Below are 144,179 nucleotides of genomic sequence, written 5' to 3'. Positions count from 1 at the left end.
TGTTCCAGATTCCTCCATTTTGTTGCAAATGACTGGATTTCGTTGTTTCTTACTGCGGTATAGTACTCTAAAGAATACATATCCCATAATTTCTTTATCCAGTCTACCATTGATGGGCATTTAGGTTGGTTCCAGGTCTTGGCTATTGTGAATTGTGCTGTAATAAACATTAGGGTGCAGACCGCTTTTTTGTTTATCAATTTAAACTCCTTTGGGTAAATTCCAAGGAGTGGGATGGCTGGGTCGAACGGTAGGGTTATATTCAGGTTTCTGAGGAATCTCCAGACTGATTTCCATAGTGGCTTGACCAGTTTGCATTCCCACCAACAGTGGGTTAGTGTCCCTTTTTCCCCACATCCTCGCCAGCATCTGTTGTTGGTAGATTTCTGTATGTGAGCCATTCTAACCGGGGTGAGGTGAAACCTCATTGTGGTTTTGATTTGCATTTCCCTGATTGCTAGTGACCTTGAACATTTTTTCATGTGCCTGTTGGCCATTTGGATTTCCTCTTTTGAAAAATTTCTATTGAAGTCCTTGGCCCATCTCTTAAGTGGGTTGTTGGTTTTGTTTTTGTGGAGTTTCTTGATCTCTTTGTAGATTCTGGTTATTAACCCTTTATCTGTTGCATAGTTTGCAAATATTTTTTCCCATTCTGTCGGTTGTCTCTTCACTCTCCTGACTGTTTCTTTTGCAGTACAGAAACTTCTCAATTTGATGCAATCCCAATAGTTGATTTTGGCTTTGACTGTCTGTGCCTCCCGGGTCTTTTCCAGAAATTCTTTGCCTGTGCCAATATCTTGAAGGGTTTCTCCAATGTTCTCTAATAACTTAATGGTGTCAGGACATAGATTTAGGTCTTTAATCCACGTTGAGTGGATTTTTGTGTAAGGTGTAAGGTAGGGGTCTTGCTTCATGCTTCTGCACGTGGAAATTCAGTTTTCCCAGCACCATTTATTGAATAGACTGTCCTTGCTCCAGGAATTAGTTTTAGATCCTTGATCAAATATAAGTTGGCTGTAGATGTTTGAATTGATTTCTGGTGTTTCAATTCTGTTCCATTGGTCTATCCATCTGTTTCTGTACCAGTACCATGCTGTTTTGATTACAACTGCCCTGTAGTATGTCCTGAGGTCTGGTATTGTGATGCCTCCAGCTTTGTTTTTGTTGTACAAGATTGCTTTAGCTATTCGAGGTCTCTTGTGCCTCCATATGAATTTCAGCATCATTTTTTCTAGATCTGCGAAGAATGTCTTTGGTATCTTGATTGGGATTGCATTGAATCTATAAATTGCTTTTGGGAGAATGGACATTTTGATGATGTTGATTCTTCCAATCCATGAGCATGGAAGATTTTTCCATTTTTTGGTATCCTCTTCTATTTCTTTCTTTAAGGTTTTGTAATTTTCATCGTAGAGATCTTTAACGTCCTTGGTTAAGTTTATTCCAAGGTATTTGATTGTTTTTGTAGCTATTGTGAATGGGATTGATCTTAGCAGTTCTTTCTCAGTCATGGCATTGCTTGTGTATACAAAGGCTGTTGAGTTTTGTGCATTGATTTTATATCCTGCCACTTTGCCAAACTCCTCTATGAGTTCCAATAGTCTCTTAGTAGAGTTCTTTGGATCCTCTAAGTACAGAATCATATCGTCTGCAAAGAGGGATAGTTTGACTTCTTCCTTCTTGATTTGTATTCCTTTGATTTTTTTTTCTTGTCTGATAGCTCTGGCTAAAACTTCCAGAACTATGTTAAATAGCAGTGGTGAGAGTGGGCATCCCTGCCTGGTGCCAGATTTCAGTGGAAATGCTTCCAACTTTTCCCCATTCAATAGGATGCTGGCTGTGGGTTTTTTATAAATTGCTTTGATTATATTGAGGAATGTTCCTTCTATACCCAATTTGCTTAGAGTTTTCATCATGAAAGGGTGTTGAATTTTATCAAATGCTTTCTCTGCATCAATTGAGATAATCATATGGTTTTTCTTCTGCAGTCTGTTAATGTGGTGAATCACATTGATTGATTTGCGAATGTTTTACCATCCCTGCATACCAGGGATGAATCCCACTTGGTCTGGGTGGATGATTTTCCTGATGTGTTGTTGTATTCTATTGGCCAGAATTTTATTGAGGATTTTTGCATCTATGTTCATCAGGGATATTGGTCTGTAATTTTCTTTCAGTGCTGCATCTTTCTCTGGCTTAGGGATTAAGGTGATGCTGGCTTCATATAAAGAATTTGGGAGGATTCCCTCTTTTTCGATTGTTCTGAATAGTTTGAGAAGAAATGGGATTAGTTCTTCTTTAAATGTCTGGGCTTTTCTTTGTTGGGAGGGCCTTTATTACTGTTTCAATTTCTGTTTTAGTTATGGGTCTATTTAGGTTTTTGATGTCTTCATGGTTCAATTTTGGTAGATTGCATGTGTCCAGGAATCTATCCATTTCTGATAGGTTTTCCTGTTTGCTGGCATACAGGTCCTTGTAGTAATTTCTGATGATTCTTTTTATTTCTGTGGTGTCTGTTGTTACGTTTCCTTTTTCATCTCTGATTTTATTGATTTGGGTCTTTTCTCTTCTTTTTTTAGTTAGTTGGGCCAATGGGGTGTCAATTTTGTTTATTTTTTCAAAAAACCAGGTCCTCGTTTGGCTGATTTTTTGTAATGTTTTTCTTGATTCAATCCTGTTGATTTCTTCTCTGATTTTAATTATTTCTCTTCTCCTACTAGATTTGGGTTTGGTTTGCTGCAGTTTTTCTAGGTCCTTGAGGTGCGCTGAAAGCTCATTTATTTGGTACCTTTCCAATTTCTTGGTATAGGCACCTATTGCTATAAATTTGCCTCTCAATACTGCTTTTGCTGTATCCCAGGAGCATTGTTATAGTGGAGAAACATTCTCTGGGGAAACTTTCCTTGGCAATTTTCTGCTAAAGCTTTTGTTAATTTTATCAAAATACTCTTATAATATATATATATGGTATCATTCTTTGACCCTGCAGAAAGTTAATGAGCAAAATGCCTTGAGCATCATGAAAAACTAATAATGTCAGTTGCTCTTGACTGGTTCACTTTTGGTTTGATAGGACCCCTTCCACCACTTGGTAATGATTGCTTTCATTGTGCTTTGTCTTCAGGATCATACTGTGGAAGCCATGTTTCATTTCCTGTTACAGTTTTTCAATGAAATGCTTTAGGATCTTGATCCCACTTATTTCTAATTTCAGTTGAAAGTTCTGCTCTTGTCTGCCTCTGATCTGGGTCCAACAGTTTTGGAACCCTTTGAATACAATGCTTGATTTTCATTTTTAAGTCCCAATTGTCTAAATTAAGCCAAGTGAGATACCTATGGCATTGGCTGTTGTTTTTGTTGTTAATTTTTGGTCCTCTTCAATGAAGGCATGAGGAAGATTAATTTTTTCCTTGTAATTGATATGGATGGTCTGCCACTGCTAGTTTCATCTTCGATATGAACTCATTTTTAATTAATTAATTAATTAAAATTATTTATTCGATAATCAGAGTTACAGACAGAGAGGGTGAGATGAAAAGAGAAGTCTTCCATTCGCTGGTTCACTCCCCAGGTGGCCACACAGCTGTAGTTGGACCCATCTGAAGCCTGGAGCCAGGAGCTTCTTCTGGGTCTCTCAAAAGGGTGTAGGGGCCCAAGCACTTAAGCTGTCTTCTGCTTTCCTAGACCCTCAGCAGGGAGCTGTATCGGAAATGGAGGAGCTGGGACTCAAACCTGTATCCATATGGGATGCCAGTGCAGCCAGCAGAGGCTTAACCTACTATACCACAGCGCTGGCCCTGAACTCATTTTTTTTTTTTTTTTAAACGAGTTAAGCATTTGTAAACTGCTAATGTCTTTTGGGTATCATCCCCTTAAACTTTTTGTAAAGTACATATGATTTTATTCTTCCACCAAGTATCATCATTTGTTCTTGTTTAAATTTTAGCAGAATACATGCTACTCTGATAAGGATGTTTTAAAATTTGATATCTTTAGTGCCTCAAACTAGGCCTTTTTCAGATATTATAACAAATTACTATGTGCTTGTTTTGGTGCAAAATGTTTTTTAAATCCATGCATAGTTTTTAAGCAATATGTACTTTCCAAAAGTTTTTGAATATTCCTTGTTGTACTATTGTTCCTCCTAGCTAGAGGTAATGCTATTGTGCAGCCTGAAGATATAATTTTTAATGTATTAACCAGTTGTTGCTGATGGTAAGAGTTGGTTTTGCACAAATATTCTAGGTGTGTATAATGTGATCAAATACTGGAGAGGTTAAAACTTCTCTGGGGCACATATTTAGTTAAATTTAATTTGGTACCAGTGGAAAGGTTAAAGTTCACTTTGATGTTTCTTATAATCTTTTCTATTTTTAATGATTTAAAATTATTTTTTTAACTTTTATTTAATGAATATAAATTTCCAAAGTACAGCTTATGGATTATAATGGCTTCCCCCCCATAACGTCCCTCCCACCTGCAACCCTCCCCTATCCCACTCCCTCTCCCCTTCCTTTCACATCAAGATTCATTTTCGATTCTCTTTATATACAGAAGATCAGTTTAGCATACATTAAGTGAAGATTTCAACAGTTTGCTCCCACACAGAAACATAAAGTGAAAAGTACTGTTTGAGTACTAGTTATAGCATTAAATCTCAATGTACTGCACACTAAGGACAAAGATCCTACATGAAGAGCAAGTGCACAGTGACTCCTGTTGTTGACTTAACAAATTGACACTCTTGTTTATGGCATCAGTAATCACCCTAGGCTCTTGTCATGAGGTGCCAAGGCTATGGAAGCCTTTTGAGTTCACCAACTCTGATCATATTTAGACAAGGTCGTAGTCAGAGTGGAAGTTCTCTCCTCCCTTCAGAGAAAGGTACCTCCTTCTTTGATGACCTGTTCTTTCCACTGGGATCTCACTAGTGGAGAACTTTTATTTAGTTTTTGTTTTTTTTTTTTTTTCCCCAGAGTGTCTTGGCTTTCCATGCCTGAAATACTCTCATGGACTTTTCAGCTGGATCCAAATGCCTTAAGGGCTGATTCTGAGGCCAGAGTGCTGTTTAGGACATCTGCCATTCTATGGGTCTGCTGTGTATCTCACTTCCCATGTTGGATCGTTCTCTCCCTTTTTGATTCTATCAGCTAGCATTTGCAGACACTATTCTTGTTTATGTGATCCCTTTGGTTCTTAGTCCTATCATTATGATCAATTGTGAACAGAAATTGATCACTGGGACTAGTGAGATGGCATTGGTACATGCCACCTTGATGGGATTGAATTGGAATCCCCTTGTATGTTTCTCTACCGTTTGAGGTAAGTCAGCTTGAGCATGTCCCGAATTGCACATCTCTTCCCTCTCTTATTCCCACTCTTATATTTAACAGCGATCACTTTTCAGTTAAGTTTCAGCACTTAAGAAGAATTGTGTATTGATTACAGTATTCAACCAAAAGTAATAAGTAGAACAAACAAAAAAAATACTAAGAGGGATAACATATTAAGTTGCTTATCAATGGTCAGGGCGAGGGCTAATCAATAAACGAACACATGATGACATAAACCACTGGATGGACAGAAGAATTCTAATGGCCAGATTCACATGAAGCTGAAGTTAGAGGTTTCTTGGAGAGTTCTCTCTTGAAGGAGGCAATAGATGCAGATTGGTATCTATATTGTATTTTGCACCCAATAACTCATTAACCTCATCAAAGGCTTTTCATATTTATCACCTCACTTTATCTGGCTAAAAATTCTTATGATAGTTATCATACTAAGTGTAACAATAAAGACACTTTGCTACGAAGTATTTAAGTTTTAGCTAAGGATAATTTTAGTTAGAGACTTGAAACCAAATCCACTATAGTCTAATCTCTTATTTCCATAGGCTATATAATCTCTTTATGGTTTTATTCCTGATTATATAAGTAACAAATAACAGAGTATAGAAACATGGAAATAGTAACATTTTTGCTGACTATTATGCTAAAAGTACAAAAATACAAGGACAATAAAACATGGGAAATAGTTAAGTTGTTAAATGGAGAGTATTTATTAAATAAAAAACTGCTTATGACATTTCTGAAGTATTCCCCAAAAGTTATAGGAACAAGAAGATTCTTCAAAGTTCAGATCAACTTGGGCAGAAAATACACTTGAAACAATTGATATTTCTTAATAATTAAAATACTGTCATTTCAGAGTTCTGCTCATGAGAATTCATTGAGAAACGCTTTTTTTTTTTTTCACTTGATTCCTGTTCTAAGTGATATGCCAAGGTGTTTACCCCCTTCTTTTTGCTACTTTGTGTTTAGAAATGGAAATGAAGATGATATTCCTGTTAGGCTCTCTCTTCTGAGGTCAGGAAGTGTTAGAGAAATTTTGGGTTGTCAACAGTTAACTTTGGATTTTCTTCTCAAAAACAAGAAGGGAGCTTTACCCACTAGTAATCCTTCCACACTTGGTTATTACTTTTCACCAACTACTACTTCTCTGTTCATTAAAACTGATGTGTAAGTCTAGCAGAATACTGTCATATTTCACACTTTATGCCATTGTGGATTGTTTTGGTTGCAGATTTTCAAATTCTGAAATTTCTTCTTTGATCACAGTTTCTTCTTCCTCCTCCTATCCTTTAGCAATTTTGCTTCTCCTGAGCTTGCATTTCATCCTTGGCTTTTATTCTTATTTTCATTACAATTTGCAAAGCTCCTATTTTTGGAAAATAAAGGTAAAAGTTAGAGCTTTGGCCCTCAAGGAACTGACAATATAGCATGACTGGAAAAATCAGAAAATGAGAATACTATATCCCAAAAGTTTTATTATGGATTTTTGCTGGTACTGTTTATTTTTAGTAGTGTGGTCTTGCTTGACCACCTGAAACACATGCATGAATATGAGACTGAAGAGCAAAAGCCTAGGTGTATTGCTTTTCTGTTGTTAAATAACAAATTACTGCATAATTTAGTGGTTTAAAACAATAACATTTATTACCTGGCTTGGCTTGGCTGGAATCTTTGACTCAGAATCATCCAGTTAGTGGCTGCAGTCATCATTATCTGTAGTGGATCTGCTTTCAACACTCTCAAATGGTTTCTCGGAATCATTGTCTTGTTGTCTATTAGATTGAGGATCTCAGTTCTCTGCTACTATTGCCTGGAGTCCACTTAGGCTTCTCACCAGAGGAACCTCTCCATAGTGCAGCCCACTGCATGACTTCTGGTTTCATTAGAGGGGGCAAGTGGGAGGATAAGAAAGGAAATACAAGCAAGAACAGGAGTCTTATGAGAGTACTTGACAAAAGTTAGTGGAAAATGGAATGCAATGCTAAGTTTATTTTGGTGCAAATTTTCTAATTCTATTCTTTTCATGATCTTTCATGATCTAATCTCAGAAGTGACATCTTTCACTTTTGCCAAATTGTGTTTGTTACAAGTTACTAGGCAAATCTGCATTCAAGACAGATAACCCAAAACCGAATACTAGGAGTTCAGTTTCTATTAGTCTTTTTGTACATTTAATCTGTCCTTAATGTGCTGTACATTGAGACTTAATGCTATAATGAGTACTCAAACAGTATATTTCGCTTTGTGTTTCTATGGGGGTGCAAACTGTTGAAATCTTTACTTAATGTATACTAAACTGATCTTCTGTAAAAAAAAAAAAAAAAAAAAAAAAGAAGAAATTATCAATTCCCAACTTGAATCTCACTGGGATTAAACATGACAATAGGTCTGATCTGATTTCATCAACATTTAAAGAATCATCTATTATTTTTCACTTTATGTTTGTGTGGGAGCAAACTGTTGAAATCTTTACTTAATGTATGCTAAACTGATCTTCTGTATATAAAGAGAATCGAAAATGAATCTTGATGTGAATGGAAGGGGAGAGGGAGTGGGAAAGGGGAGGGATGCGGGTGGGAGAGACGATATGGAGGGGAAGCCATTGTAATCCATAAGCCGTACTTTGGAAATTTATATTCATTAAATAAAAGTTAAAAAAAAAATCCAAGATTGAAAAAAAAAAAGTTCTATCAAAATATCCATGAGCTCTTTGTAGTATGAGTATATTCTTTTTTTTAATTTTTTTATTTTTTTATTTTTTTAATTTTTTTTATCTTTTATTTAATGAATATAAATTTCCAAAGTACGACTCATGGGTTACAATGGCTTCCCCCCCCCATACCGTCCCTCCCACCCACAACCCTCCCCTTTCCCACTCCCTCTCCCCTTCCATTCACATCAAGATTCATTTTCGATTATCTTAATATACAGAAGATCAGCTTAGTATACCTTAAGTAAGGATTTCAACAGTTTGCTCCCACACAGAAACATAAAGTGAAAAATAATAAATGATTTTTTTTAAATGATGATGAAATCAGATCAGACTTATTGTCATGTTTAATCCCAGTGAGAGTCAAGTTGGGAATTGATAATTTCTTTTTTTTTTTTTTTTACAGAAGATCAGTTTAGTGTACATTAAGTAAAGATTTCAATCGTTTGCACCCCCATAGAAACACAAAGTGAAATATACTGTTTGAGTACTCGTTATAGCATTAAATCTCAATGCACAGCACATTAAGGACAGAGATCCTACATGAGGAGTAAGTGCACAGTGACTCCTGTTGTTGACTTTACAAATTGACACTCCTGTTTATGGCATCAGTAATCTCCCTATGCACCAGTCATGAGTTTCCAAGGCTATGGAAGCCCCTTGAGTTCTCCGACTCTTATCTTGTTTAGACACGGTCATAGTCAAAGTGGAGGTTCTCTCCTCCCTTCAGAGAAAGGCACCTCCCTCTTTGAAGACCTGTTCTTTCCACTGGGATCTCACTCACAGAGATCTTTTTGCCAGAGTGTCTTGGCTTTCCATGCCTGAAATACTCATAGTATGAGTATATTCTTTAAGTATAAAAATGATTTACACTTATTGAAATGACTAATTATCTTATGTCTATGTTGATAGTATGCCAGATTAAATGTACAAAAAGACTAATATAAACTGAAGTGTTGGGAGTTGAGCATTAATACAAGTCTATATATAAGAAACTGTGTTACATGAATCTGTATACAGTGTTTCACCTCTTCCAAAATAGACAAGCAGCCTATTTTGGTGGCAGGGCTGCTTTATACAGATGTGTAGATTTTAAGCTGTATAACTAGAGCTGTCACTGATTTATGAACAGCACAGCTTGAAATATGCATGTAGTGGCTATGTGTACTGTTATATCCTTGGGTTTGGAGTGCTCACTTACTTTCTAGTGATGTATGACTTTAACGGGTTGTTTAAGGTATCTAAGCCTTAGTTAGATTCCTCATTTCAAGACTATCAGAACTTCCATGAGAATTAAATCAATTATTGTCATCATAATTTCATTCTTACTGGGACCTTGATACTCCTCTAAGTGTTTTGAATATTTTAACTCTTACTGTTACTCCATAAAGAATGTCTTTATAATCTCATTTTTACTCATGAGGAAAGTAAGGCATGGAGAGATTAAATAGTTTGCCTAAGGAAAATGATGTGACCTCAGTCTGTTTTAAATATTGCTGTAATAGTTCTCATTTTGGAGTCAAGTTTTTGATCCAGTGCCTGCCACCTTAGTACATTCTCAATACTAGCTCATACTCCCATTTCACTAATTCGAAAACAAGTGACTTGTAACTGATTAAAAATTTACTTAGAGAATAACCTGGCTATTATATGTGAATCAAGATTTTAATCCACATATGCCTGGATCTAAGACATGTGGTGTTCCTCCACCCTTTTTTTTTCTCATCCAGAATAATTATGCCAACTATGACCTGACCTGATCTAAAGGAACACAACTCTACCTGAAAAGCTCCTCAGGCTGTTGCTATATTGTAGTGCAACACAAATACTGATGTTTATAAGGATAATTCCAGGCTACTGAGAAAAGGATCACTTTTATAATATATAGAGTCTGTGTGCAGGACTGGAAATGTAAAATATATTTTACAAGATTTTCATCAAATTCATTAAAATAGAATCAGTTTGGAACTCCACTGGGTAAGCTTCAGCTACCTTGAAAAATGATTTATGTTTCATACATCATTTCTGAGCAATGTCAGTTATATGAAATGTGGCTATATAAAATAGGAGGGATAGTGAATGTAATAGCATTGGATATTTAGCTAAAAAGTGGATCTCAACAGTCTTAGTTCAATTTCTACATCTAACTAGAAATATAGAATGTCCTGGAATCCCTGAAATGATTCATGATAAAAGAAAGTGATTTACAAAATGAATTATATTTTAAAAAGGTGTATATTCTCATTCACTAGTTACATCTGTTCCATATGTTAAACACATGATAACTTGTAAAGTCTATTCTTTTCTCCCTGCAATGGCTATCACAGGATAGAGAATGGAGCTAAGAGATGAGTTGTTATTTCATAAAGAAAATATATTTACCTGTGAACCACAGCGAAGGTTGTTGCTATTGTAAATTCATGTTCTCCACTCTATCCTGAACTATAAATACTGGCCGAGAAAAAGCATTTTATAAAGTTGTCTTATTATCCTCCTTTTATCAAATGTCTAACTCCTCTTGATTTTCCATTCATATTTCTGGCGTTTCGGCTTTAAGTGTTCTCAGAATTCTCCTTTTTTGTTACTTTCTGTATCTTTAAATGAGAATATTTACTTTCATATTATTGAAAATGTTCAGAAGGCAATGTGGTGAGTTAGATTAAGCAAGTGGACACTGTAGTCAGAACTGTTTTACTTTTAGACTCATGGTCTGTTATTTAGATGCTGGGAAACTAGAGAAAGTTTCTTAAATTTATAAATTGTCATTTTGCTTCTGTGTGAAATTGCACAAAATCCTACTTTATAGGATTTTCCAAAGCATTAAATTATAGAATCCATATGCCTGGCAAGTAGTGAATAGTCAATAAATAGTAATTTTTGTTGTTAATATTGTGAATATTATATTTTGTACATTTTTATTGTCATTATATTTAAAGGCTGAATGCCTACAAATGTGTACCCTTGGTTCAGATCTCTTTTCTGTGATTCAGCCCTGCCAAAATCCCATACCTGACTTTCAACAACCCCTCTGCTTAATTCTGTTTCTATTGTGATTATCTCTGGTAAGAACTTGAACCAAACTTTGGAGAGAATAGTGCCATTCACTTTGCATAATATAATTGTGAACAAACTGTTTAATATTCTGGATATTTTCCATTATTAGAAACAGTCCTGTTTCAACGTTTAACATTTAGTCTTGCACCTTTTAAGAGTTCTGTCTGGGGTTGGTGCTGTGGTGCAGTGGGTTAAAGCCCTGGCCTAAAGTGTATGCTGCTCCTCTTCCAGTCCAGCTCTCTGCTGTGGCCTGGGAAAGCAGCAGAAGATGGCCCAAGTGCTTGGGCCCCTGCACCCACATGGGAGACCCGGAAGAAGCTCTTGGCCCCTAGCTTCGGATCAGTGCAGCTCTGGCCGTTGCGGCCATCTGGGGAGTGAACCATCGGACAGAAGACCTCTTTCTCTCTCTGCGTAACTCTTTCAAATAAATTAATCTTAAAAAAAAAAATTTCTGTCTGAAACTGCATTCAAGGCTCTCTTGTCTCTTCCAAGCAAAGCTAGAACTATCTATGTCTTCAATAGCTTGGAGCAGTTTTCCCCAGCCCCTTTTCTCTTCTTAAGGCTGGAGAGGAAGAAAAGCAAACCCTCACTTTTGAAAGGGAACAGAAGCAGTTACTTGTTAATTGATGAGAGACCTCTGGGTCACACTGGTTATTTCTTTTTTTTTAAATTTTTTTAATGAAAAAAATTTTTTTTTGACAGGCAGAGTGGACAGTGAGAGAGAGAGACAGAGAGAAAGGTCTTCCTTTGCCGTTGGTTCACCCTCCAATGGCCGCCACGGCCGGCGCGCTGCAGCCGGCGCACCGCGCTGATCCGATGGCAGGAGCCAGGTGCTTCCTCCTGGTCTCCCATGGGGTGCAGGGCCCAAGCACTTGGGCCATCCTCCACTGCACTCCCTGGCCTCAGCAGAGAGCTGGCCTGGAAGAGGAGCAACCGGGACAGAATCTGGCGCCCCGACTGGGACTAGAACCCGGTGTGCCGGTGCCGCAAGGTGGAGGATTAGCCTAGTGAGCCGTAGTGCTGGCCTTAAATATTTTCTTATAAAACTTTTTATTTTTATCCTCTGCCTTGTGGCGCCAGCACAAGCGTTCTAGTCCCGGTCGGGGTGCCGGATTCTGTCCCGGTTGCCCCTCTTCCAGGCCAGCTCTCTGCTGTGGCCAGGGAGTGCAGTGGAGGGTGGCCCAAGTGCTTGGGCCCTGCACCCATGGGAGACCAGGAGAAGCACCTGGCTCCTGCCTTCGGATCGGCGCGGTGTGCCGGCCACAGCGCACCGGCTGCGGCGGCCATTGGAGGGTGAACCAACGGCAAAGGAAGACCTTTCTCTCTGTCTCTCTCTCTCACTGTCCACTCTGCCTGTCAAAAATTAAAAAAAAAATAATAAAAAATTGAAAATATACAATTGGAGGAACATAAAGAATCCAGAGGAAGATGAAAGCTTAAGGAAAATACAGAATAGCATGAAAAGAGCAAATATCTCAGTTACTGGGATTCAAGAGGGACTTGAGAATGCCATAGGGGTAGAAAGTATATGACAGAAAACTCCCTGAACCCAGAGAAAATCATAACAACTCAGGTATAGGAAGGTCAAAAGTCATCACCCCGATTCAACCCAACCAAGTCTAATCGACCTCAAGACATCCCAAAGTTAGAAAAAGAGGATCTTCAAAGCTGCAAGAGAAAAGAAGCAAATAACATACAAAGAGGGTCCAGTTCTGACTGTAGACTTCTCAGCACAAACCTTATAGAAGGGAGTGGGATGAGACTTTTACAGTACTGAAGGAAAAGAATTGCCAGACAAGAATACTGTACCCAGCAAAGCTATCCTTCAGATCCTAAGGAGAAAAAAAGACATTCCCAAACAAAAGTTAAGAGAATTTATCACCACTAGACTTGTGGTTATAAGTAAGAAAATATCTAAAAGTAGAAAAGTTATGGTAAGAATAACTATACAAATTCATGATGTTCTAATATAGTGTATGTGGTGTCTAAATCATTAATATCTTTACAGAGAAGACTAAAAGTATTACAGAGACTGATGTTTTGGTGCAGCATGTTAAACTGTACCTGTGATGTTGGCATACTGTGTCAGAAAACTGGCATCACATTTCAGGGCATCAGTGCATGTGGGAAACCTAGATGGAGTTCTGTACTACTGTCTCAGTCATTTGGATAGAGAACCAACAGATGGAAGACCTCATTCGCTCTCTGTCTCTTTCTCTCTCTCTTGCTCTGCCCTTCAAATACATAAAAAGAAAAAACTTTTAAAAATAGAAGATGAATGTTTTTTTCCAAATTCATTCTGTCAGTATTATCTTGATACCATAACCATACAAGGACACATTAAAAAAAAAAAAGAAAGTTACTGGCCAATATCCTTGAGGAATATAGATGTAATAATTTTCAACACAAATACTAGCAAATAAAATCCAACTGCATATTACATAGATTATTCTCAATGATTAATTGATATTCATCCCAAGGGTACATGGATAGTTCAGATTATGAAAATAAACAAATGTGATATGCTGCATCAACAGAATGAAAGAAAAAAATCATAATAATCTCACAGAAAGGACATTTAATAAAATGCAACATCCCTTCATGATAAAAACTGCCAAATTAGGTATTAAATGAACATACCTCAACTTAAGGCCATTTATAACAAGCTAACAGTTAACATCCTATTGAATGGGGTAAAGCTGAAGGCTTTCTCTCTACAATCTATAACAAGACAAGGATACCCACTTTTACCTCTTTTATTCAACTGGCTAGAGCAAACATCCAAGAGGAAGAAATTGTGGGCATCCAAATTGGAAAAAAGGAAATCAAACTGTCAGTGTTTACAGATGACATGAGTCAAATATAGAAAATTTCAAATATTCAACCAAAAATATGACAGAACTAATAAATAAATTTAGCAAAGTTGTAGGATACAAAGTCAATGTACAAAAATCAGTAGCACAGTTACACAGCAATAGTGAATCATCTGAAAAGCAAATTGCAAAAGCAATACCATTTCAATTTCTCTAAAAAATAAAATAAATACCTGGGAATAAATTAAATCATTGATGAAAGAAACTGAAGAGGACACAAAGAAATGGAAGATATATTATGTTAAATGAATTGGAAGACTCATATACATACCACCCTAAGTGGCTTAAAGATTTAATTTAATCTGTATTCACAATTCCAGTGACATTTTTCACAGGATTAGAAAAAACACTACTAAAATTTGTACAGAACCACAAAATACCCCATATAAACAAAGTTATCTTAAGAAAAATGAAAGCATGACTTTTAAATGACTTTAAAACACATCACAGAGCTACAGTTATTAAAATGGCATGGTACTGGCATAAAAACAGATCAATAGACTATGGAAGAATAGAGATCCTATAAATAAACCCATGTATCTACAAACAACTGACCTTTTTCAAAGGTACTAGATTAGGAAATAGTCTTTTTAATAAACGGTTCTTGAAAAACCAGATATCCATAAATATCCAGAATATTAAGAAACTCAACAGCAAATAAAAATAATATTAATCCAATCTTTTACATGGGCAGCATATCTAAAGAGACACTTTTTAAAAACATACAAATGGCCAACAGATACATGAAAAAAGGATAGCATCATTAATCATCATAGAAATGCAAACTAAAATCATCTATCACCCCAATCCAGGATGATTGGCTTTTATCAAAAATATAATAGGTAGTAAGTGTTAGGATATGGAGAGAAAGGGACCCTTGTACACTATTGGTAGGAATGTATTAATTTGTACAGCCATTCTTGGAGACAAAATGGTGGTTCCTCAAAAAACTAAAAATAGAATTACCACATGGCCCAGTAATCCAACTCTTGAGCATATATCCCAGGGAAAAGAAACCCAACTGCTGAAGAGACATCTTCACTCCCATGTTTATTTTTTTTTATTTTTATTTTTTTTAACTTTTATTTAATGAATATAAGTTTCCAAAGTACGAATAATGGATTACTATGGCTTCCCCCCCATACCGTCCCTCCCACCCACAACCCTCCCCTTTCCCACTCCCTCTCCCCTTCCATTCACATCAAGATTCATTTTCGATTATCTTAATATACAGAAGATCAGCTTAGTATACCTTAAGTAAGGATTTCAACAGTTTGCTCCCACACAGAAACATAAAGTGAAAAATAATAGATGATTTTTTTTAAATGATGATGAAATCAGATCAGACCTATTGTCATGTTTAATCCCAGTGAGAGTCAAGTTGGGAGTTGATAGTTTCTTTTCTTTTCTTTTTTTTTTTTTTTTTTTTTTTTTTTTTTTTTTTTTACAGAGGATCAGTTTAGTATGCATTAAGTAAAGATTTCAACAGTTTGCACCCCCATAGAAACACAAAGTGAAATATATTGTTTGAGTACTCGTTATAGCATTAAATCTCAATGCACAGCACATTAAGGACAGAGATCCTACATGAGGAGTAAGTGCACAGTGACTCCTGTTGTTGACTTTACCAATTGACACTCCTGTCTATGGCATCAGCAATCCCCCTATGCTCCAGTCATGAGTTTCCAAGGCTATGGAAGCCCCTTGAGTTCTCCGATTCTTATCTTGTTTAGACAAGGTCATAGTCAAAGTGGAGGTTCTCTCCTCCCTTCAGAGAAAGGTACCTCCTTCTTTGAAGACCTGTTTTTTCCACTGAGATCTCACTCACAGAGATCTTTTTGCCAGAGTGTCTTGGCTTTCCATGCCTGAAATACTCTCATGGGCTTTTCAGCCAGCTCCGAATGCCTTTAGGGCTGATTCTGAGGCCAGAGTGCTATTTAGGACATCTGCCATTCTATGAGTCTGCTGAGTATCTCACTTCCCATGTTGGATCACTCTCCCCTTTATTTATTCTATTGGTTAGTGTTAGCAGGTACTAGACTTGCTTATGTGCTCCCTTTGACTCTTAGTCCTTTCATTATGATCAATTGTGAACTGAAATTGATCACTTGGACTAGTGAGATGGCATTGGTACATGCCACCTTGATGGGATTAAATTGGAGTCCCCTGGTATGTTTCTAACTCTACCATTTGGGGCAAGTCAGCTTGAGCATGTCCCAAATTATATATCTCTTCCCTCTCTTATTCCTACTCTTATGTTTAACAGGGATCACATTTCAGTTAAATTTCAACACTTAAGAATAACTGTGTATTAATTACAGAATTAAACCAATTAAAACACTATTCACAAGAGCCAAGAAATGGATAACCCAAAGATCATCCACTGATGACTGGATAAAGAAAATGTGGTACACATACACAATGGAATATTACTCATCTATAAAAAACATGAAATTTTGCTATATGCAACAGCATGGGTAGAACTGGAGGTCATATGTTAAATGAAATAAGCCAAACACAGAAAGAAAAATATTACATGATCTCATTTACATGTTGAGTCCAAATATTAGGTGATATCAAAGAATTCAAAAATATAATGGCATTTACCAGAAGTTGAGGAGAGAGATGGGGAGGGAAGGATGGTGAAAAGTTTATTGACAGATACTAGGTTTTAGCTAGATAGGAGTAAGAAATTCTGGGGTTCTACTGCACAATAGGGTAACTATAGGTAATACTAATATTCTGTATATTTCTCAATAAAAACCTAGAATATAGGATTTTTAAATTTCACTATAAAGAAATGTTAAATGCTTAAAAGGATAAATTTATCTACTTTGATTGGATACTACACAATTCATACAAATAATGAAACATCACAGAGTACCCAATAAATATGCACAATTTTATATGTCTCAAAATTTTTTAAAGAAATTGTTTTTAAATTGAAATAGAATGTAAATATTAAGCAGCAATTTCATCACTGGGTTTATATCCAAAAGACATGAAATCATTTTATCAAATAGATACCTGCTCCACTATGTTTATTGCAGCACTGTTCACAATAGCCCAAAAAATAGAATCAACCAAGGTGTCTAACAACAGATGAATGGATAAATAAAGTATGGTATATATACACGATGGAATACTATTTAGCCTTAAAAATAGTGAAATGGTGTCATATGCAACAAAATGGATAGAACTGGAGAAAATTCAGGTTACGTGAAATAAGCCAGATATTGAAAGACAAATACCACATGTTCTCTCTCATATGTGGAAGCTTAAAACAACCTCAATTTGAAAGCAGAACAGTGATTACTAGAGGCTGGTAGGAGTAGAGGGTGATAAAGTGAGTTTGGATAACAAGTACCAAATCAGAGTTAGACCAAAGGAATAAGTTCCTAGCGTTATTCAGCATAGTTGGGAGACTGCAATTCACAATAACATAGTTTATATTGTAGAATAAATAGAAGAAGCTCTAAGCATCCAGTCATAATATCAAAGAGGAAACCATGGGTTATCATGCTTTGATCAGTAAAACTCTACATATGTATTGGAAAATCATGTAACAACCCATAAATATGTGCAATTATTATATCACCAAGAATAGAGGTTTATTTAAAGTTCACAGTTCTGAAGGTTTAAGGGAGTAGTGCAGCAACAGCTCAGCTCTGGTAAAGGCCCAAGGCCAATGGCATCACAAGGACAGGAACATCTACAAGAAGATATCATATCACAAAACAGGAAACCACAGAATGACTGAATAATCTCTTCTCAGAGCCTTCCCCAAGGACCTAAGGAGTTTTCATTGGATCTCATCTCTTAAGAATGCCACCACTACCTCTTAATATCCCTACATTGAGGACCAAGCTTCCAATACATGAACCTTTGGGTAACAAATCACAACCAAACCATAAAAGAAGGATTTCTTCAAGAAAGGGGCAGGAAGGCATTTTATTCCCTAGTCTACACTTGTACAGAGAACAAACACAATAATCTTTCCTGGGTCATCAAGAGCTGGGATAAGAGAAAGACGACAGGAATTTTTTAATGGGCAGCAGTGAAACTACACTTGTATAGCTAAGGCTAAGGCTAGTGAGACTTTAAAGTGATAGTTGGGTTTGAGCTATTATGCGGAGGTTTTTTCAAGAGGCACTCCAGCAGCAAGATGCTTCAGGACATAGCAGCAGCAAAGGACGCAAAAGATGAAAAACACCATGCTACATTTCAACCTCCCATACCAGGGAATCTGACCAGGATCCTCCTGCATCTCCTAACAGAAATAACCAGTGTGGTTAGCCTAGTGAGCTGTGGCACCGGCCAATTGTATATTTTCAAGTAGCTATCTGTGAGCTCATTGATAATTGTTTCCGTTTGATCTATTTTGCTGTTTTTCTTTTCTGTCACATTATTATGGGTTGAGTAGGACTTGTCTTTCCAGAACTCATGCAGATGGTTTAGACTCTTGATGTCTTAATGGTTGGTGGATTAAGGGTGGAGACTTGACCTAATTATAGTGTCTGAGAGGTTGTTCTGGTGGGATGTGTTTAGGTCATTGGGGATATGCCTTTGGAGGGTGGTTCTGGGGAAAGTGTTGACTATTTGAGTTTAAGTATGACCTAATTATTTTCTCACTTTCTGGCTAACCATGTGATTATTTCTCTGTTCTTACCCTGGACATGGACTATGGGGTGCCTGATCCTGAACTGTAACCTCCAAAATAGACCTTTTCTTCTCCAAGAAGCTCTTCTCTGTTATTTTAGCTAAAGGGATGAAAAACAGACTAATACATGTGTTTTTAATTTCACTTGGTGTGCCTTCATTTGTGTTTAATTATTTCCATCTCTCCATCAAATCACTGTTGGAATATTGGATAATTTATATGTGTTCTCTTGAGTTTCACTGAACTTCATTAAGATGGCTATTTTGAAATCTTCAACCAAGAATTTGGAAATTTTAATTCCTAGATATTGGATTCTGAGCCGTTATTTTACCCTTTAGGTGAGGTCATGTTTCCTTGGAAGTTCTTGATGTTTGCTAGCATACAGCATTGTCTGCACATTGAAATATTAGTTATCATAATCTGGCTTCCTTTGTGATGTCTTCTTTTAGTTCTAAGCAGTCTTTTTTCTCTAGGCCTATGAATACTTCTGTGATTCATACTAGATAGTACTCTACATTGCAGTTTTCCCTAGGTCTGTCATTGATAAGTTTTTATTGATTCAGCCCTACAGTACCCCCCAAGCTAAAATTTGTCCCAAATCTGCAACTGATATGTTATTCAGTATGAACTAGGGAAACACCTGAAAAAAGGTAGTCTGCATACAAACCACTTCCAGGCCTGTAGGCTCTAACTCCTTATCTTGTAACCACAAATGCCATGATGCTAGTATACATCTAGAGCCCTCAGTGCACCAAAACCAGTGCAGCCAGGAGATAAGACCAAAGTTCAACTGGCTGTGGTCTTTGCTGAGGTGAGCTGAGTGCGTGATGCTGCACCTATCAACCGCTGATGATGCTGGGATGCAAGACTGCTCAACCATGACCAAATAACAACTCTGGGCCCTGAAGCAGGTCCACAGGCCCTGTTTGTAGACATGATCCTGAGGGACCATTAGGATCTACTCAGTGCTGGGTTTTATTACAACAGTCATGTAATTCCTTGCTATTCACCCAAGGTTGTAGAAACAGTGATAGATGCAGCTCTCTACTCAGGCAGGTCCTAGGTGTCAGTCCACAAATGCCAGTCATAGGCTTCATGGCCGCATCACTACTTAATGCCCCTCATACTTTAAGAATAAAAGTCTGAAACGAGGAATAAGGATTGCCACATTTTTCTTAACTGACCTGTTCCTCCATTGGATTATATTTTGCCTTACTATTCCTACGGGGATGGGGGGCGTGATTCCTCTCAACTGACCCATTTCTCCCTTGGGATATAGAGCAATAAACTTGTTTTACTATCCTTACTTTTGTCTATCTGAACTATAATTCATTACTTTCTTAGTTAAAAATACCAAGGCAAGCTGGTTATCACTGGAGACATTTTGAATTCAGGTAATATTTCCAGATTTATTAATTATTATTTACTTGTATATTTACTTATTTTTTTATTCTGCTTAGGATCATGTTGGCTGTTCTAAGTCTTTTGTGGTTACATATGAATTTCAGGATATTTTTTCTAATATTGTAGAGAATATCATTGATATTTTGATAGGGATTGCATCAAATATGTACATTGCTTTAGATAATATAGACATTTTAGCAGTATTAATTCTTTTTTTAAAGATTTATTTTATTTATTTGAAAGAGTTACAGAAAGAGGTAGAGACAGAGAGAGGTCTTCCATCCACTGGTTTGCTCTCCAGATGGCCTCAATGGCTGGAGCTGTGGCAATCTGAAGCCAAGAGCCAGGAGCTTCTTTCATTTCTCCCACATCGGCGCAGGGACCCAAGGACCTGGGCCATTCTCCACTACTCTCCCAGGCCATAGCAGAGAGCTGGATCAGAAGAGGAGCAGCTGGGACTAGAACTGGCATGCATATGGGATGCTGGTGCTTCAGGCCAGGGCTTTAACCCGCTGTGCTACAGTGCCGGCCCCAGTGCCGGCCCCAGTATTAATTCTTCCATTAATAAGGAATTTCTTTCCATTGTGTGTGTGTGTTTATGTGTATGTTTTCTTGATGATTTTTTATCAATGCTGATAAATTTCATTATATAAATTTTATATTTATTTGATTAAAATTATTTCTAGACATTTAATTTTTTGTAGCTATTGTGAATGAAATTTTTTTCCTGATTTATCTTTTAGAAAAGTCTTATTGGTGTACAGAATGCTAGTGGTTTTGTATGTCAATTTTGCATATTGTGATTTTACTATATTGGTTTACCAGTATAACAGCTTTTTGGTGGAGAATTTAAGTGCTTCCATGTGCAGAATCATGTGCTTTCTTCCTTTCTCTATGCTGGTCATTCGGTTCTGTTGGTTGGGGTTCCAGGTACTTCTTTTTTTTTATTTTTTTATTTTTTTGTTTTTTGGCAGGCAGAGTGGACAGTGAGAGAGAGAGAGACAGAGAGAAAGGTCTTCCTTTTGCTGTTGGTTCACCCTCCATTGGCCGCCGCGGCTGGCGCGCTGTGGCTGGCGCACCGCGCTGATCCGATGGCAGGAGCCAGGTACTTATCCTGGTCTCCCATGGGGTGCAGGGCCCAAGTACTTGGGCCATCCTCCACTGCACTCCCTCGCCACAGCAGAGAGCTGGTCCAGGCACTTCTTTATTGAAGTTTTCACTCAGTCAGTCTCCTAGACGCATGGTCTTCCCTTTGTTGTCTGGTTCTTCTCTGAGATGGATGTGAATGCAGGACCTTTTATTCATCTTGGCTATCTAAACCTCTTTTCTTTATAAAGTAGCTTGTCTCAGTTATTTTGGTAGAATAATAGAAAATGGACTGAAATACCTACTGTTGTAAGAGTGATTTTCATTAAGCTCCCCATTATCACTGAAGTTTGATAGGAGAAATATGACTGTTCACTCTGTTATTTCACAGTCTTCTAAGTATTTTAACTGTCAGAGAGGCTGACATCAGCCGTGCTAGAGAAGATTCTTGTATTAGTGCCTTCCATTTTTTCCTGAAAATAAGTGCCTTCAACTGAATTTCTGAACTTAGAATACAATTATTTTGCATGTTTTTATATAATTTGGAGCCTCTGCAAAAGTTCCTGACATTGTATAACATTTCACTAAATTGTCAATTCCTGAGGCGTGGGACCATTTTTATTCAGGTCTCATTTTATATCTTTATTATCTAACAGCATGTTCACAATTGTAGGCATATAATAAACATTTGTTGAATGAAAGTATGAATGGCCAAATGTAATACATAGAAAAGCTGACCCATATAGCATTAAGGTAAACAGAGCAAATACCATCCCAGAAATATGAACCCAGAGAAATTTCACTCATCTTAATACTTCATAACACCTAAATTAGTCCCTTTGATACCACTGTTGTTTACTATGTGGCTTTCTATGCTTTAGTTTCATATTCTGCTTAATAGTTATTAATCACCTTATGGGAATTGTAGGAATAGATTTAAAACATAAACGTGGTTCTACAGAAAGTGTTCTGTTGTAAAGTAATGAGTGTGAAATGATCTCCATTCTATTCAGAATTATTAAAAGTCAGGCCAATAAACATTTTATTTTTGCTCATTATTTTACAAATCACATTGATATGCTTACTTTTGCATTACAATAATTTTATCAAAGCTTTATTCTTAAAAAAACCACATTATTTTTCCTTAATTTAAAGTATCTGAAAGCTTGGTTTTTAAGCAGATTATTTGAGGGAAAAATTAAATCTAAATTCAGTCTATCAAATAAATATTAATAAAACTTAAGGAAAAGGACTGAATTCTGTATTTCATAATTCCTTAGAAAATTTGGGGACAAAACTCAGTTCCTAAGGAATTGTGAGAGATGAGCTGTGAATCATCTTTAGTTACATTTGTAGGATTATTTTATAATGCCTACATGTTTTTGTTAAAGTACAAGTAAAAATAATGAAATGGTTCTATTTCAATGCATTTCAACAATATTTAGGAGAGTAAAAAAAAAAAGACACATCTTTTTAACAGGCCATGTTAAAGAAATTGCTGGGAGTTTCAGAGATTGTTAATGAGATAGCTTGCATACCCAGCCAGTTGCTTGGCTATTTCAGGTATTTACAGGGAGTGGACTTAGTAAGGCCAGTTGCCAAGGAAACCTGTTCCGCACTGAGAGAAGATAATTGTGTCCTAGGAGTACATGCATAGCAGGGCTGTAATTGTGATATGCCTAATTTCATCTAATTTTGCCACAGAGGAGAAAGCATTATAGAACCAGAAGCTGAGTGTAGAATGGCAAAATCAGTTTTTATAACCTTTAATTGTTTATTAAACTAACAATAATGCTAATCATAGTGCTGATGGCTATTAATAAAAATAATTATAAATAGGGCAGGCATTAGGCCTTGTGGTTAAAATGCTGCTTCAGACACCAGAATCCTATATCAGAGTACCTGGATTCAAGTCCAAGCTGTGCACCCAATTCCAGCTTTCTGCTAAAGTACTCCATAGGAGGCAACAGTGATGGGTCCAGCATTTGCTTCCCTACCACCCATGTGGGAAGCCTGGATTGGGTTCCTAGCTCCCAGCTTTGACCTGAAACAGCTGTGGCTCTTGTGGGTACTTGGGGAGTATATCAATGAATGGGAATGGGAACATTCTATTTGTATATCTCTGCATCAAATGAATAAAAAAATTAAAAATAATTATAACCATTTATAAAGCACTCTGTCTTAGTCCATTTGAGCTGCTATAACAAAAATACCATAGACTGAGACTGAGGTGATTAAACAGTAAACATTTATGTCTCTTGGTTTTTGGAGCTCGCAGTCCAAGATCAAGATCAAGTTCAAGGTGCTAGAAGATTCGTTGTCTGAGGAAGGCCTCCTTCATGTCTGATAGAGATCTTCTTGTTCTGTTTTGGTGTCATGACCTAATTGTCCATGAAAGCCTCAGCTTATAACACTATCACATTGGGAATTATACTTCAACAAAATGAATTTAGGAAGACACAAATATTTAGTCCATAGCATATTTATCAATGTAAAAACTGTATTTGCTTAAATTGTTTCTGGTGGGAGATATTATTTTCATTATCCTTATAGAGATGAGGAAACCAAATTTGAGTGCACTGTGGACAACCTTCCTTCCTTTGGATATGTATGAATATGGGATTGTGTGCAGCCCCCTTGAATCTATAATGTTTTCCCTTTATACATCACCCATTTTTTTATATAGACCTACCTCCTTGCCTGGTGAGAGGATACAGAAGTAGGTTTAGCATCAATTAACTGAAGCATAGTTTTAGGATCCCTCACTTGCATGAGCCTATTCCAGAGTCTTGAGAGAGGCACTAACAATGATCATATATTTATGCAAAAATTTTTAAGTGCATTCTTTACTTCTGTATTATTTCCCCTTGCATCAGATTGGCATTCCAATAGTTGTTGACAGATTTGATTTCTGGCTTAGAAGAAAGTGGTTTGCCAATACACTTGATTTAATGAGGTTTATGTGACTCCCCTGTATTGCTATCAATGCTGATGCAGTGATATTTTACCAGAATATTACTATACCCAACTGTGTTGACTCAATCCATGTTGAGATATGAAAGTGCACCATAGGGAGTCATTGTGTAATATAAATTCATCCTATGGCCTCAGCTCCTAAAGTATGTGAGTAGAAGAGAGAACTAAGTTAGAAATATTCAGAGCCGGAAACTAATTTGTGAAAAATTCTTCCAAATAGTAGATGAAGCAGAGAGATGATTCTCATTAGCACATAGTCAGAAATGTTCTCTTCTTGATAGAGGTCTCATAAGTACATATAACTATCTTAAAATTTTACATGTTGTTACTAATAGCAGGTTATTAACTATAGTAATTTAATAAAGTGAATGACAATAAATAGGCAGTTTTCCAGATATTACATATTTTGGCATTACAACTGATAATTTGTTTTATTTCTTATTTCTTCATTTCAAATAAATACTTATGTACAAAATTTATATTTATAATTTATATTATTTTTTAAAAAGTTCTTGCCCCAATTGTATAAGGGCTTAATAAAGCCTAGATTCTTCTCTGATAATATATATACCCCCAGAATATTTACTGAATGAATAAATGAATAAGCTGATCAGAATCATTTTTCCCCAGATGGTCCTTGGCACCCTGAAATTCTGAAGCTAAAAGCCTTCTTAAGGACTTGTAGATGGATTTTCTTTTTAAGACTGACTCTATGGTTTGGGAATCCTTGAGAGGCCTAGGTATGAAAGGCTTGGCACCCAGAGTCTTAAGTTAAAGGATTAACACTGGAATTTAATCTAATTATGGTGTCTGAAGGTGGATCCTTAGGAAGTGATTAGATCATATTAAGTTGTTCTCTTGGAGCTCCTGTTGTTGAATCATAATGGCTTCCTTAGGAGAGGACAAGTAGACCTGAAGGAGTGTGCGCTGTGTCTGCTTCTTGGCTTGCTACATGATCTTTCTTGTACACTCATTCTGCCACCCCCATCCTCATCAAATGCCTGAAGTAATGTGGCTGCCCAATTTAAACTGTGAACCTCTAAAATTATAAGCAGTAATAAACTGTCTCCATAAGTAGCTCTTCTCAGATATTATTATGGTGACAAAGAGCTAATACAAGTGGGGTCAGACTCTGTACTTTATGAAGCTTGTGCATTTTACAAATGTATTATGGTTCTACTCTGGTACCTGCTCAATGCTAAGCACCTGTCTTTTATATTCAGAGGTTGGCCCTCTTGCTCTAGCTACCTAGCCTCTTGCCTTTAGAAGATATCTACCAGAACCCTTGATTTTTTTAAAAATCTAGGTCCATCAAAGTGCTATAAATTTATTGTTTTATACATGGAAGGGTTCCAAATGAAGTGGTCAACTCTGAAAGAGAAAATGTTAGAGTCCTTGAGTTTGGGTATCATAGTTGTTAATAGGCTGTTGAAAGTAATAGGTCTAAAATCTTGTTCCCTTCACCCCCATAGTTCTTGGAAGTGATGGCTTTTTTATTAGGCTAAGTGGATTGTATCTGGAAGTCATAGGTTGAGACACTTAGTAATAGTTTCTGGAATTTATCACTTAGATGATTAGACGATTAACATCACAAAGGAATCATTCAGAAATAGCCAGAGAACCATTTTTCCAATTTGTTGAGTTATGTAATCACTCCACCCCCCAACAACAACCCTAGATAATCTCCTTAGGATAGTGACTCACAAAAGTGTGTGCCCCACCTCACAGATCAGAATCACTTGTAAACATTTTTGAAATGCAACTAAACTGCCATCCCTTAGGACTATGAATCAGAAACTTTAGAGAGCACTGCCATGGAGTAAATTTGGTTCCACATCTGGATCCATATATATCAAACAAGAAAGGAATAGGTCAGCTGAACCTCATGAGGCATGAGAAACAGAAGTAGAGAAATCATTGGAAAACAAGTAGGAAAGCCACTGGATAGCTCCAGCTACAACATGACATGATCCGTCCTGGCTTTGCTCTGTGAATCTTTTAATCCTTTTTTTATTTGAGAGTTTTTTTTTTAATTAATTTATTTATTTATTTGAAAGTCAGAGTTACAGACAGGGAGGAACACAGAGATCTTTTCCATCTGTTAGTTCACTCCCCAGAAGGTTGCAACAGCCAGCACTGGGCCGGTCTAAAACCAGGAGCCAGGAGCTTCCTCCAAGTCTCCTTTGTGGGTAGCAGGGGACCAAGCACTTGGGCCACCTTTCACTGCTTTTCCCAGGCCATTAACAGGGAGCTGGATTGGAGTAGCAGGGACACCAACCAGCACCTATATGGGATGCTGGCATTGCAGGTGGTGTACATGGTACATGGTACACCATCTCGCGGCCTAAAAAGTTTCTTTTTTTTCCTGCTTCTTCAAGATTGTGGTTTAAAGTGGCCTCCCTCAGTCCCACAAGAACTCATGCAGTTAACAGAGAGTGATTAATGAGCCTGAAACTCAGTTCTGGAAGGAATATTTGATTGGCTCAAATTGGATATGCCCAGGCTGATAGGATCATATGGGACAATCAAGGCCTTAGCTGGCTCATGCTTCTATGTGGTAAGTAATTTTCCAGAATATGTGTTATGGGCAGTATAGTCACACCTCATATATCACACCATAAACACTGGCATCTGTAAGACTTCAGCACACTACTATAGGGGCTGATGTGGTGCAGCAGATCAAGCTTTTACTTGGAAGGCTGGCATCCTACATTGAAGTACTAGTTGTAGTGCTGGCTACTCTGCTTCTGATCCAGCATCCTGCTAATTTGCCTGGAAAGTAGTGAAAGATGGCTACAAGTAGTTGGGCCCCTGGTATCCACATGGGAGACCTGGATGGAGTTCCTAGCTCCTCGTTTTTGTCTGGCCCAGACTTGGCTACTGTGGCCATGTAGAGAATTAATCAGCAAATGGAAGATCTTTCTTTCTCTCTGTTGCTGCCTCTCTCTCTGTCACTCTGGCTTTCAAATAATTAGTCTTAAAAAATAGCACTACTATTGTGGGTTCCATTACTAATTTTTGTTAATTTCTTGCCCAGTTTGATTCTTTTATACTTTGACTAATATGATCCTATGCTTATTTCCATATGTATGGTTATATTAAAATAAATTGGATTTGGCAAGAAAATTAAATTGCTGCTGGAGTCAGAGTTAGTTGGAGTTTGACTTGTTTGAATTTTATTGCCTGCTTAAGATATAATTGTATTTCCTCTAAAGCACTGAAATGACAGTTCAATGAATAACTAATAATATCACAGTTTGGGCGTTTTAATTAAGCATCTTTAACTTCTACCATAATCAAATAATCTGAGATGCAGTGAGCCATTTTGGTTGCAAAGCTGCAAGCCTTCTATAGTTTAAGTAAAGTGACATTTCAAAAGAAATTAATTTTAACTTGGATTCTAAGTAAATATGAATTATTTTTGCTAATATCTAAAAATAAGCACAGATTTGTTACACCTTTATTCTTCCTTGGGATTCTTTATTGTTAATAAACACAGTTATTTCCAAATCTTTGTTTTTATTTCTTTGCTTATAGCTAATTATACTAAATTCTCTCTGTTATACAAGAGGAGGCCTCCAATCACAATGACCTCATGGTGGAGTCCAGAAGTTGGCATGCTTTTTATTTTGAGGACCTGATAGTAAATATTTTAGGCATTGTGAGCCATGTACAGTCTATGTCACATATTTTTACCCTTCATTTTTTTTTTTTTTTGACAGGCAGAGTGGACAGTGATAGAGAGAGACAGAGAGAAAGGTCTTCCTTTGCCGTTGGTTCACCCTCCAATGGCCGCCACAGCCGGTGCGCTGTGGCTGGCGCACCGCACTGATCCAATGGCAGGAGCCAGGTACTTCTCCTGGTCTCCCATGGGGTGCAGGGCCCAAGCACTTGGGCCATCCTCCACTGCACTCCCTGGCCACAGCAGAGAGCTGGCCTGGAAGAGGGGCAACCGGGACAGAATCCGGCGCCCTGACCGGGACTAGAACCTGGTGTGCCGGCGCCACAAGGCGGAGGATTAGCCTAGTGAGCCGTGGCGCCAGCCACCCTTCATTTATTTTTTCTCCTTCCCATTTTCATCTTCATCTTCCTTTTCTATTTTCTTTTTTTCTTTCTTCTTTGTGACCTACTCTTAGCTCATACCAAAATGGGCTATAAGCTAAATTTGGCCCTTTGGATATTGATATTTGACCCATGATTATAATCAATAAAGGGATTTGATAGTTATTGAAATTTTCTATCCTCAAACTATTTGTTGAAATCATATGATCAGATTGTGGTATAGACAAAGGGTAAGATATGCTGAGCTATAGAAGAAAGAGAAAAAATGAGATATAATTTCAAGGTTAATAATAAGATAAACATGGAAAATCAATAACCTGTGTATGTACAGACAATGTTATGGCTGAGAAAGAACTTTTAAGATCAGTTCCATTCACAATAGCTCCAAAAAGAATCAAATACCTTGGAATAAATGTAACCAAGAGTGTTGAAGATCACTATCATGAAAATTATAAAGCGGTAAAGAAGGGAATAGAAGACATTAAATAATGGAAAAATCTTCCATGCTCATGGATTGGAAGAATCAAGGCAGCCTCACCTTAATTCCTAAGCCAGAGAAAGATAAAACAGAGAAAGAGAACTGTAGGCCAATGTCCCTGATGAACATAGATGCAAAAATCTTCAACAAAATATAAGCTAATAGAATCCCCAAAACATATCAGAAAGATCATTCACCCAGACCAAGTAGGGTTTATCTCAGTACATTTACAAATCAATTGTATATCATATTGACTAAAGAACAAAAATCACGATTATAGATGCAGAGAAAGCATTTGATTAAAGACAACATACTTTCATGATGAAAATCTTAAGCAAATAGGGTATAGAAGGAACATTCCTCAGAAAAGCCAATTTATGAGAAATGTACAGCCAGTATCTTAGTGAATGTGGAAAAGTTGGAATCATTCCTACTAAGATCTGAAATTAGACTAGGATGGCCAATCTCACAATTGCTACCATATAGTCTTTTTTTTTTTTTTAAAGATTTATTTTATTTATTGGAAAGACAGAGTTACAGAGAGAGGTAGAGACAGAGACAGAGGTCTTCCATCCGCTGGTTTACTCCCCAGTTGGCTGCAAAGGCTGGAGCTGCGCCGATCCGAAGCTGGGAGCCAGGAGCTTCTTCTGGGTCTCCCATGTGGGTGTAGGGGCCCAAGGACTTGGGCCATCTTCTACTGCTTTCCCAGGCCATAGCAGAGAGCTGGACTGGAAGAGGAGCAGCCGGGACTAGAATAGGCGTGCATATGGGATGCCGGCGCTTCAGACCAGGGCTTTAAGCTGCTGTGCCACAGCGCCGGCCCCTCCATATAGTCTTGGAGGTTTATCTGGAGCCATTATGCAAGAAAAAGAAATCAAAGGGTTACACATTGGAAAGGAGGAAGTCTAACTATCCCTCTATGCAGATGACTGATTCTATAGATAGAGGAACCAAAAGACTCCACTAAGAGACTATTGGAACTCATAAAAGTTTGGTAAAATCAACACACAAAAACCAATAGACAATACTATGGGTGAGAAAGAGCTTCTAAAATCAATGTTATTCATAACAGCTACAAAATTTAGATATGTTGGAATAAATTTAAGGAGGTCAAATATCTCTTTGATGAAAACTATACAACATGAAAGAAAGCAATATAAGAAGACACAAAAATGGAAAAATCTTCTATGTTTGTTGACTGGAAGAATTAATATCATGAAAATGTCCATATTACAAAAGCACTTTGCAGTCAATGTGATTCCAATCAAAATACCAAAGACATTCTTTTAAGATCTAGAAAAAATGATACTGAAATTTCTATGGAAACACAAGAGACCCCTGAGAGCTAAAACAAACTTATACACAAAAACAAAGCTGGAGGCATCATATTACCTGATTTCAATGATACTACAGGGCAGTTATAATCAAAACAGCCTCGTACTGGCACAAAAACAGACGTGCAGAGCAATGGAACAGAATAGAAACTCCAGAAATCAGTCCACACATCTATAACCACCTAATCTTTGACAAAGGAGCTAAAATCAATCTCTGGATCAAGGACAGTCTCTTCAACAAATGCTTCTGGGAAAACTCGATCTCTTCATGCATAAGTATGAAACAAGACCACTACCTTACACCTTACACAAAAATTCTCTCAAAATGGACCAAAAACATAAACCTATCACTGGAAACCATCAAATCATTTGAGTCATTGGGGAAACTCTGCAAGAACATTTGCATAGGCAAAGACTTTTTGGAAAAAACTATGGAAGCATAGGCAATCAAAGCCCAAATTGATAAATGGGATTACATTAAATTGAGAAGCTTCTGCACTGCCAAAGCTCAGTAAAGTGAAGAGGCAACCGACTGAGAGTTGGTTGGGGGAAAATATTTGCAAACTATGCACTGATAAAGGGTTAACATTCAGAATCTATAATGAGCTCAAGAAAGTCAACAACAACAAAATAAAAAATCCAGGTAAGAAATGGGTAAAGGATTTGAACAGGTATTTTTCAAGAGAGGAAATTCAAATGGCCAACAACACTTGAGAAAAATCATCAGGATCACTAACCATCAGGGAAATGCAAATCAAAACAATGATGAGGTTTCATCTCACTCCAGTTAGAATGACTCTCATACAGAAATCAGCAAATGACAAATGCTGGTAAGAATCTGGGGAAAAAAAGTACACTGGTCCACTGTTGATGGGAATGTAAACTGGTTCAGCAACTGTGGAAGACTGTATAGATATACCTCAGAAATCTGAATATAGACCTACCATATGATCCAGCCATCCCACTCCTGGAAATTTACCCAAACCAAAAGAAATAAGCATATGAAGGAGTTATCTGTACACCCATGTAATTGCAGCTCAATTCACAATAGCTAAGATATGGAATCAACCAAGATGTCCATCAACTGGTGACTGGATAAAGAAATTATGGTATATATATACTATGGAGTACTATTCAGCTGCAAAAAAATGAAATCCTGTCTTTTGCAACAAGATGGTTGCAACTGGAAGCAACTTGATCCAAAGTAACTAATAGAGTATCTGAAATATAGTGTTTTGGAGTGAAATAGACATTTTGAGAATTGATAATTTTTATAGCCCTTGTCTCTTCTATTATGGGCCTGTTTTTTTTTTTGTTGTTGTTCTATTCATACTATTTGATGAAGTCTTTTATTTAGAGTAGGGTTAACTGTATGATCATTAAGTATGCTGAAAACATATCATTGTAAAAATTAAGCATGGGGATCAAAGAGGGAGAGGGAAGAAGGGTTGCAGAATGGGCTTTGAGAGAGGGTAGGGGGAGAAGTGCCACTATGTTCCTAAATCTGTATATATGAAATATATGAAACTTGTATAATTTAAATAAAATTAAAACAATTTAAGGGAAAGTTGAAAAAAATAAGATATTTTTATACATATATATAACACAGATATTAAATATGTATATCATTTAATCCTTCACACCACATTGTTGAGATTTGCAGTACTCACTTTATGGATGAGCAAGCAGACATAAAAAGTAACATTACTAAGCAACAAAAAACATTTGTTGTAGGGTTTGACATTGTGATTTAGCAGATTAAGCCACCATTTGCAGCACCAGCATTTCATATCTGAGTGACATTCTGTCCCAGTTGCTCCACTTCTATCCATCAACTTGCTAATATGCCTGGGAAAGCAAGGGGAGATGGCCTAAATACATGGGACCCTGCCTGGAGATCCTAATGGAGCTCCAGGCTATTGGCTTAGACCTGATTCAGCCCAGGTGCTAGCAACCATTTGCAAAGTGCACTTGCAGAGGGAAGATTATGTCTCTGTCTCTCTCTGTCTCTGTCTCTGTCTCTGTCTCTGTCTCTCCCTTTCCAATGAATAAAATGAATAGTGAAAAAATGTTGTGAGGGTTGAGATTCAATTTCAAGTTGTACAGAATAGAAAGCCTATTTTCTTTGTGATATAACACATGCTGACTTTTTATAGTGTAGGGTGAGGAACACTAAAGACCTCACTGAAGATTTGTTTCTCCTGATGTGGGATACGAGGGTCCTAAGCAGCTACTTAGCCACTACACCAAATACCAGGCTTGGAAACAGCATATTTCATGATATACTTTATTTGAAATGTTTCAGGGTTCTTATCCTACAAATTGAAATAATGCCTTGCAACACACCTTGTTCTCTTTTCCATTGTCAGTACATTCATACAATATTTTTCATGAAATCTACAAGATAGATGTGTGGGATGTTCTCTCTCTCTCTCTCTTTTTTTTTTTCTGATGTGGCAGGACATATAGGAAGGAGCTGAAACAAACTTGCTTGGTCAGTAACGAAAATAAGACTGCCATTGGACTCATTCATACCCATAAGCTAATGGATATTTTACTAGATTATCTTTTGTGTGTTGCTTTATGTTTTAGAGAGAGCATTTTCCTTAGTTATAATGAATATACAGCTGGACCTACTTTTCTCAAATTAGCTTATCATCAAAGCTATTATTCCATAAATGTGCATCAGATGCTACTTAAATCTAGCTTGATTACAGATGCTCCCCACAGTTTTATTCAGTTGCTTAACTCTAAACATTATGCAACTAAAGCATTTAATTTAGCCATCTCCAAAAGTTTTATTTAAATTGTTTAATATTATAGGCACTAACTAACTCATAACTCAAACCATAAAAGAGAAGTCACAATACAATAATAATGTTACCATCTGAATATTCCTTCTTTTCCTGTCTTCAGCATAATTATAAAATATTATATCAACTCTCAATATGAAATCTTTGTGAGACATAGAAATTCATAATAACACTTATTTGTATTAAGTATAAAAGTAATGCTTTGTCTTTAATAGTTTTACTGTCTTCAAAGGACAAGAATACATTATCTTTTTATTTAAACTTTTATGACAATGTGCCTGAAGAATTTTCTTAACTATATAAAACTCAACAAGAAGTTTACACCCTTTTGGGGAAATATATAAATATGCTAACAGTTGTGTGGTCTGATATTGTAGTCACTGGCCATAGGACAATTTAAATTACTAAAAGTAAAATATTATTAAAAATTTAGTTCCTCAGCCACATTAGCAACATTTCAGGTACTCACTAAGCCCATGTGGCTGTTAGCTTTCATATAGGGTGGTGCAGACATTGAGCCTTTCTATGCTATTTAGAAAGTTCTACTTGATAGTGCTCTTACAGAAATATGCTAAAATTTTTCCCAAGGACTTTTGTATGTGTCTTCCTTATTAATTTTTAATAAAATATTTTTAATATTATTTTTGATTGACAAATGGCAATTGTACACATGTATTTGGTACAATGTCATGTTTTGATGTATAAATACATTAGTGGAAAGATTCAGTCAAATGAGTTAATCCATCTCCTCACTTACTTATCATTCTTTATGGTGAAACACTTAAAATTTACTCTCCTAGTTATTTTGAAATATAAATTGTTATTTACTGTAGTCACCTTGCTGAACAATAGATCTCAAGACCAGAATCCCATCTTTTATGAAACTTTATACCATCTGATCAATAATTTCTGCTTAAATCCCTCCCAAGCTCCTATAACCTCTGATAATTACCATTCTACTTCTATGAATTCAAGTTTATTAAATTCCACATATAGTAAGATTATACAGTACTTATCTTTCTGTGCATAATTTGTTTTAGACAACATAAATGCCCTTTAGACTCATACATGTCACAAAGGACAGAATTTGCTCTTTTTAAAATAGTATTAAACAGCAATCCATTGGGTATATATACCACGTTTTCTTGATCTGTTACTCTGTTGATGAATACTTAGGCTGATTTTATATCTTGGCTCTTGTGGATAATAATGAGTGTAGATACTGATTTCAGTTCCTTTGGATGTATACCCAGAAGTAGGATTACTGGATCATATGGTAGTTGTATTCTTAGTTTGTTGAAGAACTTCCTTACTGTTTTTCATAATAGATGTACTAATTTATATTCCCACCAACATTTCACAAGAGCTCCCATTTCTCTACATCCTCTCCAATACTTAACCTTCATATTTTTAATAATAACCATTTTAACAGATATGAGGTAATATCTTTTTGTGGTTTTTAACTTGCATTTCTCTGATGCTTAGTGATCATGATCATTATTCCATATGAATACTGATGATTTGTTGCCTTTTTAGAAATATCTAGTTAAGTATTTTCTCTCTTTTTTAATCAAATCATTTGTTGCTTTTGGATTGTTTGAATTCCTTTTATATTTTAGATATCCTTAACAAATGTATGGTTTCCAAATATTTTCTCCTATTTTGTAAGTTGTTTATTGATTACTTTTACTTTGTCTATGTGAAAAATTAATTTTATTCAGTTTATTTTTATTTATTTATTTATTTTAAGGGAAAGGGTTTATTGGGGAAAACCCAGCAGGCTGGAGGGAAGGGGTGAGTAAAGAAAAAGCGAGTAAGAAAGAGAGGGGGGAGAGAAGAGGAAAGGAGAGAGAACAGAGCGAGTGAGCTGAGAGGAGAGAGGAGCGAAGAAAGCCACGTGTTCAGGAACAGTTCCTTATAAAACTTTGCTGGAGGGTGGGCAGGGAAGCAGAAGCAGCCAATTCCATTAGGAGGAGGGTGGAGCTTGACACCGGTGGTTGGGCCATGTGGCCACCTGGCTTCCAGCAGTGGTGAAGGGAGCTAGAGCCTAGGATAGTGCCAGAGTGTAGATCACGCCATAGATAAAACTGCGCCATTTTTTTTTAACATGCTCCCCTTTGTTTTTTATAAAGCAGGAGTTTTATGGGATTACATTAGTCCCGAAAGTCCAGGAGGGGTAGAGGGACAATGATCTGTCTTTAGAGCTACTTCCTGTTGACATGGGGCAATGAAGTACTCTTTGCTGGCATGGAGCGTTGTCTCAAGCCACTGTCTCCTGGGTGGGGAGCCAAGTATATCCCTGTAGCAGCATTTGGTTGACCACCTGGTTGCTGAAGGCCTTGGTTCGTTCCATTATCACCTGCTGTAAACACTTAAACAGACACTATAGTATACAAGTCAGAGTGAGAATAGCAAACAATGATCCTAAGAGTGGCATTAACCAAGTAATGAGAAGATTTCATAGAGGAGAGGAAATGAGAGGGGTCTCTGAACCCTTGTGAGGACTGTTTGATGGACGTGGTTTAAAGCTGATCTCAACCAGGACCGGGAGAGAGGCCATTTAACTTTTGCAGGTAGAGGGGTTTATCTGTAGAGAAATTCTGAACAATCATACAACATTAAGTGGAGGAGAGGACCATCAATACACACAGGTTAGGAGCAGAGCCATTGATATTAGAGTAGAGGCTATGATTACAAAGGGTCCTGATAATAATCTGGTGGGCTTTAATACCTTATGTTATGAGACCCAGACCTATCTATCTCTTCACATAGGGTACATCCTAAGGGAGGTGTGAACTTCCTTGGGGAAGGCACCCTGTTGACTTCCATTACCTAGCTGGCCTGGGAGGAGAGTTGGCCAGGTAGAGGCAGGTGACAACTCTAACAGGAAATTTACAGTTCTGCCTGCAATGTTACTGACCTTACTTGGCTGTCCCCTCAGCAGCAGTGGTCACCTTGGAAGCTGGGCTGAATGAAGAGCTTTTCATCTTGGAGCCAGTAAGATCTGTGGCTCTGACCTGAAGTCCTTCGACTCCAGGGCAGTTCCTTTTCCAGTGATCCAACTCTTGGCTGGCAGAGCTGCCAGGGCTCTTCAAAAGGTGACTTCTGCTGAGGCCCAGACTTACCACATTGAAAGCCACTGCAGTGAACTGGCCTGTTGGGTCTCTTTGATGGCTGATCACTCTACGGAGCAGCCTATGATAGGCCTGCCACCCATCTTAACATTGCTTCTGATGTCTAGCTTTCTTTTCCTCCTGGTTTTTGTTAAAGCAGACCAGAGGATGCAAGTCAAGGCAATGCTCAAGTCCCATCTCTAATCTTTGTGACCTAAACTAGAAGTCTATAGTCACAGGCATGTTCTGATAGTGGTTTATTTTGAGGTAGACAGTGCCAATGTGGAAGGCTATGTCCTCACTTTAAAACTTTCTCTGTTTGAAATGTGATCCCTGTTGAACATGGGAGTGGGAATGGGAGAGGGAAGAGATGTATAATTTGGGACATGCTCAGGCTGATTTGCCCCAAGTGGTGGAGTTGGAAGCATACCAGGGGATTCCAATTCAATCCCATCGAGGTGGCATGTACCAATGCCATCTCACTGTTCCAGGTGATCAGTTTCAGTTCACAGTTGGTCATGGTGGAGGGACTGGGAGTCAAAGGGAGCACATAGACAAGTCTAGTACCTGCTAACGCTAACCGATGGAGTAAATAAAGGGGAGAGTGATCCAACATGGGAAGTGAGATACTCAGCAGACTCATAGAATGGCAGATGTCCTAAATAGCACTCTGGCCTCAGAATCAGCCCTAAAGGCATTCGGAGCTGGCTGAAAAGCTCATGAGAGTATTTCAGGCATGGAAAGCCAAGACACTCTGCAAAAGATCTCTGTGAGTGAGATCCCAGTGGAAAGAACAGGTCATCAAAGAAGGAGGTACCTTTCTCTGAAGGGAGGAGAGAACCTCCACTTTGACTATGACCTTGTCTAAACAAGATAAGAGTCGGAGAACTCAGAGGGCTTCCATAGCCTTGGAAACTCATGACTGGTGCATAGGAGATTACTGATGCCATAAACAGGAGTGTCAATTGGTAAAGTCAACAACAGAAGTCACTGTGCACTTACTCCTCATGTAGGATCTCTGTCCTTAATGTGCTGTACATTGAGATTTAATGCTATAACGAGTACTCAAACAATATATTTCACTTTGTGTTTCTATGGGGGTGCAAACTGTTGAAATCCCTACTTAATGCATACTAAACTGATCCTCTGTAAAAAAAAAAAAAAAGAAATTATCAATTCCCAACTTGACTCTCACTGGGATTAAACATGACAATAGGTCTGCTCTGATTTCATCATCATTTTAAAAAAATCATCTATTATTTTTCACTTTATGTTTCTGTGTGAGAGCAAACTGTTGAAATCCATACTTGATGTATACTAAGCTGATCTTCTGTATATTAAGATAATCGAAAATGAATCTTGATGTGAATGGAAGGGGAGAGGGAGTGGGAAAGGGGAGGGTTGTGGGTGGGAAGGACGGTATGGGGGGAAGCCATTGTAATCCATAAGTCGTACTTTGGAAATTTATATTCATTAAATAAAAGTTTTTTAAAAAAAAAAACTTTCTCTGTTTGGTCTGAAGGGGAGGTTTTGCCTGTATACTGTGCCCATGGTCAAGTAAATCTAGCTGTGAAATTATAATTTAAGCTCCCATTTCAGCTATGCTATTACAGAAAATGTTAGTCATCCCTTTTATAAGATGTAAAGATCAAATTGTGTGTCCTAGAGAGTCCTTCAGTATAGTCAGTTTCCTACCTCGAAGAGAATAGATAAATGAAGAGAAAAGTCAGGGTTAGAATAGAGAAATGAGGGAGCAAGTCCCAGATTGCTTGCTGACAATAGCGATATGAAATGAAAACTTAGCAAGCAGGTTCAACCATTAGATAACAACTTAGGAAAACATTTACCAGAAGGTCTAATGCCTTCTATAAATTTTAATAATAAATGTATTTGGAAACATCTCTTAAATATCTAACATGGTGTAGCTTGTTTATCCAGCAAATTCAAGCACAAGCAAATAAAATGTTTTTAGTTTCTTTCTACCAACAGATTTAAAACATCTGACACAGAGATTCAGGTCACTTGAATCAAAATATAACTGATTAATTTTAGCTGTTTAAATTTATGGGCAATCTTTTATCTATAAGCCAATTAAAAGAAAACTCAATAAATTTTCCTATGTAGACATACAATATGTATAATATAGTAAAGCAGTATCACTAACAGCTTTAACTCCTTTTTGTAAATTACCAATTGATTCAAATTACTTTCTGCTCTTAGTAACCTCAGTTAAACATACTTTCTCTTAGTTGGTACCTATAATACATTAGTGGCTTCATCTGTTTACAGAGCAATCCCAAAGTATTGAATATAATAGAGGTAGCTAGAAAAAGTCCCTTGGAACCTATACAAAACTGTGGACAATAAAAGACTTTAGACAGCCATGTTTAAAATTATATACTCATTAACCAACAAGAGGCACTTGCTTACTCAAGCAATATTTTCAAAAGCACCTGTAGAATTTTACAACCAATTTAACTCTTTTGGGCCTTTCAGGTTTTCTCATTAAGATCACCATCATGTGTAGTAACCCAAGATCATTAGACTTTTTAACTTTCAGACATTTTATCAGTAGTTTTTTTTTTTTATTTATTTGACAGATAGAGTTAGACAGTGAGAGAGAGAGAGAGAGACAGAGAAAGGTCCTAATTCCATTGGTTCACCCCACAAATGGCTGCCATGGCCAGAGCTACACTGATCTGAAGCCAGGAGCCTGGTGCCTCCTCCTGGTCTCCCACGTGGGCCATCATCAATTGCCCTCCCATGCCACAGCGGAGAGCTGGACTGGAGAGGAGCAACCAGGACTAGAACCCGGTGCCCATATGGGATGCTGGTGCCTTATGCGGAGGACAAACCAAGTGAGCCATGGCACTGGCCCTAGCATTTTATATTATAAAAACTTAAAATTTAGCACCACTTCACATCTTGACAGTACTTCTAATATAATCTAAATAGCCTGATTAGTTGGTGTCTCTGTAAGATGAAAGACATGTGCCTTTGAAAATTTCCAGCAGCCCTTCTGGAAATTGTCAAAGTCTAAATTTTGGAATTTTGATTTTTTGAATGATGGTGAAGGATGGCAAGAAGGCTCAAAATCCAAAATATCTAGTAGAAATAAGATTCCTTAGCATCATGACATAATATGACCAAATTTGATCATTGTTACAAGGTGATTATTCAAATGCTTGAAAATAAGCACATATTTAAATAACCCATTGCTCTTAATAAAAACTCAGCTGTTTTCAAACAATTAGAATTTAACAGAGACATCAAGAGAACATAATAGATTACTTTAACTTATTGTTTTAACAGAGGATCAGATTCTAATTATATGTCAAAGAGAAATAGATTAATAGCTTTTTGTATCCAAAATTTCTTTCATAACATTCTCTGATTTCTACACACCCTTTTCAACTTACTTGATACATTCCATCATTTCCATTCCAGTCTAGAGTCAAGTAGCCATCAGGACGAAGTCATTCCTACAAATCATGTCCTTTCTTTATTCAAAAGAACTCTTTCCTTTTTAACCTTCCTTACCAAGCACTCATTTCTTTTTTTTTAAAGATTTATTTATTCATTTGAAAGTCAGTTTGAGAGGAGAGTCAGAGAGAGAGAGAGGTCATCCATACGATGGTTCACTCCCCAATTGGCTGCAAAGGCTGGAGCTGTGCCAATCTGAAGCCAGGAGCCAGGAGCTTCTTCTGGGTCTCCCACGCAGGTGCAAGGGCCCAAGGACTTGGGCCATTTTCTACTGCTTTCCCAGGCCATAGCAGAGAACTGGATCAGAAGAGAAGCAGCCGGGACTCGAACCAGTGCCCATTTGGGATGCCAGTGCTTCAGGCTAGGGCTTTAATGCACTGCGCCACAGCTCTGGCCCCACTCATTTCTATACTTGTGATGTTTTCCATCTGCCAATGTCTTTGATTTACATTTTGGAATAACCTATTAAAAATCTCCAAATTCCAGAGTTCAACCAATAGTAGTAAGTGGAACAAAAAATACTATAAGGGATAAAGTATTAAGCTGTTCATGAACAGGGCAAAGTGCCTATGTTTGCATAGAAACACCACTTCGACCTCAGTTTCCACATAATGCAGACTGGAGCAAAGCTGGCTCATTGAATTTTGTTTTAAAAGATGAGAGACCTGGATTGAGTTCCTGATTCCCAGTGTCAGCTCTGGCCAGGGTCTATTGTGGGTATTGGAGAATGAACCTAGGGTGATTACTGATGCCATAAACAAGAGTGTCAATTTGTTAAGTCAACAACAGGAGTCACTGTGCACTTACTCCTCATGTAGGATCTCTGTCCTTAATGTGCTGTACATTGTGATTTAATGCTATAACTAGTACTCAAACAGCATTTTTCACTTTGTGTTTCTGTGTGGGTGCAAACTTGAAATCTTTACTTAATATATACTAAACTGATCTGTATATAAAGAGAATTGAAAATGAATCTTGAGGTGAATGGAAGGGGAGAAGGAGTGGGAAAGGGGAGGGTTGCGGGTGGGAGGGAAGTTATGAGGGAGAAGAAGGCATTGTAATCCATAATCTGTACTTTAGAAATTTATATTTATTAAATAAAAGTTTAAAAAATACAAAAAAGTCTCCAAATTAAGACATCTTTAAATAAGGTAACAAATCAAATTTCAGCCTTTTAAAAAAAAACAATTTTATTTATTTATTTGATAGGTAGAGTTATAGACAGTGAGAGAGAGAGACAGAGAGAAAGGTTTTCCTTCCGTTGGTTCACTCCTCAAATGGCCGCAACAGCCAGAGCTGTGCTGATCCGAAGCCAGGGGCCAGGTGCCTCTTCCTGGTCTCCCACACAGGTGCAGGGCCCAAGCACTTGGACCATCCTCCACTGCTTTCCCAGGCCACAGCAGAGAGCTGGACTGGAAGAGGAGCATCCGGGACTAGAACCTGGCACCCGTATGGGATTTTGAGCCTTCTTGGTCTGTAGAAGGGATACAGGAGGTTGAGTCGTCACACAAACCCACTGTTGGCTGGATACAGCGTCTATAGAGACTAAAAGCCTTTAGGTGGGAGTTGTGGTTAGTGCCTAGTACTATGACTTTTATGAGATTATAAAAGCCTCAGACAAGTAGATGAGAGTAGACCACAATTCAAAAGTAGAAGTCTCCGTGAGAATTTCTGATCTGCGTCTTTTTTTTCTTTTTATTATTTAATAAATGTGAATTTATGAATTGCAACTTTTGTATTGTTGTGGCTCCCCCCCTCCAACCTCCCTCTCTCCCGCAGCCCTCCCCTCTCCCACTCCCTCTCCCATCCCGCCCTTCATAGAGTTTCATTTTCAATTACCTTCATATACAGAAGATCAACTTAGTATATACTAAGCAAGGATTTCAACAGGCTGCACTCACACAACCGCACAAGGTATAGGGTATTGTTCGACTAGTAGTGTTGTTTTTAAGTTTCATAGCAAAACACATTAAGGACAGAGATCCTACGTGGGGAGCATGTACCCAGTGACTCCCGTTGTTGATTTAACAATTGGCACTCTTATTTATGATATCAGCAATCACCCGAGGCTCTTGCCATGAGCTGTCTAGGCTATGGAAGCCCCTTGAGTTCACCAACTCTGAACTTGTTCAGTCAAGGCCATATCACAGTGGAGGTTCCTTCCTCCCTTCCACTGGGATCTCACTCACAGAGATTGTCACCTTCAGTGGTGGGAGACTGCTGGACCTCAGTTAGGCCATTGTAGAATGGTAGAGGCTCATCCTCCTCAGAGCATCTTGCTTTTTTAGACCCTTCCCACTCTTTGAACTTTTGTACATCACTTTGACTGCACTAAGGAAATTCTTCAGGTCTTTATATAGCTTGTGGCCTTATGCCTGTTGCTGGTAGCAGTTGTTGGCACATTGTTTAAGCCTTTGGTTCCAAACAGTTTGCCCCAAATTCTTCAGTACCTTCTGCTGGGGCCTGCTGAACTTGCTTGGTGAAGAGGCCTTGGCCTTGGTCATCCTGCTGGCTCCCCCTGCTTGTGACATATTTTAAGAAAACAATCAATAGATAAGACAAAGTGAAAAAGACAAAATAGTCAGCATTTCTGATGCAACGGCTTTGGTCAGTGTTCTGGATCTGAGTTAGTGGTTATTTACTGGATGTACACATTATTGTTATGTTTCCTAATGTATAATATATTACATTTATCAATTAGGTATCTATTGCTACATAAGAAATTACTCTAAAATGTAGTGGATTAATAGGAAAATAAATGTATTATACCCACAGAATCTGTGGGTCAGGAATTCATGAGCAGGTTACAGTCAAGATGTCATCCTGGGTTGTTGTTACCTGAAGGCTTCCATGGAACTACTGGATCTATTTATTATTATTTAAAAAAATTTGTTTTCTTGGATTATTCTCTGCTTTTTAATTCCAACATGGGAAGCAGGATACACAGCAGACTCATAGAATGGCAGATGTCCTAAACAGTACTCTTAAGGGCCTCAGAATCAGCCCTTAAGGCATTCAGATCTGGCTGAAAAGCCCATGAGAGTATTTCAGGCATGGAAAGACAAGACACTGTGGCAAAAAACAAAACAAAACAAAACAAAACAAAAACAAAAACAAAAACAAAAAAACCTAAATGAAAGATCTCTGCGAGTGAGATCCCAGTGGAAAGAACGGTCCATCAAAGAAGGAGGTACCTTTCTCTGAAGGGAGGAAAGAACTTCCACTTTGACCATGGCCTTGTCTAAGATCAGAGTCGGCGAACTCAAGAGGCTTCTGTAGCCTTGGCAGCTCATGACAAGAGCTGAGGGTGATTACTGATGTCATAAATAAGAGTGTCAATTGTTAAATCAACAGGAGTCACTGTGCACTTACTCCCCATGTAGGATCTCTGTCCTTAATGTGTTGTACAATGTGAATTAATGCTATAACTAGTACTCAAATGGTACTTTATACTTATTGTTTCTGTTGTGGTGCAAACTTGAAATCTTTACTTAGTATATACTAAATTTGATCTTCTGTATATAAAGATAATTGAAAATGAATCTTGATGAAGAATGGGATAGAAGAGGGAGTGGGAGATGGGATGGTTGCAGGTGGGAGGGCGGTTATGGGGGGAAAAAGCCACTATAATCCAAAAGTTGTACTTTGGAAATTTATATTTATTAAATAAAAGTTACAAAAATAAAAAAATGGTTTTCTTAAGTTTATTGTATTTAATGGCAGAGAAAGAGACAAATAAAAAAGATCTTTCATTTACTGGTTTGCCTCCCAAATGTCTGCAACAACTAGGGCTGGGCCAGAACAATGCCAGGAACCCAGGACTGAATCCAGTTCTTCCATATGGGTGGCTCGGACCTAAGTACTTGAACTAGTATCTGCTGCCTCACAGGGTATGCAGTAGCAGGAAGCCAGAATTGGAAGCAGAGCTGGGACTTGAAACTAGGCACTCTATTATGGGATGTGGGCATCCCAAATGATATATTTAAATGCTGCACCAAATACTTGCCCCCATACAATCTGCTTTCCAGGTGACCCACTGGAGTGGTTGGAAACTTGGACTGGTTGTTGGAAGGGAGTTCTTCAGTTTCTTCTCCTTTATATTCTCTTATGTGTCCTCATAACCTGATCCTCACAACAGCTCCCTCATGGTGAGTGATTTGAAGACCACGTTGTGAGAGTATAAAATGATGGAAGTACTAGAAATTTTTAAAAAGTATTAAGTTCTGAGTAGTATAAGTCACGTAAAGAGATAATGATGATAATGAAAGTATATTAAGCTTTTGAGTATATGCTGTTTTCCTTAAATTCTAGATTTTGATGTTAAAATTTTCAAAGTTACCTTTAAAACAAATAAACCAGAATAATTAAGTTCAAAACTAATAGGAAGGAACAAGAGGAATATGTTAAAAAAATTGAAGAAATGAATTCAGTCAACCCAAATTCAGGAAAGTAGAAGAGAATAAAACCACAAAGAACAAAATAAAATAAATGACAAAACAATGAATGTAAATGGATTCAATCATCTAATTAAAAGATATATTTTCAGATTAGTGTAAAAAAAGAAACAGTTACAGTAGGAAAATACAAACTAAAAATGTTAATACATCTAATGTAATGGTTAAATGTAATAAAGTTTATGGCGTATATCCATTATATCAGACTGACTTCTGTCATTCAGGTTTGAAGTTTGCTTGGTGGTTTAAAGTAGATTAGTCCTCCTGCTACCCGTGTTTGCTCTTAGGAAATGATTTTGAAATTGCATTCATTTGCAAAGCAGATCCTGTCTCAAACACTAATGAAAATGTCTGTATCGATTTAAAAGTTTAGCTATAACTAGTCAGTCTTTGCAAAAGATGGTATACTGGAGTGAGCTAGAGGAAAACGGATGTCCAAATTCATATTTGACTGATTTTGTCATAAACTGTTTTTTTTTTTTTTAATTTTTAACTTGTATTTAAGCTATACAAGTTTCATGTATTAGGCTTGTTTGATAATCAGACCAGAATGTTTCTTTAGTGGAACTTTGATGACTTCTCTGGAAACTTGTCTGTTTTCCCATTTAACTATGTCTTTTGTAGTGTGCAGTTCCTCTTCTTCACACCATTCCCTTTGATCATGTGCACCTGATAGTACTTCCTGCACTGTCTTTCTTTTAGGATCATCTTAGTCATCAAAAGGTTCGCCTGTCGGCCGGCGCTGCAGCTCACTAGGCTAATCCTCCGCCTTGAGGCACAGGCACACCGGGTTCTAGTCCAGGTCGGGGCGCCGGATTTTGTCCTGGTTGCCCCTCTTCCAGGCCAGCTCTCTGCTGTGGCCAGGGAGTGCAGTGGAGGATGGCCCAAGTGCTTGGGCCCTGCCCCCCATGGGAGACAAGGAGAAGCACCTGGCTCCTGCCATCAGATCAGCTCGGTGCGCCTGCCGCAGCACGCCGGCCGCGGTGGCCATTGGAGGGTGAACCAACGGCAAAGGAAGACCTTTCTCTCTGTCTCTCTCTCACTGTCCACTCTGCCTGTCAAAAAAAAAAAAAAAAAAAAAGTTCTCCTGTCTAGGTACTTTTTTTTTTAAGGAGCCTGAGTGTATTTGCTTTTTTTTTTTTTTTAAACTTTTATTTAATGAATAGAAATTTCCAAAGTACAGCTTATGGATTACAATGGCTTCTTCCCCCCCCGTAACGTCCCTCCCACCCGCAACCCTCCCCTTTCCCACTCCCTTTCCCCTTCCATTCACCTCAAGATTCATTTTCAATTCTCTTTATATACAGAAGATCAGTTTAATATATATTAAGTAAAGATTTCAACAGTTTGCACCCACACAGAAACACAAAGTGAAAAATGCTGTTTGAGTACTAGTTATAGCATTAAATCACAATGTACAGCACATTAAGGAAAGAGATCCTACATGAGGAGTAAGTGCACAGTGACTCCTGTTGTTGACTTTACAAATTGACACTCCTGTTTATGGCATCAGTAATCTTCCTAGGCTCCAGTCATGAGTTGCCAAGGCTATGGAAGCCTTTTGAATTCACCAATCTTATCATACTTAGACAAGGTAATAGTCAAAGTGGATGTTCTCTCTTCCCTTCAGAGAAAGGTACCTCCTTCTTCAATGGCCCGTTCTTTCTACTGGGATCTCACTCGCAGAGATCTTTCGTTTAGGTCATTTTTTTTTCCCCCAGAGTGTCTTGGCTTTCCATGCCTGAAATACTCTCATGGGCTCTTCAGCCAGATCTGAATGCCTTAAGGGGTGATTCTGAGGCCCTTAAGAGTGCTGTTTAGGACATCTACCATTCTATGAGTCTGCTGTGTATCCCGCTTCCCATGTTGGGTCGTTCTCTCCCTTTTTTGTTCTATCGGTTAGTATTTTCAGGCACTAGTCTTGTTTATGTGATCCCTTTGATTCTTAGTCCTATCATTATGATCAATTGTGAACAGAAATTGATCACTTGGACTAGTGAGATGGCATTGGTACATGCCACCTTGATGGGATTGAATTGGAATCCCCTGGTATGTTTCTAACTCTACCATTTGGGGCAAGTCAGCTTAAGCATGTCCCAATTTGTACATCCCTTCCCTCTCTTATTCCCACTCTTATATTTAACAGGGATCACTTTTCAGTTAAGTTTCAACACTTAAAATAACTGTATATTAATTACAGTATTAAACCAATTGTCTATGGACTTTTGAAAAGTGGTCTCATATGATATTCCATCCATAATTTCACATTATTCTTGGAATTTAGGTCTTTTTATATACTTGGAAAAGCTGTAAATTCTATAGCTGTTGAGTATAGTATTATTTTAATTTTTTATTTAAATAAAGGCAACCAATTTCATAGATACATTTTTAAGAACATAACGATACCTCTTCAAAGTAGCAAGTTACTAAAACTGCTGAGGGCCCCTTAAATTTTATTAGAGATAAAATTTCTAAATTCCTTATAGTTCAGAGCTGTTTGACTTATTTTTTTTAAATGTTTGTTTCATTTATTTGAAAGAGAGAGATAGAGACAGACAGAGACAGAGTGAAATGTCTACTCTGATATATTCCCCGAATACCTTTAGCACCTGGGAGTATGCCCAGGCCAAGCCAGAAACTCAGTTCAGGTTGCCGACATGGATGGCAGGAAGCCAATCATTTGCGCCTCCATCTGCTGTCTCCCAAGGTGTGCATTAGCCAGATTCTGGAATCAGGGACAGAACTGGGACTCCAAACCAGGCACTGCGACCCAGGCACTTTGAAAGGGGATGCCAGTGTCCCAAGTAGTGTCTTATTGCCATGTCTCCAGGAGTTGATACAGGTGGATTCTACGTAAAGAGTGGTTCTCCAGTGTTAAAACTGAGGAACACTAATTTTGGGATACCCCCAGTCTTAAATGAGATTGCTGACAAACCTACACATCACCCCCTTTGGAGAGGGACATCTTTATTACCCTGGATTGTAAGCAAATCTCTTTGGGGAGAGGGCGGAAACATCTCTATCTTTATTACTCTGCAGTTTCTCCAGGAAAGGTGTCTCTATCTTTATTACACACAAGAAAATAAATTTTCTTCAGAGTGAATCTTTGATTCTATCCTTTGAGGGCCACCTGCAAATATTTCAGAAAAAAGTAGCCATGGAACAAAAGGGCTTTTAATAGTTAAGCATGTAACAACTTGAGATCCATGGAGGATTTTTTCCCACATACCCTTTTTCTGCCTGTAATGATAATGGAAGGCTTCAATATTAGCAGTGCATTGAATAACTTCAAAAATCATCCTTATTAAATTTACCTAGTTATCACTTTTGATGTGTTTTGATCCTTCACAAATGATTTTTAAATAGGTGAAACCAGTTTTCAGATGCATTATTTGAAAACCTAAATCCTGGTGTACCCTTTTTTAACCTATTGTATCTTGATGCTGTATCAAAGCATTGTTCAGGTAAACAGTTTGTTACTTAAATATCAGACAAGATAGAATTTCAGACAAAGCATAAGTAGGGCAACATGGCCATTATACTTTACTTTCTTTTGGTCATTACATCTTTGTAAAAGTTTCTTTTTGTTATGCATTTATCTAAAAATACATAGTAGTTGTGTATAATCAGTTATTGCATCTACAACAGAGCTGACAAATAATAACATCTAACTGGAAAAGATGAACACTTCCTAACTCATTTTATGGTGTTAGTAAGACCTTGTATTAAAGCCGAATGCTGCCAGCATTGTGGTGCTTTGGGTTAAGATGCCACTTGAGATGCCAGCATCATACCGGTTTGAGTTCTGGCTGCTCTGCTTCCAATCCAACTTCCTGCTAATGTTTCTGGGAAGTCAGCAGGAGATGGCTCAAGTGCTTGGGACCCTGCCACCCTTGTGGGAGACCCAGATGAAGTCCCATGATCCTGCCTTTCTCCTAGTCCAGACGTGACTGTTGAAGCCATTTGGGAGTGAACCAGTGGATGGAAGAGCTGTCTTTCTGACATTCAGTCTTCCAATTGAATAAATAAATAAATCTTAAAAAAGAAATAATAGCTTCTGTTGTTTAAAAAAAACTCAAATGCCAAAATGGGGAAAAATTATAGACCTGTTTCACATAGAAACACACAACAGCTAAGCATTAGCTGATAGAATTCTTCAAAAGGTAATCCATGGTTATAAAATGCAATTTGTTCTAGGAATATAGCATTGATTCAGAATTAGAAAATCAATATACTTCCCTATAGTAACAATATAAAGGGCAAGAGTGATATAATCACCTCAATATATAAAATATAATAGAAAAAGTTAACAGTGTTTCAATATTTAAAAAAATCTTTGAAAGCAAATTATAGATGAAAATTTCCTTATTCTAATGAAGATACTCACAAAAAATTACATCAAGTATCACTCCTAAAAGAATTCCTCAGGTGACAACTAACCCAATACCAAAAAAGAAACCTGTTGAAGTGAAATGGACACTATGAGAAACAGTGACTTGATCAGCCCTTGTCCTGACTGTTGATGAACAACTTAATACTTTTTCTCTTTTAGTATTTTTTTTGTTCTACTTAATACTATTGGTTGAACTCTTTAATTGACACACAGTTATTCTTAGGTGTTTAAATTTAACTGAAAAGTGATCCCTGTTAAATATGAGTGGGAATAAGAGAGGGAGGAGATGTACAGTTTGGGACATGCTCAATCGGATTTGCCCCAAATGGTAGAGTTAGAACATGCCAGGGGATTCCAATTCAATCCCATCAAGGTGGCATGCCATCTCACTAGTCAAAGTGATCAGTTTCAGTGCACAGTTGATCATAATGAAAGGATTAAGAGTCAAAGGGATCACATAAACAAGTCTAATGCCAGCAATACTAACTGAAAGAATTAAAAAGGAGAGAACGATCCAACATGGGAAGTAGGATGCACAGCAGACTCATGGAATGGCAGATGTCCTAAACAGCACTCTTAAGGGCCTCAGAATCAGCCCTTAAGGCATTCAGATCTGGCTGAAGAGCCCATGAGAATATTTTAGGCATGGAATGCCAAGATACTCTGGCAAAACAAACAAACAAACAAACAAAAACACAAAAAAAGAAAGCAAAACAAAATAACCAAAAAACCTAAATGAAAGATCTCTGCGAGTGAGATCCCAGTGGAAAGAATGGGCCATCAAAGAAGGGGGTACCTTTCTCTGAAGGGAGGAGAGAACTTCCACTTTGACTATGGCCTTGTCTAAATAAGATCTGAGTTGGCGAACTCAGGAGGCTTCCATAGGAAGAAGCCTTGGCAACCCATGACAAGAGCCTAGGGTGATTACTGATGCCATAAACAAGAGTGTCAATTGTTAAATCAACAGGAGTCACTGTGCACTTATTCTCCATGTAGGATCTCTGTCCTTAATGTGTTGTACAATGTAAATTAATGCTATAACTAGTACTCAAATAGTACTTTACACTTCGTGTTTCTATGTGGGTGCAAACTGTTGAAATCTGTACTTAATATGTACTAAATTGATCTTCTGTATATAAAGAGAATTGAAAATGATATAAATGGAATGGGAGAGGGAGCCGGAGATGGGAGGCTTGCGGGTAGGAGGGAAGTTATGAGGGGGAAAAAGCCCTTGTAATCCAAAAGTTGTTCTTTGGAAATGTATATTTATTAAATAAAGGTTAAAAAATATCAGATGCCTGATAGTACCACTTTAATTCAACATTTTGTTAGTTACCAGTGATTTTAATAAGTCAACTAGATGATAAACCTTTCAATATTTAGAATGAAATGAAATTATCATTTTAGTGAATATATTGCCTACTTAACTATACAGATAAATTTTTAAAATTAATGAGCATCATTAATACAGAGAAGGCTGTATTTGGAACATCAGTCTAGGGCATTCATTACAAGTAGATAATTTTTAATAGTATGTACTAAATAATATCACTAAGCTCAAGAATTCTACTTCTGAGGGAGAAAATACATTATTACAAAGCAATCTAGTAAGTTCCACAAAGTTATACAAAGTTAATGTGAAGTGTTATTAGCGCTAGAGAAGAAAATGGTGAATTTTTTCTTAATGTGTCATGAAAATCTTGACAATATGAAGGAGAGGTGAGCTGATCTTACTTTTTGGTTAGGTCAGCTACTTAGAAATAAATTATTTATTGTCTCCGCATCTTAGTTTCCCCAAGAATAAAAGGGGGGATATTAATTTCTAATTTAGAGAGCTATTGCTAGGATCAATTAAAATAATACATGAAAAAGTACCTTATAATACAAAATAATATTCAAAGTTCTCTTTTAGTTTTTTCTTATCTTTCTACAGTTCTTTGCTTGCTTATTTATATGGTTGCATTTTGCAGTTAAAACAGTGGGGCACTGGGCCTTGACATTTTTCTTCTGTTTTACTGGTATTGCACAAGGAAAAAAAGCCAATGTTAACCCTTTTTCTTAACTGGGAATAATTAGTTTTCCCTTTTTCATAGGAATGTTGCCTCTATTAAAAGAATTTGGCTAACTTACAAATTATTACAGAGAATTTGTCCAGTGATACAAGAATGAATGTACGTTTGGTTAGAACTTTAACTTGTGGATTTAAATGTCATCTCTGACATTTATAAAATAAATTTAATCTCTTCACCACATGATGGTAGTATTGCTTCTCTTGTTAAGACACAAAAATAGATTTCAGATGCCATTTGAAATTGTAAAAATTATATTTCCCCAAGGAGACCTAACAATAAAACATTAGTTTCATAAAGAAGAAAGACTCCTACACATTTATGTTATTTTTAAAGAGCAGGAAATATCAGTCAATGTTTCCTGAGGAGAATGGCCATTTCTTCTTCAGGAAACAGATTGTTGTATATCAGGATCATTCTCGCCGTCTCTGTTCTGAGGAAATCTTGTTTTAGGCATTGTTTTTCAAATTACTACGCTTTTTAATTGGGTTGACCTATATCATTTGTTTCCTTGTGAGTGGATATAGATATTTATCTTGGAGAAAAGACATTTTAAATGGCACTCTTACTGATCGTATTCTGCTTAATCTGCGATAGCTGGTTGAGGATTAGAAGCCAATGTGGAAGTTGTCTAGTGTGACCCTGTATTTGCATGCAGTCGTTTCTTCTGCAGCCTCCAGAACAGATGGCCGTGCAGCTTCTCAAGTGCCTCTAAGGATGCCCTTCAAAGAAGGCCCTTTGTAGATCCCTAGAAAAAGAGCTTGTTTGCTTTTATCCTGAACATAATATGGTGTTGCTTGGAAGCTGTGCAGCCTCTGTTTGCTTGAATTCAAAACTCTCATTTTGTCTGGAGGCAGCCATCTTGTTACAGGATGAGTCATAGGATAAAATTATGAAATGTAGTTTGTCTGCTGCATACTGTAGTCAGTCACAATCTGTCCCAGTGATCAAAAAAAAAAAAATGTTGAAGAAATAGAACAAACTACATTTTGTTCTCAGAGAGATCTGGGTTTAACAAGTTAGAACATATTTATTTTCCTCTTGACCACTGTGAGCTTATTGGAATAGACAATTAGGATTTCTGGCTACTCTGTTCTCAGAAGCACATGTTCCAGTAACAGTTTTTACCATAAATAGGTTTAGCAGAGGAAATACATTCCTTTGGCATCTTGCAAAATGGGGTGGTGGTGTGTTGGAAAGGCAGATTTTTTCTTAGCAGGTCCTTGGCTTCATGCTCCATGAAGCTATCTTCTCTGGGGGAAGTTTTCTCCTCACCCAGTAATCCAATGATTCTGTAACCTGTTGAAGTTAGGACGTTAAGAGAAAGGTCTGTGGAAGGTTTTAGATGGAGCTTATAGGAGTTTGAATGTCAGTGGGGTCACTGTGAGTCTGGAATGTGTTTGTAAGTTTTGTATATTTAGAAATGTCAGTTCACCTAGGAGGTGATTCTGCCTTAGTATGTATGGGTGGGTGGATCTACCAAATTAGATGATCTCAGAAGAGAATTTAATGTAGGCCTGAGTGCTGTTTATTGCATTCCCCTTGAGTTATTTGCCTAGCAGATAGTCTATACTGGTCATTGCATTTTCCATGGCATTCTGTTTCACTGGACATTATAATATTAGCCACTAAAGAGGTGAATCAGAACCTCATGGGATATGCTACTTCTGTAGATAGCTAATTGCTTTTATTTTGTATTCATTCTTGCTAGTTATAATTTTAGACTGGTATTTTTGACCTTGATCCCACATTCTTATTAGAGTTCTGAAGCCAGCATAGCATGACTATACATGTGATAATAAATTTTGTGCTGTTTATATCTAGAAATTAAGAAAGCATTTATTTTTTAAATGTTTTCCAATTAATATGACTTTTCTCTGATACTGTTAGCATTTTGATCAACAGAGAGAAAGACTTTTTAATTTCTTCATATTTTGATTAGATATATCAGAAGAAACTGTTTAAATGAGGTATGAAGGATAGGAAAAATGTCATAGCAAAAAAAAGGAATGCTAATGTGAGAATGCAGAGCTGTATAATAATCAACATAGCTTTCAAACAGAAAACAAAGTAAAGGATCACCTAACATATATACATATACATACACTTTATTTTTTTTTTAATATTTATTTATTTGAAAGTCAGAGTTACACAGAGAGAGGAGAGGCAGGCAGAGAGGTCTTCCATCTGCTGGTTCACTCCCCAGTTGGCCACACAGCCAGAGCTGTGCCGATTCCAAGCCAAGAGCCAGGAGCCAGGAGCTTCTTCCAGGTCTCCCACACGGGTGCAGGGGTCCAAAGACTTGGGCCATCTTCTACTGCTTTCCCAGGCCATAGCAGAGAGCTGGATTGGAAGTGGAGCAGCCAGGACTTGAACCGATGCCCATATGGGATGCCGGCACTGCAGGCGGTGCCTTTACCTGCTACACCACAGCACCAGCCCCCATATACATACACTTTAAAAATTAATCTGGGGGGCCAACACCGTGGCACAGCAGGTTAACGCCCTGGCCTGAAGCGCGGGCATCCCATATGGGCTCTGGTTCGAGACCTGGCTGCTCCACTTCCTATCTAGCTCTCTGCTATGGCCTAGGAAAGCAGTAGAAGATGGCCCAAGTCCTTGGGCCCCTGCACCCACATGGGAGACCTGGAAGAAGCTCCTGGCTCCTGGCTTTGGATTGGCGCAGCTCTGGCCGTTGCGGCCAACTGGGGAGTGAACCAGCGGATGGAAGACCTCTCTGCCTGCCTCTCCTCTCTCTGTGTAACTCTGACTTTCAAATAAATAAATCCTAAAAAATAAAATTCTATTAAAAAATAAATCCTGATCTTTTTCTACTTGATGAATGGTATCAACATTGCAAACATTTCTTCACACTATTAAGAGTCTCTTCTTGTTTCTTGTATGTTCTTTTTATCATTTTCCTTATTTGAGATATACTGATACTTTATCTTTTATCTCACTTCACAGATTAAACAGAACACATCACATGTGAATACTCAATGTCATTTTTATTGAGCCACTAAATTTTCTTTAACTTAACTTTCACACTTTCTAAAGTCTGAACTTTCCATAAGGGCCTGTTAAACATTCATTTTCCAATCATTCCCATGGGAGTTCACATAAATAAATATTCCCTCTTTTGTAAAAATGTTTGTCTTTCTACAGAGAGTATTGTGAAGATGTTTAAAAATTTTATTGAAAAAAATGAATAAAAAGGAATTTGCTTTGATATTTTCCTGTTTTTTTTCATTCACTGCAAAACTATTTGAAAAAATCGTCTATATTTAAGCATCTATTTCCCTCACATACTCTTTTTTTTTTTTTCGACAGGCAGAGTTGACAGTGAGAGAGAGAGACAGAGAGAAAGATCTTCCTTTCCTTTGGTTCACAACCCCCCCCCCCCCCCACAGCGTGCTGCGCGGATCCGAAGCCAGGAGCCAGGTACTTATCCTGGTCTCCCATGGGGTGCAGGGCCCAAGCACCGGGGCCATCCTCCACTGCACTCCCTGGCCACAGCAGAGAGCTGTTCTGGAAGAGGAGCAACCGGGACAGAATTCGGCGCTCCAACCGGGACTAGAACCCGGTGTGCCAGCGCCGCAGGCGGAGGATTAGCCTCTCACATACTCTTTTTTTTTTATTTTTTTTATTTTTTTTGTTTTATTTTTTTGACAGGCAGAGTGGACAGTGAGAGAGAGAGAGACAGAGAGAAAGGTCTTCCTTTGCCGTTGGTTCACCCTCCAATGGCCGCCACAGCCGATACGCTGTGGCTGGCGCACCACGCCGATCCGATGGCAGGAGCCAGGTGCTTTTCCTGGTCTCCCATGGGGTGCAGGGCCCAAGCACTTGGGCCATCCTCCACTGCATTCTCTGGCCACAGCAGAGAGCTGGCCTGGAAGAGGGGCAACCGGAACAGAATCCTGCGCCCTGACCGGGGCTAGAACCCGGTGTGCGGGCGCCGCAAGGCGGAGGATTAGCCTAGTGAGCTGCGGCGCCGGCCCACATACTCTTAAATATTACTTCAATTGAGTCTGGCCACTGCCTATACCATTCTATTGGAATTGCTACCAGTTATGTAAGCCACTATTCTTCTAGTTGAAAAAACCAAAGTCCACTTTCAGTCCTTGGTATGAGTATGATTTCTTGCAAATAAGCTGTACAAACTGTGTCTTGCAGATATAAATTGAAAAGACATTTGTTTGGAAGATTTGGGGTAGCTCACAGAAACAAGAAGATATTGGAGAATGAGAACTAGACAACTGATAAAAAGCAAAGCATATTGAATAACAGGATCAGTGTCCATATTACTTCTCACATTAATCATACATATCAAGCTTTAGTCAAATGCTAGGGGACACTGAACACTTCTCCAGCAATTCAGTATGAATTCTGAAGTATGTGTACACATTTGCGTCCTTGCTTAATACTCTTGATACTCAAAACCTGGGTGGAAGATCCCATGCCTTAGCCTGGGTCACTTGTCATGATACATCCTAGCTGATCTTTAGTATTTGTGGCGGAGATGTGGTCCTTTGCATTTCACTGAAGCAGAATTTCCCTCCCAATTTTTTAAAAAAAGTCTTTTATATGTGGAAAAGCAAACAACTGTGCCTTCTACAATCACTTTGGAAATTAGTAAAGTACTCTTGATTCCTGATATAGTTAACCATTTGTAATTCCTTTAGCACCTGGAAAAGTCTTTCTTCCTCTTTGTCTTTAAATTCAGAGCAATTGTGAACCTCTACAAGACTACCTGTGAGCTGAATTAATCACTCTGTTATCTGCCTTCCCTTGGTAATTTAGCTAGGTGCTTTTGAGGCTCTTTTTCTGCTTGCTTCTTCAAGGGAAGCACATGTCATATTTATATTCAGTCCAATGTTAGTTGAATGAATTTTGAATCATCTTAAATCCTTTTTGGACCTATCTTTGATATAAATTTTATGATAATGAAAATATTGTTACAGCTTTCAATTATTCAGAATATCATTGTTTGCATTTCTCATGCATAATTAAAGCACCACCAACATATCTTTCTCCTAAAGATCTGAATATTCTTCAACAAAGCTGGAATTGATTTGAGGAGAGCACTGTGGTAAAATAGGGAAAAAGAGTATCTTTGTATGGTGCACCTATTATTTTCTAGCGCAGCATAAACCCTGCTTTGCCAATAGCCTAATGTAATTGCTGGCATAATGTTTGATGGTGTCTTTTCAGAACTAGCATAGCAAAATTCTGGACGAGAAGCACTCTAGCAGCTGCTACAAAAGCCCCTAAATTTCCATTCATTCATGATTGTCAGTGTTGTGCTGACATGTGCTGGCTATAGTTTGTCCCTTTCCAGACTGTGTAGTAAGCTGCTGATGAACAGAAGGTCTTTCCATCATTCTGGGAGTCTCCACCACCTACATGATTCCCACGTCTCAAGTAGGAGGCTGGATTAGACCAACCGTAGCACAAACATTCATACTCAGTAGGTGAATTTCATTGTATTCATAACTAGGTTCTCTCTTTATCAGATATGCCTTGATTTTAGAGGAGCTATTTTCTGTTGTTCATTAATCACTTTCAGACAATAAACTGCTTAGTATTTTTGAAACATGTAAAGTAACAATACAGTATATTAATCTTTGGACAAAGTACTGTCTATGGACAGGGAGTTTAATACATCATACATAAAGGAAAACATAGGAAGATAAACTCTAAGCCGGGGCAGTGACCTTTAAGAATTAAGTGATTTTCAATCTTAGGCACTAACTTCAGGCTCTAAGGTGATAGTACTGGTGTAACTAAATCTATGGCTAGTATTCATTCCTGAGAAGTTACTTATAAGGCACATGTCTATATAATTAATATATTTGTACTAAATTCCAATTTTAGAAAAAAAAGATGTAACATCTGAGCTGTGCAAAAAGAAAGGGAGAGAGAAAGTAAGGAAAAAGAAGAGCACTAGACATAACAAAACCAAAAAGCTAAGGATGGCAGGCTTCAATCAGCACATCTGGAGGCTGACCTTATCTCTGTTTGCTTTCTTTGGCATTGGTAGAAGAAAGCAGGAGATGGCAGTGGGAGAACAGATGTCCAGCAATGGCAGACAGCATAATTCTGATTCTAGGGCTGGTATTGAAATCACCTAGGCTTACATTCTGTAAATTCAAACTTTTAGAGGAAACAGTTTTTTATAAAACTTTAGAAGTCTTATAGTCTTATGAGGAAACATATACAATGGTATTATGCATTTTTGTTTCATAGATCAGCAGTGTTTTTGAACATAAATAGTAATAATCAGCAAAACATTGCTCTTCTTGATACTTGTGATTTAGTAAAATGAAGTTACTCTGGTTTGATGTTTTTATGTTTTTCTCTTATTTAAATATATTTACTTATTTTCATCTTATTTGAAAGGCAGAGAGACAGAGATCATTCATTTACTGTTTCACTTCACAAATGCCTGTAAAATCCAGGGCCACGCCAGGCAAAAGCTAGGAGGAAGGAATACCACCTGGGTCTCCCACATGAGTGGTGGTCCAAGCACTTGAGCCATCATTTACTGCCTCTCAAGGATGATACACATTAGCAGAAAGCTGGATTGGAAGGGAAGTAGCTGAGATTCAAACATAAGCATTTTAGTGTGGAATGCTGGCATCCCAAGTAGCTTTGTAACTGCTGAGCCAAATGACACTCATTTTTCTGTTTTTAAATAGTTTTTGATGAAATAATGTGAATGAATAAAAAGAATATTCTGTTTAATATAGCCTTTTGTATTATCTCTGTATTTAATTTTCTTTGAGCTATTTTTATAACATTAATAATAGGTTGATAATACAGGTAGTAATGCAAATGATTTCTTATTCATAGAAATGCAAATTGTGTCCCCTGGAAATTCAGCTGATCATTACTCTGTGAGTTTTGACCAGTTCCATATCTACTGGGCAGATTTGTTTCGGTGTCTCATAAATATGTTTCTTTCAATTTCCTTTTGTACCATTTGTAACATCTTATTAGTTCCCTCATTATTTAATTAGTTAAATGAATTCTTTGGCACATGTGTTTGTTTTATATTGGTAAATATTTTGTCATTTATTTTATATAATATTTTTCAAGTAGAGTGATTCTTTCCTTCCCTATCTCTCATAGCATTCATTGTTTCAGACACGTTAAGAAGCATTGGCTACACAAAACCTAGCCTGAAACTTCCAGTAACTTACATATTTTTTATTATGACCTGTATGACTTTCACACAGGCAATTAAGACTATATAGGGTGAAAAAAGAATAAAACCTGTGGGTTTACAAAGACCTGGGTTAAAAATCAGGCCTACCACTTTACTTCTGTGTGACTTTTGGCAAACCATTTAACTTTTCTGAATTTTATTTCCTTTATTTATAAGATGGCATATGCTAATACCAAGCAGACAAGACTGTTGGGGATAAAATAAGGGTATCTATTTAACTTGGTTAATACTTTGATGGTGCCTTATTCTTGGCAGCTAGTCAATGAATATTAATTCATCCTCTATACCCCATGCTTTCAAATTATTTACTTTTTAATTGTGTGAAAGGGAGGGAGGGAGGGAAAAAGAGAGAGAGAGGGAGAGAGAGAGAGAGAGAGAGAGAATGAATATATTTTCCATCTGTTGGTTCACTCCCCAAATGTCTGCATCAGTTCACGTTGGTCGAAGTTGAAGCCAGGAGCCAAGAACTCAATTCAGGTTCCACATGTGGTTAGCAGAGACTCAAGTACTCGAGCCATTGCCTGCTGCTTCCCAGGATTCATGTTAGCAGGAAGCTGGGATTGGAAGCAGAGCAGGGACCTGAACTAAGGCACACCAGTATGAGATTCAGGCATCCCAAGAGGTATCTTAATAATTGTGCCAAATGCATGCCTTGCAGCTTTTTTTAATCATTTATTTATGTAGCTACTGTTCCCTTATGATAGGTTATAATTTCTGTTCCTATAGATACTGAAATGATTAGTTCAGGCTCAATCGACAAGAATCTTGGCTACTCAAAGTCTCAATTGAGTACCCAGTTCAATGAGCCATGTAGGCCTAAAACGAGGAATGAGCTGACAATCAGGACAACCTTCAGAAGCTAAGAACCACACTTATGCTCAACAGATTGTTATTGCAAAACAAAATGTGATTACAAGAATGACTCCATTGCAGAAAACATAATGTTAGGCCATTTGAACAAAAGCAGATCAAAATTTACAAAAGCCAGACTTACTCTGTCAAAGGATTGAAAGCGAATGCTCCCCTTCCTGTGGGCTGCATGCTATTTATCTACTCAGTCAATGCTAAATCTTCCTTCAACTATTTTTCCCTTAAACTCTGCTTGTCAGTTCTCCTTTAGTAGCCAGACATGTTTGAACTCTTCTCCTTCATTTTCTTTTTTGGACTGGGTAGTTTAAAATTTGAAGTTATTTACAATCCAAATGAATATGTAATAGGATATTCATTATGTACCTTCCAGTTGCCACTTTTCTATTACTGCAATGACACTGAAGGATGACAAAGATGCAAATGGCTATTTCTTGTGAGTTTAATCCAGACTCCTCGTGTCCTGATATATCTTATCATTTTGTTTGGTAATTAGACTTCTCTGATGATGTTGTAAAATACATATCAGTTGTGAAGGGAAAAGTCATTATTTATCATTAGAGGGTGGGGAATGTGCTCATTTTTCACTGCTTTTACCTGGGAAGCAAGGACAGGGTGAAGCAATTTCAACTTAGAGGCCTGTGCTTGATGTGATTCTGGGATGGAACAAATAGCCATGAAATTAATCTGAAGATATTCAATCATTCTCTTGCCAGGGCTTGGCTGGCATCATGTTGGTGTATAAAGTACAGCTTTCTAGGCTCTCAGCTTCCTCATGAGCATGAGCAAAGCTGGGTAAGATTTGTCCCTGTTACACATCATCTTGTAAAGACCGAGGACAGGGGAGAAGAGAAAATGAATTAACAAAGGGGGAAATGTATTTTGAAGCCAAGGGACTATAAATAGTACAGTTCTGTCAGTATTGTATTTATGAAGCAAGGTTGTTACCTTAATGTGAGTTGGAGAATAACTTGTGTAAGTATTGAACTGGGAAAAGGGAAAAAAAAAAAAACAAGGCTTGACTCAGATTTTTTATGTCACAAGCAAAATGAAAAAACTGAATGTTAGATGGAGGTCACTTGTTTCCAAGAGAAGGCAGTCTCACTGGCTGTTGGTTCATTCAGCTAATACTTAACAGAGCTCTTGATAAATACTAGATACTCTCCTGAGTTGTAAACATTGTTCTGAAGTTTCTTAGACGGAGAGAAACGACAAGCTTTATGGTTGTGATGTTGTGGTTAAGATGTTACTTGGGATGCTTGCATGCCATGTTGGAGTGCCTGGGTTCAAGTCTCTGCTTTGCTTCCAGTTCAGCTTCCTGCTAATGTGTACCCTGGAAGGCAGCAGGAGAGAAGTCAATATTTGGGTCCCTGCCACCCATATAGTAGACTTATGGAGTTCTTAAAGTTCTGGTCTCCTGGCTTTGGCCTAGCTCATACCATGGTTGTGTAGTTATTTGGGGGGTGTGAACCAGAAAATGGAAGGTATCTCTCATAAATAAACAAACAAATAAAACTTTTTAAAAAGAAAAACTTCAGGGACCAACATTGTGGTGTAGCAGGTAAAGCTGCTGCCTGAGAGTCCAGCATCCCATATGTCGCTGGTTCAAGTCCGAGCTGCTCTACTTTTGATCCAACTCCCTTGCTGGTATGCCTGGGAAAGCAGCAGAGAATGGTCCTGGTGCTTAGTCCCTTGTACCCACATGAGTGACTTGGAGGAAGCTCCTGGCTTCTGGCTTTGGAGCAGCCCAGCTCTGGCCATTGAAGCCATCTGGAGAGTAAACCAGAGGATAGAAGATCTTTCCCTGTATCTCTGTGTCTCTGACTCTGTCTCTCTCTTGCTAACTCTGCCTTTCAAAAAAATAAATAAAACTTTGGAAAAAGAAAAAATAAAAACTTCAGGGCATTCTAAAAAAGGGCTAACTCTATCTCTACATATGTATGTTTATATATTTAACTCATTTGGTTAATTTGCTGAATATTTTCTTTTAAGTTTTTTTTAACAATTCATTTCAGAATAGTTTTAAATTTACAAAGAAAACATTGTGGAGTAGTAACACAAAGATTTCCCATATATCCTGCAGCCCAATAATTGAATGCCAACCAACTGGAAAACCTTGAAGAATGGATACACTCCTTGATACAGGGCTGATGTTGTGGCATAGCAGATAAAGGTACCACCTGTGTTGCTAGCATCCCATATGGACACTGGTTTGGGTCCTGGCTACTCTATTTCTGATCCAGCTCCCTGCTATTGGCTTGGGAAAGCAACAGATGATGGCCCAATGTTTGGGTCCCTGATACCCACATTGGAGACCTGGAAGAAGCTTCTGGCTTCAGCCTGGTTCCAGTTTGGCTCAGCCCTGGTGGTTGTGGCTGTTAGGGGAGTGAATGAGCAGGTGTTAGAGTCTCTGTCTTTGTCTATAACTCTGCCCTTCAAATGAATAAATAAATATTTTAAAAAATTCTAGATACATATAACTTTCCAAGATTAAATATAGAAGATATAGAAAATCTAAGCAAACTCATAACAATAATGAGAGTGAAGCAGTAATTAAAAATCTCCCATAAAAGAACAGTCCAAGATAGCTTGACAACTGAATTCCATAAAATATTTAAAGGTGAAATAAGGCCAATGCTTTTAAATTATTTCAAAAATGAAGAATATTGAACTTTGCCAAATTCTTTCAAGTTTTCAAAAAGAGATGTAGTTTGTTTATTTGAAAGGCAGAGTGACTTAGGTAGGGACAGCAATATTCCATCTGTTGGTTCACTTCCCAAGTGGACATAATGGCCGGGTCTGGACCAGGCTGAAACTAGGAGCCAGGAACATCAGTTGGGTCATCTACATGGGTGGCCAGGGCCCAAGCACCTAGGCCTTCTTCTTCTTCTTTCCCAGGTGCTTTAGCAGAGAGCTGGGTAGGAAGCAGAGCAGCTGGGACTCCAACCAGTTCTCTAATATGGGGTGCTGCATTAAATCATGTTGTCCGCAATGTAGCCTTGCTGCTGGATTTACCTTCATTGTTTACAAAGGTATTATAAATTTCCACCTTAATAGCAGAAGAAGCTCTAGACAGTGGACAGATAGTTCCACACATTTCTCATTTATTAGTTCATTCTTGAGACATTCACGGGCATCCCCCAGAAAGATATCTTTGTCTATTCAAGGTTGTACGAGGAGGGAACTGTCATGATCTGCCTTTGGAAAAAAAATGAACTGCCCCAGGGAAAAATAGTCAATACTTTTCCCTCAGTGTTGCAGTGGTTTATCATGCTTGTTGATTAAATATACCAGCAGTTTCTGATGGATGATTTAAATGGATGAATAGGTATGCAGTGTCTGTGATCAGCACCTCCTCTCTTTCCAGCTTACTCCATATAATTCTTCAAACTTAACCATCTTTCAATTCCAGTGGGAACTACAGTCTTCCTTTTTTAAAGATTTATTTTTTTGAAAGGCAGAGTTATAGAGAGACAGAGAGAGAGAGAAGAGAGAAAGAGAGAGAGGTCTTCCATTTGCTGGTTCACTCCCCAGATGGCCTTAATGGCTGGAGTCTTTAATCTTACTACCTTTCCACTGTTTCTCACCCATTCATACTGTTAGCTTACCCTTTACCCAGATTAATTGCTATTCTAATTCATAATAGTTTTTATTTAAATGATTTATTTATTTATTTATTTATTTGCAAGGTAGAAGGCCAGACAGGGAGAAACTGTTTCATCTGCTGATTCACTCCCAAATTCCAAATGCTCCACAACTAGCAGGGTTGGACAGGCCAAATGCAGGATCCCAGAACTTCTTCTGGGTCTCCCATGTCAGTGGCAGAGTACTTAGTATAGTTATACTCTTGCATATCTAGTTACTTATATTACCTTTCTGTTGTTCTGTCATGAACTTTATGAAACTCTAACACTGGTTAAACTTAAGCTAGTGTTTTTTGCCCCTGTGTAGATGAACAGGGAAGAAAAATAAACAAAAGAGCATAGCTGACTGCTTTCACTCGAAATGCATGATGTGGACCTCAAGTGGACTGCTCACCGCTGTACTTTCTTAATCAAACACTTTCCCGCTTCCTTAATTAACTCTTGTTTACCTTTTCTGTCCTTTGGTCTCATTCCTCTCAGCTGTTGAGCTTTCAGAAGATGATTTTTTATAATCTGCCATGATCAGAGACAGCAACCTGCTACAGCTTCTCATAGTTTTCATATACCTGGCCTGTCATTTGTTATTATAGATTAAACGTCTCATTTTTATCGAAAGATAATATCTTCATTGGTTTGTTACATTCTATTATTTCTAGCTAGTGAAGGACATTGCCTTCCGAATTCTCCCTTCTACACTAACTTCCTTGTCTTTATTTGATCATTCTCATCAATATGAAAATAGCTGTTTTTGACCCTTTTTTTTCTAAAATATCCTCTTGTCCTTACCTTTTGTCCTTTTTGCTGCGAAATTCCCAATGGTATTTTATATCCTTTTGTCTTTTTTCCCCATCCTATCTTGAAACCACTTCATTCAATTTTTTGCCCCCAATCAGTTTGCTAAACTGTTCTTGCCAACATCCCAGGAGTCTTCATATTATTGACAAAATTCAGTCTTCATTTTAATTGGTCAGCTACATTTCATATCCTTGGATCATTCTGTATTTCTTCAGATACTTTCTTCACTTCTTGCTCACAATATACATTTTCCTGGTTTTTCTACTGCTTCTCTGGCAGTTTATTTTCAACTTCCTGTGTCCTTATCTACTTCCTCCCTGTTCTCTTAAACTTGTGTTCCAGGGCTCAATTTTTGACCCATCTTTCATGTTTGTCTGTATCAGCAATTGGTAAACTAAGGTGCACAGCTTCAAATCCAACCTGTGCCTGATTTGATAAATATAACTTTAATTGGAACATAGCAATGCCCATTTCAAAATGTGTTATTTATGGCTGCTTTTGAATTACATTTGAGTGGTTGTGACTGAGATTAAGTAGCCCTCAAAGCCTAAAATATTTACTATCTGGCCCTTTGTAAGAAATTCTTGCCAACATCAGATCCATACTTATTCTATGAAGGCATTTGGATGCATGGTTTAAATACATACTGCATACTGATGTCTTTCAACTTGTATTCCCTCAGAACCTCTAACTTAGAAATCCAGTTACAGATGGGAGCTATTGTACAACTAATAGTCATCTCAGCTTTAACATGTCCAAAATGGAACTTCTGATTTTCCTCTCTAAATCTGCCCCATCGACAGTTGTTTCTATCTTAGTTAAGGGTAACCCAGTCTTTTCAGTTACTCAAAATCTTAGAGCAATCTTTCTCTTTCTGTTATATCCCATGTTCATTTGAAACCCAGTCTTTTCAGTTACTCAAAATCTTAGAGCAATCTTTCTCTTTCTGTTATATCCCATGTTCATCTGAAAATCCTGGTTGTTCTCCTGTAGTAATAGACCCAGAATCTGATTCTTCTCCCATTCTAGTACAAGTCATCATAATCTCTTTTGTATATTACTGCAGTGACCTCCAAATTGGCTTTAATGGTTCTATCCTTGCTGACTTCATTTATTTGTGCTATTTGTAATATGGAAGCAAGATTACTATTATTTTTAAAGGTTTATTTATTTTAAAAGATTTATTTGAAAGCCAGAGTTACAGAAAGACAGAGGCAGAGGCAGAGAGAGAGAGAGAGAAGTATTTCGTCCACCAGTTCTCTCCCCAGATGGCTGCAATGGCCAGAGCTGCATCGATCTGAAGTCAAGAGCCAGGAGCTTCTTCCGGGTCTCCCATATTGGTGCAGGGGCCCAAGGACTTGGGCCATCTTCTGCTTTCCCAGGCTGTAGACGAGAACTGAATCGGAAGTGGAGCAGTGGCGACTTGAACTGGCGCCCATATGGGATGCCGGCACTGCAGGTGGCGGCTTTACCCGCTATACCATAGCGTTGGCCCTAAGGTTTATTTATTTGAAAGGCAAAGTAATAGAGAGAGAAAGAGAGAGAGAGATAAAGTGAGAGAGAGAGAGAGAGACTGATTGATCTTACATCTGCGACTGGTTCTCTCCCTGAATGGCTTCAATGGGTGGTAGCAACTAAGTGCTTGTGTCATCATCTGCTTCCACCCAGGCACATTATTAGGAAACTATCAGAAGCATAGACTTGGACCAGACACCTCTTATGGGGTGTGGATTAATCTGCTGTGCCACAATGCCTGCTGCAACAAGGATGATCTTTTAAAACAGAAGCCAAATAATATCATTCCTTTGCTCAAAATCCTGCAGTAGTCCTCTTCTCATTCAGAGTAAAAACCAAACACCCTACAGCGCCAGCTAAGCTCTGTAAGATGTTGTCCCCAAGCTATTTCTTCAAAGTTTTTATTTTATTTCTCTCCTTTTTGGTCACTTAGTTTTAGCAACATGGGTCCTTTCTTCTTCCTTAAATATTTAGGCATTACCTCTTTAGGTATTTAACCTAGTTTTTAATTTTTCTATACTAAGAGAGCTCTTTCCCCAGTCATTTGCACAAATTGTTGATTAAATATCACTTTTAAAATCAGAGGTGACTAAGTAAACTATTTAAGTCCCTCTCCTCTTCAACATTTCTCATCATCCTAACCCTGCTTTATTTTTTTTTTACAGCTCTTATCACCTTCTAATACTTTGAATATATAATTTAATCATTTTCAACCTCACATTCACCTCCGGACATGAATATTGGTTTTCTTCTTTGATATAATCTTTAATACCTAAAACAGTACTTGGCACACAGTGGGTGCTCAGCAGATATTCATTACCTAAAGAAATGATGGTACTAGCTTTATTATATTTATGTTTACCAAAGAGATTTAAAGAACATTTTGATGTGCTAATGATGTGCAGTATTTCAAGTTTAAATGCACTTTCTATAATGAGGGAGAGACATTCCCAGCTTGCTTCACTTGAGAAGCAAAAAATGATATATTGGTATTTGAAGACTTCAGATGTTTCTCTTACTATGATTTGTGTCATAGGTTGCACAAATATATAGTTTTAGATAAAAGCTATATTGGAAGAATAAACTTTGAACTAGTGACTTGCTACTTTATGGTATTTCATTTTATTCTTCAAAGTATCATAAAATGATGCTTCTGAAACTCAGAACTGCCTCCATCATGTCCCTAATTGCTATAGTCTGAATATTTATGTACCCTTAAAATTCATATGAGAAAATTCTCACTCCTGAAGTAATGTTGTTGGAAGAACGAAAGTCCAGGTTTTCTTTTTCTTTTCTTTTTTTTTTTTTTTTTTTTTTTTTTTTGGACAGGCAGAGTGGACAGTGAGAGAGAGAGACAGAGAGAAAGGTCTTCCTTCCCATTGGTTCACCCCCTTGTAGCCGCTGCGGCCAACGCACTGCACTGATCCGAAGCCTGGAGCCAGGTGCTTTCTCCTGGTCTCCCTTGCGGGTGCAGGGCCCAATCACTCAGGCCATCCTCCACTGCCCTCCTGGGCCACAGCAGAGAGCTGGACTGGAAGAGGAGCAACCGGGACAGAATCTGGCGCTCTGCCCAGGACTAGAACCCGGGGTGCTGGCACCGCAGGTGGAGGATTAGCCTAGTGAGCCGCAGCGCCTGCCGAAAGTCCAGGTTTTCTTCTTTGATGCCCTTCCCCGCAATTTGAGGATCAGACATAGATAAGGCTAGCAGAGGAATAAGATCTATTAGCAAACAAAAATACATAACCAAGAGGAATATGTGCATAGTCAAAGGTGAACTGCAGCCCTTGGGGTTATCCCTTTACATGATTTAGGGCAGAATCAGTGGTTCTTTGAGTGGAGTTTTCCAGGAAATTGTGGATATTTCCAGAATTTTGGTGATTGCCCATTTTCTGGTCATTTTATGAAGTTTTGAAAATGGCAAGGTATCAGGTGCATGAAGGAAGTAGGAGTGTCAGCCACGATAATTTTATTATAATGATATTATAATAGATCGTTGCAGGGATGCAGTCAGCAGTGCCTTTGCCTGTCCTGAGTAGCAGCTTTTCTCCAATAGTGATTTCAGATTGCTGGCAACTCTGGGGGAAGATGTGGGGACTGATTACCTCTGGCTGTTTTTCTGATCCTTGGTTACCTCTTTGCCTACATCCTCTTTCTCTCAGAGATTTTTGTCTCTTAATATTTATGGCAAATCTACAAAGCTGTGTCCTCTTCATGCTGTGTCAGAACATCATCCTTGCCTAAGCATGGGATAAAAATCCTCTGGAGGAGCTATAAATTCATAACCAGTTGTTGGTTATGGCTGGAATATCTGCATGACCCTCACTTTTACATGAAACTATTGAATTCCAGTTGTTGGTTATGGCTGGAATATCTGCATGACCCTCACTTTTACTTGAAACTATTGAATTCCAGAAGAGACAAATTGGAAAATTAGGATGAGTTTACATGAGCCAAAAATGAACAGGGGGTAAAGACCATGTAAGTTAAGGGAGAGCACTTTTTTTTTTTTTTTTTTTTTTGCTTCCAAGTGGTAGGAGCCAAAGTATTTCCCTTACCAAAATCTTAGAGCCAGTTGACTTGATCATGAAATATTTTACTGTGTTTTCTTGTGAGCTCCCTCTTTTTAATATTAGTGTAACAGTTTTTATTAGTCACTTTACATACTCTGTCTTATTTTGCTAGTAGGTAATCTTGGGCTAGTCATTTGCTCAGGAACCCATTAGGTATGAAATCAAAAAAATCTTAAAATTGTTCAGTGGCCTGGCCAGTGGTCTGGGCTAATCTAGCCCAGACAAAGGCAGCAGTTTTCTTTAGGCAACTTCATGGTATGTAGTAAGATTTTCTCCTTTTGTTAAGAACGAAGTGGGTGGAATAGTTTACCAGGGAGTTTTCTTGCCAATGGCAATTTCCTGAGGAAGATAGAAGTAGTAACAAACAGCATGTTAGCTGGGAAGTATGATAGCCTTCATCATTTCTCTCTCCCCTCCCTCCCTTCCCCTCCCCTCCCCTTTTCTTCCCTTCCTTTCTTCTCTCTCCCTCTCCCTCCCTCCCCCCTCTTTAAGGAGAATTTTTTGACAAAAGCAAAAATTCTTACCTTTTAGCCATTTGAAGATAAGCTTAAGTCCCTCAGTTGGCTCATAAGAGTATGTGGAATTATTCTCTGGGTGTTCCTGTGATGACTCAAGGGGTAGTTTAATTCTTGATAGAAATACTCCACTAGAGAGTCCCTGTAATCTGATTGCAGTTGGAGTGCTAAGTATCACCCTAAGAGGAAAAGTGAATTGTCAGAAGTGGAACTTGCCATCTACTTCCATGATGCCACAATTGTTTAATAGGGGTCTTGTCCAGGAATTCAGAACAGAGTAAATGGTAAGTCTTTTTTCTTTATGGCTTTTTAGAAAAAGATTTATTTATTTATTTGAAAGGCAGAATTACAAAGGGAGAGATACACAGAGAAAGCGAGATCTTATATCCACTGGTTCACTCCCCAAATGGCCTCAACAGTGGCCATAGCTGGGCCATTCCGAAACTAGGAGCCAGGAGTTTCTTCTGGGTCTTCCATGTGTATGCAGGGTCTGAAGTACTTGATGATCTTCCACCACTTTCCCAGGCACATTAGCAGGGAGCTGGATTGGAAGTGGAGTAGCCAGGATGCACACCTGCACCCATATGGTATGCTGGTGTGGCAAGTGGCAACTTCACCGGCCATACCACAGTGCCAACCCAGCAAATAGCAACATCCAGGATCACCTGGCGATGCAGGAATGTGATTGTCATGCAGGGTGTGGGAGCCACCTGAATTCCCAGGGTCCTGCAAATCCTCAAGATAATGACTTGAGGCATTGTGAAGCCCTTTCTTACCTTTGGACCTGAGGATAATCCCATTTCCAATGTCCCTTCTGTTTACATCATGGGCAGGGACCGGGTGTGCATTTTAGACAGGGACATCCCTTGCACCAATGTCATGGTTTCTCACACCTAAAGCATTTTCTCTTGGGCTTTCCACACACCCATGGTTGGCTACCCCATAGGTTGGTGTGAGGTTGCAGGGCACTGATTACAGTGATTGCTATCACAATAGCCTGTTATCTGGACTATTTCCCACATTGAAGATCCTGATCCTCCTCAATTTTGTCTGAATTATTAAACACTCCAAATGGTGTATCTAGCATCTGTTTCATGGGAGTTTGGGGCCCTACTGCCAGTTTACCTCCAAAGATTTGGTACTGACTAGCTGATGAAGTGGGTATTAAATAATTCCTGTCCTTAGAGGTGCTAGAGGATATGTTAGGGTGGTCTATGTTAGTACATCTTTTTAAGACCTCTGCCAGTCATCCCTAGAATACGGGATTCTCTTCCTTTTGGTGTTTTACCTCCCTGATTTTGTCATAATTTATGAGTTTTATAATACTTTTATTTTCTTTACAGCCGCTAAACAGGTCACCATATGATCTTAGTATCCTGAATCCTCTTAACCTCTTTGATAGTTCCAATTAAGGTTTGTATTATGGGACTGCTGTGGCTCTCATAGCATATTGTTTGGACTGTTGAGCCCCCAGTGAGTTAGCAGAGGTTCAGCATTAGACTAGATTAATTATTTTTCCTCTGGGGAGATATACTGAACAGATACACTGAACAGTGTATAGTTCACCCCAGGTCAAGTTAAAGGCCAATGTTGAGGCCTCAAATTTTTCTGTGAAATTTATGGGGTCTTCTGTACACCTCCCAGGCTTTTATTTACATTGGTTTAATATTTAAGTCCGTCATGATTAAAGGGACATGTACTCTAATTTTCCCAGCATCTCTTTTAGTCGCCTCTCCCAGAGGACAAAGCTAGTTTGTACCCAGATGGTAGTAGTAGATGTGATTTTGATTGATTCTAGCCAGGCAATCCTTTGGTATTGGGGACAGATTCGGTTATAGAATAGAGGTGTTGGACTAGTAGCAGGTGAAAGAGAATCAGAGTTGACTAAGAAAGAGAGGACTCATTATGCTCTGGTGATGGTCCCAGACGTAGAACAAATTGAGCATGAGGTAGTTGATCTGGAGTGGTAGAGGACCACTAAAGAGTGAGTCAGCCACCATTCTATCTGTTGTTCTCTTGAATGTGGTATCTCTAGGTGGGTATGGACATAACAGAGTTTATAGCTTCCTCTAGAGGAGGTGTTTTGAAAAAGTGCTATGAAGGTCTGGATGAAAGAGATTTCTGACCATTGGTGTTTCCTTATAGAGGAAGTCAAGTTGGAGGGTAGTATTAAATCTGAGATTCCTGACTAGCAACCAGGTTTCCCAATTATCTAGCTTATAATGCAGCCAATGGTGGGGAAAATTAATACTTTTTAGAGCATCTAGTTTATAAGTTTCCCAATTTTTGAAAAGATTGATTTATTTGGAAGTAGACACACAATCACAATCACAGACACACACACAGAGAGAGAGAGAGCAAGAGAAAGAGAGAGAGAAAGAGAGAGAGAAAGAGTGAGAGAGAGAAAGAGAGAGAGAAAGAGAGAGAGAAAGAGAGAAAGAGAGAGAGAAAGAGAGAGAGAAAGAGTGAGAGAGAGAAAGAGAGAGAGAAAGAGAGAGAGAGAGAGAAAGAAAGAAAGAAAGAAAGAAAGAAAGAAAGAAAGAAAGAAAGAAAGAAAAAGAAAGAAAGAGAATCTTCCATTTGCTGGTTTATTTCCCAAATGGCAGCAATGGGCAGGACTGGACCAGGTCAAAGCCAGGAGCCTGGAAATCCATCTGGGTCTCCCACATGGGTATTAGAGTCCAAAGCACTAAGTCCATCTTCTACTGTTTTTCCAGATGCATTAACAGGGAGCTAGATTGGAAAAGAACAGCCAGGACTGGAACTGGTACTCATTTAGGATACCAGCATTGCAGCTGGAAGTTAAACCTGCTGTGCCACAATACTAGCCCTTAAATGTTTTCCAGTTTCTGAGAAGGCAACCCAGGAGTGAGTCCATGAAAATCATGGGTAGTTAACTCATGGTTGAAAATGTCTCTTCATGACCTAGAGAGAAAAGAAAAGGAAAATAGGTAAAAGAATATGTCATGGCTCTATGAGAGCCCTGTCAGTGGCTGGATCATATTAGACATCTTAGGATCTTGACCATTTCCTTCCATGACCAGGGAGTCCCTAAGAGCCCCCTTGTGGATCAGTTCAGATCTGGCAACTCAGATCTTGAATAAGATGCATGGTACCTGAGTATCCTTATCTCCCCCTCAATTTGCCCAGTTTTCCACCACTCCTAGGGCTGTGTGTGTGTGTGTGTGTGTGTGTGTAGGTGGGGGAGTTGTGAGTTGCTCATAAGTTATATTAAGCATCATTTTAGGAAGGTGAGTACCTACCCAGCTTTTTAGGTCAGCCATAGTGCCTTAACCTGAAAAGCTGTAAGTTGAAGAGAAAGAGGAGGACCCTTGTTTTGAAAATATGGAAATCCTTGTGGATGGAGTATTAGTCTGAGGACTGAAAACATCATTAGCAAGGGCAATAAAATAATCCATGAAGCACTTAGCCTTTGTGGGCTAAGAAAGGAGGGGATCTAGAAGATGCAAGCAATAGGGACTTCTGGTAATGCACAGTGCTCTTGTAATAGGAAGAAAGAGAATCTCTGATCACTTCCTAGGTTGATAATGAATCCTAACCATTCTCAGAAGCTTTCATCAGGAAGGAACCTATGGTATCTCATCTGCACAGTGTTGACTCTCAGCCTTCCCACCTCCAGTGGAAGTGGAGGGAGCTGAACTTTATGGAAAGGTTCAGAAGATGTGAAAATAACAAACACTATTATTTTCAAGCACAAGGGAGTTGAGAATTGAAAGATTCTTTGGGCAGTATCTGGGTGGATTTTTACCTCCTGGCCAGCTTGCCATGGATAATGGATGGCTAATGGTTCCAGGTTCTTGTCTTCAATGCATGAAAGAATTCAAGGATGAGACATAGATAAAGATTAGCAGAAGAATATTATTTATTAGCGAAGTGAAAGTACACATTCTAGAGAGAGTGCAGGTACACTCAAGGGTGAGCATCAACCCATGTTTTTTGGGGTCATCTTTTTATACGATCTGGAAGCATAGAGGCTGGTGCTTCCAGGAAATTGTGGATATTTCTAGGAATTTGGTGGCTGCCTGTTTTATGGCCTTTTTTAGGAAGTCTCAAAAATATTATGGTGTCATATATATGATGGGAAAATAATGTAAGCCATAATAATTTTATTATAATGATTTAATAGTTTCTAAGTCATTATGGAATACAGTCAACATCCATGTTAGAGACTTCTAGCCAACACTGATTCTGGGCAGGGGCTTCACCACAACAGTGATTTTGGATTGCTGGCCATGAGCGATTTAGAGGATATCCTGGGGGAAGAGTATGGTGACATATTTCCTCTATCTCTTTTTCTGATCCATGTTTGCCTCAATGGAATTAGGAAGTAGGGCTATTGGGAAGTGATTAGGGCATGAGAATGGAGCTCTCATGAATAGGATTAATATGTTTATAAATGAGGCCCAAGGGAGGTCCTTTATCCCTTCCACCATGTTAAGACACAGTGATAAGACAGATGTCATGAGGGAATGATCCAGACCCTGAATATACTGGTGTCTTGATACTGGGCTTCTCAGCTGCAGAATTGTGAAAAAAATTGTTATTAATAAGCCACGCAGTTTCTGTATTTTTTTTGCTATGTAAGCTACAGTAGACTAAGGCATTGATATAAAGCCTTTTGGTTATACTTTATTATGTGGAATAGATGACAACATTCTTTAGAGTTAGATGTTTATTTGTGTTTCTAATTTTATAAGTAACTGAACAGTAAAATGATAAAGGACACCTTTTTGTTTCAGAATAATTATAGTTAAGAAATGTAAAAATAATGAAGTAAAAAGAAAATCACCATTAGAACACCACAGTGTTTTAGCGATACCAACTCACTTGTAGTTCCTTGGACACCCTATAGTTTTTCATACATACTTTCTATTTCTCCTTGTTGTTTCTCTTATCAGCTGCATTTTATGAGGCTTATCTCAAATGTAATTTCTGCTAATGGCAGTCTTTAATATTCTCAGTAGTAAGTCTTTGACTTTTATAGTCCTTATCACATTAAAATATTATTTTCTGGCCGGTGCCAGTGGCTCACTTGGCCAATCCTCCACCTGTGGCGCCGGAACCCCAGGTTCTAGTCCCGGTTGGGGTGCCGGATTCTGTCCTGGTTGCTCCTCTTACAGTCCAGCTCTCTGCTGTGGCCCGGGAAGGCAGTGAAGGTTGGCCCAAGTGTTTGGGTCCCTGCACCCGCATGGGGAGACCAGCAGGAAGCATCTGGCTCCTGGCTTTGGATTGGCACAGCGTGCAGGCTGTGGTGGCCATTTGAGGGGTGAACCAACAGAAGGAAGACTTTTCTCTCTCTCTCTCTCTCTCTCACACTGTCTAACTCTGCCTGTCCTGTCCAAAAAAAAAAAAAAATTATTTTCCGTGTTTTTACTGTCTTGAGTTCATTGAGATCAGAACTAATCATTAATCCATTTTCTACCTTTTTATTTTGAGATACATGTAGTCTTACAGAAGAGTTGAAAAATACTACTATTCTTGTACCACTTAACCAAACTTCCCCTTAAATTATTTTATATAAATGTAGAATATTTATCAAATCTGAAAACTTAATGTTCGTAAAATATTTCCTGAACTACACAGTTTATTTGTATTTCATTAATTGTTTCACTGATGCCCATTTTCTCTTCCAGGATATAATAGAGTATTTAGTTTTCATATTTCTATATTTCTTAAATTATAATAATTCTTTAATGATTTCTTGTTTTTCATGATGTTGGCACTTCTGAAGAGTATTGTCAAGTTATTTTTGTAGAATTTCTCTTGATTTTGATTTTTCTGATTGTGTGTGATTATATGGAGAGTATGTACAATTGGGAAGCACACTTATATAGGTGATGTGCTCTTCTCAGTGCATCACAATGGAGGATTCACAATATTGATATGGATTAGTGGTGTTGGTAACCTTGGCTAAGTACATCTTCAGGATTCTGTAAATATTGATCATTTTCCATTTGTTATTTCTAATTGCTGTTGATAAGGTAATTTTAAACTAATAAGATATTTGTTTCTCTTTAAACTTTGCCCGCTAATTTAGTGTGCTAATTAAGCCATTAGTGGATCTTCCCTGAAAGCAGAACACTATGGTGTTCTGATGGTGATTTTCTTCCTCCTTCATTATTTCTACATTTCTTAAGTGGAATTATTCTGAAAGAAAGAGTTACCTTATATCCATTTTATTCAGTTATTTATTTATGTCAGTGTTGTTATAAGGAATTTTTAGTTCACTGGGTTATAATACAATAGTCACATTTTGCATCTTCTTTAAGATTTTTCTTTTTAAAAAATGTTTAAAATATAAAGAGATTTAATGTGTTTCATAAATACAATTCTAAAAATATAATGATGCTTCTCTTCCTCCATTCCACTTTCTTCCTCTTTTTTTCTTTCTTTCTTTGTTTCTTTTTTCTTAAATTTTGTGATAAAATATTATTTTTGACAGGCAGAGTGGACAGTGAGAGAGAGAGAGAGACAGAGAGAAAGGTCTTCCTTTGCCATTGGTTCACTCTCCAATGGCCACCGTGGCCAGCGCGCTGTAGCGGGCGCACCGCGCTGATCCGATGGCAGGAGCCAGGTACTTCTCCTGGTCTCCCATGGGGTGCAGGGCCCAAGTACTTGGGCCATCCTCCACTTCACTCCCGGGCCATAGCAGAGAGCTGGCCTGGAAGAGGGGCAACCAGGACAGAATCCGGTGCCCCGACCGCGACTAGAACCCGGTGTGCCGATGCTGCAAGGCGGAGGATTAGCCTAGTGAGCCGTGGTGCCGGTCGTGATAAAATATTTTTAATTTACTTTGTAGTCAAGGGCTTATGGCTCCACTAAATAGAGTTCAACACATAAAAAATTATTTTAATTATTGCTTGTGTTGGAAGATTTTTATTTTATCTTCATTTATGGCTGACAGTGTTACTAGGTAAAGTATTCTGGGTTGATAAGTTTTTTGTTTGTTTTTTTTTTTTTTTTAAAAAACTTGTACTGTATCTCCTCATTGTCTCCTGGACTTTAGGGTTTCTATTGAGAAATCTGCTGTCAATCTAATTGGAGATCTTTTAAAGGTAATCTGGTGTTTCTCTCTTGCACATTCTAGGAATTTTTTTATGTTTTACTTTTATAGCTTTGACTAGAATGTGTCATAGTAAAAATTTTCCTGTTCCTGTGTATTTGGGGTTATTTGTGCTTCCTTCATTTGGATGTTCATTATTTTCCAAATTGAAGAAATTTTCTATTATTTCATTGAATAAGTTTTATAGGCTGCTCTTTTTTTCTTAAGAACCTCCTAAACCCATATATTTATTTAGTCATTTGATGGTATTCCAAAGATCTCAAATATTATCTTTGCTTTTTCTAATTTTTTTCTACTTTTTTTTTCTTTTTTTATCTGAGATGTTGCAAAAGACTTGTCTTCCAGGTCAGATAGTCTTTCTCCTGACTCACCAAGTCTGTTGCTAAATCTTTCCCTGGTACTTTTATTTGACATATTGAATTCTTCATTTTTAATATTTTGGTTTAATTTTTCTTCAGTGTTTCTATCTCTCCACAGAATTTCTTGTCCATGTCATACATGGCTTTCCTTATTTTTTTGTTTTTGAGTAATATTATAACATTCTTTTGAAATAATTTTCAGGCATTTTGACAGTCTCTCCATCTTTACAGTCCAACATGATTATATTATTGTGTTTCTTTGGGGAAGATATTGGCTTCCTTGTATTTCCATGTTGATCCTTTCGCATCTGGGTAATCACTTGTTAGTGTCTCCTCTGAAGAGTTTGTTCTTGCAAATGTGCCAGTGTTGCTTGGGGGAATGCCTGCGGCTTATGCTGGAGATCCAGAGAGGTGTGCTAGAAGGGGACAGGTAGCTCTCCTCACTGTTTGTGGGTACAGCAAAACTCCTGAGTGACACCCGTGTTGGGCTTGGTGGTTCTCTGAATGTAGTCATTCGGGGGATGGGATGGGATGTTGATATTGCCTCGTATTTCCACAGCATCAGCCCTTTTCTGTTCCAGGGTGAACCAGCTGATTCACTGCCTAGAGTGAATTAATGGTGCCTGAGCACCCTGTACACTCGGACACACAAACTCCACGGAAGTCCAGCAAGCTCAATAGTGTGACCCCAGAGCCTTCTGTGAGGTTTGTTGCAACGCTCTGGGAGTACTGTGCTTCTGGAGTCCAATCAGGGTGGTGCCCAAGAACCTAGCCACATCCCACACCCTTCTCAGTTCCCTGAGCCATGCCCAGGATTCCCACAGTCAAAGGTTACAGGGGATCTGCCTTCTGCCCTACAAGCTGCTGCATCCTTGGAGCGAGCCACTCCTGTTCCCTGAGTCAAGTCAGAGGTCGTTGGAGGTCCACCTCAGCAAATTGAGTCTGGTCTCTCGGTGGGGGTAGGGGTGGAAGCAACATGCACTCCCTTCATGGAGCTAAGTGGAAACTCTTCCCTCTGCCAGCCCTTCAGGCCGATTCAAAGTCAATGGGGGCTGTGGAATTTTCCCTCATTCAAAACAGTCAATGGCACAGGCCATGGAAGATTCCACTTTCCCTTCCCTGGGAAGATAGTGTTTCCCTGCTGGCTGCCAGCCATGGGAATCCCTGGCAGCACGTAGCCAGCTGCTATGTGTCTGCCAACTCTCCTCCTTTTTCAAAAAAGTCTCTGTTCTGTCGATTCTTCACTGTAAATTTCTTCAGTCAGTCCCCTGGGAACATTGTCTTCCTTTGTTTTTTACTTTGGCTAAAATCAGTGCATCTTCTCCCTATTCAGCCATCCTGGATCCCACTGTTCAAGTTATTTTAAATAAGAGCACTAAGTACTCCTTCAGGTTAGCTCATATAGTTGAGGGTATTTCAAAAAATTCATGGAAAATTCAATTGAAGATAAATTGATTCAGGTGTAAATTATTCTGAAATCCACAGTTTCTTAAAAATAATAAACAGTTTTGATGAAAATTTTGAAGAGCTTTCATATACAGGGATTTTGAAAATATTTTGCAACAAAATATCCTTATTTTTAATTTCATTTTCATTTTCTTTTTTTTTAAGTTTCAATTTCATTTATTTCTTTTTTTTGAATTCTATTTTTTTTGTTTTTTTTTTATTTTAACTTTTATTTAATGAATAGAAATTTCCAAAGTACAGAATATGGATTACAATGGCTCCCCCCACCCATAACGTCCCTCCCATCCGCAACCCTCCCCTTTCCCACTCCCTCTCCCCTTCCATTCACATCAAGATTCATTTTCGATTCTCTTTATATACAGAAGATCAGTTTAGTATACATTAAGTAAAGATTTCAACAGTTTGCTCCCACACAGAAACATAAAGTGAAAAATACTGTTTGAGTACTAGTTATAGCATTAAATCTCAATGTACAGCACACTAAGGACAAAGATCCTACATGAGGAGTAAGTGCACAGTGATTCCTGTTGTTGACTTAACAAATTGACACTCTTGTTTATGGCCTCAGTAATCACCCTAGGCTCTTGTCACGAGCTGCCAAGGCTATGGAAGCCCCCTGAGTTCACTGACTCTGATCATATTTAGAAAAGGCCATGGTCAAAGTGGAAGTTCTCTCCTCCCTTCAGAGAAAGGTACCTCCTTCTTTGATGACCCATTCTTTCCACTGGGATCTCACTCGTGGAGATCTTTCATTTAGGTTTTTTTTTTCCCCCAGAGTGTCTTGGCTTTTCATGCCTGAAATACTCTCGTGGGCATTTCAGCCGGATCCGCATGCCTTAAGGGCTGATTCTGAGGCCAGAGTGCTGTTAGGACATTTGCTGCTTACTAGATGCATTAGCAGGGATCTGGATTCGAAGTGTAGCAGCTGGGACTTGAATTGGCATTCACATGGGATGCTGGTGTTGCAAATAGCAACTTAACCTGCTGTACCACAAAGCAGGCCCAGATACTTCTGACTTCAATCCTATCCCAAAGTGTTCATTTTAGTCTTATACTTTTATGTACATTCCGTATCTTTAGTTCAACAGTAAGACACATAGCTCTCACTATATGTAATGTTTATTTATTTATTTTTAAGCTTTCATATGCAAATAAAGTAGTTTAGAATTTGTAATATGTGCCCCTGTGAGATGGTGTTTGAATCTACTTAGGCTCTTGTTTTTAATCTTTACAGTATCTTCTTAAAAATTGTATTCCAAATTGCTTAGTTCTATACTTTTCCCCCATTTCTTCCATGTGTTTATGTGATTCATTTACTATACATTGATTTATTTTTTGCAGTCTGCATTTTATCCTATCCCTAACATCATACTCTAAATAATATTATAGCATTTGACTTGTCTTTTACTTTCTTTGTGTCTTCTTGTAATATATTTTAGTTTTATGTATGTTACAAGCACAAAATGCATTGCAGCTGTTTTCATTTGCTGCAATCATATGATTAGAACAGTTACAAATATGAAAAATATTTTACCTTTATTTTATTCCCAGTGTTGCATTCTTTGCTTCTTTGTTTAGATTCCATTTTTGATCTTACATCATTATCTTTCTGCCTATAAAACTTCTTTTAATGCTTATCATAAACTCATTTTTAAAATTCTTACTGAGTATAGAATTTTGAAATGGAGGGGCTGGCGCCGTGGCTCACTTGGCTAATCCTCCGCCTCTGGCGCTGGCATCCCATATGGGCGCTGGGTTCTAGTCCTGGCTGCTCCTCTTCCAGTCCAGCTCTCTGATGTGGCCCGGGAAGGCAGTGGAGGATGGCCCAAATGCTTGGGCACCTGGTTTTGGATTGGCATAGCTCCGGCCGTAGTGGCCATTTCGGGGGTGAACCAATGGAAGGAAGACCTTTCTTCTGTCTCTCTCTCTCACTTTCTAACTCCACGTGTAAAAAAAAAAAAAAAGAATTTTGAAATTTATTTTTTTTCCTTTTCATGGCTTTAAACATTACATATTAAAAGATATATTCTGGGGCCAGTGCTGTGATGTAGTTGTTAAAGCCACCGCTTGCAGTGCCGGCATTCCATATGGGCGCTGGATTGAATCCCAGCTGCTCCACTTCTCTTTGCTATGCCTGGGAAAGCAGTAGAAGATGGCCCAGGTCTTTGGGCTCCTGCACCCGCATGGGAGGCCCGGAAGAAGCTCCTGGCTTCGGATCGGCAGAGCTCCTGCCATTGTGGCCAACTGAGGAGTGAAGCAGTGGATGGAAGAACTCACTCTCTGCCTCTCCTCAACTCTGACTTCCAAATAAATAAGTAAATCTTTTTTCTTTTAAAAAAAGATGTATTCTTGGGGCCGGTGCTGTGGCATAACGTAAAGCTGTCACCTGCAGTGCCAGCATCCTATATGGGTTCCAGTTTGAGTCCTGGTTGCTCCACTTCAATCTGGCTCTGTGCTATAGCCTAGGAAAGCCATAATTGTAGTCATCTAGGGAGTGAACCAGTGATTGGAAGACCTCTCTCTGCCTCCTCTGCCTTTCTGTAATTCTGTATTTCAAATAAATAAATCTTTAAAAAAAAAGATGTATTCTTTCTTGCCTGGCTTTATGGTTTCTGTACTAGTCCTTATTCCTCTATATGTAAAGTTTCTTCTTTATCTAGCAGAGAAAAAAATAATCTGTTTGCCTATAATATGCCTATTGTGTTTCTTTTTTTGATTAATCTTGCCTGAGAGTCTTTGAATTTCTTAAATCTAAGGTCATTAACTGAATGTCATTAATTTTAGAAAATTCTGGGACATTAGAAGTAGAATCTGGACATTCTAAAATATTTCCTCTTTTTTTTTTTTTTTTGTTTGTCTCTTTTGCCAAAGAATTTTCACCAAGCATGCCTCATTCTATTTTCTGGTAACTCTTTTTTTTTTTTTTTTTTTTTTTTTAAGATTTATTTATTTGAAAGGCATAGTTACAGAGAGGCAGAGGCAGTGAGAGAGAAGTCTTCGATTCACTGGTTCACTTCCCAAATGGCTGCAACTGCCAGAGTTGAGCTTATCTGAAGCCAGGAGCCAGGAGCTTCTTCGGGGGTCTCCAATCTAGGTGCAGGGGCCAAAGCACTTGGGCCATTTTCTGCTGCTTTCCCAGGCCATAGCAGAGAGCTGGATTGCAAGTGAAACAGCTGGGACTCGAACCAGTGCCTGTATGGGATGCTGGTGTGAAAAGTGGAGGCCTAGGCTATTGTGCCAAGTGCCGGCTCTGGTAACTCTTATTCTAGCTCTCTAATTATTTTTCTATTGAACTATTTGATATTGCTCTACATTTCTTAGCTGTTTACTTCTGCCCCTACTCATTTTTTTTTTTGTATTTCATAATGGGCAACTTATGCTAATGAATTTTCACATTCAATGATTTGTTCTTCAGCTGTGTTGAATTTACTAACCAGCTGGTCAAAGATATTCTTATCATTTTTTCCTTTCAAATATTTCCATTTTAAATATTTGTTTTTATTTGAAAGGCCAGTGACAAAGGAAGAGGAAGTCATACAGAGAAATCTTTCATCCACTGGTTCACTCTCCAAATGGCGGCAATAGCCATGTCTGGGTGAGGCCAAAACTAGCCAGGAACTCCATCCTGGTCTCACATGAGTAGCAGGTGCCCAAGTACTTGAGATATCTTATTCTGTCTTTCTAGCAGCATTAGCAGGAAGCTGGTTTGGAATCTGAACAGATGGGACTTGAATGTGTACCATGATTTGGGATGCTGGCCCTACAAGTGGCAGCCTAACCCACTATGCCACAACATTGGCCCCTCAAGTATTTCTATATTATTTTTTTCTGTAGTCATAATCTTTGCTGAAATCTCCCATCTGATCTTCCATGTTGTCAGTCTTTTCCATTAGAACTTTTGGTATGTTAATTTAGGTATTTTTGATATGTGTGTCATTTATGAATCTGACATTGATTGCTTTGTTCTTTGGGAGTATTTTTTCTTCCTTTTTGTATGTAATCCATTTTTGATTAAAAGCAAATATCTTTTTCAGTAATGTCTAGACTGAGATAAATATTCTCCAGCCCTGGAAAATGGCAAACCCTGTCCCAGGAGTTAGTGTGGGGTTTAATGGTCAGGAGTGGGTTGGACTTAAGGTTGATAGTTTCTGTGGTTACCCTCAGGGCACCATCAGCTTCAAATTCCTCTAATTATATGTTTATGTTTGGAGTGAGGTTGATTTGCCAAAGCCATGTCTTCTAGACCTTCAGCTGCAGGTTTCAATCTATGTTTTTCCACAAAAGAGTTTCTTTGCCAGCTCTCTTGCACCTCCCCAGCCGTGTTCTGCTATAGCCATTCAGAGTTATCAGCTGGGCTGCATGGACAACCGGAGGAACATTGTCTATTTGTAGTAAGTCTCATTGTTATATTTTTGGGGAGTATGTACTTCTCAGTTCTACTTATCATTCTTTAGGAATCATTTTCTTCTTCCTAGGTTTCTTCCTCTAGCTATATTTCACCCCATCTGGAGGGTGGTGATGTTTTTGTCCCTATGGCTCACAGACTAGGACTTTTGTTTCACAAGGTAGATAGCAAATTGGTGATTTTGTGGAGTGTGTTGTCCTTTCAGCATGACTGTTGTTCCTCTCCCCTGGTCTGAACCACAATATATACTTTTTAAGGGATCTTTCTGATTTATTCTTTTTTAAACATTTATTTAAAAGGTACAGTTTTACACACAAATGCACACACACACAGATTCCATTCACTAGTTCACTCCCCAAATGGCCTCTGGTTAGGACTGCGCCAGACAGAAGCCAGGTGGCAGGAGCTTCTTCTGGGTGGGTGCTGAAATTCAATGAAAGTGAACCTGCACAAGGCTCAATTTTTGCAGTCTCTGTGAGCTCCAGCTATCTACTATTCTGCAGATAACTTCTACCTAAATATCAATAATTCTTTATAAACCATTCTTACTGGTGTCTGGTTGCATTTATCTCTGGTAAGTAACTGTTTGCATTTCCTCTCTTGTAGGCGCCTGCCTTTCCACAGATTTTTGCATCAGTTGATTATTTTCAAATTGTATCTGTGTTGTATTGGAAAAAAATCATAAAGCTGAAGTTAATCCAATCATTTTAAACTATAATCATGGGAATAACATTCTATCCAGTTTTCTAGATCCCAGAGCAATAGTTGTAAATTCCTTATTATTGACTTTTATACTCCTAGTGCCTTGTAAAGTACTTGGTAGGTATTAGGCATTTCATACTTAAAATGTTTGATACATATAATATACATGTATGCAAGTACAATTCTTTTTCTGTGAGTGTCTGGGACAAGAGGAACACCACTGAGTAGCAGCAGGGATTGGTACATCACAACACTCTATACAATGACACTTTCATCATTGAGGTTGTGTTACTGAATTATTCTTTTTCTATTCTCCAGTTCTTTTACAACATATGCAGAAACTAGCTAGACAAATATAAGATTATCAAATACTTTTAAGTTTTATGATAAATGGACAGTGGTATTTTTATGTAGAAAACAAAGCATATTTTTTCGTGTGTGATGTGCAGTATTTTTTTTCTTTTGCCTGAGTATCTTTCTTTAATTCCCCAGATTGTAACCCAACCTAAAAAGCTTAAGTAATTCTGCTTTCATGGTGTTGGACAGTGAGAACAAACAAAGAATCAAATACTTGTCCAAAACATAGGAAAAAAAAGCAAATTTGGAAGAATAGTGTTATTAATGATAAACCAGTTTATTCTTCACCTGGAGACTAGAAATTTTCTTGGATTGAGTGATAAAATAGAGCATGGCAACTCTTGCAACTATTTGAAGTGCTTTGTGCCTTACTTATCTCCACCTTACATTGAGATCTGGATATTGGGCCAATATAATGGACACCCAAGAGTGCTTTCATCTCTGAATACAGTCTAAGGAGGGAACAAAACCTCCTAATGCCCATTATCTTAGTAGATAGGCAGCACAGTGTAGTTGAGATGGCTCCTTTGTGTTTTTTTTTTAAATTTTAATTAGTAAATATAAATTTCCAAAGTACAGGTTATGGATTACAATGGCTCCCCTGCCATAACTTCCCTCCTACTCGCACCCCTCCCATCTCCCGCTCCCTCTCCCATTCCATTCACATCAAGATTCATTTTCAATTATCTTTATATACAGAAGATCGATTTAGTATATATTAAGTAAAGATTTCATCAGTTTGCACCCACACAGAAACGCAAAGTGTAAAATACTGTTTAAGTACTAGTTATAGCATTAATTCACATTGGACAACACATTAAGGACAGATCCCACATGAGAAGTAAGTACACAGTGACTCCTGTTGTTGACTTAACAATTTGACACTCTTGTTTATGGTGTCAGTAATCTCCCTAGGCTCTAGTCATGAGTTGCCAAAGCTATGGAAGCCTTTTCAGTTCGCAGACTTCAATCTTTTTCTGACAGGGTCAAAGTCAAAGTGGAAATTCTTTCTTCCCTTCAGAGAAAGGTACCTCCTTCTTTGATGGCCCTGTTCTTTCCACTGGGATCTCACTCGCAGAGATCTTTCATTTAGGTCTTCTTCTTCTTCTTCTTTTTTTTTTTTTTTTCCCAGAGTGTCTTGGCTTTCCATGCCTGAAATACTCTCATGGGCTTTTCAGCCAGATCTGCATGCCTTAAGGGCTGATTCTGAGGCCAGAGTGCTGTTTAGGACATCTGCCATTCTATGGGTCTGCTGTGTATCTCACTTCCCATGTTGGATCGTTCTTTCCCTTTTTGATTCTATCAGTTAGTATTAGCAGACACTAATCTTGTTTGTGTGATCCCTTTGACTCTTAGACCTATCAGTGTGATCAATTGCGAACTGAAGTTGATCACTTGGACTAGTGAGATGGCATTGGTACATGCCACCTTGATGGGATTGTATTGGAATCCCCTGGCACGTTTCTAACTCCACCATTTGGGGCAAGTCCGATTGAGCATGTCCCGAATTGCACATCTCTTCCCTCTCTTATACCCACTCTTACATTTAACAGGGATCACTTTTCAGTTAAATTTAAACACCTAAGAATAATTGTGTGTTAATTATAGAGTTCAACCAATAGTACTAGAACAAAAAAAAATACTAAAAGGGATAAAGTTACATTGTACATCAACAGTCAGGACAAGGGCTGATCAAGTCACTGTTTCTCATAGTGTCCATTTCACTTCAACAGGTTTCCCCTTTGGTACTCAGTTAGTTGTCATCGATCAGGAAGAACATATAATATTTGTCCCTTTGGGAACAAGGGAGCTTTAGATAGGCTTTCATTCCATAGAGTGAAGAGGCGTTTGAGAAGGGCAAGGAAGCTACACACAAGCATTGCCATGTGCACACACACAAACAGACACACCACCAAATAGAGACAGAGAGAAAGAGAGAGAGGGAGAAAGAGAAACAAGGAATGGCAACAGGACCCAGAGAAGCCCTGTGACCTCAATGTGGAGAAATGCTTCAGAGATTCATGTGTACTGCTCACTGAAGACTGAGAACGTGTGTCTTACAGGATGTGCTTTTGGTAACCTTCAAGGGTCCGGACACACCTCTCCATTAGTCCCTTCCAATGCAGCTACACAGGTGTAACCTTGTAACCTATACAGGTGTAACTTTGGAGATGGAAAAGTCCCAAATAAAATGAGTATCTAAACTTAATGGAATGTGAGCTCAAAATGTAATTATTATATAGAAATAATGCTGTATTACTTGAACACCTCAATTTTTTAAATGAAATATATAGTTGCTGTACATTTAAAAGAAAATTGTTATTAGAATATCTTCAACAGGCATCAGTAAGCTTTTAAATATAATACTATTGGTAAATATTCTGTTTGGTACACAAATGCATAAATGGGTTTTAATTTGAAAGTAAAAACAACCTCTTTTTTTCCAAATATATTTAGTTGACAGTCTGGATCTGGGCAGGCCAGTTACTCCACAACATTTTACCATAACAGAATTCAGTCAACCTGAATCAAAATACAAGCCAGACCAGCTATGCCGATGAACTACATGCACAGTGTACAGCAGCATATGGTCACTCTGCTGCTGTCATAATTTCCTTGCTTGAAATTTGAAACTGATGATGACCAGCTCTGAGACCTTGGGCAAGTCACTTTTTTGTGAACTTCAGTTGCTCATTCATCAATGTGGGTTATAATAAAGCCCTTTTAAGGCGGTTCTTGCATGGACTAAACCATCATAATAAATGTAACATTCCCAGCAGACAAGTGAGAAACATTTAATAAATACTGGCCATAATTATGTTCCAGAAGAGGCCCAACTTATCAAATGTACAAATATTGAATCACTGGCCAACCAAAATTTTTTCCCAAGATGTAGTTCCAGTTAGATATATTTTTTCTTAAATTTGTTTTATTTTTCCCTTTTATCTATTATATTATTCTTTGCTTCTTGTTTCTTTTCTTTCTCCCTCTATCCTTCCTTCTTTTCCTTTTGCTTCCTTATTCCCTCTCTCCTTTTTCTCCTTTCCTGCTCCCTCCTGGTTGTAGTGTAAAGGAAAACTTAGCCTTCTGACTTCTGAACATATTGACAAACTATGCTGGTTCCATTTATGATCATCAAGATCATAAAATACCAAAATGTGAACATTTATTACCCTTAGAGTGTATGTTAGTGACAAAACAAAGCAATTTTACTGTATGTTTGTGTTTTCCTGAGATCAGAGCATTTAAATTTAACTTCAGTTTTTAATTGCTATTTTATTTCCATTTCCATGTAATACAAAAATTTTTAATACTCCTGAAAATTAGTAATTCTTGTACAATTAAGAATATGACAGGTGTACCTGTAGTTTATGCCAAGCAACTGTGATAAGAAGTCAGAATACAAAAATTTTAAAAGACAGTTATAAACATCTCCTTAATTAGCTATTATTTTAAAATTTGAAACCACTCTCAATTACCAAAATATATTTATATATATAAAAATTTAACTATAATTTAAAGTTTTAATTTATTTATGAGATATTAAATATAGCAACTTCAATATCTTAAGTTATTTGCCCATTTATAAATATTTATTTGAGACCCAGAGACACAGCAAAAGACAGACATACACAGAATTTTCATCTACTTGTTCATTCCCTGGGCCAGGCCAAAGCTGGGAGCCAGGAGGTCAATTCTCATCTCTAATATGGGTGGCAGGACCCCAACTACTTGAGCCATCACCTGCTGCCTCCTCAGATGTGCATTTTCAGTAAGCTGGAATCAGGAGCAGAGTGCGGACAAATCCTGGCTCTTGCATACGGGATGCAGGCATCTTAATTGATGTCTTAACCACTGACTCTCCATTTGTGAATTTAATATATTAATTTATTGAATAGAGCTATGTGTCAAGTACAATGCTAATTGGAGAAAATGTCAATGAATGACATACTCTGGTCAAGGAATTCATAGTTCAAGATGTAAACAGCTGAAGAATACAGATGAGTTTGCCAGATGAAAACAGGGGAAGGGCATTATAAGTAGCAGCCATGTTATATGCAAAGATTTGAAGAAATAAAAAATACAATAACAATAAGAAGCTAGAAATAAACACTCTGGTTCAGGAACCTTGTCTTGCTGCCTGTATCCTTAGTATATAATGCATCTCTTGTTCAATAAATATTTAGAGTTGATTGATTAATAAATACACTAGAGGATAAAGTTGTAAACCTCTTGTAAGTGGCTTTACATGCCACGACAATGAGTTGATATTTCATTATGCAGTCCATTATTCACTTAAATGTTTTCTGTGGAACACTATATGGAAAATTAAGTAATATTAAGTGGTCAAAATATCTAAGACACACAAATTGCACAAATATAAACAGCTTTCCTTACTGCGAGACGTCTCAGATATTAATATGCTAATACTTCCTGTGATCTCTAATAGAAGTTTAAATTAAATTCTGTTCCTCAAACTTCTATCACAGAGATATTTCTACCCACATTTCAGCCCTGTCCATAAACTGCTTGGAACTATATGTATTGGAAAGGTTATTTTAAGCAATGGAGATCCATAACTGTTACTTAGAAAAGTGTTTTGGTACTGAGATTAACTGCATGACAAGTCTAGAGTGGGAGAGTTCATTGATATCAAATAGGTAAAAGATTCTACATGTAGCTATTACTAGTGAGTATTGAGAGGATACTGGAAGACACGTGATAACAGTAAAATGGAGACAATTTAGTAACTAAGTTTATATAAAGTACTAGAGAAAGTACCTTGAAAAATTCCAGGTTTTCTGTCTTGGTTAATAAGATGGAGATGCCAATAAAAAAGGGACATGTATTATAGGGTGAGAAGGAGTTTTGGAGGGAAATATAATACAATCAATTTTCAGCACTTCTGTTTACAGTTCAAGTGGACAGCATAGATGAACTATACACAGTTAGATATATTGGTTTTGATCTCTTAAGGGATTAGAAATCACAGTGAAAACTCTGGGAATAGCTTTTCTATAGTTACTCAGAATGTATAACTTTTGTCTTCCATAGCCATTTAGATTTCTGTGGTCAGCTATTGTTTTTTTCAGTTTGGGCTGCTATAACAAAGCACCATGGAGTGGGTGGCTCATAAACAATATACACGTATTTCCCACGGTTCTAGAGGCTGAAATTCAAGATAAGGCTGCCATTGTCATTGGGTTCTGGTGAGGGCTCATTGTCAGGTTACAGGCTGCTGTATTCTTGTATCCTCATGTGATGGAAATTTCTTGAAGAGGTAACTGTAGGACCCATTCAGGCATTTAATCCTTTACATTAATTAATTAATTAATTTGGAGGGCCTACCAAATGAAAGTGTTGGACTTAACATTTTACATCTAACATTTTACACATTTCCCTTTGAAGTAATTATTATTTTTCTCATTTTACTGCTGAAAAAAATGGAAGCTTACAGAAATTAAATGGCCAAAGATGATGAGTGGTGAAGGTGGGGCCAAATCTCAAGTTGTTGAACTCCGTTTTCCTTCCTTACATGCTGGAGCCTGTTCTCAGTATCTATGATGTGCACTGTGTCATGTAGATGAATTATCTCCTTGTATGTTTTATGTTTTCTTAACTTGAAAGGTAGAAAATTAAAGGCTGTAAAATAGCAAAGAATTTTCTTTACAGGAGTATTGATTATTTCTTAGGAATTAGATGTGTTAATTATTTTTCTAGAGAAGAACTTTTAAGATACATCATGATTTGGGTCCCAGTGGTAATCTACTAAGAAGCTGTAATGCTCGAGTGACTCAGAAACAATATCTGTTTATTGCTGTCATTTTGCCATCTGGAGAAGATATGATGTTGACACGTGTGGATATAAAATAATGCACTTCATTGAAGTTCTTCAAATTGGAGATAGGGTATGTGAAGAGTTGTTGATTGCTAGACCTTTGTAAAGCATGACAGTACAACTTAGAAATCTAACCATATAGTTGTACACAGTGGAAGTGATCCCAGTGAATTTGTGCTTTGTTAAATTCAAAATTTTGTTTTCGCAATGAACTTTAACGTGAGTGACAATGGCTCATTATGTATTTAAAATTCTTGTTCAGATTCAAGAAGGAAGGAATATTCACCATTTTTAATCATTCCACTATGATTAATAATTAAATTCCTGCCATGTACTATCTATTATCTGTTGAGTTATCAGTGTTGGTATCTAAATTGTTCTTCCCAGCAACCTTACGGGAGATGTTTACTTTTTATTGGAGTGAAAAATTGAGACGCAGGGGCATTAACTTGCCTTGTATTTCCCCTTTAAAGGTGGAATTTGAACTAAGTTCTGTTTGCAATTCCATCCTGCTCTTTGAGTATTTTTCTTTGAAAATGGAGTTCTGTTTCTCCCAAAATATCTTTAATAATTTAATGACCAAAATAAAAATTTTCAGCAAATAGAATATACTTACAAATTTCCTTTGATTAAATATGTAAATTTCAACTTCACCACTATAGGTTTTTATGAAATAGATTTATTACTATTATATTTTGGGATTTAAATAAAATGTGTATCTTTTGTAGATAAGCAAAGGTGGCTAAGGAGATTTTCCTCTGGTCGCTCAGTGGATCTCTCTGAGAAAACTGCTGCATAACTGGGACAAATACTCTTCCTGAGATGTCCCTTGGTATAGTCTTTAAAAACTTTCCTTTTCTGTGTTCATTTTGATCACTTTCCTTCTGAACTTCTATTGCATTTTTCTTCTGTGATTCCCATGTGATATCTCTTACTGATTTGTGTCACCTGGCCCATGAAGGATCAAGTTAGTCAGGGCTAAGATGGTAACACTGAGGAGTTTAAGGGAGAAATGGTTTGAGTAAAAAGTAAGTAAACCATGGGAGGATATAATGAGACTGAGCCATTTCTTACCTCTCAGATATGATTACTGTTTTTGTAATTATCAGCTGAGCATGAGTATGTGTGTCAGGTACTGAATTTAGGAGGGCAAGTTCATTTAATGATGTTAAGACATAGATGAGTTTCTGATAGATGATGTCCTATGTAGGTTTAACCTGTGTAACACTGATAGGAAAAGGAATTCATCCCTTAGAAGGTAGAGCCTCTCATGTCTCTGATTTAGATTATAACTTCCAACTTGTAGTGAGATGGCTGTACCTCTCTTAGATTCTCTCTCACTCTCATTTATTATCTATCATATTTATATTCAAGGACTTAAAGACTATGAAGACCATGATTTATATATGTCAGAAAAAAACTACAGTGTGAATTTAGTGATGAGGATTGCAAGAATTCAGCAGAAACAAAATCTAGAGAAATAAGGGCTTATATTATATCATGCATATGCTATTCTTTTGGGTTGAGTGGAGTAAAAGAATTTAAAATTGACTGCAAATACAAGGACAAAGTCAGAAATTTAATAGAAGATTGCATATAGGACACTTTGGATCTTAGAGCTATTTGCTTCCAGCCAAAAGGAAAACCACACTCAGCTGATAAATGACTCAGAATTTGGTATGAGAATAAAAGCTACTATTTAAGTTTTGGAGGGAGAATATAAAAAGATCAGAGTAGAAATGCATTGACTTAGATAATAGTTATTTTTTTTACTGTTAAATAAGGAATGAGGAGAGGAAGAAAGGAACAAAGACATTGAAATGCAACAAATAATGCAATTCTTATATGTTTCTTATTTTTATTTGCTTCCTTTTGGAAATTGACTCCAGCTCAGATCATGTGATTCTAGATGGTTGACAATTACATGGGCCCTAACTTCCTCATGATGAAGCCTGGCATGGGGAGAGTGTTGGAGGAACGGGAGGTTTAGGCTGAGATGGTCTCTTCTTCAGACACAGTGATTGGCATGTGGGTAAGCACTTACCTTATGTAATTCAGCTGGCATCCTGTTCTACAGACTGATAGAGATGCTGAAAAAAAAGTCCCTCTTTGTAAAGTCACAGGTACTAAGGACATTAAGGACCACATTTGTTGAGACATGGGAGAGCTTGAGAATGAGACCAGCATGGGAAAGATGAGTTATTAAATGAAGAAAGAGGGAAAGGTTAAGGGGAAGAGAGTGAATGGAAAGAAAGAGGGAGGTGGAGATAGAGGTGGAAGGAGGGAGAGTGAGGAAAGGAAGAGAAAATGAGAGAGGGAAATGAAGAGAATGAGAGAGACAGAACACAAGCATGAGTTCATAACATAAACTCCAGATTCAGCTATGCCAGAAGTTAGCATCCCCTGTCATCTTAATTGCATAAATTGTTTTAACTTATGGAAGTTTGAGTTCAATTTTTGTCACTTGTAAAAGTAAAAAACCTCGGAGAAGATGCTGAAGTAAATTAAGAAACAAAGTTGTGCTTCCAAAACTCAGCTCAACATGCAGAAAAGGAATGGTGGGCCAGGGTAGGGCACAGAAGTACATCTAGCCCCAGAAAGACAAGTGGCAGGAAGGGAGGTTTATGCTGTTGGTTAAAGTATATAGTCCCAAGTAATTCAAAGCAAAAAAGGATTTGGGAAAATTGTTTAGTACACATTAATTTTCTCTGAGTCCATTGTCCCTCTGGGATATGAAGTATGGAGAGTAGCAATTCCAATTAAAATCTCTTTTGAGGAAAATCTGCCACCAGGACAAAGGTTGTAGCAAAGGGGGAATCTCTTCAAGAATTACAGACCAGTGGAATTCTAGAGGAGAGGGTAGAGGCAGCAGCTTTCCTGGCAGGAAAAGTTCAGATGTGACTAGAGTCTAGAAATACAAACCAAAGAGCAGCAGATCCAGATGATGGGGGTGGTACAAATAAACAAATTTTGTTTGGAGAACTTTCTGTTATAAACACGGATCTCCTGCTCATGAGAAAGGATAGCACCTTTGTTTCCAGAAAGATATCAAAATCATTTGAGGATTGGAACATTAGGAAAAAAAGTTCGGGAAATGGAGGTCCAAAAGGTGTTCCCTATAGGAAGAGGATATTCAAAGAAAGAAGAGGGTCTCAAGAAAGATCTTAGGGCCAAAGGCTATTACAAATCAAGAGCAGTCCGATACCACTTACAAACACAGTCAACCAATACATAGGACAATGGGGCAATGGTATATTAACTTCCTATTTTTTTTAAGCAGAAGACTCCTTTACAAGTAAAATTTAAGGCAAAAGTTTAATACAGAAATCAATAAAATATTGACTAGTTCAATCAGGGGTGGAGGCCTGGACATTTGCCTGCTCAGTATTCCACTCTATAGATTCTTTCTGAGCACACTATTACCCTGCACACAGCAGGAAACCCACTGGTCTACACTCATGGATCTGGGGCCCAGCTGTGGAGTTCAGTAATAGCAAGGATCTTCTGGGTGTGATGATCTAGATTTCTGAAGAACAGATTGAAGTGGCTGAAGCCTCAGCAGGCAGCTGGTTGTGGGTTTAGAAAATGAGATATAAAGAGAATCGAAAATGAATCTTGATGTGAATGGAAGGGGAGAGGGAGTGGTAAAGGGGAGGGTTGCGGGTGGGAGGGACGTTATGGCGGGGGGAAGCCATTGTAATCCATAAGCCGTACTTTGGAAATTTATATTCATTAAATAAAAGTTTAAAAAAAAGAAACTGAGATCCCAACATCTCAATTCTATTTTTATTTTTATTTTTTTGGTGGCTAAGATTAGCAAGAAATGGGCTTCTAAACTTGCAGTGTGCTATAAAAATGAATGGATCCTTATTTATTTTATCGTGCTTCTCTCAGTGGAGGGTGAAAAATGCCTATGATCAATCAAACCTTACTTGCCTCACCCACTCTCACTTTCTCCAGTTCCTTTAGATAAGTTTTTGTTCACCTACTCAGAGCTGCTGCTGCCCTTGCATATCAACTCCCAATATTCTCCCTAGCTCAACTGTTTTGGAGAAATTTACCTGGTTCAGTCTTGGAAACTGGTTTTATGTCTCATATTCCATACATAGCCTTCAGGTTCATTCCCTTTGGGTGGCTCACAACACGTTCTAAATTACCATTTGTTGAAAGCCATTGCTGGAAGTCCTGTTCCTCTTTCTCCATGACACATGTGCAAGACTGGTTGGCCAGGCCTGCTTTCCACAAGCCTCCCATCCAAAGGAGGGGGGGAGATGGCAAAAAACAATCCCAAGCCTGCTTTTAGTCATAGATAATATATCACTACTTAAAATCATCATGCACAATCCTGTAATTTAATGAAGATCTCATTTTACTTGTCAAAATAGTAGGCACATGGAGAGAGAGTTCTTTGCATGGTGAAATGGGTGAGCTCATGCTTCTCCTCTGGATATACTAATGACTTAAAACAAGAATAACTTCCATGCTTATAAAATGGTCCACTTTGTTGGATCTGAAGAGGGGCATTTTGTATGCCCAAGTTAGTTTGGGGCTTGTCCAAATTTGTTCTCTGAGTCTATGGTTGTCCCTAGTTGGCTCAGATTATTGTACCATTAGTTTCAGAGCATGGCAAAACCCAATTGGGCTGCTCAATCTGTAGGCCTCACTTCTCTACACCCCCATCCTATATCAGGAGAATGTGGCTCTAAATTATGCCAAATTTTTTACTAGGTTTCTTTACTTCACTTGATACCTGTATCATAAATGCAGTATGATAGTATTTCAGAAAGTTCATGGATAATGTGTATTATGAAAAAATAATAACATGAATTTCAAAATCTTTTGCACCAAAATAAAGTTATCTTTTAATTTCGTTTCCCATAAACTTTTTGAAGAATCTGTATTTTGTTTAGCTGGCAGCTGTTTTTTCCTACCCTATTCCCCATTTTCTCATTCTATTTACTGTCAACCAAGACTACATTCCCATCACATCTCAGCAAGTAACATAGTAGCTTTCCTGAATTGTCATCAAGAGAAAGGGAATATTGCAACTGAACACTTTGTGACTGTAATTGAAAACAGTTCAAAAAGATTGCTGGAAAAATCTGTTGCAAGATACATTTTAACCATTATTTGCTGAAGTCCAATATTGGAATTTTAATATTATAAGCTGCTTTTCTCTAGCCAAAAGTGGATACACCTACAGAAGGGAGAGAAGCTGCTGAAGTCTCAGTGCTGCGGAAAGTGATTGTGATAATGCATTTAGCTTCTTGCAACGCCAGAAAGACACAGTGGAGTACTGCAGCTGCATCATCCATGACGACTTTGTTTTCCCTCATTAGTGGCTACTTTTGAGTTCTCCCCAGAACACATCTGTCTTTGCTGCACTTTTTTCATTTCATATTCTTCGAGCTGAGGTATTACAGGTATGTGTGGCACAAATTCCAGATAAATTCACATACATATTAAAAGAGTGGTAGGAATAAAATGGATGTGTTCTGCAGTATCCAAGTTTAGCCCTTGCATTGCTCAAATTAGAAGCTTTAATCAGAAACATAATAGGCTTTTGCGTATTTTGTATGTGAACATATGCCTGAATCAAAAGAAAACAGGGCAAAAGAACCCTCGATTTTATTTTTGAGGCTTGATTGTCTGCAGCAAATGGATCTAGGAAGAAGCAATATGTATTGTGTTTTGTTTGTGAATCCTAAGGATTATATATAGCAGTGGTGGCCAGAGGGGCAGCCTGTAAAACAAGGATGCACACATTAAGACTGTACTTACTGGGTAGAGAAACTTTTGTGAGTTGCTGTTGTTTTTTCTTTCCCTGTAAGTAGCTTCTTCTTGCTGCAAATCTCGCAAATTAGTTGGATCTCAGAGAAATAAACCCTTGGAGTTATATAACACAACATTTCCATTAAAAGCATGTTCAAAAATTAAAAATGTGGTGTGCTTGACAGACTTAATTGTTCCAAATTCAGACTTTAACTTCAATGTTTCAAACTCTTAATTTTGCCCTTGGGTAACTTTCTAAGTTTTACTGTATTTTTTGGAAGCTAGAATTTACTCTCTCAGCTTGTGGATACTCAGTCAGGTGTAATTGTTGGGGGTGAGTATTACAAAATCACAATATAAAGTCAGTGAAGAGTGAACTCTCTGCTTTCCAAATATAAATCTCATTATCATATGTATAAATATGATTCTTTTGATTGGGAGACAGATACAAATTCCTTGATGTTCCTTTGATTCAAATTATTTTTATCTACAAAGAAAAAAAATTAGTACCTACTTCTTAGACCAAGGGTTAAGAACTCAGGCTTCAGTGTCAGACAGAATCCCAGCCTTACAATTTACCAGCCTCTTGACTTGGGGCAAACAGCACAACAAATTCCGAGACCAGTTTTCTGATTTGCAAAATGAGGATACCAATACTATAAACCTCAGAGTGCAGTGGTGAGCATGAAATAGGCTAAATTATGTAACATATGAGGCCCAGAGCTTGTGTGTATTGAAGACTCAGAAATTTTAGCTCTTTTGATAATGAAGATAAAATGTAACAAATTCAAACATCTTGAGTTTTTTCTGACATTAATACGCTCTCAAAAATGTTAATTATTTTCCTTTTTCCTTTATTTCAGGGGATGAAGAGATGCAGGGAGAGGAAGGCATTAGACTCGCAGAATTTGGGGATAAAAGTGAGATGGTAAGGATGTTTTGCTAAAAGCTTTAAGTTTTGAAAACTGTTAGTATCTGACCCCTTTCTCCAAACTGTCCATGCTAGACATGTCTAAGGGGCAGTATGTCATGTAGAACTGCCGTATCTCTCTAGTAGTATTATTATCTTGGGTAAGTATGTACTGTCTCGTCTCTCCTTTGTGTATATAGAGAAGAAAGTAGAAGTTGGTGTTACTTTTAGATCATGATAATTCTGAGAATCTAAATGTCATCATTTTGCTTTTCCTCATCTCTCTTCCTTTACTTATCCATCATTCTCCCTCTTGCTTTCCAATTCCTTTCCATTTTCTCTTCCTCTGTCAGAAATATTGGATCAGTGAGCATCATAAGGCAATTAAGGAAACTTTAGATCTTGGGATCAAGGAAAAGCTTGAATCCATTTTGAATAATGTTGAAGGAAGTGTAGGTTACCTAGTATGGTCCTTTGAAAGTAATTTTAAAAATATTTTCCAATTATGGCATGATTTGAATGAAAAAGATAGCATTTTAGTTCCATCATCAATTTTTTTTTTTTAAACTCACATCAGTTTTCTAAATGGCTCTTCTGGACCATGAGACATGAGCTGATTTCAGTCTCACAAGACTGGTGACTGCTGTTAGAAGGTGCTGGAGAAGTTTTAAATGGCTTATTTCTCAAGTCTGATGGCATGGATCACAGTCTTCAGTTTTCTCAACTGACACTGCAAGATGAAACAACTCTCTGGAACACTTTCAGTAACTGTGTAAGGGAGATAATGAATAGTAAATAAGATGATAGGACATCATTTAAGACTAATTAAGGTGCTCCAATTTCTTATCTTATTTTGAAAATGTAAAAAAAAAAAAAAGATGAGGCATTTGGGACTTCTTTCTTGTTGTTGGACCAAAAAGTTAACTGTTGCTGGTGTAAGTAATTACTGTATACTTGTGGTTTCAAGCAACATGGATTTTTTTTTTCCTCTCTTAAAGTCTGGAGGTCAGAAGTAGTCTGCAGGGCTCTGTTCCTTCTGCATGCTGTAGGGGAAAATTTGTTTCCTTGCCTTTTATAGCTTCGTTAGGCTGCCCCTTTTCCTTGGCTTGTGATTCCTTCCTCCACCTTTTAATCCAGCAACACCATAGCTTTTCTCCTCTCTTATCTCCATCATCTTCTCTTTTTCTCTCTGACCCTTTCCCTTATAAGGACTCTTGTGATTTTTACATGGAATCCAGCTGGATACTCCAAAATAATCTCCCCAGTTCAAAATCCTTAATTTAATCATACTTGCCAAGTGCTTTTAAATGTAAGGTGACCTACTTACAGTTTCTGGGGATTAGAACTTAGATATCTTTGGTAACCCATTATTCACCCTACTACATCCAGTATCAGAATTCTGAGCTCTGTGGGAAAAGAGAAAAAAAATGCTGAAAGTTCTAGGAATCAAGGCAATAAAATACAACCGAAGACTGAAAAAATGGGCATGATGAGAACTGATGGGCGGATAACGGCAATAAATATGTCACAATGCAGCAGCAAATGTTTCAGATACATAACAAGGACGGCCACCCAGATATATTTTTTGTAGCTTACCTATGGTGCACAGAAGAAATGGAAGGCAGGTAATAAGGTGAGAGATGGATGAGGTCAAGAGAATCCTGTCAGAGGGTGACGATTTAGAGAGTGGATTGCTATTACTGTGGATAGAACAGAGTGGCACTTTTCCATTCCCAATTTTCACTGGCAATCAGACAGTTGACCTCAATGAGACAAAAAGCACTGAAGTATTGTAAGAAGTAGAGCATTTAGATTCATTTATTGTTTTAAGCTAATATTTTTTTCTAACTTCTGAAATGGAAAGATAAAAAGTCAAACCATCTGATGTGGGTGTAAAAACCTAATTTTTATTTTATAAACAATGATTTATATATTTATATATATACATACACACACACACATATATATATAGAAAAAGGGCCTATTTTATTTCAATGTACAGTAATTTGTTGTCCAAAGATATATACATATTAGAAAACCATACATTTTCATCAATAGTAAACCAGAAAGATGCTTCTATCTGCACCTGCCTAACATGCCTTTCCACTTTGTATGAAACAATAGTCTCTACTACCACTGATGCATTCACTTTAGGTCTTTGTTTCCTATCTCTTACTAACCTGTTTCTAGAATTTTTATTCCCTGTTCTTGTTCACTTTATATATTGGGAGTACATGAATTAATCATGATACTACATGCTTATAGACCTTTCATTTATTGCTAAGGAATAAATTTTATACCCTTTGCTCTGATATTCAGACCTGTATAAAATTTTACACCCTTTGCCTTAGTATGAGCAGATGATGAGCTGCAGTGGAAAGAGATGAGAATTTGGTCAACCTTGGCTTCTAAAAAACGGTAACACTTAATGGAACTGTGAACCTGGGCAAAGCAATTAACTTGCATGAGCCATAGGTGCTTCATTTTTAAATTGGAGAAATCATAATGCCTGGACTAACAGGTAATTAGGGAGAATAATATTTTTAAATGTTTATTCTTTATTTATTTTCACAACTTGAAAGGCAGAGTGACAGAGAGAGAGAGAGAGAGAGAGAGAGAAAAAAAGAAACCTTTGGTCTACTGGTTCACTTCCTAACAGCCAAGACTGGGCCATGAGGAAGCCAGTAGCCAAGAACTACATCCAGTTCTATAATGTGGGTTTTTAGCAGCCCAAGAACTTGGGCCATCATCTGCTGCCTCAGGATACGTTAGCAGGAAGCTGAATCAGAAGCAAGAGAATCTCTCTTTTTACACGTGGCTCTCTTCTCTCTCTCGCTCTCTGCGCTCTCTGCTCTCCTCTCCTCTCCCCCTCTTGTCTCTCTTCTCTGCTCTCTCTCTTCTCTCCTCATTAGTTCCTCTCCTCTCTCTCTCTCTCTCTCTCAATCGCTCTTACAGTCTCCTTCTCTCTCTTTTGCCCTCTTCGCCCCTTCCCTCCAGTCTGCTGGGTTTTCCCCAATAAACTCTTTCCCTTAAAAAAAAAAAAAAAAAAAGAAGCAAGAGGAGCCTGGACTCAAACAAACACTCCAACGTGGAATACAGATATTGCAAGCCATAGCTTAACCCTTTGCACCACAATGCCTGCTAAGGAATCATATTTTCAAGACAACAAATATGAAAGCACTTCAAGCAGAAAGAAAAATGTTAGTGTGATTCTTCCCATCTTTTCTTCCATTGAATGTCCCTGTGCACTGCATACTTTGAAGTATTTGATAACATTCCCCTCAATTAATAAATACTTCCCCATTTATCTTTGGATATTAGTTTCCTATTGTGGCTGTAACAAATAACCACAAGTTTAACAACTTAAAACAGCAAAAATTTATTATTTTGCAAGTCAGAAGTTGCAAACAGGTCTTAGTAGATTAAACTCCAATTGTCAGCAGAGCTGTCCTATTACTGGAGGCACTAGGGGAATCTGTCTGCTGGTCTTTTGCAGTTTCTAGAGGCTGCCACATCTATTAGCTGAAGGCCACATGTTACTGTACTTTTGTCTCTGTTCTTACATCTCCTCTGACTCTCTCACTCACACCTCCCTCTTATAAGGACTCTTTAGAACAAACTCAGCTAATCTGGGATAATGTCCCCATCTCATATTCCATAGCTGAATTACGTCTGTGAAGTAGTGAGCACATATAGGTTCTGGTGATCCAAATGTGGCCATTAGGGGACCATTTTTCTACCTACTATACTTTGCTTAGTCTCTCTTTCCACTTTGGTTTGCTACTTGCCTTAATATAAAAAACTTTTCCCAGTTGCTCCCAACCGAGAATAATTTCTACACTCAGTAAACTCACTGTTATGGAAACATTTTTAATGTAATCACATATTTCTTCACCTATTTTCAATGGAATTTTTTGAGTATTGCTTTTTTAGCTTCCATCCTTCTCAGTTCTGTGGAGAGTAAAAAAGTAGACCTATGTGGGTAGATTCTCCAAAAACACCGAAGTCAGAAGATGAACCACAGTTCCTGGATTGCTGTTGGTCTGGCAGTGATGTCAGAACACATCTGAGGGAGGATTGATGTGAGGAGGGACCTGAATGAGGGGAATCTAGTAGGCGCCAAATGATGGAGTTGAAGACTTCATTGTGTTAGAAGACTGGAGGGCAAGCCACCCATTGCTCATCACAGAGCAATCCTAGGACAAAAGAGAACATTTTAAGAAATTGAAAATATAAGCAGTTCCTTGAATCCTCTTCTACAGCAGTTTTGAGGAAAATGACAAGCTAGTAAGAATACCTAGCAGTATTTTTAGCAGATGTTTTTCCAGGGAGTTCTGCCCAGAGATTTGGATGCTCGCTTTCAGAACTTGACTCATCAGAGCCTAGGGAATATTAGAGTAAAACTTGAATCAGCTGGTTGAGGGGTCTTAAGCTTAGAAAAATACATGTTTTCTGTTGTACCTTGTTGTACTGGAAAGATTGAAGCATAGCATGTTTCTTTTAGACACAAATAATGCACAATACACGTTATTTACATTTTAAGATCACATATGTTTCCCTAGCAAAATGCTGATTTTTTTGGCATTAGAATTTAAAGCTAATATAATTGTGACTACTATTATAGTTCAGGAAAAGAAACACATTAGAAGAATTCTTTGTTCTTCTTTAAGGATATATTTTTTCCAAAAAAAAAAAAGATTTTATTTAGTTCATAGATTGGGTTTTATAAAAATGGAGAGAGTTTTTAATTGAAAAACTGAATATCTTCTCTCTAATGAAAATTATATAGACAAACCAATACTTAGTGACATAAAGGCTTTTAAAAACTGATTATGGACAAGGACAGATGTTGTGATGTTTAACAATAAAACAAAAACAAAACACCAACTAATATAATTAAGTAGGTTATAAGCTTATCAGAATTCATCAGCAGTGGAATTTAATTCCATGGTACTATACTGTTATCTGTCAAGCAATCTTACAATTAAGAGAAAATATCTTCCAGCGTTTCCATGGTGCTAGAGCACTCTGGTAGAACAGCCAGCCCACACAGGGCCGAGGAGCTATAAAATATTAATTCAGTACAAGTATGCATCCGACATCTTAACATTTATTACAGGTTATAGCAATTTTGCCCTAACAAGTGATTCAGTTAAAATGACAATGCCAAATATTGCAGAACAGAGCATACTTTCCCACTTTCTTAAAAGGTGTTTTTTTAGCAGAAGATAATAAAGGCTGCATAATAGGGAGTTTTCTATAGTCATCTTTTATATATTATGGAAGATAAAGAAGAATGAAGGTTAAACAGTGCCCAGTATTGATGTCTCTGGGGCCTGCTGCCCTTAGGGGGCAGGGAGGGAGCCTCTGGGGACCTGACTGGAACAAGTTTGTTTCGCATAGGACTCTTCTGTTCAAGAACAGAGGAACTGACCAATTTAAGGTGGAAAAAGGAGGCTCTCTGTACTTAAGGATGTCAGAGTTAGAAAATATCTGAAAGGGAAGTAGGGAACCCAGATCCTCTTTAACTACTCCTGATAGTGGTTCATCAGGGTGCCCGACAGGCATGACACTGCGTGTTGAACATACTAATAAATGTCATTTCTATTCTCAGAGAAATGGTTTCCTGTGAGTTTTTTGTAAATTAGCTATTCCCCCTATAGTTGGATGGGAGAATTCATAATTTGTGAATGAGAGATGTTGACCATTATGTGTATTTTCCTCATTCCCTTTATTTGGTAAAACTATGGTATGAGACTAAGATTTATGGTTAATTGTAGAACTTATAAAAAACCTAACAAATAGCATTTACCACATTTGATTCCAGTTTTATCTTTAGGGTAACTCATTTTGGCATTAGGTATTTCATTAGTTAACATGGTAGCATCTCCTTCTGAAATGTTGTGCTGAAGAAAGTCTGGAATTCTATAGACTTCAGGGAGCTCTAATGTTGATATCAATGCTGTATACCAAGTGTTTTGGAGGTAAGGAAGACTTCTGGTTCAAAAAATTTTAAGCCAGGGGCTGGCTTTGTGGCACAGTGGGTTAAGCCAACCACTTGCAACATCAGCATCCCTTATTACATTGTCAGCTTGGGTCCTGGCTGCTCTGCTTCTGATTCAGCTCCCTGCTAACGTGCCTGGGAAAGTAGTAGTAGTTGCCCAAGTGCTGGGTCCCTTGCCACCAATGTGGGACACCCAGATTGAGTTCTTAGCTCCTGTACTTGAACTGGCCCAGACCTGGTTGTTGTAACCATTCAGGGCATGAACCAACAGAAGCAAGATATATTGTCTCCACTTTGTCTGTTTGTCCCTCCCTTCTCTCTCTCTCTCTCTCTCTCTCTCTCCCCCTTTCCCTCTCTCTCTCTCTCCCTCTCTCTCCCCCTTTCTCTCTCTCTCTGTTGAGTTGCCTTTGAAATAACTAGGTAGCTAAATAAATGAAAAAGAATCATGGAAATTTATATTCATTAAATAAAAGTTTAAAAAAAAGAAAAAGAATCATGGAAAAAGTAATGAAAAATGTTTATTTAAAGAAATTTTAAGCTAAAATTTTCTCATCTTTCATCAATGATTAATTTTTTCACTGTTTCTAAAGTAACTGCATTTTTGGTTTTTCAGATAGTTATGACCAAAGACTATAAGGCATTGTCTTTTAACTAATGCTGAAAATATGGACATCAAAATACACAAGTCTTAGCCGAGGCCACGGCTCACTAGGCTAATCCTCTGCCTTGCGGCGCCGGCACACCGGGTTCTAGTCCTAGTCGGGGTGCCGGATTCTGTCCCGGTTGCCCCTCTTCCAGGCCAGCTCTCTGCTGTGGCCCGGGAAGGCAGTGGAGGATGGCCCAAGTGCTTGGGCCCTGCACCCCATGGGAGACCAGGATAAGTACCTGGCTCCTGCCATCGGATCAGCACAATGCGCAGGCCTCAGCGCACTGACTGTGGCGGCCATTGGAGGGTGAACCAACGGCAAAGGAAGACCTTTCTGTCTCTCTCTCTCACTGTCCACTCTGCCTGTAAAAATAAATAAATAAATAAATAAATACACAAGTCTTAAGTAAGGTAATGCATATTTTAAATGACAAAATGGAACATCCTTTCCACTATTAAGATTAGCTACTCTCAGGACCACTGTGGCATTGCTGGTGCAGCCACTATGTGAGATGGCAGCATCTCAGATAGGTGCTGGTTCATGTCCCAGCTGCTCCACTTCCAATCTAACTCCCTGCTAATGGCCTGGGAAAAGCAGTGGAAAATGGCCCAAGTATTTGAGGCCCTGCCACCCACATGGGAGACACGGGTGAAACTCCTGGGTTCTGACTTCAGCCTGACTCAGTGCTGGCTATATGGCCTTCTAGGGAATGAACCAGAGGATGGAAGATCTCCCTCACCTAGTCTCTCCCTCTCTCTCTGTAACTCTGAATTTAAAAATAAATAAATCTTTACCAAAAATAAGGTACTTTTAACAAAACAAAAATGCAAGGAGTGAATCAGAAATTCACAACTTTTTAATTATTAAAACAATGTGATTGTAAATAAGACCTAATAGTTACCAGTTTTTAAAAATTATTATTTCGGCCGGCGCCGCGGCTCACTAGGCTAATCCTCCGCCTTGCGGCGCCGGCACACCGGGTTCTAGTCCCGGTCGGGGCGCCGGATTCTGTCCCGGTTGCCCCTCTTCCAGGCCAGCTCTCTGCTGTGGCCAGGGAGTGCAGTGGAGGATGGCCCAGGTGCTTGGGCCCTGCACCCCATGGGAGACCAGGAAAAGCACCTGGCTTCTGGCTCCTGGCTCCTGCCATCGGATCAGCGCGGTGCGCCGGCTGCAGCGCGCTGGCCGCGGCGGCCATTGGAGGGTGAACCAACGGCAAAGGAAGACCTTTCTCTCTGTCTCTCTCTCTCACTGTCCACTCTGCCTGTCAAAAAAAAAATAATAATTATTATTTCACTTTATCTTCATAAGAACCTCAAGAGAGAGGCTCTGGTGTTTTTTTTTTGCTAAACATTTTCCTAACTTGCCCAAGATCTAACTTGCCACAGCTCTATTGTGTCAGGGAACAAAAATGCAAGTTTAGCCCATATGATTTTAGAACTCAAGCTTACATCATTTGAGTCCAAAGTATAAAGAGAATGAGAGATAGAAAGAAGGAAGAGAATCTAAGAAAGAAGGGAGGGAAGAATAATGGCCTACTCTGCTCATCTGTCCGGTTGGCAGCTTTTGACTTTATCATGGCTTTTAGAGGTAAACTCCCAATCTTAGTAAAGGCTGGAGGAAAGTTCAATTCACACTATTTGTGGGACTATAATTACATATTACCTAACTCCTTCACCAAAGAATTTGGCTTGGGTATAAAACCAAAATTCATCGACAGTAATTCTTTGGACTTTTATTTGAGGATTGAGGAAGATGTGCTCTTTCTCTGAACCTAGGGGAGTTATTGTACTCCCAGGAGCTGTTGGCAGTCATTTCATATCTGTGAGAGTATAAGGCTCATCTCCTAGAAGACAGAACAGGAGAAAAAAAGCAGCGAGGCCTTGGCCACTGGAGCAAGCCAATTCTGTGACTTGAATTATCCCTCGCTCTATTTATGAGTTCCATTAAAAGGCCATTATTATTTAAGCCATTCTCTTGGTCAGTGGTTTATTTATGTTAATTGCAACTGAAGGCATCATAATTGATACCATATCAAAAGTATCCACATTTTGAATTTGATTTGGCTAAACAATTCCAATACATAATTATTGTATAATAATGATATAATCAGAAAATATGCAATGATACAGCTATAAGAATGTATCACTTATTTTATATAATAAGACACTGTAAAAGAAAAAAAGCCAAAATTACTTTGTTTTAAATAGCAAAATATTGGAACAAAAGCAAAAGCAAATTTCTAACAATGGGACATTTATTAATAAATTATAGTATACGCAAAAAATAAAATACCATGGTGATAACATATAATGAAATGACAGTTTCCTTACAAAATATTTCCCATGTATTTAAGTCAAAAATAGGTTAAAAACATGTATATGTGCATGCTTTTGTGTACATGTATTAAAAACACATATAATATAGAACTCTTAGAATATATCAAAATGTTAAATGTGTTATATTAAGCTAATTGAATTAAATAGACACACATAAGCACATGTAGATATGTACATACATATAAGCCTAACAGTTATATAGCTCTCAAAAACTATTTCTGAATAGTGTAATATAGGTGATTTTGATTTATTTGTATTTTTATTTTTAAGTATATGTTATTAGAGAATAATAAATGCTATCTGTAAGTGATTAGAATTCACTTCAAGTTGAAGTGCTCAGTGTTTCAGCACTTAATGAGTTTGCTATAATTCTATGCATGGATGCCTAACATCACTTTTAAGGACACCTTTAGTGCCTGCTATTTGCAGAGGCAAGGGAGTTCTCATTGCACCAACATTCAAGGTTTCAGTCATAGATGTTTCTTTCTAACCTCTTCTGGCTTCTCTGTTGATTTTTAAGATATGTTGTGATTTGTTTCTTTTGCTTTGGCACACTTCTATAAGTTTATTTCTTTTTTCTTTTTAAAGATTTATTTATTTATTTGAAAGAGTTAGAGTGAAAGAGAGGCAGAGAGAGAGAGAGAGAGAGAGAGAGATCTTCTATCAGCTGGTTTACTTCCCAAAAGTCCACAATAGCCAGGACTGGATATGTAATAAATGAATGTCTTCAATTTTGTTCTTGGGTCTCTCTTAAATCAGGTATCAGAAAAGGAAACTAATCCTAATAACCTGTGCTCTCCTCTTTCCTTTTCTTCACTTGCAGCAGTGATTTTGGCCTCTGTTGACTAAAGAATGGGGGTATTCTACTGTAACGGAGTTAGGATCAGTTATGTACACGTAGCATGTAAGTGCAATCATCTCATATCATTCACAACCATACACATACCAACCTTGTAGTTTTTCCTTAAATGATGCCTATTTACCATCTATGATCTGTTGCTTATATTATATCAGTAAATAAAATAAATACATTTACTTATGTATTTAATTTTTATTTATTTTATTGATTTGAAATGCAGAAAGGCAGGGGTAGTGGTTGCAGGGGGTAGGTGGTGGTGGTGGAGAGAATGAACCATCCTCTGGTTCACTTCCAAAATGCCTGAAACAGCTGGGACTTTACCAGGAGCCACGAACTCACTCTACGTCTCCCATGTGGGTGGCGCGAATTCAAGTACTTGAGCTATCATCTAGAGACTCTCAGAGAGTGTATCAGCAGGAAGCCTGGAATTGGCAGTGGAGCCTAGGTTCAAATCCAGACATTCTGATTAGGGATGTTGGTGTGTCAAGTGGTATCTTAACCTATTTGCAAAATACCTACCCCAAATTTAGCTGTATTTTAACTGACTTTTTATTTTCACTGTTTAACCTAAATTGAGAGTGTTAGTCATATCAGCCCAGTGTAATACCTTTTCATGTAAGTGAGGCCAACTTTTGCTCTTTGGATGAATATAAGAAGTTTGAATCTGCATATAATACAGCTGAAGCTACACATAGTGCAATTTTGGGCCATTAGCCTATCAGACATGAATATGAGCATTTGTACCTATTCTGAAAAGGACATTTCTCAAGGAGTTGGAAGCCCTCTCGGGAGATTTGATATGTCTTTATTTTCTCAAAGACCTTCCCCAGAAAATAAGGAAGTCTTTAGGAATGGAGTTGTACATTGGGTCTCAGGTGGGCTAATTCTGCCTAACTAAAGGTTGGTATGAATGCTGGTGCTCCCCCATGGTGAGTCACAGATTATTTCAAGATTACATTCCTAGAGTTCTGTTTTTATGTGAGCTTCCCCTCAGCTTGCAAATGGGGATAGTTGGAATTCTTCACCAAGACATTCTAAAAGTCACTGTTTCCACCAAATCTTTTTTTTAATGTGGATTTTTAAGTATTTTTTAAATAACTGAATAGTGTTGCTTATTATTGGAATAATTCATAACCATTAGAAAAATTTATGAAAAACAGAAAGTCATAAAAAAAAGAAAGAAAAGGGGTCCAGCATTGTGACAAAGAGAATTAATCCATAACTGATGACTCTGGCATCCCATATCTGAATGTCAATTCAAGACCTGGCTGCTCTGCCTCTAATCCAGCTTCCTGCTAATGCACCTGGAAAAGCAAGGAAGGATGGCCTGAATACTTGGGCCCCTGCCACCAATGTGGGAGACCTGGATGGGATTTCTGGCCTCTGGCTTTGGACGACCTTGTCCACCCTTGGCTGTTGTGGCCATTTGGGGAGTGGACCAGCAGATGGAAGACCTCTCTCTCTGTCTCTCCTCTCTCTGTATTTCAAGTAAATTAACTATGTCTTTAAAAATAAATCAATAAAAACTCTCATTAATTTTTGTATCAGAGGTAACACCTTTTAATATTTTATATTAAAATGAATTATGTATATGTATTATGTATATGTGTATTAGTTTTAAAAAAAAGGATAATTATGCAGTCTTTTTAGTAACTCAAGGGTATTTTTTTTTTACATTCCTCAAGAATTTAACACATTTTTGAACAAGATTTATTTATTTGAATGTCAGACTTAGAGAGATAAAGAGAAAGAGACTTTCCATTCACTGGTTCACTCCACAAATGGCCACAACAGCCAATGCTGGGCCAATCCGAAGCCAGAAGCCAGGAGTTTCATGAGGGGCTCCCATATGCATGGCAGAAGCATGGTCATCTTCTGCTGTTTTCCCAAGCCATTAGCAAGGACCTGGAGCAGAAGTGGAGCAGTAGGACAAAAACTGATGCCCATATGGGATGCTGGCATTGCAGATGACTTTACTTGCTATATCACAATGTTGACCTCAGAATTTAGTATATATTTTGATAAACATATAGTAACTGTACATAATTATGGGTAAGAGTGTGATATTTGAAGCAATTTTTATAGCATGTGCTGATCACATTTTGGTAATTAGTATTGCCATCTCTATCATTTCTTTTTTACAAAAATTTAATTATTTTTATTCATTTGAAAGGTAAAGAAAGAGTGAGAGGCACACACATCCATGTACACACACACATAGAGACAAATAGAGATTTTTCATTCACTGATTCACTCCCTAAATTCCAGCAACATCCAGGGCTGGGCCAGGCCCAGAATTCAATCAAGTTCTCTCATGTGGGTGGCAAGAGATGAACTGTTTTGTAACTGTTATCCAACCTTCCTTTATCCTTCTCACTCTACCCTTGCCGATATCTATCATAAGCTGATTTTAGTCATTTAATATATCTTGAAATACTTTATATGCCAGTAAATATTTTTCTGCAATATTATATTTAATATATCACTGGATCTGTGTATCATGGATTATTTAAGTGATTTTCCATTTTTATCACATTGATTTTTGGCTACCCTAAGTCATCCTAATACATAACACATTTGTATTGAATCATAAACATTCCCTTAGGATACATTTCAAGATCTGGTATTTCTGGAACAAATGTAATGAACATATTTTTATGCCTTTGTTGTTTATAGTTCATTTTTTCCATAGATTTTAAATAATTTATTGGTCTACACTCTGTGCCTAACTATAAATGCTTCTCTGTTACAATGTCAGTGCAACTAATCAATTTGTCTTTTCTTTTGTATCTGTTGTGAGACCCCTCCTTAGCACTAGTATGGACCCTGAATTCTCTAATTATCAAACTGTTATCTCCCTTACTACAATGATTCATTCAGGCATGGACTTATAACACAGGCCTGGTTCAACTGGAAGGTGCCATTTCCCTAGTTATGATTAGATAACAACTGGTCACATGACCTACAGTTACTTGGTCAGAATGAATGACAGAACCATACTGACTTAGCACACAACTCTGAAGGGTATGGTAGGTATCTGGCTCTTGTAATTACTGTGGACAATTTCCTTCTATGACAACAATGAGCTTTAGCACCATGCTAATAAATAGAACAGAACCAAAGAATTACAGAGAATTAGAGCTTGATCACTTATTAGGTTGTGTCTGAAGACAAACTTACCTCTGGAATTTAAAAATTTTGAGGGCTTACTAATTTTTCATTAAGTGATTTTGAATCAGTTTTCTGATTTGTAGCAAGATTTTTAAAACTATTTATTTATTTATTTGAAAGGCAGAGTTACAGAGAGGCTTAGGCAGAGAGAGCAAGAGAGAGAGAGAGAGAGAGAGAGAGAGAGAGAGAGAGAAAGAGAAAAAGTCTTCCATCTGCTGGTTTAGCTTTACCTGCTGCACCATAGCTCTGGCCCTGCAAGATTTTTTTAAAGATTATTTATTTATTTATTTATTTGAGAGGCAGAGTTATAGACAGAGAGAGGGAAAAACTGAGAAAGGTCTTCCATATGCTGGTTCACTCCCCAAATGACCACAATGGCCGGAGCTGGGCGGATCTGAAGCCAGGAGACGGGAGCTTCTTCTGGATCTCCCATGTGGGTGCAAGCACTTGGCCATAATCTACTGCCTTCCCACACCATCAGCAGGGAGCTGGATGGGAAGAGGAGTAGCCAGGACTCGAACAAGTGACCTTATGGAATGCTGGCACTGCAGGCAGAGGCTTAGCCTACTATGCCACAGCACCAGCCACTGTAGCAAGAATTTTGAGCCAGTAAGTTGATGTATACTTTAAAATTAAATATCTTTGCTAATAATACACAGGCAAAGGGATACTTTATTGCTGTCTTGGTTAACGTTTATTTGATTATAAGCAAGGTTTAGATTTTTCTCAAATATTCATTGGGCATATGTATTCCTTCTTTATGAATAATCCTCACAGTCTATGCTAATTTTTAATTTTTATTTTATTTTTAAAAGATTTATTTATTATTTTAAAAGATTGAAGTGGATGGCGTGGGGGAAGAGAAAGAGAGAGAGAGAGGGAGAGGGAGAGAGAAATAGACTTTCCATCTGCTGGTTCACTCTCCAAATGAATGCAACAGCTGTAGCCTGCCCAGGCAGAAGGTTGAAACCAGGAGCCAGGAAATCCATTCAGGACTCCCACGTGTGTGACAGGTATTCACATACGTGAGCTGTCATCTGCTGCTTCCTAGGTACATTAGCAGGGTACAGGATCAGCAGTGGAGTAGCTGGGACTACACACAGCACTGTAATATGGGGTATGGATGATGCAAGGTGAGATTGAACCCTCTGTGCTAGAATATCCATCCCTAAGTTCATTTTTAAAAACTGTTTTCATGTATTGCTTCTTACAGATTAGAAATATGAAGCTTTAGTCATTCTCATTGAAACATTTTCCATGTTTGGTTACTTGTTTTTAATTTTGACTATTTTGTTTAAGATATCCAGAAACTGGGTAGGCCTTTGGCCTAGTGTACAGGACACTGCTTGGGAGTGCCCGGGTTTGACTCCTTGCTCTGCCTCTCATTCTAGCTTCTTGCTAATAAGCATCCTAGGAAGCAGCAGGTGGAGCTTAATTAAGGGGTCTCTGCAGTTACCTGGGGCAATGCTTCCATGGCCTGAGTTCTTACTGACTCCCTGCACCCTGCCCCCTGCTGTCCCAACTTTATTTATCTTTGAGAACAGGATGCCTTGTACTTAAAAGTTCCTTCCTAGGTAAATCATTTTGAAACAGCTGGATTCAAGATGGATGCCTCAGTGACCTTTAGCTGACTTTAAGGTTATAGACCTTGTCTATGATCTTGAGCAATAGTGGTTTTTCTACTTACTACTTGTTGAATTCTCTATTTGGTGGAAGGTTAAGCTTGTGATTCTAAAATGAACTGAAAATATATCACTGTAAAAATTAAAAGAAAAAATAAGAAAGGAAGGAGGAGGGTGGGAGCATGGATGAGAGGGAGGATAGCATGGGAAGTAACATGATGTTCTTAAATCTGAGTATCTGAAATACATGAAATTTGTTCACCTTATGTAAATAAATTTTAAAAACAAAGGTGGCTCACCCATTCTGAGAACTGTGCCATTTCTTTCACAGAAAATGTATGAATATTCTTCCCACTTATTACCATTTTCCACTTCCCCCCAACCTATATCAATGACTCTTCAGTGTCTAAGAAATTGAGAAGTTGGTGAGCTATGCTCCCATTTCTCCATTCTGTTGTCATTGAATAAATGCATTTGTGCTTTTTGCTTACTATTGATTTCATTAGTGGTTATGTGACACTGAGCAAAGAGAAAACCCAAGGTCCCTGGCAAAGGGTAATTGGAAATTGGATGATCATAGTGCCACCCTGGTGGGAGAGGTGGATTAAGTTCTGGGCTCAGCCCCTGCTGTAGCTGGCATTTTGGGAGTAAAACTCCTGTCCCTTTGTATCTCTACCTTTAGAATAAATAAAAATGATAAATGAAGATATCCAGAAATCTGGAGATTTGCCACTTTGTCTTCATAGACTCTGCTTTTGCACACATTATCTAAAGACCTCCTTTCCACTCTGAAATCAGAGAGATAGTAACATATTTTCCGCTAACTCTTTGAATTTGTACTTGTCTTCACATTTAAAAGTTTCATTAATTTTTAATTATTTTAGTGTCTGATGTATGGTAGGGCCAAACTACATTCTATGACATAGTGATAACACCTACATATTTGACGTAAATAATCTTCAAATGTGAAAGTATCAATAAGCTATGAGTTATTTTGTTTTTCTTAAATTTGCCCCCTGGAAGATGGGAAAAGTTTCTCTGATTGGTTTTTTATTCAGCGATTTTTTAAGATTCATTTTTATAAGCATCTTTTATTCTAAATTGTATTTTTGGTCCTTCTGGGGGTGTTGGAACTGTGACAAAGATTAGATGTTTCTATGGCTGCAGATTATTTTTTTTAAGGAGAAAGGAGTTTTCCTTTATCTTTCAAGTCTTATACAAAAGGCCTAACAGCTGGCTCACTGTGTCCTATAAATACACATTACCGGCACTTTGTAGTATATATTCAAACAGGAAGTGGAGAACCAGAAACTTAAAAAAAAAAAATTAAAAAAAAGGCATCCTAAATCTGCTGTTCAGAGATTAACACCAACAAAAAGGACCATGACAGTTCTTTACTTTTTCTTTGAATTGCAATCTTTTATGTTTTAACTACAAAGAGAAGGGAACAGAAGTTTCAGGCCTTATGGTGACTTTTCAGATGAAAAGTTTTTAGAGGACTTTGGCCCAGAGCATTTTAATGTGATGAAAATATTTAGTCCATCTCTGAAGACCTACACAGGCATGACAATAATTCAGAGTTTGGGAGAATTTTAGCAGATTTATGTAAGGGACTCTGGGGCTGGTTCTATCCGTTAACTTCAAGACTCTTTATTGTAAGTGGACCAAATAGAGTACAGATTCTGATTTAGATTTGTGGATCTATTTAGCAGTAAGTATAAGGTCCTTTACAGAAATGATAATTTAATTTAAAATGATGGAGTAAATAGAAATTTTCAAAGGATATCTTGGCACACTGAAAAGCTTTTTATACATATTTATCCTATTGCCTCTAACATGGACATGACTTCAAGAAATAGAACTAGTGGAATGAGTGTGGCTAATCCAATTGATTTTACCTCCTAAATATTTCCATCTATGATACTAATTAATTTATATAACCAATGTTTTAGTGTGGTCATGAGATGAGCAAACTTTTTCTATAGAGGGCCAGATATTAAATATTTTAGGCTTTATAGACAATTTGGTTTCCACTGCAACTCTGCTCCACTCTTATAGTTTGCCTATCACCATAGATAGTGTGAAACAAATCGTTGTTCTGTTCCAATGACAAATTACTCACAAAAGTAAGTGGTAGGCTGGGTTAGCTCGTGGGCTGTGACTTACTGCCTTCTGATTGATGTCTTCAATATCTCCCACCAGACTTGTTTTTATTGTATATTAGCCAGATTTTTGTTACTTTAATGAAATACCCAGGCAGTACTTTATAAATAGGAATATTTTGACTCAACTTTCTGGATTTTTATTGACCAAGATCATGTGGGCCCCACTGATTCAACCTCTGGTGATGGTATTGTTGTGGGCAGAGTACTAAGGTTGCAAGAGATAGGGAATAAGTGTGTCTATGTCTACGTCTGTGTCATCTTTCTTTATAAAGCTAGATAATTAAATCATGGGGCTCCAACCTAATGACTTCATCCAATCTAATCTCTGTTGAAAGGTCCTACATATAAACATCATAAATGAGTTAAGTTTTCACCCTTTTAGTACCATTAACCTAAGACTTTGTGAAGCGACTAAACTACTGCTTGAATTTGTGGAAAAGATCATATTCAAACCATAGCCAATGGTTTCTCTTTCTTATGATAAATTCACTTTATTTCAGTCATATAATCACTCATTTATGAATTCACAATACAAGGATAAGTATGGCTAGTTTCCTGTCCTTGAAGAGCTGACAATCCAGAGAAACCGTGTGAGAAAACCCCAAACAATGTAGTGAGGTAAGGTTGATGTCTTTGCTGTTGTCAGAATGGGCTTTAAAAGAGGTGATCATTCCCCTCTCTGCTAAAATGGGTTTAATGATATTTTATGTCATCATCACAAATCCTTAGTGAGGCAGGTAGATTTCTCATCATCTGACGCTTTAGCCTACTGCCATCTTCATAGACTCATCTTTTTCATTTTCTATGTCCATACTTTAAGTTCTACTTACAATAAATCCTGATACTAGCTACACCAACAACCCACACCATCTTTTGCACTCTGTGTCTTTACTATGCTGTCCTAGAATGACCTCCATTAATTCTCCCACATCTGACAAAAGAATTTTTATTCAAGTGGTGAAAGTATTGTAATGGGTTGCCTTGTTAGGTAGAGGAGTTGAAGGTATGATGGTGAACTCTTCCTTAAAACATTGGGAAGACATTTCAGGTGCTGTTGGAGCTCTACCTAGATCCCCTAGGAGGTTTTGTTTCCATCTCTGGCTGCTATAAGGGTTGACTATTAATGGCATACACTTACATCGTCTTTCTGAGGATTTCCCTAAGCCAGTGAGAGCTACCTTATCTGGAGATGCCAGGAAGATCACACCCTGTATTTCTCCCTTCAAAATTTATCCCAGCTTCAGCTTGCAGTCAATGACTGCCTGAAGCAGGTTGACACCACCTCTAATGTAAGAGTGTCAGGGAATCGGACTGAGGCTACAATTCTCCTGAAACCCCCTCCACATCTCCTTTTGCACTATCCTGCTTCTCTTACACCCTTACAGGTTTCTTCTGAGAGTATTTCCTCAATAAATTACTTGTAAAAGAATGCTTAGAAAGCAATCAATATAAACACCTTTTCAGATTTTTCACTGGTTGGCCTATGTCAGAAATTCTGAGTGGAAAAGGAAATCTTCACATAGTTGAGTTAAAATTATGCATTTTGAGGGACTGGCACTGTGGCTTCGTGGGCTAAGACTCCACCTGCAGCACCAACATCCCATATGAGTGCTCTGTGGGTCCCAGCTGCTCCTCTTCTGATCCAGCTCCCTGCTGTTGTGCTTGGGAAAGCAGCAGAAGATGGCCCACATCCTTGGGCCCCTAAACCCACATGGGAGACCCAGAAGAAGCTTCTGGCTTCTGGGTTTGGATTGGCTTGGCTTCAGACATTGTGGTTATCTGGGAAGTGAACCAGTGAATGTAAGACTTTCTCTTTGGCTCTCCCTATGTCTTTCTTAGCTGTACCTCTCAAATAAATAAATAAAATCTGTACAAAAATTATGAATTTTGAAATCAACGGATTTGGACCCCCATCCTACTACTTTCATTTACTTTGTCACTTAGGAAACCTTTTGATACCTCTAATTCTCAATTTTCTTTCCAACAAACTTGAAATAATAATAGTGTCTGTCTTGCCATAGCTTAGGAATCATACTACCCATCTACACCCAAGTAATAACTCTAATTCTCAAACCAACATTAAATGAGGAATCCTGTCATTTTACTAGATTCATAGTCATTTCCTGGAATTCTTGAGTAACATGTTCACATGTTCCATAATGCTTCCCTGGACAGTGTTTGAGATTTCATGCCTTACTGTAGACCATTGATCCAACCTTCTATAAGTCATTTGCTGGAGTCTATAGAATGATCCTTCCTATACTACTAATATCTTCTAAATTACTTTCCTAATTATAAGTGTGGATGCAAGCTGTTCCCTATTTTCCTACAACATAGTTGAGTCTGGTCTACTATGTCCAACTTTAATTATTAGAGGTTTACAGATGACAAAAAACAATGAATAGATACAGAAGATTATATTTTCCTAAAATGGCCACACCATTAAATACTTTCCTATTGCTACATTGTACTTTTTTTTAAAGATTTTTTTATTTATTTGAAAGTCAGAGTTACACAGAGAGAGGAGAGGCAGAAAGAGAGAGAGAGGTCTTCCATCTGATGGCTCATTCCACAGATGGCCGCAATGGCCAGAGCTATGCCGATCTGAAGGCAGGAGCCAGGAGCTTATTTTGGGTCTCCCACAGAGGTGCAGGGGCCCAAATACCTGGGCCATCTTCTGCTTTCCCAGGCCATAGTAGAGAGCTGGATCGCAAGTGGAGCAGCAGGGACTCGAACCAGCACCCATTTAGGATGCCGGCACTTCAGGCCAGGGCTTTAACCTACCCCACTACATTACTATTTAAGAGAATTTAATTTCAGTAACCCTGGAATTATCTCACAGTTTCACAGGATATGGCTTACCTACCTTTTACCATTTTTCTCTCTTTCTTTCTTTCTTTCTTTCTTTCTTTCTTTCTTTCTTTCTTTCTTTCTTTCTTTCATATTTATCCTATATGGGGAGTAAGTGCACAGTGACTCCTGTTGTTGATTTAACAATTGACACTCTTATTTTTGATGTCCGTAATCACCTGAGGCTCTTGTCATGAGCTACCAAGGCTATGGAAGCCTTTTGAGTTTGCCAACTCTGATCTTATTTAGACAAGGCCATAGTCAAAGTGGAAGTTCTCTCCTCCCTTCAGAAAAAGGTACCTCCTTCTTTGATGGTCCTTGATGGCCCGTTCTTTCTGTTGGGATCTCACTCGCAAAGATCTTTCATTTAGCATTCAGGTATTTTTTTTTTTCTTTTTTTTGCCAGAGTGTCTTGGCTTTCCATGCCATGACACTCATGGGCTTTTTAGCTGGATCCGAATGCCTTAAGGGCTGATTCTGAGGCCAGAGTGCTGTTTAGGACATCTGCCATTCTATGAGTCTGCTGTGTATCCCATGTTGGATTGTTGTCTCCCTTTTTTAATTCTATCAGTTAGTATTAGCCGACAGTAGTTTTGTTTATGTGATCCCTTTGACTCTTAATCCTATCATTATGATCAATTATGAACTGAAACTGATCCCTTTGACTAGTGAGATGGCATTGGTACATGCCACCTTGGTGAGATTGAATTGGATTCCCCTGGCATGTTTCTAACTCTACCATTAGGGGTAAGTCCGATGAGCATATGCGAAACTGTACATCTCCTCCCTCTTTTATTCCCACTCTTATATTTAATGGGGATCACTTTTCAGTTAAATTTAAACTTGTAAGAATGATTGTGTGTTAATTGTTACCTTTTTTGTTGAGGGTCTCACCAGGCTAAAATCAAGATGTTGATGGGCTGGATTTTAATTTACAGGTTTGACTAGAAAGGATCCACTTGTAAGAGTAACTAGGTGTCTTTCTTAGTAATGTGTAACTGCATGCCTGAGACCTGTGGAAATTGTGGGGCACCTGCAGTAACTCGCCATATGAGTCTATCCATAGTCAGTTCACCCCATAGCAACTTAATTTCTCAGGGCCAGCAAGATAATTTCTCCTTCCACTCTTCAAAGATGGGGTGTTTTTGCATAATATAATCCTAGGAGTACCATCCCATTACCTTTGCCGTATACCATAATGCATTAGTCTGCATAACTGCAATAACAAAAATAACATACTTGGTGACTTCACTACAAGAATTTATTTAGTTTCACAATTCTGGAGGCTGTAAGTCCAAGATCAGAGTGCCAGTAGAGTTGGCTCCTGGTAAGGGATCTCTTCCTGGCTCTCAGACTGCCACTTTTCACTGTATATTCACATTTTGGAGAAAGAATAACATTTATGGTATCTGTTCTTTTAAGGGGATGATTCTAATCACAAGGTCCTCACCATCATGACCTAACCACTTACTAAAGGCCCCATCTCCAAATAGCATCACCATTTGGAGTTTAGCTTCAACATGAATTTGAGGGGGACATAAATATTCAGTCCATAAGACATAATCTAATCAAAGGAGCAACAAAACACCACTTTGCTCTATAACATATTCTTTCAAGGGCATGATATTCTATTACCTTTGATAGACTATTTTATTTAATAGAAGTAAGCCTCAAATTCTATCTAGAAAAGTGAATTATACAGTATGTCTCAAGGGGTCTTCTCTGAATGTGTCTGCCACAATGATGTTGATAAATTCTTCAGTCAAGAGGTGGGGTCAATTGTGTTTCTTTGAATGAGTCCTTCTTTGTGATTTGTTTCTATCACGTAGAATGCAGTGAGAATTATGCTGTGAGACCTCTGAAATTAGGTCAAAGGAGGTGATGTGAGTCTCTCTTTCTCTCCCTTTCCTTAACTCACTCTGAGAACAAGTGCCTTTGGAGTCATGAGCTTCCATAAAGCAGTCTGTGACCTTGGAGCCATTATTTTGGAGAAACTTAATGGAGAGGCCAATTTGTACAAGAAAATCACTAGCTAGCAGCAGACACCAAGTACTGGACAGGTTGAGAGTGTCAGACTTGAGATAATTTCAGTTTCTTGTCTTTGAGTCTTCCTGTGGAGACCCCAGATACTTTGTAGGTAAGACACTTTTGTTGCATCCTATTGGAATTCAAATGCATAAAACCCAAGACCACAGCAAATGATTGCTTAATACTACTAAGTTTTGGGGGCAATTTGTTATGTGGTCATAGTAACTGGGCCAACATTGAGGAAAGACAATTTAAGAAAACTACTCTACAGTACATAGTGGTTCCCAGACTCATATAGCAAGATTCTGCAAGTAGTCTCCTATTGGTCACCTTTCTCCTTAGATTCTACCATGTTTCAGAGAATGGCCATCCTCTAAATGCGAACGTTTTGAAAAGGTCATGCCACTTCATACTTGAAGTTCAAGCTCAACTCTCAGGACTTCAGAAAGTAAAAATAGCATACCAAAGAAGAAAAAATTCTGGATATTTGTAATATTACCAGCAATGAACCTAGTCATTGACACTCCATGGGATGCACTTGAAAGCCATCATATCTCACACATCTCCATGCTATTATGTATTCTTTACTTAACTAAATTTTGTGTTACATTATCTAAAGCAAAGATGTCATGTTCCCTTAGAGATTAATGAAATCCTTAAAATCTAAAGAAAAAGGAAAACTATTTATGGCTTTAAAAATAGCTATAATTTTCTCTCTCGCCACAAAAATATGAAACTCAAGGCTCAAACAGAAGACCTGGAAATTTTTATTTTATTCAAGAGGATTGATTTGGAAAAGATCAAGGATCTATCTTATTTAAGAGATGTTTCTGGGACCAGCATTGTAGCATAGTAGGTAAAGCCATTGCCTGCTATGCCAGCATCCTTTTTGGGCACTGTTTTGTGTCCTGGCTGCACTACTTCCAATCCAGCTCTCTCTAATGGCCCAGGAAAAGCAGTAAAAGATGGCCCACATACTTAGGATCCTGCCACATACATGAGAGACCCGAAGTTCCTGGCTCCTGGCTTCTGCCTGGTCAAACCCTAGCCATTGCCACCATCTGGGGAGAGAACCAATGAATGGAAGATCTCTTTCTGTATCTCCCTCTCTCTGTAACTCTTTCAAGTAAATAAACAAATGTTAAAAAAAAAAAACAAGTTCCCTTTCTTTCTGATATCATTGTGAGGGTCTATGGCAGAAAGATGGGATAACAGGTGGGGTATGTTCAGAAGAGACTTACCCTAATTTACCTTCAAAGAAATAAATTCCCAAAAGTTCTGAATGGCTTGCTACTCTCAAATTAATGGGAAACTACAATTTCACTGAATTGTATAAGAGTGGTGAAATTCAGCAAATCTATATTTTTTTATTCCTGTAGGGCATTTGCTGCTTAAAACTCTCAGTGTGAAAGGTAGTCTCCTGGAAATTTTTCTTCATTTGTTTCCTAATAGATTGTCTCCTTGTCATCTTTCTCCCAGACCACTCTTCTTGAATAGTTTGTGAAACCAAAGAATATATTGCTTAAGTGATTTGTCCTTGTCTGTGTCTCATTTTTAAAAGTAGGACCCCACAGTCATTTTGGAAGGGTGAATAAAACTATATATCTTATATTCTATTAAATCATTGGGTCATTTGTTTTAGGCAGCAGTAATGCCACCTGGTCCGTTAGAAATGGATTTAATAAATATGCTATGTGACATGAGTTACCCAGACAGATTTATTCATGGGACTAATGCTCAGACTTCGAGAACATTTGCAGGATTGATTAACACACGTTTGATAGAGAAATGACCACTGCATTCATGGTGTCCACAGGGAATTAGTATATCATGGAACTAAGGGGCTATCCTCAGGGCATTAACACCTTGTCCTGTTTCTCTCTGTTTGTTCTAGAGTCATTTGGCAGTTTCCTCTGCTTTAAAGGGTATGAGTCATTTTAATTAAGCTTGCAGTTCTCTGCTTCAGAGAGACCCTGCATCCCCGTATTAGGAAAACCACATTCTTCAGGATTGCTGTTTCTACCATTTATCCAAAAAAAAAAAAAAAGTGGGGTCCTGATTGGTGTTCTTAACACAAGAGTCCTTGCAGTAAAAGTTGTGCCTTGAATCACAATAGAAATGACATTGCATATCCTTGCTGAAGATAACTTTTACCATAGAAGTTACGCTTTATGAATTTAAATTTCCACTTTATCAATATGTGAAATTTGCCAACAGTATTTTTATCATTTCTATTCCTGTTGGACTAAAGTTTTGACTAATTCAAAGATCCCTGAGAAGCAGATTCAAGATTGTTGGTAATACAGAGCCATTTCAAACTGTTAGCCAGGATTAATCAGCCATCCACAGGAAATTTTTCTTATAAAGAGGAAATCTCACCTATTTTGGTCACTTACTCTGGGAACAAACTTTCTCCTTTGTAGGATAAAATCTGGTGTAGTTCCAGGGTTTAGTTTTTCCTCTTCCTCCTTTCCTTGTGATCTAGCTTCAATTTGCCACCCACAGCCATCTCTTCATTTCTGCCTTTCCTAATCTCTCCAGAGGATTAACTGTTTCCTCCTGAACTCCACATGTTTCCATAGGGTGGACCAAGCTCTAGTGTAATGATTAACACTGTCTATTGTAGTTATTTCTTCATGTATTTGTTTTTTCTCAGAAAATGTAAACTTAAATGTCAAGGACTAAATCTTTTTTTCCACTTACATTTGTAAGCACCTAAGCTAATGTTAAGTGCTTCTTAAATGTTTCTTAAATGAAAAAAAAAATTATTTGGTGCAAAATACTCTGAGAGATTATTTGGCTCCTAACACGGAATTTTCTTCTATAAACTTCTATCCCTTCACAGTTGCCTTCTTTGCCCAACTGTGATTTCCTTTAATTTTGTCTCACTGTAGCTTGAATTTTTTTCCATATGCATTGTAGTTTTTAAATAAAAATATAAATAACTGTCAGCACAATTAACACTAAAAACAAAATGAATAAATACTATGTTTATTAATGACACTCAGCAGTCTAAATGCCATCCTACCTCTTATTTTTTTTTTTTACTATTGGATCTTGTGTTTATCATGATCCTTCATTATAAATTTAGTCAACAGGAGAATTCTGCAAGAGGAGGCATTTGCACCTATAATTTTTACTTAAATGGAGGAGTAAACTAAGGTTGCACATTTTCTTATGATGCAGTATTTTATATTATATTCCCATAAGAATTACAGCCGGAAAGCACTGACTTCTTCAAGAAATAATGCAGCAAATTGTCTTATCTACCACGTAGTTCTTCAAATTCTGTATACAGCTTTTCAGTAATCAGATGTTTAAAAGAATTTAGGTGTATGTAAATGATGACATATATTTTTAACTCATTTTTTCTAACTTGCTTGCTTCAACTATTTATCTAAAATTCAGAATAAAGTACTTTTGGAAAAGATTGATGAAATTTAGGGTAATTCTGTTGCTAAATCATACATTTTGCATGAGGATGTTATTGCCCAGAGAACTCACTTTTACTTTTCTTTGGCTGTAATCTGAAATAGAACTTCCCTGCTCATATTTTGTTTTGTTTGGGCTTGATATTCCATATTTTGGGAGTTAATGTATTGGATATTTATATTGCATCTGAATGAAAAATTATTGATTGTCCAAATTTTTAGATTACCTTTTTTATATATGTAGATCCGTGCTTCCCAGCTAGACTGTGAACTGCTTGTGAAGAGATACCACTTAAATTTCTTTTTATTCACAACCGTGGTTATCATTAATACTTGCCAAAGAAAATGTTCACTAGTAATCATTGATTTATTCACTTACCTATTATATGATGTTTAGGATCATAACTGCTATTTTAAATATTTTACTAACTTTTTTTTTTTATAAAGTACCTTTTAAGATTGGCTTTTCCCACTCTGGCCTCATAATCAGCCCTTAAGGCATGCGGATCTGGCTGAAAAGCCCATGAGAGTATTTCAGGCATGGAAAGCCAAGACATTCTGGGAAAAAAAGAAACCTAAATGAAAGATCTCTGCGAGTGAGATCCCAGTGGAAAGAACAGGTCATCAAAGACGGAGGTACCTTTCTCTGAGGGAGGAGAGAACTTCCACTTTGACCATGGCCTTGTCTAAATATGATCAGAGTTGGTGAACTCAGGGGGCTTCCATAGCCTTGGCAGCTCGTGACAAGAGCCTAGGGAGATTACTGAGGCCATAAACAAGAGTGTCAATTTGTTAAGTCAACAACAGGAGTCACTGTGCACTTTCTCCTCATGTAGGATCTTTGTCCTTAGTGTGCTGTACATTGAGATTTAATGCTATAACTAGTACTCAAACAGTATTTTGCACTTTATGTTTCTGTGTGGGAGCAAACTGTTGAAATCTTTACTTAATGTATGCTAAACTGATCTTCTGTATATAAAGAGAATCGAAAATGAATCTTGATGTGAATGGAAGGGGAGAGGGAGTGGGAAAGGGGAGGGTTGTGGGTGGGAGGGACGGTATGGGGGGGAAGCCATTGTAATCCCTAAGCTGTATTTTGGAAATTTATATTCATTAAATAAAAGTTTGAAAGCAAAAAAAAAAAAAAAAAAAATTGGCTTTTCCTTGTGAGGCCATAAAATATACTGGTAAAGAGCACAGTTTCTAGAGTTTGGCTAATAGGATTAGAACTTTGCCCTACCATTTCCTAGCTGGGCAAATACAATAATTTTTATTTCTGTGCTTACATATAAAAAGCATTCTTCGGGGTCGGTGCTGTGGCTCACTAGGTTAGTCCTCTGCATGTGGTGCTGGCATCCGATATGGGCTCCGGGTTGTAGTCCCAGTTGCCCCTCTTCCAGTCCAGCTCTCTGCTGTGGCCCGGGAGTGCAGTGGAGGATGGCCCAAGTGCTTGGGCCCTGCACCCGCATGGGAGACCAGGAGGAAGCACCTGGCTCCTGGCTTCTGATCTGTGCAGCGCCGGCCATAGCGGCCATTTGGGGAGTGAACCAACAGAAGGAAGACCTTTCTCTTTGTCTCTCCCTCTCACTGTCTATAACTCTACCTGTCAAATAAAGAAAAAAAAAAAGCATTCTTCAATTTCATAATAAATAGAGCAGTAAGGTTGGAATGAAGCTTTTGAAGCCAGAATAGAAAGAAAATGAGAACATGGTCAGAAGACCTGGCCTTGCGCTCAGTTGTGACACTTTTAAAGTGACTTCATTTGTGAGTCAGACAAGCTAATAACTTCATTACTGTACTCAAGACCACGTTACAGGAGCAATGTAGTGATGCAGTGGGTTAAGCTGCTGCCTGCAGTGCCAGCATCTCATATCTGAGTGCCAGTGGGAAAGCAATGGAAAATGGCTCAAGCACTTGGACTCCTGCCACCTATGTGGGAGACCTGTATGGATTTCTAAGCTCTTGGCTTTGGCCTGGCCTAGCTCTGACATTTTTGGTCATTTGTGGAGTAAAACAGTGGATGGAAAATCTCTTTCTCTTTGACTCTCCCTCTCTTTGTCACTCAGTTTGAAAATAAAGAAAATAAGTCTTTTTTGAAAGAACACATCATAAATGGTGAAGTACTGTTAGTGTGTTAGGTATCATTACTACATAAAATGAAGAAACTACAATCCACTTCCGACTTCAGAAACTTACTTATTCTCCCAGTGTCGTTTTCATATATGAAAAGTGTGGATAATAGTAGATTTTAGGTCAAAAGACAGTTGCCAGGGTTAAATAAGTTAAAATACACAAAAGGTAGAACAATGTAATTCAAGATAATATGTGGTTACAAGGGTTAGTTGTTTTCTATTACTTTTTTCATTCAATAAACATTTGTAATCTAGTTATAATTTATGCCTGTTTTAAAGTATTTGGGAATATTGTTAAAATTTACTGAATCCTTTGCTAACATATTTTATTGCTAGTTTTAGGACAGACCTGAGAGGCTGGACTACCAAACATCTTTCAGAAAATTTCTCAGCTCATTTTCAAAATTTGACCTACAATCTGCTATAAAATTTCTCTGATCTAACTGTTCACAATGCTAAGATATTGAATCCATGTAGGTGCTTATTTATGGATGGATGAATAAAGAAAATGTGGTACATATACACCACAGAAGGGAATCTGGATATTTGTAGCAACGTGGATGAACCTGGAGCATATTTTATTAAATGAAGTAAGTCAGGTGTGGAAAGACAAATACTGTATGTTCTCACTTATATGTGGAAGGTAAAAAGTTGATCTCATAAAGGTAGACAGTGAAATAGTGATTATAAAAGGCTAGGAAGGGTGTGAGGAAAGGGAGAATGGAGAGAGTGTGATTAATGGGTGCAGGAGAACATTTGGATAGGAAGAACAACATAATATTCTAGAACACAATGCGATAACTATGGAGAGCAATTAATTGTGTATTTCAAAATAGCCAGTAGAGAGGAATTTAAATGCTGCCAATACAAAAAATAATAAATGTTATAAGTGTTTGAGGTGGTGCATATGCCAATTGCCCTAATGTTGTCATATGCATATATTGAAATATCCCATTGTATTCCACAATCATATCATGTGTAAATTTAAAAATTTAATGAAAAATTCTTTATCTCTACACTGGGACATATTAGAAGTTACATTGGTTTTCTTGTTGTATAATGTGTTTTTCCAGTGAGGCTACCTAAATGAAAACAAATGACAAAGACATACAAATATATATGTTTACTGTCTATCACAGGTTTGACTTGCCTTCTCTCTTTTTAAAATTTATTTATTTGAAAGGCAGAGAGAGAGAGAGAAAGAGAGAGAGAGAGAGAGTCTTCCATCTGCTGGTTCACTCCCCAAATGGCTACAACAGCCAGAGCTAGGAGCTTCTTCTGGGTCTCCCACATGGATACAAGGGCCCAAGCACTTGGGCCATACTCTGCTGCTTTCCCAGGCACATTAGCAAGGAGCTGGTTAGGAAGTGGAGCAGCTGGGACTTGAATTGGTGCCTATATGGGATGCCAGCACCACAGGCAGTGGCTTTATACACTACGCCACAGTGCCAGCCACCATTTTGCTTTCCATTAAGGGATTATCTTTCAGTTTTAGACATTGCAATTTGCTTATGCAAGGAAGAACTGTGTAGCATGAGCGCACTTAAAGCAATTGTATTTGTTAGTTCAAGATAGTTTCCTATGCTCAAATACACCTTCATAAGAGCTAGTCTTGCGTAACAGTCCAAACTCTAAATTGATAACTTCCTAGATGTTAGAAACTATCAGTTATGAGAAATTTCTTTATGAGTGGCAGGGAATAATTGTATATATATATGTGTGTGTGTGCGTAAATTACATATATATATATATAAGATTTTATTTATTTATTTGAGAGGTAGAGTTACAGACAATGAGAGGGAAAGGCAGAGAGAAAGTTCTTCCATTTGCTGGTTCACTCCCCAAATGGCTGCAATGGCCAGAGCTGGGTCAATCTGAAGACAAGAGCCAGGAGCTTCTTTCAGGTCTCCCATGTGGGTGGCTGGGGCCCAAGTGCTTGGGCTATCTTCTACTGCTTTCCTAGGCCAGAGCAGGGAGCTGGATTAGAAGAAGAGCAGTCAGAACTCGAACCAGCGCCCATATATGATGCTGGCACCACAGATGGAGGACTAAGCTACTGCACCACAGTGCTGGCCCCTGTATTTATATTTTTAATAAGATCACTGAGACTAATCCTTTTCTTTTGGAATTATTTTCTTCTTCTTCTTTTTTTTTTTTTTTTTAATTTGTCAGGCAGAGTTAGACAGTGAGAGAAAGAGACAGAGAGAAAGGTCTTCCTTCTGTTGGTTCACCCCCCAGATGGCTGCTGTGGCCGGCGCTGCTCTGATCCAAAGCCAGGAGCCAGGTGCTTCCTCCTGGTCTCCCATGCGGGTGCAGGGCCCAAGCGCTTGGGCCATCCTCCACTGCCCTCCCGGGCCACAGCAGAGAGCTGGACTGGAAGAGGAGCAACCAGGACTAGAACCTGGCGCCCATATGGAATGCCGGCACCGTAGGTGGAGGATTAACCAAGTGAGCCACAGCACTGGCCTCTGATTGTTCTTTCACTTGACCACCTATCTTTGAATCATTCATATTCTAAGCACCTGTGGACTGTTCAGAATTTATGATTAGTTTACAGGTCATAGGAATCTGAATGTAGAAGTTATTTGTGCATTAAACATTACCTTGGTAAAATATTTGGCAGGTGATTTAGCAGTCCAGTGGTTTTTGATTCATCTTCGTATTTTTAGAATATAGAGTTTGGTAACTGTTGCATCCCTAATAAATATGTGATAAAGAATAATATTGTACCAGATATTATGTTAAGTATTTTATTTGCATTATATAATTTATCTTGACTTGATGGCATAAGCAATATTATTCTTGTTTTGCATGGGAAGAAACAGAGGAAAATAAACCTTAAGTAAGTTCTTCAACTTCTAAGAACTAGTAAGTGATTATAGTCCTGTTCTAAAATCTGCTTTTCATTAACATTCACATGAGAGATCAGTGAAAAAATGTTACAGAGTTTTGGTTTCATGTCTATGCAGTTCCAGGTTAATCCCACTTGTGTGTCAGGAGACCATACTGATATCTATTCAAATTATCGCTTCTGCCTGTATGCTTCCTATATTTTCATACTTCCAGTAACTTCTAAAGCATTCTAGGGAAGGGAAACGACTTTAGTTATTTTATCTTCCTAATACTCCCAATATGCTGGAACCACCATGTGTGTGTGTGTGTGTGTGTGTGTTTTAAGATTTATTTATTTATTTGAAAGTCAGAGTTACACAGAAAAAGAAGGAGAGTCAGAGAGATAGAGAAGTTTTCCATCCACTGGTTCACTCCCCAGTTGGCCACACAGCCAGAGCTGTGCCAATCTGAAGCCAGGAGCCAGGAGCTTCTTCTGTGTCTCCCACATGGGTGCAGGGACCCAACTACTTGGGCCATCTTCCACTGCTTTCCCAGGCCATAGCAGAGAGCTGGATCGAAAGTGGAGCAGCAGGAACTTGCACCAGTGCCCGTATGGGATGCTGGCACTGCAGGCGGAGCCTTTGTCCACTATGCCACGGTGCAGGCTGCACCATATATGTTTGCTAAAAGCTATTGACTACACCATCAACTGAACACAATATACAAAAATTAAACAGCAGGTCAACAGAAGATAAATGAACTCACTTTCTCTATTTGAAAAGCTGCAGGCATGACTAATATTTTCTTTTAATTCTTTGGTAAAATATGACATAACTTCAAATTATTTTCCTCTAAATATATTCAGACTGCTGTTAGAAATACATTTCTTTTTATTTATTTTATAGGAATGACTGATCCAGAGAGCAAATTCCTAGACTACTGATATAATAGCTCTGCTTCTTGTTTGGTAATAGGAAGAAGCCAGGGAGTTGAAGTCTTTAACAGTTTTCAGACTTCTAATTCTATTTTCATATTGTAGGATTCATAAGTCCGCTGCTAATAAATTTACATAGCTGGATTATTTAATGTTGACATAATTCTTAGTGTTACTTAATATGAAGGGTCAATATTTTAGCATTTGAAGACCTGGGTTTATATTCTCACATATTATGATTTACTGGTTTTATTGCCTTGGGTGATCATTTAATCTCTCTGTGGTTCTGTCTTATTTTACATTTTTGTTTTGGGAGGAAGAGAAACAAACATAGATAGACAGAGTTCCCATCTGTAGATAAACCCCTCAATGCCTCCAACAGCTAGGATGGGCCATACCAAACCTGGAAGCTAGGAACTCAACTCAGGTCTCCTTTGTGAGTGGCAGGGACTCAAGTGCTTCAGCCATCATGAGAATCAGAAATTGGGAACAGAGCCAGAACTTGAATCCCAGGCACTGAAATATGAAATTCTGGTGTTCCAATTAGAAACTTAACTTCTAGGCCAAACGCCTGCCCACTTTTTTGTTTTATTTATTTATTTTTTTGTTTGTCTTGTTTTACATTTTTTTTTAAACTTTTATTTAATGCATATAATTTTCCAAAGTACGACTTATGGATTACAATGGCTTCCCCCCCATAACATCCCTCCCACCCGCAACCCTCCCCTTTCCCACTCCCTCTCCCCTTCCATTCACATCAAGATTCATTTTCGATTATCTTAATATACAGAAGATCAGCTTAGTGTACATTAAGTATGGATTTCAACAGTTTGCTCCCACACAGAAACATAAAGTGAAAAATAATAGATGATTTTTTTTAAATGATGATGAAATCAGATCAGACCTATTGTCATGTTTAATCCCAGTGAGAGTCAAGTTGGGAACTGGTAATTTCTTTTTTTTTTTCTTTTTTCTTTTTTTTTTTTTTTTTTTTTTTTTACAGAGGATCAGTTTAGTATGCATTAAGTAAGGATTTCAACAGTTTGCACCCCCATAGAAACACAAAGTGAAATATATTGTTTGAGTACTCGTTATAGCATTAAATCTCAATGTACAGCACATTAAGGATAGAGATCCTACATGAGGAGTAAGTGCACAGTGACTCCTGTTGTTGACTTTACCAATTGACACTCCTGTCTATGGCGTCAGTAATCTCCCTATGCTCCAGTCATGAGTTTCCAAGGCTATGGAAGCCCTCTGAGTTCTCCGACTCTTATCTTGTTTAGACAAGGTCATAGTCAAAGTGGAGGTTCTCTCCTCCCTTCAGAGAAAGGTACCTCCTTCTTTGATGACCTGTTCTTTCCACTGGGATCTCACTCGCAGAGATCTTTTGCCAGAGTGTCTTGGCTTTCCATGCCTGAAATACTCTCATGAGCTTTTCAGCCAGCTCCGAATGCCTTTAGGGCTGATTCTGAGGCCAGAGTGCTATTTAGGACATCTGCCATTCTATGAGTCTGCTGAGTATCTCACTTCCCATGTTGGATCACTCTCCCCTTTATTTACTCCATCGGTTAGCGTTAGCAGGTACTAGACTTGTCTATGTGTTCCCTTTGACTCCCAGTCCCTTCACCATGACCAACTGTGAACTGAAACTGATCACCTGGAACAGTGAGATGGCATTGGTACATGCCACCTCGATGGGATTGAATTGGAATCCCCTGGTATGCTTCCAACTCCACCACTTGGGGCAAGTCAGCCTGAGCATGTCCCAAATTATACATCTCTTCCCTCTCCCATTCCCACCACCATGTTCAACAGGGATCACATTTCAGTTAATTTTCAACACTTAAGAATAACTGTGCATCAATTACAGATCTAAACCAGTCATATTAAGTAGAACAGATAAAAAAAACTACTAAGAGAGATAATGTATTAAGTTGTTCATTAACAGTCAGGGCTATGCTGATCAAGCCACCATTTCCCATAGTGTCCACCTCACTCCAACAGGTTTCCCTCTTGGTGTTCAGTCAGTCGTCACCGATCAGGGAGAACATATGGTATTTGTCCCTTTGGGACTGGCTTATTTCACTCAGCATGATGTGTTCCAGATTCCTCCATTTTGTTGCAAATGACTGGATTTCGTTGTTTCTTACTGCGGTATAGTATTCTAAAGAGTACATATCCCATAATTTCTTTATCCAGTCTATCGTTGATGGGCATTTAGGTTGGTTCCAGGTCTTAGCTATTGTGAATTGAGCTGCAATAAACATTAGGGTGCAGACCGCTTTTTTGTTTGCCAATTTAAATTCCTTTGGGTAAATTCCAAGGAGTGGGATGGCTGGGTCGAACGGTAGGGTTATCTTCAGGTTTCTGAGGAATCTCCAGACTGACTTCCATAGTGGCTTGACCAGTTTGCATTCCCACCAACAGTGGGTTAGTGTCCCTTTTTCCCCACATCCTCGCCAGCATCTGTTGTTGGTAGATTTCTGCATGTGAGCCATTCTAACCGGGGTAAGGTGAAACCTCATTGTGGTTTTGATTTGCATTTCCCTGATTGCTAATGACCTTGAACATTTTTTCATGTGCCTGTTGGCCATTTGGATTTCCTCTTTTGAAAAATGTCTATTGAGGTCCTTGGCCCATCTCTTAAGTGGGTTGTTGGTTTTGTTTTTGTGGAGTTTCTTGATCTCTTTGTAGATTCTGGTTATTAACCCTTTATCTGTTGCATAGTTTGCAAATATTTTTTCCCATTCTGTCGGTTGTCTCTTCACTCTCCTGACTGTTTCTTTTGCAGCACAGAAACTTCTCAATTTGATGCAATCCCAATAGTTGATTTTAGCTTTGACTGCCTGTGCCTCCCGGGTCTTTTCCAGAAACTCTTTGCCTGTGCCAATATCTTGAAGGGTTTCTCCAATGTTCTCTAGTAACTTGATGGTGTCAGGTCGTAGATTTAGGTCTTTAATCCATGTTGAGTGGATTTTTGTGTAAGGTGTAAGGTAGGGGTCTTGCTTCATGATTCTGCACGTGGAAATCCAATTTTCCCAGCACCATTTATTGAATAGACTGTCCTTGCTCCAGGAATTAGTTTTAGATCCTTGATCAAATATAAGTTGGCTGTAGATGTTTGGGTTGATTTCTGGTGTTTCAATTCTGTTCCATTGGTCTATCCATCTGTTTCTGTACCAGTACCATGCTGTTTTAATTACAACTGCCCTGTAGTATGTCCTGAAATCTGGTATTGTGATGCCTCCGGCTTTGTGAAGAAACCAAATATCTCCAATATGCCAAATAACAAAAGCAAAAACCGAGGTAATAAAAACAAGGAAGTCACCATGATGCCCTCAAATGAAAAAGACACCCCAATTCAAGATTATGAAGATGATGACATAGAAGAAATGCAAGAAGCAGATCTCAAAAAATTGATAAGAACATTAAGAAGTTCTCAAAAACAAATTCTGGAACTACACAAATCCTTAATGGACAAGATAGAAAATCTCTCTCGTGAAAATGAAATATTAAGGAGGAATCAAAATGAAACGAAACAACTAGTACAACAGGAAACTGGGATAGTGACTGAAGTGAAGAATTCAATAGATCAAATGAAAAACACAATAGAGAGCCTTACAAACAGAATGGGTGAAGCAGAAGAGAGAATATCGGACTTAGAAGACAGAGAACAGGAAAGGATACAGTCAGACCAAAGAAAAGAAGAGGAAATTAGAAATCTAAAACATATTGTCGGGAATCTTCAGGATACTATTAAAAAACCCAACATTCGGGTTCTAGGAGTTCCTGAAGGCATGGAGAGGGAGAAAGGATTAGAAGGCCTTTTTAGTGAAATATTAGCAGAAAATTTCCCAGGTTTGGAGAAGGACAGAGAAATCCTAGTACAGGAAGCTCACAGAACCCCTAATAAACACGACCAAAAGAGATCCTCACCACGACACGTTGTAATTAAACTCTCCACAGTGAAACATAAAGAAAAGATCCTAAAATGTGCAAGAGAGAAACGTCAGATTACTCTCAGAGGATCTCCAATCAGACTCACAGCTGACTTCTCATCAGAAACTCTAAAAGCTAGGAGGAATGGCGAGATATAGCCCAGGTACTAAGAGAGAACAACTGCCAGCCCAGAATATTATATCCTGCAAAGCTATCATTTGTGAATGAAGGTGAAATAAAGACTTTTCATTGCAAACAGAAATTGAAAGAATTTGTTGCCACTCGTCCAGCCCTGCAAAAGATGCTTAAAGATGTGTTACACACAGAAACACAGAAACACGGTCATCAATATGAAAGAAGGTAAAGGAAGGAAACCAAGGAAGGAAACCTCACAGCAAAAGATCACAGGGAATTCAAAGCATATATTAGAACTTATCTTTGGCAAATGGCAGGGCAAAGTTACCACTTATCATTAGTCACTTTGAACGTGAATGGCCTGAACTGTCCAGTTAAAAGACACCAATTGGCTGATTGGGTTAAGGAACAAAACCCATCTATTTGCTGCTTACAAGAAACACATCTTTCCAACAAAGATCCATACAGACTGAAAGTGAAAGGCTGGAAAAAGATATACCATGCCAACAGAAATGAAAAAAGAGCGGGTGTAGCCATCTTAATATCGGACAACATAAACTTTACCACAAAAACTGTTAAGAGAGACAAAGAGGGACACTACATAATGATTAAGGGATCAATTCAACAGGAAGATATAACAATTATCAATGTATATGCACCTAACTACAGGGCACCAGTTTATCTAAAAGATTTATTAACGGACTTAAAGGGAGACTTAGACCCCAATACAGTAGTACTGGGGGACTTCAATACTCCACTCTCAGAAATAGACAGATCATCCGGTCAGAAGATCAACAAGGATACAGTAGATTTAAACGACACCATAGCCCAAATGGATCTAACAGATATATACAGAACTTTCAATCCTACAGCTAAAGATTTTACATTCTTCTCAGCAGTACATGGAAGCTTCTCTAGGATTGACCACATACTAGGCCATAAAGCAAGTCTGAGCAAATTCAAAAGAATTAGAATCATACCATGCAGCTTCTCAGACCATAAAGGAATGAAGTTGGAAATTAGTAACTCAGGAATCCCTAGAGCATACGCAAACACATGGAGATTGAACAACATGCTCCTGAATGAACAATGGGTCATAGAAGAAATCAAAAGAGAAATCAAAAACTTTCTGGAAGTAAATGAGGATAACAGCACAACATACCAAAACTTATGGGACACAGCAAAAGCAGTGTTAAGAGGAAAGTTTATATCAATAGGTGCCTACATCAAGAAATTGGAAAGACACCAAATAGATGAGCTTTCAATTCACCTCAAGGATCTAGAAAACCTACAGCAAATCAGACCCAAATCTAGTAGGAGAAGAGAAATCATTAAAATCAGAGAAGAAATCAACAGGATTGAATCAAGAAAAACATTACAAAAAATCAGCCAAACGAAGAGCTGGTTTTTTGAAAAAATAAACAAAATTGACACCCCATTGGCCCAACTAACTAAAAAAAGAAGAGAAAAGACCCAAATCAATAAAATCAGAGATGAAAAAGGAAATGTAACAACAGACACCACAGAAATAAAAAGAATCATCAGAAATTACTACAAGGACTTGTATGCCAGCAAACAGGGAAACCTATCAGAAATGGATAGATTCCTGGACACATGCAACCTGCCTAAATTGAACCAGGAAGACATCGAAAACCTAAACAGACCCATAACTGAGACAGAAATTGAAACAGTAATAAAGGCCCTCCCAACAAAGAAAAGCCCAGGACCAGATGGATTCACTGCTGAATTCTACCAGACGTTTAAAGAAGAACTAACTCCAATTCTTCTCAAACTATTCAGAACAATCGAAGAAGAGGGAGTCCTCCCAAATTCTTTCTATGAAGCCAGCATCACCTTAATTCCTAAGCCAGAGAAAGATGCAGCACTGAAAGAGAATTACAGACCAATATCCCTGATGAACATAGATGCAAAAATCCTCAATAAAATTCTGGCCAATAGAATGCAACAACACATCAGAAAGATCATCCACCCAGACCAAGTGGGATTTATCCCTGGTATGCAGGGATGGTTTAATGTGCGCAAGACAATCAATGTGATACACCACATTAACAGACTGCAGAAGAAAAACCATATTATTATCTCAATAGATGCCGAGAAAGCATTTGATAAAATACAACACCCGTTCATGACGAAAACTCTAAGCAAACTGTGTATGGAAGGAACATTCCTCAATACAATCAAAGCAATCTATGAAAAACCCACAGCCAACATCCTATTGAATGGGGAAAAGTTGGAAGCATTTCCACTGAAATCTGGAACCAGACAGGGATGCCCACTCTCACCACTGCTATTCAATATAGTTCTGGAAGTTCTAGCCAGAGCTATTAGGCAAGAAAAAGTAATTAAAGGGATACAAATTGGGAAGGAAGAACTCAAACTATCCCTCTTTGCAGATGACATGATTCTGTATTTAGGGGACCCAAAGAACTCTACTAAGAGACTATTGGAACTCATAGAAGAGTTTGGCAAAGTAGCAGGGTATAAAATCAATGCACAAAAATCAACAGCCTTTGTATACACAGACAATGCCATGGCTGAGGAAGAACTTCTAAGATCAATCCCATTCACAATAGCTACAAAAACAATCAAATACCTTGGAATAAACTTAACCAAAGACGTTAAAGATCTCTACGATGAAAATTACAAAACCTTAAAGAAAGAAATAGAAGAGGATACCAAGAAATGGAAAAATCTTCCATGCTCATGGATTGGAAGAATCAATATCATCAAAATGTCCATTCTCCCAAAAGCAATTTACAGATTCAATGCAATACCAATCAAGATACCGAAGACCTTCTTCTCAGATCTGGAAAAAATGGTGCTGAAATTTATATGGAGGCACAAGAGACCTCGAATAGCTAAAGCAATCTTGTACAACAAAAACAAAGCCGGAGGCATCACAATACCAGATTTCAGGACTTGTTTTACATTTGTAATATGTACCTAGGAATAGCAGGCTCAGTGATCAGTGTGAGGAATAAATGGGAAGGTGTGTTATAAATGTTAAGGAACTAAGTGAAACTTGATTGTGTGCTATTTGGGCATGACATAGAACACCTACTCTAGGACTCATGGTTGTTAATTTTATATGTCAACTTGACTGGGCTAAGGAATGCCCAGATAGCTGGCAAACATTGCTTCTGTTTCTGTGAGGATGTTTCCAGAAGATACTAGCGTTTCAATGAGTAAACTGAGTAAAGAAGATCTGCCCTTGCCAATGTGGAGGGCCATCAACCAAACCCTTGACGCCCTTAACAGAACAAAAAGTGGGAGAAGGAGGAATTTGTTATTTTCTGCTTGAGTTAACACATGTATCTTATTCTGCCCTTGGCCATCAGTGTTCCTGGTTCTTGGGCCTTCAGTCTCGCTGTGACTTACCCCATTGCTTCTCCTGATTCAAGTCTTTGTGTTTGAAATGGAACCTCACCATTAACTTGCCTGGGTCACCAGCTTGCAGTTGACAGATATGAGACTTCTCAGCCTCCACAATCCTGTGAGCCAATTCCTCATAGTAAATATTTCTATAAATCTAGGTATCTGCTATGGATTCTGTTTTTCTGGAGAACTCAAACACAGACTCTTGTTCTGTATTTTACATTGCTGTCTATGATGGCCCCAACCTGGTAAGAAGGATTAGAATTTAGACCATGGAGTGGGACTGCCTCGGATTTGTCACATATTAGTTAGAAACTCTTGGATACCTTACTTGTCAGTTCATACCCCTATGCTTTTCCTCTTGCTATTATTTCCTTTGCTTATATCTGGGATAAGTTGCTCATCAAACTCAACTTTTGTGAAGATGTCATGACTTGTTCTCTGCCCTTCTTCATTCCTTCCTCTGGGCCACCACTGTGCACTTTTGTCTCATAGTTCCTCTCCTGTGATCCACACTTTGGTTAAAAGATGTTTTATATAATTCCTTCTTACTGAGTTGTTCTCTCTTTTCCTTGTGCTTTCATATATGCTTCAAATATTCTTCTGATTACAATATTGATTAGTGCCTCTTAACAATCTTCATTCTTTAATTTCCTTAGTAATATGTTTTTTCCTTGGGAAGCAGTCTGCCTTAATCCTATCATAACATATGATCATAATTAATTCTTTAGTTTTCTGATTTTCTTTGATGGACTGTAAGTTACATGAAGGCAAAAATGTGTTTTTATTGTGCTCTGCTATATCTCCAGTGCCCTTTAATGTGATGAAAAAGGTCTTTCTAGCCAAATGGTCTTGATATAGAATTGTTCTGTTACCTGTGAATGTAAAAGTAGTTAGTTAGAAAGCGGGCAGGTGGCTCCTAAAATGTGTTCCATGGAACATATAGGGAAAATCCAGTGAATAGAATTCTTTTGGAATATATTAATATTAACTCCCAAGGAAAATTTTCCTTCTGTATCAACCTATCATATGGACAAAGAAAAAATTAAGATTATATTTCACAGTCAATTACACTTTTGTATCAAGGCAGCTGCAAAAATGGAATATAAATGTTACCCTTTTCTCGAAGAACAGGTGAGATAAGGTTTACGGGAAAATGATCAAATATTTAATACCCATCATCAGTCATTAAATAATGGCTTGGCAATTGCTACACAGAAACAGCAATCCAAGAGCACAGAACAGGGAGATATGAACTTGCAAACACACCAAGAACAGGTTTCTTTGCAGTATATGCTCTGGTGAAATTCTTCTTAAAATTTTATTTAGGGTATACAAGTTTCATGTATTTCATTAAAACAGATTTAGGAACATAGTAATTCTTTCCACCTTGCCCTCCCTCTTGCCCAGGATCTAAAATTTCTTCCTCCTCCTTTTCCTATTCCCACTCTTAATTTTTACAAAGTACTGTTTTCAGTTTACATAATACTCATAGGGTTAATCCTACACTAAGTAAAGAGTACAACAAGTAATATGAAGAAAAAGACACTGTTCCTCAACAGTAGAGAAAAGAGTTGTAAACAATCATCAAATCTCAGAAGGTCCATTTAACTCCAATACATTATATTTTAGGTACTCTATCAGTTGCCTCAGATCAAGGAAAACATATGTTTTCTGTCTTTTGGGGACTGGCTTATTTCACTAAATATAATGGTGTCCAGTTGCAAATATTCTTAATGCAAAAGACAGGATTTCATTTTTTTACCGTTTTTTATATTATTATTATTATTTTTTTGACAGGCAGAGTGGACAGTGAGAGAGAGAGACAGACAGACAGAGAGAAAAGTCTTCCTTTTGCCGTTGGTTCACCTCCCAGATGGCTGCTACAGCCAGCGCACTGTGTCAATCGGAAACCAGGAGCCAGGTGCACTTGGGTCATCCTCTACTGCCTTCCTGGGCCACAGCAGAGAGCTGGTCTGGAAGAGGAGCAATCGGGACAGAGTCCAGCACCCCAAGTAGGACTAGAACCCAGGGTGCTGGCACCACAGGTGGAGGATTAGCCAAGTGAGCCACAGCACCAGCCTGTATTGTTTTTTAATCTATAGTGTATAATTTCTTTTTTTTTGGTATTTTTTTAACTTTTATTTAATGAATATAAATTTCCAAAGTACGATTTATGGATTACAATGGCTTTCCCCACATACCGTCCCTCCCACCCACAACCCTCCCCTTTCCCACTCCCTCTCCCCTTCCATTCACATCAAGATTCATTTTCGATTATCTTAATATACAGAAGATCAGCTTAGTATACATTAAGTAAGGATTTCAACAGTTTGCTCCCACACAGAAACATAAAGTGAAAAATAATAGATGATTTTTTTTAAATGATGATGAAATCAGATCAGACCTATTGTCATGTTTAATCCCAGTGAGAGTCAAGTTGGGAGTTGATAATTTCTTTTTTTTACAGAGGATCAGTTTAGAATGCATTAAGTAAAGATTTCAACAGTTTGCACCCCCGTAGAAACACAAAGTGAAATATATTGTTTGAATACTCGTTATAGCATTAAATCTCAATGCACAGCACATTAAGGACAGAGATCCTACATGAGGAGTAAGTGCACAGTGACTCCTGTTGTTGACTTTACCAATTGACACTCCTGTCTATGGCATCAGTAATCTCCCTATGTTCCAGTCATGAGTTTCCAAGGCTATGGAAGCCCTCTGAGTTCTCCGATTCTTATCTTGTTTAGACAAGGTCATAGTCAAAGTGGAGGTTCTCTCCTCCCTTCAGAGAAAGGTACCTCCTTCTTTGAAGACCTGTTCTTTCCACTGGGATCTCACTCACAGAGATCTTTTTGCCAGAGTGTCTTGGCTTTCCATGCCTGAAATACTCTCATGGGCTTTTCAGCCAGATCCGAGTGCCTTTAGGACTGATTCTGAGGCCAGAGTGCTGTTTAGGACATCTGCCATTCTATGAGTCTGCTGAGTATCTCACTTCCCATGTTGGATCATTCTCTCCCCTTTATTTATTCTATCAGTTAGTGTTAGCAGGTACTAGACTTGTTTATGTGCTCCCTTTGACTCTTAGTCCTTTCATTATGATCAATTGTGAACTGAAATTGATCACTTGGAATAGTGAGATGGCATTGGTACATGCCACCTTGATGGGATTGAATTGGAATCCCCTGGTATGTTTCTAACTCTACCATTTGGGGCAAGTCAGCTTGAGCATGTCCCAAATTATACATCTCTTCCCTCTCTTATTCCTACTCTTATGTTTAACAGGGATCACATTTCAGTTAATTTTCAACACTTAAGAATAACTGTGTATTAATTACAGAATTAAACCAGTCATATTAAGTAGAACAGACAAAAAAACTACTAAGAGGGATAATGTATTAAGTTGTTCATTAACAGTCAGGGTATAGTGTATAATGTATATACAATTGTATATACATGTATATACAAATGTATATATAATGTGTATAGTGTATAATTTCTTTATGCAGTCATCAGTTGATGAACATCTGGGTTGATTCCATATCTTATCTATTGTGAATTGTGCTGCAATGAACATAGGAGTACAGATAACTCTTTCATTGCTGATTTCTTTTGGTTCGCATAAATTCCTAGGAGTGGAATGGCTGGATCATATGCTAGGTCTATATTTAGATTTCTAAGGTATTCCCATAGTTTCTTCCACAGTGGCTGCAATTTTTAACATTCTCAACAACAGTGGATTCGGGTACCTTTTTCTCCACATCCTCACCATTGGTTGTTTGTTGATTTCTGTCTGAGAGCTACACTAACTGGGGTGAAGTGAAACCTCATTGTGGTTTTGATTTGCTTTTCCCTGATAGCAAGTTATCTTGAGTATTTTTTCATGTGTCTGTTGGCCATTTAAATTTCCTGTCTTGAAAATAATCTGCTCAAGTCTTTTGTCAATTCTTAACTGGATTTTTCTTTTCTTGTTGTTGAGTTTCTTGAGCTCTTTATAGATTCTGGATATTAACCCTTTATCAGTTGCATAGTTTGCAAATATGTTGTCCCATTCTGTTGGTTGCTTGTTCACTTTGCTGAGTGTGTCTTTCACACTACAGAAGCTTCTCAGTTTGTTATAATCCCTTTTGTCAATTTTTACTTTGTGCTTCTAGAGTCTTTTCCAAGAAGTCTTTGCTTATGCCAATGTCTTGCAGAGTTTCACCAGTGTTCTCTAGTGATTTAAAGGTATCAGATTTAGGTCCTTGATCTATTTTGAGTGGATTTTTGTGTAAGGTATAAGGTAGGGGTCTTGTTTCATACAGAGATCCAATTTTCCCAGTACCATTTGTTGAAGAGACTATACTTGCTCCAGAGATTGAGTTTAACTTCCTTATCAAAGATAAGTTGATTGTAGATGCATCAATTGATTTCTGGAGTTTCTGTTCTGTTACATTGGTCTACATATGGGTTTTTGTGCCAGTACTAGGCTGTTTGGCTTATAACTGGCCTGCAGTATGTCTTGAAATAAGGTATTGTGATGCCTTGGACTTGTTTTTGTTGTATAAGATTGTTTTAGCTATTCAGGGTCTCTTGTATTTCCACATATATTGAAGCATCATTTTTGCAGATCTGAGAAGAATGTTGTTGGCATTTTGGTTGGGATTGCATTGAATCTTTAAATTGATTTCTGTAGTATGGGCATTTTTTAAAAAAAGATTTATTTAATTTATTTGAAAGTCAGAGTTACAGAGAGAGGTAGGGCCAAATAAAAAGATTAGTCTTCCTTCTGCTAGTTCACTTCTCAAATGACCATAGTGGCCCGAGTTGAGCTGATCTGAAGCCAGGAGCCAAGAGCTTCTTGGAGATCTCCTATACAGGTGTAGGGGCTCAAGGACTTGGGCCATTTTGTACTGCTTTCCCAGGCCATAGAGAGCTGGATTGGAAGTGGAGCAGACAAGACTTGAACTAGTGCCCATAGGGGATGCCCATGATGCATGTGGTGGCTTTAACCCACCGTGCCGCAACACTAGCCCCCAGGACATTTTGATGATATTGATTCTTCCAATCCATGAACATGAAAAAAATTTTCCAATTTTTTGTGTCTTCTTCTATTTCTTTAATGTTTTTTAATTTATATTGTAGAGATTTTGGAAATTATTGGTTAAATTTATTCCAAGATATTTAAAATCGTTTGTAGCTATTGTGAATGTGATTGATCTTAGAAATTCTTTCTCAGTCCTGGCATTGTCTGTGTTTTCAAAGGCTGTGATTTTTGTGTGCTAATTTATATCCTGCCAATTTATCAAAGTCTTTTATTTTTTTAACTTTTATTTAATGAATATAAATTTCCAAAGTACGATTTATGGATTACAATGGCTTCCCCCCCAATAACGTCCCTCCCACCCACAACCCTCCCCTTTCCCACTCCCTCTCCCCTTCCATTCACATCAAGATTCATTTTCAATTCTCTTTATATACAGAAGATCAGTTTAGCATACATGAAGTAAAGATTTCAACAGTTTGCTCCCACACAGAAACATAAAGTGCAAAGTACTGTTTGAGTACTAGTTATAGCATTAAATCTCAATGTACAGCACACTAAGGCCAAAGATCCTACATGAGGACTAAGTGCACAGTGACTCCTGTTGTTGACTTAACAAATGGACACTCTTGTTTATGGCCTCAGTAATCACCCTAGGCTCTTGTCATGAGCTGCCAAGGCTATGGAAGCCCCCTGAGTTCACCAACTCTGATCATATTTAGACAAGGCCATGGACAAAGTGGAAGTTCTCTCCTCCCTTCAGAGAAAGGCACCTCCTTCTTTGATGACCTGTTCTTTCCACTGGGATCTCACTCGCGGAGATCTTTCATTTAGGTTGTTTTTTTTTTTTTTTTTCCCCAGAGTGTCTTGGCTTTCCATGCCTGAAATACTCTCATGGGCTTTTCAGCTGGATCTGCATGCCTTTAGGGCTGATTCTGAGGCCAGAGTGCTTTTTAGGACATCTGCCATTCTATGGGTCTGCTGTGTATCTCACTTCCCATGTTGGATCATTCTCTCCCTTTTTTATTCTATCAGCTAGTATTTACAGACACTATTCTTGTTTATGTGATCCCTTTGGTTCTTAGTCCTATCATTATGATCAATTGTGAACAGAAATTGATCACTGGGACTAGTGAGATGGCATTGGTACATGCCACCTTGATGGGATTGAATTGGAATCCCCTGGTATGTTTCTAACTCTACCGTTTGAGGTAAGTCAGCTTGAGCATGTCCCGAATTGCACATCTCTTTCCTCTTTTATTCCCACTCTTATATTTAACAGCAATCACTTTTCAGTTAAGTTTCAGCACTTAAGAAGAATTGTGTATTGATTACAGTATTCAACCAAAAGTATTAAGTAGAACTAACAAAAAAAAAATACTGAGAAGGGTAACATATTAAGTTGCTCATCAACAGTCAGGGTGAGGGCTGATCAAGTCACTGTTTCTCATAATGTTCCCTTCACTTTAACAGGTTTCCTTTTTGGTGCTCAGTTAGTTGTCACCTATCAAGGAGAACAAGTGGTATTTGTCCCTTGGGATTGGCTTATTTCACTCAGCATAATGTTTTCCAAATTCCTAACAGGGATCACTTTTCAGTTAAAATTTAAACACCTAAGAATAATTGTGTGTTAATAACCGAGTTCAACCAATGGTACTAGAACAAAAAAAATACTAAAATGAATAAAGTATTGTATTGTACATCAACCATCAGGACAAGAGCTGATCAAGTCACTGTTTCTCATAGTGTCCATTTCATTTCAACAAGTTTCCCCTTTGGTGCTCAGTTACTGTACTCTATCAAATACTATACAGCAGTCAAAAACAACGATACCCGGTCATTTGCAACAAGATGGAGGAATTTGGAAAACATCATGCTGAGTGAATTAAGCCAGTCCCAAAGGGACAAATATCATATGTTCTCCCTGATCGGTGACAACTAACAAAGTCTTTTATTAATCCCAGTAGTCTCTCAGTGGAGTCTTTTGGATCCCCTAAATAAAGAATCATGTCATCTGCAAATAAGGATAATTTGACTTCCTCCTTCCCGATTTTTAACCCTTTGATTTCTTTTTCTTGCCTAATGGCTCTGGTTAAAACTTCCAGAACTATATTGAATAGCAATGGTGAGAGTAGGCATTCTTGTCTGGTTCCAGATCTTAGAGGGGATATGTCCAACATTTCCTCATATAGTAGGATGCTGGCAGTGGGCTTGTCATAAATTACCTGATTGTGTTGAGGAATGCTCCTTCTATACCTGACTTGCTTAAAGTTTTTATCATGAAATGATGTTGTATTTTATCAAATGCTATCTCTGCATCTATTGAGATAATCATAGTGTTTTTGTTCTTCAGTTAATGTGATATATTATATTTATTGATTTGCAAATGTTGAGCCATCCCAGAGTACCAGGGATAAATCCCACTTAGTCTGGGTGAATGATCTTTCTGATGTGTTTTTGGGATTTGATTAGATCATATTTTGTTGAGGATTTTTGCATCTATGTTCATCAGGGATATTGTCTTTTAGTTCTCTTTCTCTGTTGTATATTTTTCTGGTTTAGGAATTAAGGTGAAGCAGGCTTCATAGATGGAGTTTGGGAGTATTCCCTCCATTTCACTTGTTTTGAGTGGCTTGAGAAGAATTGGAATTAATTCTTCTTTAAATTTCTGATGGAATTTTAATTCTGAATTGCTGATTTAAATTCAGCAGTGAAGCTATTCGATCCTTGGCTTTTCTTTGTTGGTGGGGGTCTTTATTGCTAATTTATCCTCCATCTTGGTTATCGGTCTGTTTAAGTTTTCTGTCTTCCAGACTCAATTTTGAAAGGTTGTATATTTCAGAAGTCTATCCATTTTCTTCTACGTTTTCCAATTTGTTGCCATACAACACTTTGTAGTAATTCCTGATGAATCCTTTTACTTTTGTGATATCTGTTATACTTTTTTTTCATTTCTGATTTTATAGATTTGGGTTTCTCCCTCTTTTTCTTTCTTTCAGTTGTGTTTTTGGATTCCATTAGCTAGTATTTTATTGAGGATTTTTGTATCTATGTTCATCAAGGATTTTGGTCTATGTTCCCTTTCTCTGTTGTATCTTTTTCCTGATCTACTGCATTCTTAGCCCTCCCTGTGCTTAATGAAAGTTCTGGTCATTGGAGTACAAGCAGGGTCATTACTACTGTCTAAGGATGGTCACTAAAATCTTTTTTTAAAAATTTATTTTATTTATTTGAAAGACAGAGTTACAGAGAGAGGTAGAGACAGAGAGAGAGGTCTTCCATCCTCTGGTTCACTCCCCAGAGGGCTGCAATGGCAGGAGCTGTGCCGATCTGAAGCCAGGAGCCAGGAGCTTCTTCTGGGTCTCCCACGTGGGTGCAGGTGATATTGGAAAATGGACCCCTAAAATCTATACAAAAATGTGGCTCTTAAAATTCCCCAGAAGTGCCATCTGGGATGCCACATATGCTACCAGAATTTGGGGTGCCATACGATATCACCATATGCTTATTAATAAATCCCCAATATTAGTAAGCCTGAGAGGGTTCTTGCCTAATATTTAGAGAAGAATTCTAAATACCAACATAAATAAATGAGGCAGCCTGGTTCATTTTAAGCTTTTATTTTGTGTGAAAGATGCATAGGAGAGTGAGAGCTTTATCTAAGAGAGAGAGAGAGGGGGTAAATCTGGGTTCATACTAAGCACAAGGAACCAGCCACATGGAGGAGCATCTAGGCCAGGAAGCCTATGGCGGGTGGCCTGAAGGCCATGCACCCTGGTTGCGCAGGGCTACAGCCAGCCCCCTCCTGGCTAGAGGCCAGGGAAGAAGAGAAGGGCGGGACACACTGTGTCCCAGGCTTTTAACCCACTTCCAAAGGGAGCGGTTAATTAACCTGCTTGGCTGGTGGGCACCCAGGTGTGGCCAGGTAGGGGCATGAGGTCACACAGGGGGTGGTGAAGGTATCAGGTAGGGCGTGAGGTCACACAGGGGCATGGCGAAGGTGTGGTCTTCCAGCTCACAAGCCTAATCGATTTTAACCTGTATGCCTGCCTACTTCACAGGGGCTCAAGGACCTGGGCCAGCTTCTACTGCTTTCCCAGGCCATAGCAGAGAGCTGGATCAGAAGAAGAGCAGCCAGGACTAAAACCAGTGCGCATATGGGATGCCAGCGCTCAGGTCAGAGCTTTAACCCACTGTGCCACAGCGCCGGCCCCAATCCCTAAAATCTCTGGTGATGTTTGTCCACTCTTCTGTTTTACTGCCGCAGTGTATAGCAGTATTGTCTAAAACAAACATAAAATGAGTACATGTTAAATGTCTTCAAAAAGTTCATGGAAAATTAGTTTATTTTGATGCAATAGCATTTTGATATCCATGCATAATTTTTTTATGATACACATTTTCCATGAACTTTTTCATGACTTCTGATGTATAATTTAAGATTTTCAAGTAGTCACTTTAAAACATTTTACCTGTTACTTTCACCTGCACCTGGCTCCTGGCTTCAGATCAGTGTGGTGCGCCGGCCGCAGCGTTCCGGCCACAGCGGCCATTGCGGGGTAAACCAATGGAAAAGGAAGACCTTTCTCTCTGTCTCTCTCTCTCACTGTCCACTCTGCCTGTCCAAAAAAATTATTTCAACATGTATTCACAATATAAAACTTATTTTTATAATTTATATTTATATCATCTCTTCCAAGTCCAGTGTTTATTTTGTAACATTATGGCATGTCTTAATTAATAGTAAATCCACATTTAATGTGCTCAGTTGTCACATATGGATACTCTAGTGGGTAGTGCAGTTTTGGGAAATTGAAATGTAGAGGATGGCACAACTATCCATTAAAATCCTAGGTCACTTAGCAACTGTGAAAAAATTCCCTCCACAACTGAACTGCCCTTTACAATAAATAATCCCTTGTTAAATCATTGCCATTTTTGGGTTTATTATCAGCTAGTGTACTGTGAAAGACTAGATGATTCTTGAACAAGTATTCATCACCTTTCTGCTGTCTTGACCTCCATGAGAGGAGTATATTTTTTTGCCTTGCAAATTCGGGGCTTTGCAATGTAATGTTGATAAAGATAGTATACTGGCTCTAATCTATTAAGAATACTGTGGAATTTTGTTGAACATTTCCTGACTTTTATCTTCTCATCAAAAGAAATATGAACCTGTTGATCAGTAGGTCCAGAAGAATGAAAAACACACTCTAGATCAATTGACCATCAATAAACTTGCAAATGTGCAAGCAAGTAATAAGTATGAATTGTTCTTTGCAAATACATTTGTGCTGGATTGTTGTGCAGTGTTATAGTGATAATGGCTGAGTAGAAAAACTGTCCTAGCAAAGTTTCATTTCCCATGGAAGAATGTCCTCCTATCAATGCACTGAATTCTTTTTCTATTTTATTTACCCATGTTACATCTCCTTTTCCATCCTTTCTTCTCTTGTTAATGATCAGTGTTCATTTTTTATATTATTGTTATTTATGTGTATAATTCGGAAGGTAGCCAGCATATTCTCTAACAACTTAAGGTCTGAGTATACAATCATCCATTTAGTCATTGAACATTGAACACTTTTTTGTGTGTTTGTCTGGGACAAGGAGTTGGCGCTGAATATGTTACAAGGCCCTGTTGTAGTCTATAAGGATGCAAATAATGACAAAGAATTGTTCACATGGTACTTATATTTTTTGTGAGTGATAGAACACACAAGTAAAAAACACAAAGGGATGTAGTATTGCTATTAATAGAAACAAAAAAGGAATAAGTAAGAGGTGGAGGTTATTGCTATAGGAATGATTTAATGGGTCCTTTATTGTATCTTCTGTAGAAACATAAACCTTCTCTAAAAATAAAACCCTGCTGGTCTACTGCAAAGGACTTTTGTTTTTGCATTTCCTGTGGCTTCCAAGGATTTAGTTGAATTTAGGATTATGTTTTTCATTTTGTTTGTCTTGTTCTGTCTTGCATTAACCAAATTAGTTAAATTAGTTTCAAAAAACATTGATAGTAAGGCATTTGTTTATAAGATTTTACTGAAGGTTTTGGGAATATGAAGTATTTTATCATATTAACACAATTTAAAATTCAGTATTATCGATTCCTGATCCTAAGTCTCAAAATGAAGGTGTGGCCTCCTTCTCTGAGGTTTTTTGTTTACATTTTTGAACTTTACTATTGTGTTCTAATCTTTGAATTCTCATTTTTTGATTCCCTAGAACAATTGGATTGGTTCTCTTATTTCCTTGACTTTTCCAGTCCAAATCCTCAGAGACTTGTTTTTCTACTACATGGCTTACCAAGTTATTTTTTTTTTT

The sequence above is a fragment of the Oryctolagus cuniculus genome, chromosome 7 (genome assembly GCF_051225735.1).
Source record: "Oryctolagus cuniculus isolate XC-2025 breed Fujian yellow rabbit chromosome 7, ASM5122573v1, whole genome shotgun sequence".
In the NCBI taxonomy this organism is placed as follows: Eukaryota; Metazoa; Chordata; class Mammalia; order Lagomorpha; family Leporidae; genus Oryctolagus; species Oryctolagus cuniculus.
The sequence above is the reverse complement of the archived record's forward strand: the minus strand, read 5'-3'. Positions refer to the sequence as shown.